We start from the raw sequence: 103,191 nt of genomic DNA, 5'->3' as shown, positions 1-103,191 counted from the left end.
GGAAGCACAGTGGCTCAGGGCAGCTTCGCCATATTTAGTTTAAACCCCGGAGAACAGCCGGTAATCTTAAAGCAGCCGACCTGAGAGCTTTTCAGGGTTCAATCTGGAGGACTGTATTTTCTATGTAAGCTCTTCAGTGACGCGCGGTATTTAACGACGTTGTCTATTCAGAAAGACGTGCCAGTGTGGCATTTGTGGTCCTTGACAATTCCATGTAATTACGCCACACGTCTTCCAAAAAGCTCAACTTTTGTCTAGTCAGTCCAGAGAATATTCTCCCCAAAGTCAGATTGCATTTATTTATTTAGATGTGCCTTTATGTTCTTTTTGGTCAGCAGTGGTTTTGGTGTTGGAACTCTGTAACGGATGCCATGTCTGCCCAGTCTCTTCCTTATTGTTCAGTCATGAACACTGAGTGAGGCCTGCAGTTGTTTAGATGTTGTCCTGTCCTTTGTAATCTCCTGCATGAGTTGTCGCTGTGCTTTTGACGTAATTTTTGCAGGCTGGCCACTCCTGCAAAGGTTCACCACTGGTCCATGTTTTCTCCATTTGAGCATAATGGCTCTCACCGTGGTTGGCCAGAGTCCTAAATGGCTTTAGAAAGGGCTTTGTAACCCTTTTCATTCTGATAGATGTCAACTACTTTATTTCTCTTCTTGAATTTCTTTGGATCGTGAAATGTTTTCCTCTTCTTTTTTTTGCAGCTTTTTGAGATCTTTTGGCCAACATGATTTAAATGATTTCTTGATTGAACAGGTCTGGAGACTCGGGTGTGGTCAGTGAAAATGAACTCAGCTTTGCCAAAAATGTGATTAGCCACTGTTAATTCATGATTTAACAAGGAGGGAAATTACTTTTTCACACAGGTAGCTTTGAATACTTTTTTTCCCTTGGTAAATAAAACCATTTAAAAACAGAATTTTAAGTGTTTTTGGTTTACCCATGTATTTGTTTGTTTACATTTGTTTGGTGATCTTAAACATTGAAGTGGAAAAAACAATTTAAAAAAAAATATATGAGAATTTGTTAAGGGGGCAATACTTTTTCACAGCACTGTATGCAATAATAATTTAGTATTCATTTTTTACACAATAACAAAAAAATGTATTCTTAATTTAATGTTAAAATAAAACATTTTACATTTTTCCTCATCTAAGAATGACATTGCCCAGCTGTCTGTTTTCCTAATCAAATGTTGCCCTTGAACACAAACGTTTTCCCACCTTTGGTCTATGGTTCCAATAAACTGATCACAATCAAAACAACAGTGGATATAAAAAGTCTAAACACCCCGGTTCAATCGGCAGGTTTTTGACAAATTCTTTTGTATCCTTCCCCTGTCTGATACATTTGAACAATGACATCTCCGCGGACCATGGCTTGTCCTGTGCCTGCAAGAACACCTGAACTTTATTCGGTGTTAAGGCACTTGAAATGGTGGCAGGTGTGTGCTGACTTCCATTTAATATAAGTTTAAATGTGACTGGTTAATTACGCATCCCAGTTTTAAGACTGTGCATTTTCAATTCTATGTTATTGTATTGCGTTAATGAATGAACATATTGATAAAGCTTTAAATGGACATATTAGTTGATGTTAAACGCTATTATACATTATGTATTATCCATCCATCTGTCTATCAATCGTTCTTACCTTGTTCAGGGTCATGACTGAGCTGAAGTCAATCACAGCTGACTTCAGGTGCCCAGTGATTGACTGGCGACCAGTCAAGGGGACAGCCTGCCTTTCATGACTGACTTCAGCTCACCCATGACCATTAACAGACAACCATTCACTCTAACATTGTCATTTAGTGGGGATTGAACCCACGCTGCCATCACGGAAGTCAAGCGAGCGAAGCAATATACCTACTGTATTAGAAACTATATGATTATTCAAATTGCTTTTGTTGTGATTTTAAAACTGATATTAAATGTTCTTTAGATTTCCATGACATCCATACATGAAAATATAAAAGCTAAAGACAGCCTGACTCTGCGTGTGTGTGTGTGTGTGTTTGGTAGACAAGTACAAAAGCAGCCGCTTTAAACAAGGGGAGGACACAGAGTTGAAGAAGCTGATGCCAGCTTAGTGTCCTAGAAATCAGCCATGACTCTAAAGACACTAAAGAGATTTCCTGTGACCTCAAACAAATCTAAAGATAAAGTTAAAGGGAGAACATTTACTAGAGAGACTGTCTCAGTGTTTACTTGGACCAACAAATGTTACAGTAAAAATTGTGGATGGTGCCAAGTGGGAAAGAAAGTGATTGCGATTATCTTTTGTTCCACCAACAAATGAGTAAAATGCATTCTGTGTATGGTTTACTTTCCATTAACCTCATTAGAGATTAGTTTGCTGTGCCAAAAGGTGCTTTGAACAATAGATGCATGTGCATACTAAGTTTCCTTGATTTATAGTAAATTAGACAGACAGACGGATATACAGGTCATCGTCACGTATCAACCCCGCTCAGCCCATCAGTACGAAACCAAAAGTTTGGGATATTCTTCCACAAGCTTCTCACAATAGTTGGCAGGAATCTTGGGTTGATTTGGAGTGGACAGTGAGCCAGGCCTTCTCGTCCAACATTAGTGTGTAACCTAACAAATATGCTCGTGGAAGATTGGGCAAAAAATCCTAGAAACTCACTCCTAAAGATTTCACACAAGAATTGAAGCTTTTACAGCTGCAAAGGGTAGACCAATATATTAAACCATATGGATTTAAAATGGGATATCACTTAACAACATATGTTAGTCAAGGCAGGTGAGCAAACACTTTTGGCAATATAGTGTATTTTGTGAAGTGCACCAGTCCCTCTTGCAAAGTTGGGATGGTGTTCTCAGGCTTAGAAGCGTCCCTCTTTTTCCTCCAAATGCTAACGATGCTCCATATGGCCAAACAATTAAATTTGAGTTGTCACACCACAGGACACGTATCCAAGAATTAAGGTCTTTGTCGCTGTGTGCATTTGCAAACTGTAATGGCTTCTTCCTGGCAGAGTGGTCTTTCAGCCCATGTCAGTAGAGTACTCGTTTCACTGTGGATAAAAACATACTCTTACCAGCTTCATCCAGCATCTTCACAAGGTCTTTTGCTTTAGTTTTTGGGTTGATATGCACATTTCGGTTTCAAGCACGTTTATCTTTGGGACATTGAACCTGTCTCCTTCCTGAGCAGTATGATGAATGGACATTACCATGGTGTATATACGTGCATATAATTGTTTGAACAGATGAACGTGACACCTTCAGGTCCTGCTCGCAAGATTTCTGACAGAGGAGTGCAAAGAATAATCAGAAGAGTTGTCCAAGAGCCAAGGACCACCTGTGGAAAGCTTCAAAAAGACCTGGAATTAGCAGGTACTGTCCAGGTACAAGGAAAGCAGTGAGTATTGCACTCTGCTGCCATGACCTGTATGCACGCTCACCACGCAAGACCCCATTGCTGGAAAAAAAAAAGCATGTCAAAGCTCGTTTAAAGTTTGCTGAACAACATTTGGACAAGCCAGTTAAATAGTGGGAGAATTTAATCTGATCGGATAAGAGCAAAATTGAACTGTTTGGGTGCCATAATGCACACCACGTTTGGAGGAAAAATGGCACTGCACATCACCTTAAAAACACCATACCAACAGTGAGGTTTGGAGGTGGCAGCATGATAGTGTGGGGCTGCTTTTCAGCAAATGGTACTGCTTAACTTTACATTATTGAAGGAAGGCTGAATGGGCAAATGCACTGAGACATTCTTGACAAAAATCTGCTGCCATCTACGAAGATGATGAAAATGAAACGAGGGTGGACAATTCACCAGGATAATGATCCAAAACAGACTGCCAAGGAAACTTTGAAATAGTTTCATCCATCCATCCATCCATTTTCTGAGCCGCTTCTCCTCACTAGGGTCGCGGGCGTGCTGGAGCCTATCCCAGCTATCATCGGGCAGGAGGCGGGGTACATCCTGAACTGGTTGCCAGCCAATCGCAGGGCACATATAGACAAACAACCATTCGCACTCACATTCACACCTACGGGCAATTTAGAATCCAATCGAAAATCTATGCAGAGAACTGAAACTCAAGGTCCATGAAAGAAGCCCACGGAACCTTTAAGATTTGAAGACTTCTTGTGTGGAGGAATGGGCCAAAATCACACCAGAACAATGCATGTGACTAGTTTCCCCATACAGGAGGCATCTTGAAGTTGTCATTGCAAAGGCTTTTGTACAAAGTATTAAATCAATATCAGTTGGCGTGTTCAATACTTTTTCCTTGTGTCATTTCACATTATTACACACAACTAAGTTTCTAAGCTTATTTGTTCTACTTTGTTTGTATTCATGGCTTACTTGGGGTTGTTCCCAACATCTGGTGAAATTTTCAGGTCAATAGCATCTTTGGAAGTATATTTAGTGAGAAAAATGATGACGTGTTAAATACTTATTTCAGCCGCTGTAGAAGCAATTTTGGTACAGTGCTATTCGCAGGTAGATTCACCAACTGTGAATAGCAAAAATCCATGAAAAATTGACATCCATTATAATTGGATAGGATCATTTTACATTTAACGCCAAATAATTGGAAATAAGTGGGGATACACAATCAATAAGCAATATCTGGGTTGCCCCACCCCCAACCCCTCAAGAAGCTTAGAAAACAACAGAAAAAGAAAATAATTTGGAAAAAAACTTTGATAAAAATAGATAGCCCATCTATGGCGTTTTGCAATGCGCGTTAGCATTAAGATAGCGGATCTTCGAAAAAGAACGACGTGATTTGGGCAAATACATAATGCGCACGATAATTCTTTGTTTTATGTTTAGTTTTACAGTAAAGTGCCGAAGTGTTTCTTGTTCTGAAGTTCGTTGCCCCCGTCTAGCGTTTGTAACTAACATTTTGGCTTGCAACACAAGGCAAAAAAATAAAATAAAAATCAGTCGACCAACACCGAAGTCTTTCAAGAAAGAATCGTAACATAAGGAATATTTCACAGCTAAAATAATATCTCCATTCTTTCACTAGTAAGGAAAAGGAAGCAAAAAAAGGGGTGGGGGGACAACAACAGTTGCAAGTTGAACCTAAACTCCCTCAGTCACAACAAGATTGCGGCGATTATCCCGTTCCAATTTTGCTCTTACAAATCTTTGTCCATCTACTGTTTGTCTGTTATCTTGTGCATACATTGGCTAAGGGGGCAGCAGTGTAGTTTTCAAGCTGCTTGGTTTTATCAAATGACAACATACTGTAAGTCGCCCTGATCCTATTAAAGGTAAAAGCAGCTAACATGTAAATGCGCAGTGTCAGCTTACCCCGAGTTGTGGACAGACAGGCTGTGGGGGGGATGGCAGATGAAGAAAGAGTGAGGTAGCGAAGGTGATAGTCATGTGATTCACTAGTGCTCTTAATATGGACTAAAACATGCAGGAATATCTCACCAACACGGAGCAGCCACATCAACACCCATTAACAGGGGTTCTTAACCTTTCTGACTGCAGGGCCCCGCTTTTTCTATATAAAGTGGCCCGGGCCCATTCAGATATTGACACTGTATTCCATTTGCACAATGGTCATTGCACCGGACTATTGCAAAATTAGCCATTCGAACTGCTCTAAGTGCTAGAGGACTCTGCATCTTTTGCACAATTGTTTTTTTGTCAATGTCTTTATGTCTCCAAAGTGTTCTCTGTCAATTGACTGTCTGTTGTCGTACTAGAGCGGCTCCAACTACCGGAGACAAATTCCTTGTGTGTTTTGGACATACTTGGCAAATAAAGATGATTCTGATTCTGATTTAACAAGTTCCCTTATATTATTATGCATTTTTTTGTATTACATTACAATGTCTTTCTTGCAAAATCACAACTTTACTCACATAAGGCTATGACTTTGTACTGTTTGTACAATTCTTTCAATTATTTTTGCTCATAATGTGACTGTGATCGTAATCATGATTATATTCTCGTGACACTATGACTTGTTTGATCATAATTAAGACTATGACTGACTTCCTTCTTTTATATTCCTGTACTGTTGTTAAAAATGTGCTGGATTAATGAATTACTTCTTCATTTTCACCTTAAACATTGACACTTTTCTTATGAATTTGAATATTAAAATAAAAATTCTTCTTTCAGGCGAGAATTTCTTTTTTTAACAAATATACATTTTGAGTAGGATAGGTTCCAGTAGCTAACAAACCTAGAATATTGTCATCATATTGTTTTCATAGAATTCACAACTTTCACAATATTACTTTTCTTATAATGTGATGACAGTACTCAATGTACAACATTTTTTTTCTAATATGAAACCAAAGTTCAGAATTCCAGCTTTCATTTCATGGTATTTACATCAGGATGTGTTAAACAACTCAGGACTGAGCACCTTTTGTTCAAACACACTCACTTTTCAAGTGTTCAAAAGTATTGGAACAGACATCACTAAATTAACTTAAAGTGAATAACGTTTCATATTTGGTGGCATAACCCTTACTTGCAATAACTGCATCAAGCCTGTGACCCATTGACTTCACCAGACTGTTGCATTCTTCATTTCAAATGCTTTTCCAGGCCTTTACTGCAGTTCCTTCAGTTCTTGTTTGTTTCTGGGGGGCTCTCCATTTAGTCTCCTCTTCAGGAGGTAAAATGCATGCTCTATTGGCTTAAGGTTCGGTGATTGACCTGGCCAGTCTAACACCTTCCACTTTTTCCCCCTGATGAAGTCCTTTCTTGTGTTGGCAGTGTGTTTTGGGTCATTGTCTTGTTGCATGACAAAGCTTCTCCTGATTAGTTTGGATGCATTTTACTGTCAATTGTAAAAGGTATAGTAAGACAATGATGGTATCCCTCCTGTAATGTTTTTTTCCCCCTTAATAGCGCATGTAAAAAAACGCAGCAAATTCTTTGAATTAAAAATATTACTAACATGGGAGGCGACACGGTGAACGACTGGTCAAACTGGAGTTTCTCCAGGTACTCCGGTTTCCTCCCACATCTCCAAAAAGATGCATGGTAGGTTAATTGAAAACTCTAAATTGCCCATAGGTGTGAATGTGAATGCGAATGGTTGTTTATATGTGCCCTGTAATTGGCTGCCGACCAGTTCAGTGTGTACCCCGCCCGCCTCTCGCCCAGTCAGCTGGGATAGGCTGCACCATGTCCACGACCCTAATGAGGATAAGCGGTAAGGAAAATGGATGGATGGATGATCAGAATGTTAGCTGTTGGTAAAAATCAACCACAATGTGTATGAAAGTGTATTTAACCTTAAGTATTTTTATTATCGTTTTATTAGTTGTACATTATGAAAAATGTTTTCGCCATCTAGTCTACTTGAATATATTTTTCCTGAAATGATCACTTTTTTTTTTTAGCAAGCAATTTGAATAGAAATTGAGCTAGTCCCCAAATGAGTTCAGCAGCATGGAGGTCATGAGTCTCAAGTCTGAGCATGGCCTATTTGGCACTAAACCGCATTGTGGGCTAAACATACAGTTCTTAGCCGGATTTTGGTTAGTTGACAGGTAATCTATGCAACTGCTCCACTCTAATGATCTAAATGTCTCCATGAATGCAACAATTAAAAGACACCTATATCCAGTCAGTGGAGAATAAATAATTCAAATAAGTGCTTATGTTGATTTGAAAATGTGAAATGGAATAAATAGGACCAAGTCTCATAATAATGAATGATTAATGTACTTGAAAACTAGCAAATTACAAGAGTAAATAAATGCTTTAAATGTACAGTAAGAGACTGATAGAATGATATAGCTAGCGATAAAGACACAGTAAAGCGATATTGTAGAGATAGACTGTGAAGGATATTAAGTACTAGTGAAAGGTTTCCATTGCTCTCTGTCAATTAATGGTCATTAGACAGCTTGATGTCTGTCAAAGTAAAGCAGAAAGCCCACCTTAGAAGGTATTAGATGCCCACATTAGCATATGGCCAGTGGGATAAAAGCCCCAGTGTGTCCTGTGAGGCAAAAACACACCCCAGTACACAGCAAGCAAATGTAAATCCTTCACGCAACCCCATCAAATCTTTTATTATTATCATCATCATCATCATCATTTTTTTACATTTGGTTTTGTGGTAAATCCTTGTGTAGAACATTGCAGCTCATCCCATTATGGGTCTTGAGGGGGAAGAAAAAAAAAAACAAAAAAAAAACACTGGGCAGATTGAAGCAATGCTCCACGACGCTGGTTCATTGGGTGATACGGATCAACCCTCAATTTGGTTTTGTGTCTCGTGGGACAGAGACAAATACTGAGCTTACACCGACTTAAATCTCCCCAACGCGCTCATCCAATGTGGCAACAATCTAGAAAAAGGGACTTCATTTTCTGCTGACTCCTCAAGTGAAATTGCTTCTAGGCCAGCAGCAAAATAACATTTCATTACATTTCTGATACAAAGCAGCCTGGGGGGCATATGCACTTAAACCAAGTCTCATAGACATAACGACAGATAGACAGATAGTAGGTTATCAGTTTTGATAACCTACTATCTGCCTATCTTCACACTGTTAAATTTCTATAGTTTAATAAATTACACCAGTTTGATGCCCTTTTTTTTCTTTCAATAATTTGACATATTAATCTTTTGGCATTATGCAAGAATGAAAGAAAGATATCTGGGGGAAAAAGATAGCTAGATAGACAGAAAGAAAGATAGAAATGCAGAAAGACCACTAGCTAGAAAGATAGGATAATTGATGGGAAGGTACAAAGAAAGATGGATTGGAAGACACCAGGAAGATAGCTAGAAAGAAGGATAGGAAGATTCAATTCAATATTTATATAGCGCCACAGCCAAATCACAACAAACATTGTCTCAGGGCACTTTACACATGGAGCAGGTCTAAGACCACACTCCTCACTCATTAAAAGACCAACTGAGCCCCACATCAGCAAGCACTAGGCAACGGAGGCAAGGAACAAGATACCTCTTGGGAAGAAACCTTGAGCAGACCTAAGTGTGGTGTGGCCGTCTGCCTCGCCCAATTGGGTTAGAAAGTAGAAAAGGAGCGAGACAGAGAGGCAGAGAGAGTGACAAAGAGAGCAACAGAGAGAGAGAGAGAGAGAGAGAGAGAGAGAGAGAGATGCAGTTTTTGGCTACACCGCTCAACGAATCAGTGAGGGAAAATGCAGATCCATCGGAAACAGGTACAGTGGGTAATGGTACAGGAATGATGAAACGTGGAACAATAGGTCGCAAAAATGTGAGAAAGATTACGACCAAAAATGACATGGCTGCCCATCAGCGTCCGATGCTCGGATACGTTTAATGCAAGCTCCTGCATCAATCAACATCCGTCAGCATTCATCTATAGAGGGATAGCAAAAGGCTTAGCTGTGACTCAGCTGTCACTCTTAAAATGACAAAAATCTGGAAGACCATGAAGAAATCCCCAAAAATGTGACGCATAGGTGAAAGGTAAAAGGGTTTCAAACAAGTTGCAAACCACTAGTAACATTCAACAAGGTAAGGCTGAGTAGACCTCCTCTGATGTGGAGAGAGAAGAGAAACAATAAATAACCCTACGTGATGTCAGATGTGGTTCTCATTTGTACAGGTGAACCTAATGAACTGACCAGCCTGAATGATTTGTCAGCCATAATGTTCAATAACAGGTCTGACGTGGAAGAAAATCCGTGACTGTCCAAGAGATGCAATTCAAAACATTGTCAGACCGCCACATCCAGATCCACGCCCGACTCCATCTTGTTGTTCCGACTCAAAACCAGGGCTGTGTTTAGGCATCTCTTGTGCAAGTTTCTCCCTCAGTTTGTGGAAAGCGGGCCTTCTGCGAGGCTCCTTGGCCCAGCAGACTGTCATGAGGGTGTACACAGCGGGGATACAGTCCCCTGGTGCCTCCATGCGATAGCCACCCTCCACTCGCTCTATCACCTCCTTTAGAGACTGCAGCACCCAGGACACACAAGGTGAGAAAGGATTCTTCAAGCACACTGATAAATTCATTAAATATACAGTGCAGAAGCAATGTTCTAAATGCAATAAAAAGAAATGTCCAATGTCACAGAAGCCGATTGTTGTTGATGTCCTTTCGGGACCTTTGCCACGGCTCGACATTCATTTTCAAACTTCGTTTAGAAATTAGCCATACATCTTTAAAATGTCACACAAGGAAGAGCATTTATCAGGCTGCATTGGGGACCGTTCCAACAGAACCAGTAGTGTGCATCGTTTTCTTTTTTTCCCGATAGAGGAACATAAGGTTGGATTTTTTCTTTAACCCACATCAGACACTAGTTTTCCTGGTTTGTGCCCTTCATTTTTTCCATATAAAACACCAAATATATACTGTATGTAATTATTAGCTATGCGAGAAGTTAACAGGCATATAGTGGTCAGCACATCCGCTTAGAAGCTCTGAAGTTTGGGATTCGAACCCTAGCTCCAGCCGTCCTGTACGACGTTGTGTTTTATTGCGTTTTCTTTCTCTTACATCTAAAAAAAAAAAAAAAAACACCATGCATTTTAGGTTAATTAAAGACCCTAAACCGTCCATAGGTGTAAATGTGTGTTTGTCAAAATGCGCCATGCGATTGATTAGCGACCAGTCCAAGGTGTACCCTTGCCTCTCGCCAAAAGTCAGCTGGGATAGGCACTACATCACCGGAGACCCAAATGAGAAATTAAATGAAATACAGTACAGTATGGTGTTGAAAAATAATGTCAGTAATCATCTGTTCAGCTTATAAATACACCTCTCGACCTAAAGTGACATTGCAGTCAATACACTGGGGCTACATACCATCTTTGGGTATGGTTGACGACCATAGGAGAAGATTTCCCATAGAAGAACACCATAACTCCAAACATCTGACTTTGTGGAGTATTTCTACAGTATGGGGAAAATATAGGAAAAATTGAAATGCATTCAAATGCTGCATATTAAAAACATAACACAATCAAGAGATTCAAAATACAAGAAATGTATGAATGAGTCTGCCTTGACAAAGATAATGCTCATTTTTGACTGACGTTGTCAGAGTGGCATTGACGTACCAATATGTGTCTTAATGTGTAACAATTTTCTGGAGAGAGGCACAGTGTTGGATAAAGGGATGCATGTTTCCTGCAACTAATTATGCCCATACAGAGGTGTATTACATGAGGCAAAAATCTAAACTTCGCTATCAACTTCTCATTTTGTAATCATTTCCATAAATATGTCGATGTATTTGCTCTGGTAATAAATGTGTTGTTACATTGTAAAGACACTTCATGCACACCATGTCAAACTACTTCATCACACTGAAACCTGTTTCTAATGTTTCTAGTAACCTGCCTAAAAGGGTCAAAATAATAGAAACGCCTCTCAGGATGAAGCAGAAGAGTTTTTATACAGCTCTTCATGTATACATTGTATTTACTGGCTTGATTATACGTTTATGAATGCTGTCGTCAGCGACCTCTTTCCTCAGAGCTTCAGGGGCACTCCAGCGAACAGGCAGTTTGGCACGTTGGTTATCCCACACCCTGGAGGTCGTCCTAGTCAAGCCGAAGTCGCTGACCTTGGCCACATCATTGTCAGACACCAAGATGTTGCGAGCCGCCAGGTCTCTGTGAACCAGTTTCTTGGATTCCAGGTAGTCCATTCCCTCACACACGTCGCTGTGTAGACGCACACCAACGACCGTCTCTGATTAGCATATCATAGAAAGTAAGGATGGGCGAGCACCGATACCAGGGATCGGTTATCGAGCCGATATCGGCCTTATTTCAAGATATTGTGTACTCATGAAATCTGCCAATACCAGCCACCAATACTTATTGGTTGCAATTATTATTATTATTTTTTTACATTGAATAAGTCCTCCTCGCCAGTAAGTGGCACTCCACTGGAACATTGGTAAATTAGCATACGTGGCAGAAAGAAAAGAAGGTCTTTGTTTACAATGATTTGTCATTGTGTTAATTGAAATGATATGCATCAAAAGTTGTAGTGGTAACGGTAATAGATATTAGTTAATACTTAAGAGTGAATACACTAAAAAGTGGTAACATCCTTAATAGTAGAAAGACTTTCAAAAGCAGTCTGTTGACACACACACACACACACACACTCCATAAAACTACACTTACATAACTTACAGTGCAAAACGAAGAAGCTGCACGGAGCTGACAAGTGAACGGCCTCTTGTCCTGAGGAGGTTTGACAGATTTCCCTGCCACACAAATACAAATCCACTCAAATCATATAACAACATTAAATGGCCATACTTTGACAAACCAACTTTTTCTAGTACTTGGGATGTAATATTGTCTCTAGGGTGGCTCAGTAAAGATGTGAAATATGAAATAAAATCGTCCACGCATTCCAGATGTTTTTCTGCAGAGAGGCCTGAAATCAAGTCATTCCAATTTCTCAAGCCTATCTAGATCACTAGTGAAGATTTGCGCCTACCTCTCCGCTCCCGATTCAGCGCGGTCAACATAAACACGCGTGCGCTCACAAGTGTGTCTTCTACACGGGGGCAACCAATCAGAGGAAAATGGGTGGTCTTACCCGATAGTGGGCAAAGCAGATACAAAACTTGGTCAATCAAAAGTTGAACCAACCGGGCAAGGAAAAACTCAAAACCCCATTTGGGGAGAAGAGAAGGAACATTGAGAAAGGACCACAGATGGCAGGCTCCCCCTTCCAGGATGACCAGGCTGCAATGGCTGGCGAGTGGGCAACATGTATCAAATAGTATGGTGCTGTGCATTACAATGTTAGCTGAAACAGCATGAAAGTCCTCGCTTGCGTGTTTTCTGTGGGTACCTGGTATGTGATGTACCTTAGTCATGAGCTCTGTGACAATAAGAAGGCCTTTATGCAGGATGACACCCAGCAAGCGCACCAGGTTTTTATGTTGTAGCTTCCTGGAAAGAGCCAATTAAACAAAACCAAGTTAAGACAAGTAAGTAGCAGGGAAAATCCACATGGTTATAGATGTGGTGCTGTGTATGTAGTATGATCAAAGTGAGCTGTAAATGTTATCCTCTAAATGCTATTGAAAGAGGAACGGACGTGTCCAAACTCACGTCATCACTGTGGTCTCCTGCAGGAAGGCCTGAGCTGTGACATCACACTTAATGGTCTTTACTGCCACCCGCTGGCCCAAATATTCGCCTTCGAACACAGCTGAGGGCACAGTCAGACACACTCACTCAGCAAACTCAAGAGTAAGTGGAAACTAGTGAGAATAGCACTCAGTAGGGGACCTCCACCAAGTTTCAACTGTTAACAGAAGTGAAAAATCAAGCAGCGTCAGGGAATATAAATGTCTTTATCTGCATTAGATTCTGAATTTCACTTCTTGCTCAGCACACATACACCCCCCACCAATACCCCTTTAAATTGGCCAAAGAAAAGATATGAAAATCTCACCACCAAACTCCCCCTCTCCAATAATGTGTCCAAATGTCAGTGTGGTGATGTCCAGCAGCCATCCACCTAAAGGAAAGACACTTGTAAAATCAATGATTACTTGCAAAAGACAGAATTGTCATCCCTACCTTTTGTCAGTTCCATCTCAGCTGACTTAACTCCATGTTTTGGTTTTGGCTTCAGTAGAGTTTGAGCAATGGCACCCTTGTTCTGCGAGTAGAACTGCAAAAAGGGAAACAAGCACTTTAAAAGGGTGACACTCATGAGCAACACATGGAAATCACATTGTTGTATTCCTCTTTTGGCTTCACTGTGTTGTGTTCCACATTTGGAGGTTAGAAATAAGTCACATTGCCTAGTATGGTAAAATAATGGGCAAGTGCTCCATGTTGTTGTTGTTTTTCTGCATGATTTTAAGCTGTAAATAACCTCCGTGGTGGTTGCCAATACACTTTGCACTACTGTGCAGTGTATTATGACATGACTATGGAGAACTACAAATTGGCTCTGTACAATCATGGGACAGTACTTTAGGCACACTTGCAAACAATGAGAAAATGGCTCCACTACTCAGCTATTAGGGATTGAATTACAACGCAATGCAACACCTTTGGCGTAAATTGTTTTGCTATCCCATCTTACTTTCTTAGTTAGATACAAAGATATAGTAATAAACTAAATGCATGTTTTTTGTCATGTTGGGAAGACCTGGGACTTAACAGTATTTTTGGTAAATTTTAATTAATAAAGAATTTTCTTTGACTTTACAATGGAAGGAATTTAACTGAGGCTATAAGAGAACCAAATGTTGGGTTTTTAATATTGTTGAATATGTTATTATTGTTGGTTCTCTGTGTGGTGTAATGCATTTGAAGGATACAAACTAGATAACAAAATACAGCAGAGTAAAAATGTAATTTACTTTTTGAGATCAAAAAGATAGTATAAATATAAATAAATAATTAAAAAAAAAAAACCTCTATCATGTCAATGAGGTTGTAGAAATGCTGCTTGTTGTCAATGGTCAGCTTGTTGTCCTGATACATCAATCGGTAGTGGATGACTTCCCCACAGACGCTGACACACAGCACGTAGTCACCAGGGTGTCTGATCGACTCTCGCACCAGGAACAAGCCGTCCTGGGCCGGTTGCAGCTTGCGGACAGCCTCTGGGCCTGAGATCTTCCCGTGAAACCATCTGCTGGAGACAGGCGGCATATTAGTTCCATTTGTTGTTGTCTAGTTTTCCAACATGGACTGAAGTTCTTGGGAACAATATGGCCTATGTTGCAGGGAACACAAATACAGTGGGAGGAAAAAGTATGTGAACCCTTTGGAATTTCCTACATTTCTGCATAAATTGGTCATCAAATGTACAACGTAGGATGATCTTCATCTAAATCACAATAATAAACAGTTTACTTAAACTAATACCACAGAAACAATTATGATTTCATATTTTTTTTAATTGAAAAACATTCACGGGACAGGGAGGAAGAAGTAAGTGACCCCTTGGATTTATTAACTGGTTGACCCTCCTTTAGCAGCAATCACCTCAACCAAATGTTGACTGTAGTTACAGATCAGAAATGCTCAACGTTCAGGATGAATTTCGGACCACTCCTCCTTACAAAACTGTTGCAGTTCAGAAAGATTCCTGGGATGTCTGATGTGAATAGCTCTCTTCAGGTCATGCCGAGATCACCATTACCATATTACCTATCAAACGTGGATGGGTCTGTTTCTGCATTTATTTATTTTGCATATATTTTGTTACTTTTACATTTTTATTTCTTAATTATTGCTACTGTTTTACCCATCCATCCATTTTCTGAGCCGCTTATCTCACAAGAGTGATTTTGTTCGTCTAAATGTAAACACGAGTAGCTCGCCGTTGACTTCATGGTAACGACCTTCCCAACATGGCCGCCACGTAGGCACGACATTCAGCCGGGCTTGCTTATTTAGTTTTAATACCTATGCCCGGGAACCCAACAGAAGACAACGTAGGGGCTCATGTGACTTTCTTGTGTCTTTTGATTGGTGAACTAGACTTAAACGTCACTAGCGCTTAAATTATATTGGCGCAAACAGTGGCCAATGCGGAAGTCGAAGTCGTCGTCTCACACACGAAATAGTTAATAAATAAGCAATAATTGATAAATAAAGTAGCGAGCGACATTTTGATCATTGTAACAGAGTAAAAGTGCCATTACCACTTAGCAGCAAAAGCGGCGGAAGTGTTTTTCTGCTCTCGTCAACTTCTGTGACTTATCCAAAGCAGGTCCCGAACGCACAGGCGTAACCTCAGTCCGATGCGCTCGCATATTAGTCCGCCGCGGAGTAATATTCAGAAATTACGTCTGTGTGGCTGGCCTATGTGTGGAATGTATCTAACTGCCAGCGTTCAAGGAGTACGAAACAGCCTATGACGACGGCGACCCCCCCCCACACACACACACACACAGGAAAAACTCATTAGATCTATACGATTCACGTAAATGGCCTATTTTGAGTTCAAAACGGCAAATTTCGCCGAAAGGCGATTGATTTGCATGTATGTGAGGGGAGACCACAGTGGAAGTCACAACTCCTTTCGAAAACAGTCACATTCAGAGAAAGCTTACATACGGCATGAGGCTCAGGCTTGCATCCATGCGTAGAGCTTCTCTTTCACGTATATCGGCCCCATTTATGATCCCTTCATCTCCTGTGGAATTGTGTCTGGCTTTGTAGCATCTCTTACTCTGAAATAAAAGTATCAAGGCGTGGCAACAAATTAGGTTTCTAGGTCTGACTATAAAGGTTTCTAATTACTCACTGGTATTACACTGTCAGAAATAGGGCTACTTTTGTGTCTCTCAAGTAACATTCAAGTACCACATAAGGGTCATTACTGGATTCTGAGGTAAATGCTTGAAGACAAGTTCAATGATGTACATTTGTTCCTGAGAGCATACCGTGGTCATGGCAACAATAGTGAGTATGTCTCCTTTGTGGTACAACAGCTCTCCAGGTTTGGGCTTGCTGTGGTCTCCCTTGGCAACACATTGCGTACCCGTGGTCCAGCTCTTCTGCAGGGTAACAAGTGAAGTGTAACCCTTCAAATTGTCTTCATTTTTTAAGTGTTGTGTGTGTGATGTATTATGCATGCACCACAGATTTGCATGTGGTATGACCACAAGCACATGAATGTTTACAAAAATGCTGACATTTCAGATTCTTTGTTACACAAATTTGAATAAAAATCCAGCTCATGCAGCTTTTCCTGCGAGACCCCGAGGCGTTACCAGGCCAGCCGGGAGGACGTGTCCTGGGTTGTCCCCGGGATCTCCTCCCGGTGGGACGTGCCCACATACAACTATTACATGTATCGACGATAATGCCACTTTGGATGTTAACCGCGATGCTGTTGGAATGGACATTTAGCATTAGTATTCTAATAAAAAGAGGGCACCTACCATTGCCATGAGAAGGTCAGACGGTTTGGAAGTCCTGTTGAACACCTGGCAAAAACGATCATTATTAAGAAGTCAAAGGCTTTCTTAGGGCAAGTGCTAAGTGTTTCATTACCTGATGCGGACAGACTGCTTGTTCAGGGATTAAATATTTTGCTGCACTTCATCTCATTCTGTGGCAACATTGTCCATCACAAGTGAGGGGAGGAGATGCTGGCCAAAGACTCATTCCAGCGTCTGTCTGTCACAGAACTTCAATATTTGCTTAAATGTGTTTCCTGACAAATGATGCAATTAGTCACATGGAGGTTGGGGGTTCTTCTCCATTTTTTTTTTTTTTTTTATTTACAACAGCGTAAAACCCGTAAGAACACAAACTCGATTTGGAGAACACATTGGCTAAAAACACTCAAAAGAAAGAAAAAATGGACAACGGTAACATTTTCCATTTCAACAGAAGAGATAGTGACATACTTTACAACTAAAAACAGTTGCTCTTGGCAACTGAAACAAAGTCAGTCATACAGAACTTTTAAACAAAATTGTCGTGCAATCGTTGAATCCTCGTCCAACGTCGCAGTGACCTAAGATGTCATGTTTCCTCCTCCCATACTGCTGCCTGCATCATCACATAGGCACAAAAGCTCATAACCACGAGATCATTGCGTAGGACAGTCAGTCATACATCTCTTCTGCTAACTTAGAACTATTTTTGTTTACAGAAAGTATACAGTAATGATTATTTCTTAAGTGCTTCGTTTTCATCTGTGGACCACTGACTGTGCAACATAGAACTTCTCAAAGACAGTTTTGTCCTTCAGTTGGACGTTCACTGATTAGTCATGTTTTATTTTGGCTTATTTTAAGGTGTCCCCTCCTGACCTTTTGTTTTACAGAAGACAGAAGAATGTCACTTGTAATCTGGCAGGTATATAACCGCATCATCTTCAGAGGCCTGATCGTGGCCCCTAAAAAAATAAAAATGTGCGTGTTCATGTTTCCTTCTACCTTTGTCGAGTGAGTTCAATAGTTTAAAAAAAAGGAGCTGAGAGCTGTGGTTTGTCTATCGTGACTAATCAGAGATGCAGTTAGTGTGCAGTTAAAATGAAATGATGCAATCAGCCACACTATATCTTGCTACAGTTTAAATACTTCTAACATCTCTATACATATGTAAGTAATGATCATACAGGGAAAAAGAGTTGCAGTTCTTTTACAGTGAATCCTTTTTTTTTTTTTTCCCCAAGAAATGATGCTTCTCGACTTTTTTTTTTTTTTTTTTTTTTTTTTTTTTTTTAAATGGTGACATTCAATCAGATACTAAACTAGCAAGCTGCTCTTCTGGACGTCAAGCATTAACAACCTCTTCCTTCTTGTCCTTTTTGCCTTGGCCCTCGCCCTCGCTCGTGTCGCTGACGTCCCGTTGGCGTTTGCGGTTGCGAGCGCTGCCCTTGGTCATGGAGTTCATGCCAAGAACCTCATGGATCTGATGGAAGGCTAGCAGCCGTAGCGCATGCTGAAAAGCCAACAAGGTCGTCACGTATGCTTGTCAATGATAAGCGTGCTGAGCGGGACATTTTCATAGTTTACCTGCGCACTACTGGTTACATCCTCCCTGTCTTGAACCTTCATGCTTTCCAAAGCATCTGTCAGCTGTCTCTCGCAAGGGTCCAACAACCCAGACCCATCTGAGGAAAGGGAATGATTCATGAAGCACCCAGTTGTAAACTTAGGAGGACATCATCAAGACACACAATGATTATTGAATAGGTTTAAATCTCCAATAGAGACCATTAAAAAAAATTTAAAAACACACACTTATTAAAACAATTACTTTAAACACAGTAAATATATTTGAACGCCCCCCTAAAAATTGCAACCATAAAATGTAAAGGATTTACTGTAGGTATGTGTATATACGTCTATGTACATGCCTAACCCTTTTAGCGGTGGGGCCTGGTAGGGTGCCCCGTGACATCTGCGTGTTTGTGTATGTGTGTCTGCGCACGAGCAACGGCTTACAGTGGGGCTGCACGATATTGGGGGGGGGGGGGAAGAAAAAAGGAAAAAAAAGAAGATTCTATTTTTAAAAACCTGCAACATATATTGTGAGTTGAAATAATACAGGATCAGTTTTGGGAAAGATCATTTTCCCACACGAACTAGTTCCAAAATTGTTCCAAAAATGAACTAGTGGAAAAAAACTTTCACATTTTATAAATGTATGCCGCCATCTAGTGGTTATAAAAAAGCTGTGCACTTTGATTCCAAAATGCCACCGCCACCTAGTGATATTTAAAAAAGTGTAGCCTACACTTTCATTCCAATATGATAGGGGGTACGTATGACTGCATAGATGTACAGTTGTGCCTATAAGTTTACATACCCTGGCAGAATTTGTGAATTTTTTAATAAAAATATGACTGATGACTGAACAACAACCATCATTAATTTCTTTATGGTTATGTTTTGTTTAATGATAATGCTTTTCTGAAATGCTTCACCGTTTAATTTGAATCCCATTAAAATAAATTTAAATGTGTTTCGCCTGGTCCATGTTTTCTTTTAAGAATTCTACCCATCTTACAAATTCTGCCTTTGTAATCAAACATATGAGCACAACTGTGTGTTTTCTAATTTACTAAATAAAAGTAGGGCTGTGAATTACAAAATAAAAGTTAATTAAAAAAAACTATTACGTGTTCAAAAGTGCTTAACTTCAGAATAATTATTTGAAAAAAAGCTAACAAAATACAGATAATACTTCATGTTTTGATCATATGGGTAGAAGCAAAATCATGTATTGTAAAAATGCATTATACATTGGTAGGGTTTTCCAGAATTTTGAGGTCAACTTTGGGGGTGCGTATTATACATAGATGCACATTATGCATGAAAAATTACGGTAGTTCATTGTTCTCCCCCCCAACCAATAGGTTGCTGACAGGGTTTTACCCTCAAAATACTGGCATTTCATTTTCCCATTGCTGCCACCCATTCAGTCCACACTAGTAGCCAGCTGCAAGGTTTCACCCTACAATCTCAAAAACATGACAAACTTGCTTGAAGGGTGTTTTTAAAAAAATGAGGAATGAAAACAAAAACATGACTTTTGTCCTTAATGCGCATACAAAAACATGCAACACAATATGACAGGAACGATTCGGTGAAAGGCAGAGGTGGGACTAAGTCATTGCCAGTCTTGTCTATAAACACTTTGCCCTCAAGTCCCGAGTCGAGTCCCAAGTCGAGACAGGCAAGTCCTGAGTCAAGTCGCCAGTCCTCCACCTTGAGTTTCGAGTCCTCACAAGATTTCTGACAGAGGAGTGCAAAGAATCTTCAGAAGAGCTGTCCAAGAGTTAAGGACCATGTGGAGAGCTTCATAGAGACCTGGAATTAGCAGGTACTGTTGTCACAAGGAAAACAGTGAGTAATGTACTTCGCCGCCATGGCCTGTATGCATGCTCATCACGCAACACCCCATTGCTGAGAAAAAAAAGCATGTCAAAGCTCATTTAAAGTTTGTATTGAAGGAAGCCTGAATAGGCAAATGCACTGAGACATTCTTGACAAAAATCTGCTGCCATCTACGAGGATGATGAAAATGAAACGAGGGTGGACAATTCAGCAGCATAATGACCCAAAACATACTGACAAGGAAACTCTAAATTTTTTCAAAGAAAAAAAAAAAAATAAAGCTGCTAGAATGGCCCAGCCTGACTTAAATCCAATCGAAAATCTATGGATATAACTGAAACTGTAGGTCCATAAAAGAAGCCCACGGAACATTCAAGATTTGTGTAGAGGAATGGCCCAAAATCACACCAGAGCAATGCATGCGAAAAGTTTCTCCATATAGGGGAAGTCTTGAAGCTGTCACTGCAAACAGTCTTTTCTACAAAGTATTAAATAAATAGCAGTTGGTGTGTTCAATACTTTTTCCCTGTGTCACTTCACATTATTGCACACAACTTCACTTCTCATCTTATTTGTTCTACTTTCTTTGTATGTATGGATTACTTGGGTTGTTCCCAACATCTGGTGAAATTTTCATGTCAGTAGCACCTTTCGAAATATATGTTCAATAATTATTTAGCCGTTGTTTGTTTAGAAATAATTAAGTAATACTGTTTTATTTTAATTTTAAGGGGCTTTTTGACCACATTTCCAATAGGCGATATCACATGAACGTGTTCCCTCAAAAGGCAGTTTATTTCCCCACACAAAAAGCTCAAGGTAAGCACTGTATATTGTAAAGACCCATGAAAACCGAATGCTTAAAGAAAAAAAAAAAACTGGGTGTGTGAACGATGAACCCACTATAGCGAGGGAACATCGTACCTGATAGCAGGATTCCCGTGGCCATGCACTCCAGCACCCTTCGCAAGGCTTCTCCTGGGCTGAGTGGGCCTATCACACTGCTGATGACCTTCTCCACAAGCAGCTCCATCGCCTAGGAAAACAAAATTTAAACTCAATTGGTAACAAAGTACCAAAATTGGGTATGGACCAGGGTTAGTTTATAGTTTTGGACTTTCCATTGTAGTTTTTATTGAGTTTTGACTTTTATTTTTCCAATTCAGTTAGTTTTAATTAGTTTTTAGTGCAGGTTTGTTCGTTTTTAATAGTTTTAATTTTTTCAAAAATGCTTAATTTTAGTTTATTTTTTATTAGAATCGGTATTAGTTTTAAAAAAAAAATAATAATTTATTCGGGGTCTTTGTCAAACGAGAGATAAAAAAAATTAAAATAAAAAATCACAATAAGCATTGTGTAATAAAAACTCAATAAAATACCATTAAAAAAAATCAGTTAACCTACTAATAGATGAACAACCATCCACAAATCACAGAATTTGAAGTGCAATTAGTGCAGTGCATAATATGCTTCTAAGGTTCGATAAGATGTATCACAACGTACAGTAAAACCATTCATGACACACAGTCTGTAGTATGGCCTTTAAAAAAAAAAAAAATTATGTTTAACTGAAAACTCCACAATGCCTGTAGCTGTGAATATGAGTCTGAATGGTTTCTTTACATGTCCCCTGCGATTGGCTGGCGATCAATACAGCGTGCACCCCCCTCTCACCCAGATTCAGCTGGGATAGGCTCCAGCATGTCCGCGAACCTAGTGAGGATAAGCGGTACGGAAAATGGATGGATGGATGTTTTCCTTCTCTTGTTGCTAAACTGCAAACTTCTCAAGTGGACTTTCAGATTTTTGACTGTTAGACAGACGGACAGATAGAAAGTAAACTTGCTTTTACTGCTTATATGAAAGTGCATCCAGCATAGATCATTTTACACTTGAGAATATGTCCTGGAAACAATGAGTCTGTGCAACATATCATCACAAAATACAGATACAGTAATCCTCCGCTACATCGCGGTTCTTGCTTCACGGTCCTGCTATATTGCAGATTTTTATTACTGTTGTTACTCTTTAATTTTTTATATTTTATACTGTTTGTACAATATTATTATTGTTATCCATTGCGCTTGCTCTCTATCAATATATATTATGTTTAGGCCTGCCACAATAGCCAATTTATTTAGAATATATTTTCCCCAAAACTTTCAAGGTTAATGACAGTACCGTTGATGTTTTTTATGCCACTGATATAATGATGATAGAGCATAATAAAGACTTGTACACATCTGACAAATTCTGCCCTAGTAATCAAATATGAGTACAACTGTGTAATGCTCTCTCAATGTTTACTAAAGTAGGGCTGTATTTCACAATGAGAGAATAAATAAAAAGAGAAAGCTATGTGTTAAAATAAAGGGTTGAACTTAAAAAAAATAAAGTGAGCATCCCCTTTTCTGTTTTGCATCTCGACACAACAGTGAAGTCTCACACAATTTGACATATTTTAATTTAACAAACCTTAACTGAACCGTTTTACAGGTTATATTTGTTCAAAACCTTTGTTTTAGTTCATAATGGTGTTTCATATATTATATGGACTTTTAATAAAAGCTCCCAGTGGAAATTTACCTCACTTGAATTAAAATGAACTGATGTTCGAAAACCGTGCATAGGCGCCATAATGACCGCCCTCTCTATAACGTTCATCTGCCAGATATGAACTAAGTTCAGTTCACCTTCACCCAAAATATGAACTAGTGGCATTTCACAACAATGTCGCTTCTTTATCCATTTAATTTTATGCTATTTCTTATTTTGAATGTTCTGATTTCACACGGCGGCCGACTGGTTAGAGCGTCACCGTCACGGTTCTGAGGACCCGGGTTCAATCCACCTGTGTCGAGTTTGCATGTTCTCCACGTGCCTGCGTGCGTTTTCTCCGGGCACTCCGGTTTCCTCCCACATCCCAAAAACATGCATTAATTGGAGACTCTAAATTGCCCGTAGGCATGACTGTGAGTGCAAATGGTTGTTTGTTTCTATGTGCCCTGCGATTGGCTGGCAACCAGTTGAGGGTGTGCCCCGCCTCCTGCCCGATGATAGCTGGGATAGGCTCCAGCACGCCCGCGGCACTAGTGAGGAGAAGCGGCTCAGAAAATGGATGGGTGGATGATTTCACACTGCTTTTATCGTAGGAGTACACTATTTTGTTCCTTTTTTACTTGTACTAAGAAATGACAAATAAAAAAAACTTTGACCTTTCATGAACCTTTGTTCATTGAACCCGTTCAGGTACAACACTGACTGGGGATGATGATTATTATTGATCATTGAAAATGTTGTCTGTCATTTGATTTGATCAATCGAACTAAATTAGGTTGCACTGCCACGAACGATGTCTTAATGCAGGATTACTTGTCATCCCCCAGTTGAGGGCGTAAGCAACCATACATCCATCCACTTTCTACAGCGATGTAAAATCAAGCTCTATTTACTTTATTTTGTTACAGTTGGAACAATAAGAGAGGAATAAAGAACCCACTTACCCAGCTTGGCATCTTTCCCCAGATGGGCACTCGCTGACATAGATCTCGTAAGACTCGAATGATGATCACACAGGACTGCAGCCCATTGGCACGAGCCTACAAAGGAAAGATTCAGGGAGATGAGATTATTACGTTCAGAACACTAATAGATAGATATTGAATTTGAGTCAAAAATGGTGCTAAAGAGCCATGCAAAACTTTTACCTGAAACCATTTGGCATGACGGAGTGCAGCCAAGTGCTCCAAACATTTTTTCTTATTCAGAAGATCAGGTGGGTCATTCTCAGCCACATCTGACAGAGAAAACATGTACGCGCTCAGTGATTATCGCTATAAATCAACCACAACCAGTAGCTGTTTACTTCAAAAATCAAACGTGCAATGGAATTGTGTATCTCGCGTAACCACAGATTTCCTCCGCTGCTTTATAATGTACTTCCCTGCTTCATTTAGTAAGTAAGAGGAACAAGGAGAATCACAAAGGACATAACTGTCAAAAAAGAAGCTACACGGTCTTGTGCTTGTTTTCCTGGGCGGAAGAAAAACAAAACAAAAAAGGTACCGGTACAAGGAAAAAATGAGGTTGTTCAACATTTTCAGAAACAATTATGGGAAACTTTAAAGGAGCATTGTGAAGAATTTAATGAAACAGGTTATCAAGGAGCAGATGCTGGGACGACGTTAAATCAAGTTTTATATATATATATATATAATTTGTATTATATATATTATAATACAAACTGGACTGCGTCTCCGGATATTTTCAAATGATTTTTTTTATTTCGGGACTCCATGAGCCAACATCAGCTCAACTAATTATTGAAACGAGACAATTGAAATATGTTTTATTGTCTTTAACACTTTAACAATGCGATTGTAGAAGGTACCGTCTCCCAAATATCCTCTCCTGATGTCATGAACAAAATGTGTCATGAGTTTGAAGGGAACAACAGTAACAATGATGTTTGTCACCTGTGCCTTCCCTGCTTTGGCACTTATTTTATAAAGGAAGCTTCTTGAACAAGGATGCTTCTGTCCCTTGACGCCTCTATGTATTGCCTGGATCAGACTACAAGAGAAATTTGGTCTTTCACGATTGCACTCTGTTAGTCTACCGTCATAAAATCATGCCGTATCTCGGTCAGACAGTGACGACATGACATGTATTCCGATACCACCGCATCCAGTCTTTTACGATCACTGGGCTTTATCTTGTCAAATCAAACACTGTTGGAAAGGCGTAACCAGAAAATATGTCACCAGTCAACGTGACTGGATACACTCGTTACCATAGTGACAACAACAACTACAACGCGCCGTGCCAATGTATTGTGTGGGTGAGGAAAAAAAAGAACAAAATGGGGAAAAACGTGTGGTGGTCGTAACTGATGCTCGGGAGAGGACATTCATTCAAGGATTGCTCGAGGTATGTTTACGTACGTAAACATTGGTTTGTGGGCGTGAATAAATGTTGACAATGGCGTGGAAGTATGTTGACAACAGCAAGAACGGGAGGCAATACGCCAGTCACAATACGCAAACCCATTTGTCAACTTCATGGTGCGCTGTTGGAGAGTTGTCGTTGATATGTCACACGAGACAGAAGATATCCAAAAAAACAAAAACAAATCAAACACGCTAGACTTTTCATTTTGGCATCGTAGTGCCAACTCGTCGGTCGTGGATTATGTCACACTACAAGAAGTTTTGTTGTTCCCGACAAAATATGTCAGGCCCCATCTGAGAAATCGGCTGAGATAGCTAATCGAGCCAATATCGCGACTAAAATCCTGTAGTGTGATCAAGGCATAAGATAAAAAGAAAATATCAGGGAAATCATTTAACAAATTTCAAAGAGAGATGAACACAATTAGTAATATGAAAACAGATTACACAGTTGTTAGTACTAAACAAAAACATGCTGTTATTTGTTTCTTTGGGGGGGAAAAAGGTAGGAGTTTATCAATAGCGCTTAATGACAAATTGAAGGCACTTTTTGGGAAAACGTCACAGGTGACAACAAAGATTCTGATGGCTATGATGTTGCAACTAAATATCTGATAATAAAACCAATGTCAGTCCTGAAACACCCTTTTATCCCTGATCACCCAACCTAAACCTCACCCTGACCTGCTAGATATTTGAAAATTCCAAGTTTTCTGGGAAAAAGGGCAAAAGCACTTATTCACAGGACATTTCCCTTTCATAGTCAAAATAAGCAAACAAGTCCAGGGAGACATTTTGAGGCTTAGGTGTTTTAAGAAGTCTACGTCATCATACCACTTAGAATATATGACCCATATTTAATGGGGCATGTGCAGTAGCCAAACAACACGAATGTGTGATGCTCCTCTGCAAAGCTCATAAAAGATGGGGCCCCCCCCAGTTTCAATCATTTCCGCAATCTAAGTGGTATGAGTGTGGCCTTCATAGCACCAACAGAAAATGAATGACAACAGCCACAGAAAACATCTCAACCAGGCTTTCTCAATGAAAAACAGAGAAATGCTGGATAACTGGCGCAGGGGTGTTCTCACAGCAATTATTTTGGAATTTCACTACAATGTGGGATAGTAGGGGCAGTAAAGGCAGGGGATTAATATACTAATGTCCAAATGTAATGATTGAATGAATACAGATAATTGTGAGAAAAACCCTCAAGCTCATCATCACTGAGAATGCCACATTATGATGTCTGGAGGAAAGTGATTGGGATGAAGAAGTCACCAAAATAACTTGCCTCATGGATGAGTTGTGGTAGCTAATACAACAAAACTAGTACTACTGCTCATAATATGGACAAAAGTATTTGGGCACTTACAGGCAGTTTTATAGTACCGCATATGGATTTGATCCCACCACCACCAACAACACAGCCCTCGTAACAATTAGGAGTAAGTCTGTGGGTATTTTTGTGCATTTAGGAGATCCAATCTCAGACTAAATGAAACACCTGAATTTAATATGTGGCCCAATACTTTTGTCCGAATAAATCGTACAGGGGTCACCAACGGAAACTTGGGTACTGATCACAGTAATGCAAAAGGCTACCAGTTTGATACACAATTCTGAAATAATAAATTTGCTCAAATTGTAAAAAATTTATTATGTTATGAATAATAAAGGATTTCATGTACATGAAGACACGGATCACATTTATGACTTCTCACAATAATTATTAATAACGACTTCACAAGGTAGGAAACAGATAACGATCAATATGCAATACTTTTCCCATAAATCTCTGCAAGTGTTTACATCTTCAAATGATCATTTGTATATCATTCCGAGGGAATCACAATGTCCCATCACTGGTATGCTATTTTTTGAACAGGCCCATGGGCATCAGGTTGGTAACTCCTGTAATAGTACACTCTTTTTTTTCCAACCATGCATTATCTGAGCAGTGATCCTCAATTTGGTCTGTTTCTTCATTTTGTTTAATGGGAGTGAGTGTGTCTGGGTGCTACTGCTTCCGAGATAAACATACACTCTAGTGGCATAGAAAGGTCGGAGAGCCCGGCTTTTGAATCACATTTTGTTGAAAGTAGAGAAAATATTTTGGAGGCTTAGTGTGGCCGCAAGAAAAAGAGGGGATGGAAACATCAAGACAAATGAGGATGAAAATTCTTCCTTTTTTAAATTTTTTTTTAGGATTTACAAGTTTAAAAAAAATGCTTGAATGTAAATTATGTCCAATCCAGCTAAAATTTGGGCATCTAAAAGGTGCAGGGTTTATACTGTGAGTGTGTTAAACACAGCGCCAACATGTGCTTCTCTGGTACTGAAAGCTTTGGCTTCTCTAACCTTTCTCAGCCGCTTTTCCTCCTGCCTGCTTGTCCTTTTCAGCAGCAGGGTCGTCCCTCATGAGTGGCGAGGTGAGAGAAACGGTCACCTGCATTATGGGCTCCTTGCTTGATAATATGACGACGTTGGCCTCCTCTGGGTGAGCCTGCACCTCATACTGATCTTCAGAAAATGTCTGCCGGTTAAAAGGACACTTGGAATTACTCACTACAGAGGTGGTGGGGTACATACTGTATATAGGGGCAACGAGCCTAATTAGGCAAAGTCACAGGGTAATTATTTTGTTAAAGGCTACTGGGAATAAAGCTTGGCAGTATATATATTTTTAAAATTTAGGGGAGGAACATGGAAAGCTTATGAAACCCCATAACTCGCTCTGTAGGATTCAGGTGTCATAACCAGGCAGTGCATCTAAAGATCAGTGAATTAAACATTTACAAAATACAGCAGGAGGGGCAAGCTTATTTCAACACATCATAATCTTTAAGTCGTCTCCTTCTGATGGACCTTTAGACAGACATGGGGTTTCTCTCTTAAGCATAGGGGTGGCTCAATTTATGGAGATTCCATCAAGGCTTTAAGAGAAACGTTAACCACTTTGATCGTTAAAAATAAATAAATAAACAAATTAACTTTTCTCTTTGATGTGAGCGATAAACACCACTCTGGGATATGAGAGAAACCCTTGAAAGAAGCAGGACAATTAATTACCAATCAAAACCTTTAGGTCTCCTGCAATGTAAAACTTATTTTCATGATCCTCGTGTTTTGGCACAGTGCTGATGATGTAACCTGCAAAATACAAGTCATTATTTTGAATTTAGGAAAAAAAAAAAAAAAAGTCTTCTGGGGGGGGAAGAGAAAACATTTTTTAAATTTCTCCCATTTTTGTCAGGATACATGCACAAAAAGCACCGTTAGTGCCTCAAAATGTGTTATTAATATATAAAGATTGTAATACATCGGTGAGATTTCCTTACCGCCAGTTCCTTGGGCAACTGCTTAGCAATGCTCTTGAGTAAGGAGACGGTGGGTTTCTTAGCAGTGAGCAGGATGAGTTGAACATTAGTGTCACCACGAAGTAGCAGGCCTTTGGCTAAGATGCCCACCCGCATCACACCTTTTAACAGCCGGGCTGAGCTCTCAGTGCTAACAAAAAAAAAAAGAAAAAGCCAAAAACTCAATAGATGGATGTCATTTAGATTTCTACTATTTTTCTATTGTTTTGTTGACTTAATACTAACTTCAACTTTACCATGGCAATCTCGTGAATGTAATTCATCTTTATGCATCTAAAACGCGATTCAAATTCTGTTTACCGAGGGGCCTCAGTTAATGACAGTACTAGGGGTGTCCCGAGCCAATCTTTGAGATCGGAAATCGGTCTGATGTCAGCAGAAAAACGAGTATCGGATCGGACTGGATCTAAAATCTCTGATTTTACCGCTCTAGTCCATTCCTTGCTCCACTCCAGCACTTATATCCAGCAGCGCCCGGACGGCATTCAGATCCCAGGTGATCACAACAACACGTTGCTAAGGTGCTAACATAACAGAAAGTTGTGAATGTTGCTTGCTTAGTCAGTGGCAAGAGTTTCTTTGGCTTTCCAAGTGAAAAAGGAATACGTGACCAGTGGATAGGGAAAGTCAATCGACAGGGGACGAAATGTGGTCAGCTATGGATGCCTAGCAACCATTCCAAACTCTGTGCTGATCAGTTCGAACCGGCGTGTTTTGAGAAAGAACTAGCAGAAAGCATTGGATACACAGGTGTAGTTAGGCCGAGGCTGAAACCGGCTGTGGTGCCAACTATTTTTCCTATGGCAATCGGGACATCAACTGCCAGCAAGAGAACTAAATAGCGCAGCCGCCATGGTGCAACGACGAAGCGGCGCAGACAAGACATGAAGATTTCCTTATACATATCTATGACTCTATTATGGTTATTATGCATTGGACAGTTGGGGGGAAAAATTACCCACGCAATACTTTTCAGTACTGTCGTCTGTACTTTTGTACGGTGGCCTGGAAGTGCAAAACAATATAACAAATTGCGAAACACTTACATTTCAGAAAACAAATGAACAAAAGCTGAAAAACTTTTACAAAAGACGAAACACCCGGAAAGGGAACGTCCCGTTTCAAAGACATTCTTAGAAATCCCACACCCTCTCTCGGAAAGACCCGCCCTCCTTCAACATGACTGGCTCCTGCATCGCAGGAAGGGTAGGCTACGCAGATGTCCATCCCAAATATAATTTTAAAAAATAGATAAAGTTTATTATGGCACTCCGGTTTCCTCCCACATCCCAAAAACATGCATAAATTGGAGAGACTAAATTGCCCGTAGGTGTGACTGTGAGTGCAAATGGTTGTTTGTTTGTATGTGCCCTGCGATTGGCTGGCAACCAGTTCAGGGTGTACCCCGCCTCCTGCCCGTTGACAGCTGGGATAGGCTCCAGCACGCCCGCGACCCTAGTGAGGAGAAGCGGCTCAGAAAATGGATGGATGGATGGATGGTTAGGTTTAGGACTAGGGCTGGGGATAAGGCCGTTTAGGATGAGTTAAGGTTAGGATTATGACAGTTAAGGCTGGCACACACCGTGCACCGCCGCCAAACCCGACTGAACTATGGCGCAGTGTGCATCGTTTGGCAACTGTTACCTTGAGCGGCTGATCGGTTGGCCACTGGTTTTAAGATTCAAAATTATAATCTCCATTGCACTGTGTCTTCATGTCCCAGTTTACGTTCAATCAAATTGCACAGAAGCTTTCCCTCAAGTTGAAAATACCTTTCCGGGTTTGCGAGCCGTGCCGCTGCGTTGCCTCGGCTCAAGCCATATAAATAGTACGAAAAGCATCATATGTTGTTTAACATCAATGCTAAACGATGTTCATAATGTATAATGTGCCTGTTGATGAAAAAGCATAGCTTGTGACCAGAATGTATGCAAGGTAGATCCAAAAATGAATGGAGCAGGCAGCTTCCTTGCATATATCCACACTTTCCCTTTAATTCCCACCAGCATCCTCTCTCTTTAACAACCTGCTTCTTCCTTAACTCCATATATCTTTTATGGTTTAAGAAATGTGATCTAGTACAATATATTGTACATAGAGCATCAAACCCCTATACAGGCCGGCTGTTCAGGGCGTCCATATATACAATCACTATTTGGGATGGACATCTCATTACATTTGCGTAGCCTACCCTTCCCGCGATGATTTTTGGTACTTCTAAAATAGGAGTAGTTTATTTTGATTTCATCTCAGACAGTCAACAAAAAAAGCGTTGTGTGTCTGCATTGGCACCAATATTTATAACGGTAATATTATATTGTCAGGATGATGTGGCCCCATCTTTTTTGTTTCAAATAAGGTGATTAAAAATCTGTGATTTAAATCACGTAAAAAAAATGTTTTAAAAATCGTAATTAAAATGTGAGACCACTCCTTGAGCTGTCACCTTATCATGTCGGAGGGGTTTGTGTGTCCCAATGATCCTAGGAGCTAAGTTGTCTGGGGCTTTATGCCCCTTGCAGGGTCACCCATGACAAACAGGTCCTAGGTGAGGGACCAGACAAAGCACAGCTCTAAAAACCCCTATGGAACAAACAATGCAGGAAGACGTTTTCCCTTGCCCGGACGCGGGTCACCGGGGCCCTCCTCTGGAGCCAGCCCTGGAGGCGGGGCTCGAAGGTGAGCACCTGGTTGGACTCTCTTCCACTCTGGAGTTTCCCCACAGTGAGAGGCGCCAAGCAGGTGTGGTTATACTTATTGCCCCCCGGCTCGGCGCCTGTACGTTGGGGTGCACCCCAGTGGACGAGAGGGTAGCCTCCCTCCGCCTTCGGGTGGGGGGACGGGTCCTGACTCTTTGTGCCTATGCACCAAACAGCAGTTCAGAGTACCCACCCTTTTTGGAGTCCTTGGAAGAGGTGCTGGAGAGCGCTCCCGGTGGGGACTCCATCGTGAGACCTGGAAGGGCGTTATTGGGAGGAATGGCCCCCCCGATCAGAACCGGAGCGGTGTTCTGTTATTGGACTTCTGTGCTCATCACGGATTGTCCATAACGAACACCATGTTCAAGCATAAGGGTGTCCACACGTGTACTTGGAACCAGGACACCCTAGGTCGCAGTTCGATGATAGACTTTGTGGTCCTGTCATCGGACTTGTGGCCACATGCCTTGGACACTCGGGTGAAGAGAGGGGCGGAGCTGTCAACTGATCACCACCTGGTGGCGAGTTGGCTCTGATGGTGGGGAAGATGCCGGTCCGACGTGGCAGGCCCAAACATATTGTGAGGGTCTGCTGGGAACGTCTGGCAGAATCCTCTGTCACAAGGAGTTTCAACTCCCACCTCCGGCAGAACTTCATCCATGTCTCGGGGGACATTGAGTCCGAGTGGACCATGTTCCACGCCTCTATTGCCGAGGCGGCCGACCGGAGCTGTGGCCGTAAGCTAGTCGGTGATTGTCGTGGCGGCAATCCCCGAACCCGTTGGTGGACACCAACGGTGAGGGATGCCGTCAAGGTGAAGAAGGAGTCCTATCGGGCCTTTTTGGCCTGTGGGACTCCTGAGGCAGCTGATGGGTACCGGCTGGTCAAGTGGAATGCAGCTTTGGTGGTCGCTGAAGCAAAAACTCAGGCATGGGAGGAGTTCGGTGAGGCCATGGAGAAAGTCTTCCTGATGGCTTCGAGGAAATTCTGGTCCACCATCCGGCGTCTCAGGAGGGAAAAGCAGTGCACCATCAACACTGTGTATAGTGGGGATGGGGCGCTGCTGACTTCGACTCGGGACGTTGTGAGTCGGTGGTGAGAATACTTCGAAGACCTCCTCAACTCCACCGACACGCCTTCCCATGAGGAAGCAGAGTCTGGGTTCTCTGAGGCGGGCTCTCCTATCTCTAGGGTTGAGGTCACCAAGGTGGTTAAAAAGCTCCTCGGTGGCAAGGCCCCTGGGGGGGGATGAGATTCGCCCGGAGTTCCTAAAGGCTCTGGATGTTGTGGGGCTGTCCTGGCTGACACGCCTCTGCTGCGTGGACATCGGGGACAGTGCCTCTGGATTGGCAGACTGGGATGGTGGTCCCCCTTTTTAAGAAGGGGGACCGGAGGGTGTGTTCCAACTACAGGGGGATCACACTCCTCAGCCTCCCTGGTAAGGTCTATTCAGGGGTGCTGGAGAGGAGGGTCCGTCAGGAAGTCGAATCTCAGATTTAGGAGGAGCAATGTGGTTTTCGTCCTGGCCGTGGAACAGTGGACCAGCTCTACACCCTCGGCAGGGTCCTCGAGGGTGCCTGGGAGTTTGCCCAACCAGTCTACATGTGTTTTGTGGACTTGGAGAAGGCGTTTGACCGTGTCCCTCTGGGAGTCCTGTGGTGGGTGCTTCGGGAGTATGGGGTATCGAACCCCCGGATACAGGCTGTTCGGTCCCTGTACGACCGGTGTCAAGATTTGGTCCGCATTGCCGGCAGTAAGTAGGACTCGTTTCCAGTGAGGGTTGGACTCCGCGAAGGCTGCCCTTTGTCACCGATTCTGTTCATAACTTTTATGGACAGAATTTCAAGGCGCAGCTGAGGCGTAGAGTGGGTCCGGTTTGGTGGCCTCAGAAGTGCATCTCTGCTTTTTGCAGATGATGTGGTTCTGTTGGCTTCATCAAGCAGTGATCTCCAACTCTCACTGGAGCGGTTCGCAGCAGAGTGTGAAGCGGCTGGGATGGGAATCAGCACCTCCAAATCTGAGACCATGGTCCTCAGTCGGAAAAGGGTGGCGTGCCCTCTCCAGGTCAGGGATGAGATCCTGCCCCAAGTGGAGGAGTTCAAGTACCTTGGGGTCTTGTTCACGAATGAGGGAAGAATGGAACAGGAAACGGACAGGCAGATCGTGCAGCGTCTGCATTGATGCGGACTTTGTATCGGTCCGTTGTGGTAAAGAAGGAGTTAAGCCGAAAGGCAAAGCTATCAATTTACCGGTCGATCTACGTTCCTACCCTCACCTATGGTCACGAGCTGTGGGTCGTGACCGAAAGAATGAGATCACGGATACAAGCGACCGAAATTAGTTTCGTCCTCAGGGTATCCGGGTTCTCCCTTAGAGATGGGGAGAGACGTTCGGTCATCCGGGAGGGGCTCAGAGTAGAGCCGCTGCTTTTCCACATTGAGAGGAGCCAGACGAGGTGGCTCGGGCATCTGTTTAGGATGCCTCCTGGACGCCTCCCTGGTGAGGTGTTCCGGGCACGTCCCTAAAGCTACTGCCCCCGCGACCCGACCACGGATAAGCGGTAGAAAATGGATGGATGGATGAAAATGTGAGATTTTTTTTAAATAACCCATTGATTAAAACTATTTGCAGTTAGGTACATTTCCTATGTGTATCAAACTCAAGCCTAAAAATCCTTATGCACAGTCGGACTCATTGTGTGCTTATTCACAAATAAAGTGGTTTATCTTGCATCCATATTATTCCACATGGTGTCCGAGTTACTAGGACCGAGAGCAATAGATGACAACCAGAATGTCACATCAAATGATGCTAATGCTGCCATGGACGTCACAGAAATTCTACTGCAGTCCAATCTTAACTCTGTGTGTATCCAGGTTACGGTTGACAATAAGCCAGTCAGTACTCAAACATCATGGGGGAGTTGGAATATAATATGCTGTGTTTATCAAGTGCTTTGATCACTACCTCAAATCATCGCAATCATTACCTCCTCACTCACACAAAGTTTTCCCATTTCAAAGCAAACTGCAAAACACAGAAAGCAGGAAGGAAGGATGGGGAGCTGCAGAGGAGGATCTCTTCCAAACATTTTTGTTCTAGACTATGTCCAGACACTGCTGGATGAAGTAATGCAAAGGAGACAGAAATTTCCAACCTTGAAGGATGCTGGGGTTGATGCCAGCGAGAGTTCTGTGCCACGATATGTTGTTGACAAATATGACAGGGTTGACAAGATGCAGGTGGTATGTGGGAGAAAAAAAAACACACCAGGTTCAACAAAGTTCTGGTTTAATTAGGCTTTTGGATATTTAAATCCACAATAATTCTAGTTTACACTCTTCCACCCTAACCCTAACCATTGAGCAAGTATTCTGCTAACAACACATGATGGCAGAACTCTTCTGTTTTTCTTCCCAAGGATGTGATAGATTCGTGTGAATCGTCTGTATGCAATGTACCTGTAGACCCTGAATGTCAAAAAAAAGAAAGAAAAACAAGTCACTGAAATGCACTTTTTCCAGTTTCTTATTTTCAAGTGCAGTGTTGATGCTGTAACTGTGCATAATGTTTGACTGTATTACCATAATATTAAAAATACTCTTTAGGAATAAAACCTCTACCTTGTTTATTTGATGAACACTTGGGCATACTACGCTACTGTGTTTCAATGCTGGTCATTACGGCAGTACTTGGAGAGCCAAGTATTTTTTTTTACAGTGGTACTTGGTGTAGAATAGTTTCAGAACACTGGTCTACCTCCTCTTCTCTCTGAAAAACCTACTCCTTTACTAGGTCTTCATCACCGATGGGGCCATTTGTCTGGATGTACTCCCAGAAGTTGGTTTCCAGCACAAACTGATTTAGACAGTTGGCTTCAAATCCTTCACGTTCAATGACGCAACTCATTCCAACAGTCAACTTTTCTCCTACTGCTCACAACTCCTGGCAACAGACACTCGCCACCCCTGTAGGCTGTGAATGGCATTCTCCACAGGAACACCTGGAATGGAAATAATTTGTAATTAACATCAGACCATTAACATGAATGTTACTGTGTCATTTCACTTGTTCCCATTGACGGTGATTATTTTCTTGCAATTCCACCAATGATCTAACTATGGACGTTCTCCAATAATTTCCTTGTGCATAGCTGTTGGTTTTATGTATGTCACTCATGCTTTTTTTTTTTTTTTTCCCATCGACAAGTGAGTATGCTGAAGCAAGTAAATTATGGATTTATGCGATGCACAAACATACCAGTCTGTATTTCCGCGGTATTGTTGTCTCTTCGGCAGGTTGTGCCGTCACATCAATCCAGCGGCCACTCTTTTTCTGTTGTACAGCTGCGACTCAGCTGCTCGTCGTCGTCACTGTCAGGTTCCGACCTCCTGATCGGCTCAAACGTACGGTTTGACGATGCCAAGTTCAGTTGGGAGCTCCTGTATGTTAAAATCCTCCTCCTCCTCATATTCCAACACGTTGCTCGCCATTGCGTATAGAGTGTAGTGTGCTGTGTTTGGCTATTGAAAAAATGTAGTTCATTAGTTTTAGGAGACTTTTATTGGGAAATACAATATCAGAACATCAAACGTCTTTTAGTGGAGTCCTTGGTGGTCTGTCACACAGATCTGGACTTGTCTTGCGATACCAATGGGATTATGTTGGGGTGGCTTCTGCTCAGTAGGTTGAACGGGTTCGAATGCCTGCTACGACTGTCCGCATGTCGAAGTGTCCTTGGGCAAGACACTGAACCCTAATTTGCTCCCAGTGGGCCTGGCAGCGCCTCGCATGGCAGCAGTCGCCCATTGGTTTATGGATGTGTGTGTGAATGTGAGGCTTTGTAAAGCGCTTTGGGCACTGTGATGATGTAGATAAAGTGCTATTTAAGTGCAGTCCATTTACAATTTATTTTTCCTCAGATATCAAATAAACAAAATTTTTTAATGTATCTCAAGATTCAAATTAGCTTTGCTGGTTGCATTCCTTAACCAAAGAGCACTGACGTCCGTATTATTGGGAAGCTTTTATTTTGAAGGTGGCTTTCGCTGCGAGTTGGTGACCTATTACCGTAATGCCTAGTATGAACAAAATTAGGGGGGGCTGGCTTGACTGCTACTTTACGAGTGGAGGCTGGCTTGACCGCAGTCGAAAACTGCACCTACAAAGAGACACGCTTACGAAGCACAGTTTAAACTGCAAGCTATCAGTTACGCGGAGGAACATGGGAATCGAGCAGCCGCGAGAGAATTCAAGATCAACGCATCCATGGTTCGCAAGTGGAGGAAGCAGGAAAACGAGCTTCGCCAAGTGAAGAAGACAAAGCTGAGTTTCCGCAGGAAAAAAAGAAAAACAAAAGCGGAAAAACAAGTCGAGGTGGCCCAAGTTGGAAGACCAACTCGAGGAAGCAGGAAAACGAGCTTCGCCAAGTCAAGAAGACGAAGCTGAGTTTTCGCGGGAAAAAGTGAACAACAAAACGCGGAAACCAAGTTCATTAATCCATTGCTCGAGTTGGAAGACCAACTCGAGCAATGGATTAATGAACTTCAACCGCTGGACATCGGTGTAAACAGGGCGTTCAAAGTGAAGTTGCGAGCGCCGTGGGAGCGATGGATGACAGATGGCGAACACAGCTCTACTAAGACGAGGAGGTAGCGCCGGGCGAGTTATGCCACAAGTTGTCTGCTTGCATTGTTGTTCGAGCTTTCGTAAAAGCAGGCATCATTTCTGAGGAGCCGCACGGCAACAAGACTGACTCCGACAATGACGAGAGGGAACCTGGCGTGTTTGATTGAGAACTTGCCCAGCTGTTCATTTCGGATACAGAACATGAGGACTTTGATGGATTTGTGGATGAGGATTGATCAAAAAATAACGTGAGTACATTGTTAAATACTTCAATAAAGTACAACCGAACTCAGTTTTGCTCCCGCTGCCTTTTTAAAAACATTGTTTTAGCGTGCATGCATGCTACCATATGTTTTAAGCTAGCTTATGTTTTACCATGCCTGCGCCCAATAATACGGTGCGCCTCATGTATGTGTTAAATACAGAAATAGACCCCGTAACTGAGACTGCGCCTTTTAATACGGTGTGCCCCATGGTTGTGAAAATACGGTATGTGGAGGAGGGGATTTCGACGTACAGGAGCACCCAACTGAACTTGGCAACATCAAAGCGTACATGTTTGAGCCGATCAGGAGGTCGGAAACTGACAATGATGACGACGAGCAGCCAAGTAGCAGCTGTACAACAGAAAAAGAGAGTTGCCACTGGCACGATGTATGTCAAAAGCATGTATTTTTAGACACTCATGGCTTGAAATAATGCCACCCCAGGGATGCCAATATATTTTAGCACGACTATACATATATATTCATATGTTTCAGTGACACGGCACAAGCTTTTACATAGGATGCAGTATTCCTACATATTGTGTGCCCCTCGCTCGAGTTGCGTTATAACACGCCGCACACAAAGTCTTTGCCCGTATGTCTGTTGGCTTGTCATATAGGCAAAGGTACAGACGACAGTACTAAAAAGTACTGTGTGGGTCTTTTTTAACTACTCCTTAGTGCATAGTAACCATAATAGAGTCATAGGTATATACAAGGAAATGCTCACCTCTTGTCTGCGTCGCTTCGCTGGTGCATCGTGGCGGCTGCAAGATTTAGTTCTCTTGTTGGCGGTGGAGGTCCCGATGGCCGTAGGAAGAATAGTTGGCACCGCAGCTGGTTTCCGCCTCTGCCTAACTACACCTGTGTATCCAATGCTTTCTAAAAACACGGTGGTTCGAAGTGGTCGGCACAGATTTCGGAATGCTTGCTAGGCACCCATAGCTGACCACGTTTCTTCCCCTGTCGAGTGACTTTCACTATCCACTGGTCACGTATTCCTTGTTCACTCGAAAAGTCAAAAAATAATAATCTTGCCGCTGACTGAACCATTTGTACAACCAAATGCCACACAATAAACCATCGTGACATCGTTAAATCATACGACAACAAATGTACAAGGACGGGAAGAACAGCATGGAACAATAGCACACACAGCCGAATGAACAGGATGTTTGGCTTGTGTGACGTCACAGCGCCGGAAAGAGACAAAGACCGGAAGGTGCGAGATGCAAAAAGCAGAAGGCGCATTCTGCATCATATTTATCGATTTAACTGCTGTATATTTGCCATATAATCACTTCGAAATGGCAGATGTGGTTTGTAAAGGGGTTCGAGAGTTAGCAAGACAATTTTTAAAATCTTTGTCTTCTGACCTTTAAGCTAATGCTTTTTGTGTACTGTGGATAAGTCATATTACTGCGACTTGGCAGCTGCTGAAAGTAACTAAAAAGTTACTTTTTCTAACTTAGTTACTTTTGAAATAGAGTAACCAGTAAAGTAACTAAGTTACTTTTTCAAGGTAACTGTGGCAACATTGGTCAGTTTTTCCTCATCCCTACTGTTGCTGATCATTGTTCTCTGTTTGAGTAATATCACTTCATCAAGCCTTCTCTAATATTCCATACTACAAAATAAGCATGTACGATATTATTGCTGATATCAGATTGGACCGATATGGGTATTGGCCAAAATTCAAGACTGCAATATCGGTATTGGATCGGAAGAGAAAACGTTGGATCGGGACATCCCTAGACTGTATTGACATACGACGATTCGAGGAACTGCGTCGAATGAACTCTTTTGCGCAGCGGTTTAAAAATCTCATCACGAGAGAAGAAGGGACACTAAGGTACTGCCATACTTTACAGTTTTTCATATGATTGTTTTATATTTATGGCCTAGAAGTGTTTTGTCATCCAAATACAATAGTTTGTGTTATTATGACTTCCCTTAACTACTGTGTTAGCTAGCATAGGTTAATGCGGATGACAGGGCATTCCAAATTTGTTTTCGTCATAACTGAAGAAACATAACTTTGACGTGAGCACTCTTTAACACCATCGGTGTGGACCCTTTAACCTGAAATTGTACCTAAATTTGTACCTGTTTAGGTCCCCACTCTCAATAGCAGCAGTAGTGTTGTTTTTCTCAAAGAGATTATCTGACACCATCTTCAGGGCTCGCTCAGAGTGGGAAACGATCCTCTGAACAGCCTGCAGCTCCAACTCCCCCGGGTAAATGGTGGTGTGTTTGGCCATTACAACGCGGTCATCAGGTGAGTCTAGAGGCCGCACACAAGACTTACACAAAAGGACAAAAACACACTCATCATTAACTGATCACAAGGGAGAAAAAGTGAGAGGGAAGATATGTGAAGTGACCAAAAAATTATTAAAAAATGTTTTTTTAAATCAGATGAGCAAAACTTACCAGCAGAGGGGGCACCGGCCTACCCGGGCGGCTCATGAGAGGCGGGGGAGCCATCCTGTGTCTCTGTTCCCCGCAGTACATTTGCTCCTCCGCCATTCTCCTCCAGTACATGTTGTCCTCATATCGCCTGCACAAGTGGGGAGGAATGTGAGCAGAAAGTATTTCATTCACGCAGATTTCCATCTCAATATTCCCCAATCATTGACTCCTTAAGAGACACTTAGCATTTTATAGCAGGAGTGCACCTTACAACAAGTGCTGTAGGGACATCATGTTTAAAAAAAATTAAAATAAAATAATAATAATAATTTTAACCAGCATCCAGACCTCATCTCCATGTGCCAGTGCTGCTCATCGTCTTGCTGTCTCTTCAGCACCGCCTTTTGCTTCTTCAGTTTGCTCTCTTGCAGCTTTCTGGCTCGGTTACTGGGTTTGATCTCCACTGAGAGTTCGGGGTTCACTTTCCTCTGCGGAAAGAGCAATAGGACCATAAAAGACATGTAAGGAATATATTAGAAAATGCAGCTGTAACTTATCGACCTTGTACTGGAGTCTGTGCCTTCTTCCTTTTAGGTGCATGTCTTTAGCATTTGGGTCATTGAAGCTGCACTCACATAGCTTACAGTGGAAACGAATTACTTTCCCATCACCATTACACACCTAAAAAACACTGTAGGTCATTTGATGCACAAAAAAAATAGAAACCTTTTGCAAGCAAAGATTAAAGTGGTTTTCCCCGCTCACCTCCTCGACATAGTCATGCCCAACTGGATGGATGTCCCCCGGGCTTTCGAATTTGTCACACTCCTCCTGTGGCGCTTGTGGCACGGTTGTCTCTACTTTCGTTGCTTCCGCCCCAGGTGGCGCTGCTGGCTTATTGGCTGAAAAAGCAGTTAAGAGGACAACGACGCTTGTAATAATATCATGAATGCAGTGTTCAGAACTGCCAATAGTTTATAAATGCGACAAGATGCCAGCAAAGCACTACTTTGGCTAAATGAAACTCCTCAACTCACAACAGTTTCTTGGCACCAACATGCCACAAAATGGTGACAAAGAACTACCTTTGTCAAAATGAAGCTCCTACAAATTCACAAATTCGTAGTTCCTTGGAACCAAGATGCCACAAGATACCGCAGAAACTAAAAAAGCAAATAGGTCAGTTTTTTAACAAATGGCAGGTATAAAAATATGAGATAGGTGAATTTGCGAATGTCGGACCGTGAATTTGAGGGGATTAACTGTACGGCCAAAGAACACAAAAAAGACAACAGTTTCAAATAATTTAAGGAGAAATGTATGTTCAAATTGAAGTTATTGTGTACAAAAAACTGGAAGGCGTTTCAATACTATGTTACCACACGAGTAATGGGAACATTTGTTCATAATGAATGAGAAACAGCTTCACAACTTACAAGTTATTTTGGACGGAACTAGTTTCTTGATGGTTGTTAGTGTTTTAGCTGCAGACTTTACAGCTGGTTTGGATGCAGCAGTAGAAGTTGAAGTGGTCCCAACTGAGGCCACGTCGGTGGTGGAGGCCTGCTGTTTAGCAGCCGTTGATGTTTTGACGACTGGTGCAGAATTCACCAACACGGGCTCAATGGAGGGAATAGGCTTGCCTAGCTTGGTGTGCAGTTTCACCACCTTTACAAAGTCACAAGAAGAAACAGATATAATTAGTTGATCTGTATTTCCTCCTCAAATCCATGTACGGTATCTGGCTCGAGGATATAGCAGCACAGACGGAAGATACTGTGACTACAACAATGGTGAAGCATGTTGGTTGACTTTATGCTGATCTGAAATAACAACAACTACTCAAACAAAGAATTGCAGAGCTGCGCTAACCTTCTGGTGTTTGGAGCCACGGATGTGCGCGGCGTAGGCATCGACTCCAGTGCAGGACACATCACACAACTCACATCGTAACTGGGTCTGAACACCTCTGGGCCCATTGCAGGTCCCCGTCTGACCGCCAGTCTTCAGAGCAGCTTCCTTTTTCTTATGCTTCTGGCCTTGTAGGTGCTCCCAATATGTCTGATTCAATAACATAAAAAAAAAAAAAAAAGCACACAATTATCAACACATTTTTTTAAAAATGCACACAGTAAACTCCTGTTGGGGGACACATTCAAGATCCACCAACACTAGGTGAAAGTCCACTATTTAAATTCAAAAGCGTTAGGTTTTATTTAATTTTTTTTATTCAGGATACTGTAATATGTCGGAACATAAAGCATTGCGGGTTTCTAACTACCAGTAAAGTAGCCTCAAATGTCTGTCATGAAGTGGGAGCCATAGACTAAATAAAGTGTGCTGTTATGTTCAATAAACAGTTAAATAACTCTTTCTGAAATGTCTCTGCTATGTGGACGCACAAATTGACGCAATACTAAGCGAGGCTGTGATGTCATGTACGAGCCCGCTGCAGGTCCATGGCGTCCGGAAGCCTGTTAGCTCAAATGCTAGCTGGTGGCTACCACCTCTCGTTCCGGTATAGAAAAGCGGCTCGGTGGAATGATTTTTAAAAAAAAATCCATTCAAATTTGGCAGAATTGTTAAAAACACTCTTCTCTGTGGTGTGTACAATTTTTGACATTTCTATTTTCACTTTACTGGGACTTTAAGAGGTGGGACCTGACGTGTTGGTGTGTAACGTTGGCGAGGAGCAGGGAGGTCTGCCAGTTGGGTCAAGCTACGGCAAATCTGTGTGAGAGGATCTGGGAGAGAGCACGGCCGGCAGCATATCCTCCATGAGTGTCTTCATTGTGTTCGGGTTTTACTGCTCCCCCAGTGGGGCTCTCCTTTCCCACATCCAAGCACATTAGAGAATGCCGCTTTGTAGCATGGATTTCCGTGAAAGACAAGTTAAAAGGTTCCACAAAAAACATGCGATGATGTAAACAGCGATATTTCAGAGCAACACTGTATATTGTAGAATGTTTAGAGACCCCTAAAACACCTAAATGCACTAAAATAAAACCTTCTTCAGACCCCTCTCTCACTGGCAGAGAAGAGACCCAGGAGACCAAAAAACAGCTTGCACTCACACCAGGAATATATTGATGCTAATGTTGATTGGTTGCCTACAGAGAGGAAACATTGGTTTAAATGACTAATATATTAATGCAGACACACTGGCTAAATAACAGCTCACAATTGAGACGAAACCATTTAAACGTTTAACGTATGGGTAATTAATCTCACATCTCTCTCAACTCCAAAATGGCGACATGTCCTGAAGTTTCGTTGGCGCCCGTCCGTACTCAGTCCCCGGACACCAGCACAGTCCTCTATAACGAGGAAAACACTTTATCGACTATAAAGTCCACAAAGTTTTGTAACGATTGATCAAAGTTTTGTGACATTAAGCAACATTAAGCTTTTTCCATATACTGTAGTGAGTGTATGGAGTGGAAAAAGCTTTAACGGCATTAAAATAAAAAATATTGGGGCGATCATTTTGATATTTTAAGAAGTTGAAGTGGGCATTGATAGAAATGTCCACGTAAATTTTTGTGACCACTGATCACAGTTTTGTGACATTAAGTAATGTTAAGCTTTTCCTATATAGTGTGCATATGGAGAGGAAAACGCTTAGCACCCATATCATCCAAAATATTGGGGCTAATGTTCTGATATTTTCAGGGGTTGAAGTGGCCATTAGTACAGATGTCCACATAAATTTTGTTGCCGATTGATTGCAGTTTTGTGACATTAAGCTATGTTAAGCTTTTTCTCTATAGTGAGCACATAGGTCGCCAAGATTTTACCACGACTCCCTGGCGACACGGCTCATCTCCAGGAGAATCCAGGAGACATTGCGGAGACATCTTGTCACCAGCGGCGATTCAAATAACCATTAGGTCACCAACTAGTCTCCAGGCCAGTGAGATAAGAGTCTTAACGAAGATGTGGCATTTGATCAGCTCACCTGAGGACCTGCACAGCTTATCCTACAAATGTCACAGTAATGAAGCTGGGGCTGCTTGGCGGGCCCTTTAGGCTTCTGCAGCTTGTTCTGGTGAAATGCAGGTTTTTTGTAGGTGCTTCCCACCGAGCTCGTCACCATGTTGCTGCCTGGATTGCTCCAAGAAGCGCTTGTCAGTTGCTTGGAAGCCAGCGGTTGTTGGGGCTGATGGGATGGGGGCTGTTGCTTTTGAGGTTGGGACAAAGTCTGCGGGGCTGACTGGTAATAGGAGGGGGCGGATGTGCAGGTGTAGCCAGTTGAATCATAGTTAGAGTAGTTGTGGCCTGAGGGGAAAGCAAGAAGGACAAGAATGAATTTCAACAGGCACTAAGATGAACTTTTACTGCACCAAAAGTTCAAACATGGAGAAATCAGAATCATCTTTATTTGCCATGTCCAAAAAACACACAAGGAATTTGTCTCCGGTAGTTGGAGCCGCTCTAGTACGCCAACACACAGTCAATTGACAGAGAACACTTTGAGACATAAAGACATTGACAAAAAACAGTCAGGCTGGGGGGGGATCCCCCGTGGCCCCACAGAACATTTGTTTGATTTTAACATAAATAAAGCAATCTGGAAGAGTCTGAAGAGTACACAAAAAATAATAATAATAAGTAAAATTTCTTCATGCAGAAAAACATTTATTTACACCACTAAAGTACATGATGATGTACAAATCCATCCATCTATTTTCTTTACCGCTTATCCTCACAAGGGTCACGGGCCGCTGGAGCCTATCCCAGCTATCTTTGAGTGGAAGGTGGGATACTCCCTGAACCGGACGCCAGCCAATCGCAAGGCACACAGAAACAAACAACCATTCGCACATTCACACCTACGGGCAATTGAGAGTCTTCAAGCAACCCACCACGCGTGATTTTGGGATGTGGGAGGAAAACGGAGTGCCTGAAGAAAACCTACCCAGGCACGGAGAGAACATGCAAACTCCACACAGGCGGGGCCAGGATTTGAACCCCGCTCCCCAGAACTGTGAGGCGGATGTGCTAACCAGTCGTCCCACATGCCGTGATGTACAAATTTAAGATTACAATTAAATTTGCCTCATTTCTTTGCTTTTTTGCTCCAACTTGAGCCAGGCCCATTCTCCACCTGGACCTAATGCCTGCTTCAAGCTGTGCCACATGAATAGTAGGCTTTTTGGGGATAATCACCGATCAAAGAGTTTTAAGAAAATGATAACCGATCCGATCACAAGATGGAGGAATGTGTCTATTTAAATGACCTGTTCATTTACTGTATATACTTGCGTACTTAAATGCTCAAAAAATTAAATTTACAATAAATGTATATTTGTTCCTGACAGAGAGAACAAATGAATGGTCTTCTATTAGATGGCAGGAAGTAAATACAGTAATTAATGTATCCACTTTTTGTGACATTGGTGTGCCGTGAGATTTTTCAATTGTAAAATATGTTCCTTGCCTCCATAAAGGTTGGAAATCACTGCTCTAGTCAGATCGTGTATTCTAATCAGTCAGGTCAAACCAACATTACATGAGCGAAATAATGGGTGCTAACTTACTGTAATTAAATTACTTTATTTTTAATTATAAATTACTTATCCCACACCAAAACTTTAGAGCATGATTCGAAAGAACGGCGGCATGTTTACATCCAACCGTTCGCGCTACCGCTAGCTTGCTAAGCTACATAACATTTTATTGTCTGCTTGTGGGCCGTATCTTATTAAAAGTACGTGAACATAACTGCAGCAAGCCTTAAACGAAAATCCTCTCCTGTCCTGAGCACCGGTGACCACCAGCACACATTTTTCCCCATTTTGTCCTTATAATACCGTCGGCTCACTCCACTCTTGTTGTTGTCGCCACGGTAACGAGTGTATCCGGTCGCATTTGAGTTAACAAGATAAAGCCCAATGATCGTAAAAAACGGGATGCGGTGGTATTGGAATACAAGATTTTATTGCGGTTGTCTGACTTAGTGCACTCGTGAAAGAGCAAATTTGTCCTGTAGTGTGATCTGGGCATTACGTGTTGTCTGTCTCAGACGTGTTGTCTGTTTCACACCGCCGACATGTTTTTTTTATTTTATTTTTAATAACTTTATTTTCTGTCATATATTTCCAATACTACATTAAAAGACACACGACAAGGCTAAAAATAAACTAGCTTTTGGATTCAAATATACTGTGCACGCGGCAACGCGGAGTAAATGTCTTTTGCGGAATTGATCGGATCTGCGAATTCACACACAGATAAGAAAGCCTTTTAACCATGCCTGTTGAGCGTCATCTCTTACCTGAGAAAGTGGCCGCCGACGGAGTAGAGTTGAAGGTGGAGCGGAGGTTGTAGGACGAAATGGACGATTGCGGTTGCTGTGCACTGCTGGACACCGGATAGATGTAGTTGGTGGACACCGAGCTGCTTGGGGTCAGCGTTGTTACCTGCCTCTGGATAGGAGGCGGGTGGCTGTACACAGTGGTTGGAGCCGGAGTGTAAGCGCTCTTCATGCTGACTGAAAGAGCAAAGGGGGCAGTGAGAAAGACAATAGGATATCTGATATGCCAGGCAGATCATCCGGGACTTCCTGTCAAGAGTTTTTGACGGGTTGAGCATTTAAATGAACACAGTGTATCAAAGTCATCCCGACTACTGATGAGGCTAAAGGAGGAGCTAGCTAGCATAGCCACTACAGACGCACCGTAAGATAATATTGCACTATCCCATCACCGATCACCCACTGCTTTATTAATTAAACACTATTACCAGTACTAGCTGCTAAACCTTTCACTGGGAATTAAAAAAGAAAATTCTGCGGTCGTGACATCACATATTGTCATCGTCATAGATAACTAGTAACTGTATCGGAATACATATCTAAACTAATCCTCCCAACCCTGAGTATGAGGAATATGTAAAACTTTGCGATTCCACAAGCACAACTACCGCTGAAGAAATGCTAAATAAAACGCACTCAGAAAACCCTCGCAGAGTCATTTAGCAAACACATACCATATGACAAAGCAAGTAAAGAGATATAGAATGCAATCAACTACATTTCTTTCTGCAGTGTTCTAGCTAAATTTGTATGCCAGCAGTGTCTGCTATAGTGACAAACAAAAATCTATTTGGTTTAAAATATTTTATTAGGTTTACATCTTGATCTCATCACAATTGTTTTTGTTTTGTTACAAAAACTTGACTAAAATACTATTACGCAAATCTGATTTGGCATATTCTCCTGACATAACTTGACCTTGAAGTTATTGTTAAATATTGCAATACAATATTCCTGTGCAATGTTTTGCATTAGATGTACAACCCCAATTCCAATCAAGTTGGGACGTTGTGTTAAACATAAATAAAAAGAGAATACAATGATTTTCAAATCATGTTCAACCTATATTTAATTGAATACACTACAAAGACAAGATATTTAATGTTCAAACTGATAAACTTGATTGTTTTTCGCAAATAATCATTAACTTAGAATTTTATGGCTGCAACCCGCACTCTTTTACGACAAAGCCACACTGTTTAACACATGCAGAATGTGGTTTGGCATTGTCTTTCTGAAATAAGCAGGGGCGTCCATGAAAAAGACGTTGCTTGGATGGCACCATATGTTTCTCCAAAATTTGTATGTACCTTTCAGCATTAATGGTGCCTTCACAGATGTGTAAGTTACCCATGCCATTAGCACTAACACAAACCCATACCATGACAGATGCTGGCTTTTGAACTTTGCGTCCATAACAGTCCGGATGGTTCTTTTCTTCTCTCTCTTGCCCGGAGGATACGACGTCCACAATTTCCAAAAACAATTTGAAATGTGGACTCGTCGCACCACAAAACACTTTTCCACTTTCCATCAGTCCATCTTAGATGAGCTCGGGCCCAGAGAAGCCGGCGGCGTTTCTGGGTGTTGTTGATGAATGGCTTTTGCTTTGCATAGTAGCGTTTTAAGTTTCATTTACGGATGTAGCGCCGAACTGTATTTATTGACATTGGTTTCCTGAAGTGTTCCTGAGCCCATGTGGTGATATAGTTCACACATTGACGTCAGTTTTTGATGCAGTGCCGCCTGAGGGATCGAAGGTCAGGGGCATTCAATGTTGGTTTTCGGCCTTGCCGTTTACATGCAGTGATTTCTCCGGATTCTCTGAACCTTTTGATGATATTATGGACTGTAGATGATGAAATTCCTAACTTGTCCTTTAACTGTTCGACTATTTACTCACGCACTTGTTCACAAAGAGGTGAACCTCGCCCCATCTTTGCTTGTGAATGACTGAGCAATTCAGGGAAGCTCCTTTTATACCCAATCATGGCACCCACCTGTTCCCAATTAGCCTGTTCAGCTGTGGGATGTTCCAAACAGGTGTTTGATGAGCATTCCTCAACTTTCTCAGTCTTTTTTGCCACCTGTCCCAGGTGGAACGTGTTGCAACCATAAAATTCACAAGTTAATGATTATTTGCTGAAAACAATCAAGTTTGTCAGTTTGCACATTAAATGTCTTGTCTTTGTAGTGTATTCAATTAAATATAGGTTGAACATGATTTGAAAATTATTGTATTCTGTTTTTATTTATGTTTAACACAACGTCCCAACTTCATTGGAATTGGGGTTGTATGAAGAAGCACTTTACTAATAAACAAGAGCTGTTGTTCTGAAAGGCTATGTCTATCAAATGTCCTGGGAAGTAAGTAGAGATTTACACCATTTTCTTTTGATAACATCAAATTATTTTTACTGTAAAAAAGTAATAAAAATGAATGAATGAACGAATGAATTAATTAATGAATTAATGAATAAATAAAATACATACAAATATTACGATTTTTCTTTTTTGCCCATATCGCCCACCCCTATTGGAAATGCTAAATAAGCGTATTGAAGTACGGAAATGTCTCACCAGTCTGGTAGTAATTGTCAGTGGTACTCATCTGGGCTGGAGCAATACTTGTCTGGTAGTACTGTTTATTGTCATAGCTGTAGTTGTCCTGCTACAAATAACATGAATATCAGTGCAACATATTTAAACCGTATGGGTTTTGTATAACTTTTCCATGATCAAATTGAAGTACAGGGTGGTCGCAAATAAATTACATCTTTTGATTGTATCCGAGTAACTACAGATCCTAGCCAAATTAAATTAAACAGGCTTCATGATGAAAATATAATAAAATACACATTGATCAAAATTCCAACCAAATATTCAAATGGATAAAGTTGATAACAGATACCACAATGCTTCACAAATGTGCAATATGCACGCCCCCCCCCCCCCCGGCCCTTGGCTGAAGTCAGCTGGGATGGCCCGTGACCCTAAGGATAAGCAATCGAAAATGGCTGGATGGATGACAAAATCTTATTTCCATTGCAAGTGGATAGCATTCTTTAGTGACAGACCCCAAAAAAAAAAAAAAATTAAAAAATAAGCAACAAACTATCTTTTAATCTGAGCGAGAATTGGCTATAATATTAGACTACAAAATGATGTCAGATGTTTTGGAACACCCTGTACTTATCTCGCTATAAACAGAAAAGATCGGTTTCATAATAGAGGTACTTGCGTAATAAATAGTTATAATTTAAGACTTTATAGTTTTCCATACAAATCAAAAAGTATATTTGGGAATCTTGTGACAAGGATTAAAAGGTCAATTTCGGAGATTTTAACTTGTGAATTACAGTGGGTACAGAAAGTATTACAACACCCTTAAAATTTTCACTCGTTATATTGCAGCCATTTGCTAAAGTCATTTAAGTTTTTTTTCCTTATTAATGTACACACAGCACCACATATTGACAGAAAAAAACGGAATTGTGGAAATTTTTGCAGATTTATTAAAAAAGAAAATCTGAAATATCACACAGTCATAAGTATTCAGACCCTTTGCTCAGTATTTAGTAGAAGCACCCTTTTGAGCTAATGAGTCTTTTTGGGAATTATGTTTTAAGTTTTTCACACCTGGATTTTGGGATCCTCTGCCATTCCTCCTTGCAGATCCTCTCCAGGTTGGATGGTGAACGTTGGTGGAGAGCCATTTTCAGGTCTCTCTGGAGATGCTCAATTGGGTTGAAGTCAGGGCTTTGGCTGGGCCATACAAGAACAGTCACTGAGTTGTTCTGACGCCACTTCTTCGTTATTTTAGCTGTGTGCTTAGGGTCATTGTCTTGTTGGAAGGTGACCCTTCGGCCCAGTCTGAGGTCCTGAGCACTCTGGAGAAGGTTTTCGTCCAGGATATCCCTGTACTTGGCCACATTCATCTTTCCTTCGATTGCAACAGTCGTCCTGTCCCTGCAGCTGAAAAACTCCTCCACAGCATGCTGCTGCCACAACCATGCTTCACTGTTGGGACTGTATTGGACAGAGATGAGCAGTGCCTGGTTTTCTCCACACATACCGCTTAGAATTAAGGCCAAAAAAGTTCTATCTTAGTCTCTACAGACCAGAGAATCTTATTTCTCACCATCTTTGAGTCCTTCAGGTGTTTTATTAGCAAACTCCGTGTGGGCTTTCATGTGTCTTGCACTGAGGAGAGGCTTCCGTCGAGCCACTCTGCCATAAAGCCCCGACTGGTGGAGGGTTGCATTGATGGTTGACTTTCTAGAAATTTCTCCCATCTTCATCTCTGGAGCTCAGCCACACTGATCTTTAAGTTCTTCTTTACCTCTATACCCGATTGCTCAGTTTGGCCGGACGGCCAGCTCTAGGAAGGGTTCTGGTCATCCCAAACGTCTTCCATTTAAGGATTATGGAGGCCACTGTGCTCTTAGGAACCTTAAGTGCAGCAGAATTTTTTGTAACCTTGGCCAGATCTGTGCCTTGCCACAATTCTGTCTCTGAGCTCTTCAGGCAGTTCCTTTGACCTCATGATTCTCATTTGCTCTGACATGCACTGTGAGCTGTAAAGTCTTATATAGACAGGTGTGTGGCTTTCCTAATCAAGTCCAATCAGTATCATCAAACACAGCTGGACTCCAATGAAGGTGTAGAACCATCTCAAGGATGATCAGAAAAATGGAAGGGGCCTGAATACTTATGGCTGTGTGATATTTCAGTTTTTCTTTTTTAATAAATCTGCGAAACTTTCAACAATTCAGTTTGTTTCTGTCAATATGGGGTGCTGTGTGCACATCAGGAAAAAATGAACTTAAATTATTTTAACAAATGGCTGCAATATAACGAGTGAAAAATTTCAGGGGGCCTGAATACTTTCCGTACCCACTGTATGTCTAGGAAAGCCACAAAGTGATGCAGGAAACGGAACTGACAAATATGAGCTCACCGTGTCAGAGTACACTTGATACGTTTGTGGTGTGGTGGTGGGCTGCGGGAGTGCAGGGGGGTCCGGCGGTCGGTAGGTGTAGTCTGGAGGGGGCTGGTGGCTCTGATAGCCAGCGTACGGAGCGCTGACAACAGGCTGGGCTGCCTGCACTGTACCCGGAGAGTAGGAAGCTGTCACGGCATGAGGCACAGCGGGAGCCTGCTGGACATTGTACGTGACCGTCGAAGAATGCGAGTAGGCCGGTGGAGGCTGGGTACTGAGAGAAACAGACGGGTCAGAACAGTTAGTGGGAGGTAACTGATGTAAACTTTCTGACACTTTTTTCAGTCATTAATTGTCCATCATTCCATTTTTTTATAGCACTCGTCCTAATTAGGTTTGCGGTTGAGCTGAAGCCTTTTTCAGATGACTTCAGAGGGCTTCAACCAGGACTGGTTACCAGTCAATCACAGGGCACAAATAGACAATCATTCACACTCATGATCACACCAAAGGAAATTTTTTTGGTGAGGAAGACGCATTACCTGGAAAACACTAACGCACGTACACTTTTCAACAGTTAAAGCATTCAACCTATGGCAGTAGAAAATAAATCTAAAAAAATCATTCAAGTCATTTTCATTGTTTTCACGACCTTATTCAAATGGCATGCTAAGGTTTGTTTACGAGAGGTGCTATCGGAGAATGCAATGGATGGCTTGTGCCATCCAGCAGTACTGTGACGTAACGGCCAAAATGTCTTTCAGAAAATTGATTCAATTTAATGCCCATTCCTAAAACGGCTGTGAGAGGATAAGGAAATTAAGTGTTCATTTTAAAGGGGAAGGTAAAATTAGAATAATCTAAAGTTCAACAATAATCAGAACGCATTTCGACAACTCGTCTTCATAGTTATTTATGTTCACTGGGCTTTAATAAAAATGTTAAGGTTTTCAAATACGAACAGGCACATCAGTCAGGGAAGAGCTCGTGAGTCGTGCAAAGCTTATCTACTGTGGGACATTACATGATTTACTGAGCCGCACTGGCCTCATGTTAATTACTTTTCATCAGCACTTGGTCAAACACCAATTACATAAATCCACTACAGCCATGTTGTTATGTTCGTTATTATTCATGCAAGAAGTGTTTAACTCCCAGGTGAAGTCGGGTCACATCCCGGCCATTTAGCCACTACTCCACCAACCAATTTATCATCCGTCAACACGAGACTTTATCAGCTTCGACCCTCAATACTTTACACTCTGTTTTTCAGCGTGACGTTTAATCAAGTCAGCATGCGCCTGACTGATGGCAAGCAGGCGTGCAGCGTGAACCCGGCTAGCTAACGTAGCTTACTTTAGCGGCTAAAGGTATCTTATGTCAGCAGAGCAGCCTGTTGAAACTTCAACAAACAACTCGCGCCACGAGTTATAATGACTCAAATTTAGGCTCACGCGACCGGACATCGTTTTTAATTACCTGTACTGGGGACCGGTAGCATGCGTGAAGCCAAAATAATTGCTTGCTGCCATCTTGGCTTCTCCGGTACAGGACAGCGGTCCCAGTCATCAGAGAGTCAATGAAAGCCGGAAAACAAGATGGTTCACCCCCTGTGACCGCAGCCAAACGTAACACCAGAACGGCAAGATATTGTGTCTGCATGCAAATTATCTGTATATTTCTACATTATTCGGTAATGAATATTCTATATTTTAAGGTAAAATGTCAAAGTGTACTTGTGTGACAATGTATTGTAAAAAATATTAAGAAATATTCCCAGAGGTCTCACCGTTGGGGGATTAACCGGAAGTCGTTTTAATGACTATCTTGTTTCGATAGCAAGCTCTGCTGCTGAGTTGCAATAATTCAGTCCAAAGACAACCAAACCATCAAATCATTTTACTCGCCCCCCACCCCCCAAAAAAACAAATACCAATAACATTTTTCATTTTATTTATTTTGTACTACTAAAAAAAGGTCCATAGAACAAAAAGACCTTTACGAAAAAAGCAAAACTACGGTAATGAGTGGGTGATACCAATACCAAAATTGATGCAGACAAAACAAAACAACCTGCAACTAATTACTTTCAAGTTAGACTATAGAAAACATCTTATAAAAAAAAAAAAGGTGTGCAGACTATGGCCATTTGTCTATATGTGCCTGGATCGGCTGACAACCAGTCCAGGTTGTTCCCCACCTCTTACCCAAAGTCAGGTTTGATAGGCTCCAGCTCACCCACAACCCTAATGAGGATAAGATATAACGAAAATGGAAGGATGGATGGAGCTGCACAGACTTTGCAGTCAGCTGCATTTCATCCAGAGCTGATCTGATTGGCTGAGTGCATTTGAAGTAAGGATCTTGAATAATAAATGTGTGCAGAGGGGATTTGAGAGTTGGGGCAGTCAGTGTGAAAGAGACATGGGTGGGAGGGGAGAAAGGGATGCTGTTGCCATGGAACACTAGTGAAACCACGAACCACAGAAAACAGCAGCAGGCTTATTACAGAGATCAGTGCATCATTTACCCAAATTGCTGTTGCTTAAAAAAGATGCTCCCATGGAAGCATCTAGATATGCTCAATAAAAGCAGGGTTTGGAAAAAGGAATATTTGGAGCCAGTATTGAGAAAGGTGACAAGATCATGATGCCACAGCCGACGCTCTCTGAGTGAAGAAATTTGGTGCACACATCAGGGCTCAGAGGCACCCTGTCGACTTGCTCTGCACGGCCAGGCTTTTCCCAACAAAGGTGGACAGCGGCAAAAGAAAGAAGATGAGAAGGGGGTGGGGGGGGTCCAGCACAGAGGTGCCCCCTGTCCTCAAGCACCTGCTGCTGGCTAGCGTCTGACATTGAGGACACTGTCTGTGTGTCTGCACATGAGTGTATGTGCATGTGAAGTAGGAGAAGAGAAGACATATGCATTTGTGTCAGTTTGGAGGATCAGCACAAATTTTTGCTGAGGAGGAAGGAAGGACATACACACACACGGACGGACGGATCATCTGAAGAATTCATAGGAGATCTCCAACATCTCATGTGAGTATAGCCCCTGACATCATGGCAGATGCTGAGCTGATTTCAAATGAAATCCAACTGTTCTGGGTCATCCTAGAAATGGGGCCATCTTGTTGTCAATGATTATCAAGTGCAGCAACTTTAGATACTGGAGATTCAGATTTTACTCCTATTCATATTTTACAAAGACAGCCCAATAATTCAGCACATTGTCTTTCGTTTTCCAGCAATTTAAGCCCTTTTGCTCATGCTGCAGTATTAGTTTCTCCACCATGCCCTAGGTGGAAATCAGCACAGTAAAATGCCTGTGCATAGCATTTGTGTTGAATTTCTATTTATGTGGCTATAGCATATATATATATTTGTGTAATGTTCTACAGATGTCATTAACTGTATTGCATGCTTTTATTGATAATGTACAATTTTATTTGGTGTGTTTGCTGTATTCTTTTCTTTTGACCTTTTTTGGATGCCCAGTAACGTCAGGCGAAGGGACTGCCGATAAAAACTAGCCATTCAGCTAACTTGTGTGCATTTACATTTATTAAAATGTTAATTCATGTACACCGTCCCTTTTCAAAAATAAAAGAATTTGAATGTGACACAGTCACTGGTGGTGTAGCGGTAAACTCGCCTGACTTTGGTGCAGGCAGCGTGGGTTCCACTCTGTGACGGTCTAAATGTGAGTGCGAATGGTTGTACGTGTCTATATGTGCCCTGCGACTGACTGGCGACCAGTTCAGGGTATAGTCCGCCTTTCGCCCGAAGTCAGCTGGGATAAGCTCCAGCGCCCCGGATAAGCGGTATTGATAATGGATGGATGGATGAAATGTCACACATGCTCCTTGCATCTTGCAGACCTCCTTAAGGAGTTGTCATGTTTGCTAACATTTACTGTATACATTAATAACATGGTTGGGCCTTTCCTAACATTCTAACCCTCAACTTTTATCAAGGGGCTTTTCATTTAACGCCATGTCTAATGTTGTGGTTTTAGTATGATGTGAGAATGGAGAAGCATACTCTATTACGGTATTAGATTGTGCATGTTTTCCTAATGTTGTGTCTCCAGCTATAAAATGCTACATAGAATCCTTAGCTTATAGAGTCACTCTCAAATCCAGCAAGAACAAAAATGCACCATTTTTCGCAGTTCAATGGGATGCGTTTGCCCCCATTAGGTTTGCGAGTGAACTGGAGCCTATCCCAGTTGACTTTGGGTGAGAGGTGGGGTACACCCTGTACCCATCGCCAGCCAATGAGACAACCAACCATTCACACTCAGATTCATGTGTCTTCAATTACCCGAGCATGCATGTTTTTGTAATGTGGGCGGAAGCCGGAGTACCTGGAGAAAGCCCAAGCAGGCATGGCGAGAAAATGCAAATGCCACACAGAAAGGCCAGACTGGGATTCAAATCTATTTGACCCTGAGACAGATGTGCTAACTCCCACCGTGTTGCCTCAGTGGGACCCACACTCTCCTATTTCTTGCACACCAAATTTCAAATTGACGTATTCCACTGTACAGAATAAAAACAGTGTCTAATATGCTGTGTATTATTCTGCATTCATCATCAGTTACACTGAGAAAATACTGTATGTATTGTTTCACTAACCGCAGGTGCGCAGAAAGTAAAACATGCATGGACGGATACAGTGAAGGATAAATACTGTAAGTGAGCCTGTCATTCTCAACAATGGCCTCTTGAGTTCTACCCAGGAGGAGAAAGTTTGCACAATATCTGACTTGACCCACAAAATGGGCTTCATCACATGTTTCTCACAAGTGCTCCAGTGGGCAGGGGTATAGAATAATGTGACCCACAGTGCTTTCAACCCCTAAATGTCACCATAGTGTAATTTAGTTGGATTTAATCCACCCACAAAAGCAAACGGTTGCCTTTGCCTTTTCAATCATTACCAATTTCTGTGATGGAGCTGGTTCGAGTTCTTTCCCTATTTTTATGTAACAGTGTTTCGTTTGCATTTGAAAGTGTTGTTTTTACAAATATGTGTCTGCTCTCATTTTTAGGCCCCTGCTCCCCTTGCGGAGGGATGGGCACCACAAAAGCTACTCTAAGAATGGAGAACATGGAAGTGAAAGACGAGTGGCAGGATGAAGACTTCCCAAGGTGAGAGACTGCTACTTTGTCTGTTTAACTATTCATGTGATGACACAAGGCGGCACGGTGGCCGACTGGTTAGTGTGTCAGCCTCACAGTTCTGAGGAGCGGGATTCAATCCCCGGCCACGCCTGTGTGGAGTTTGCATGTTCTCCCCGTACCTACGTGGGTTTTCTCCAGGCACTCCGGTTTCCTCCCACATCCCAAAAACATGCATGAATTGAAGACTCTAAATTGCCCGTAGGTGTCAATGTGAGTGCGAATGTTTGTTTCTTTGTATGTGCCCTGCGATTGGCTGGCAACCAGTTCAGGGTTTACCCCGCCTCCTGCCAGATGTTAGCTGGGACAATCACCAACCTGATCTATTGACATTCATAGAGCTGGGTCTTTACAGTCCTGTTATTTTCAATTTATGCCAGAGACTATAAACCGATTGATATGGGAAAAGAAAATGAGAAAATACAAATGTAGAATGGAAAATGTTAAAAATGGGCTTTACCTACTGTATGTTATCCATGGCTTGATACATCTTCTGATCTTGTGTTGCAATCTGTCTTCTGAGTTGTTAGAGACACATTTTTGAACGTTTTACTAATTGCAAACGTCAGTGGAAAAATGTTAATCCTTTAGTAGACAAGAGAGAGGACAAGAGCTTTGAGACCAAAGAGTGATACAATTTATTAGACGCTGGCATGCAAGAAGACAATTCGAATACAACCTGATGGCTGCTTTTTAAGAAGTGTCCCTATTTCACCTTAGGTAAGTTCATACTGTATATACACACATTAATAGGTATAGTTATTATCTGCCTCATCCAACTGGCACCCCGCAAACACAGGCATCTTGGTTTATCACAGCAAAATGATAACATAATATCAGAAAGAGAGGAACACAGTCTGCTATCGTATCCTCACACTAAAACAAATAATGAGGTTTTGATGACATAGAATACATTTTAGAAGTGCAAAGGCATTTTTTTCTAACAGTAAACAATGGGGATGAAAATTATTCACGATCATATGTTTGGATTGTTTACCAGAAGTATCCTTGGACAAATACCTAACAATCACAAATATATATATATATATTCTTTGCATTTTTCATTGATCACATTTAATTGTGCAAACATTCCTAATGATGTGATCATACAAAAATGTAAGGTGAAAGTAAATAATGTAAAGCTTGGTGGACAGTAAAAGAGGACAAATGTGATGACACAGAACGCTCCTCCTCACTCCTTACTTGTCACTCCTCCCCCCTCCATCACACAGGAAACAGAGAGCAGGTGCGGCACTCTCTTTGTGAATGGCCTGGGGATGGTCATGTGATGCAGCAGCAGTCACCGATCCAAAACACAACATCGCCATTGGTGAAATGGTGTCAGGTTTTAGTGGAAGAGAGAAAGAGAAGGAATGAGCTGCAGCAAGATCCCCTATTTAATTGGCCTCTGAGAGATGCTCTGTACGAAAATAATGACGGGAAGGCAGTGGATGAATAAGAATACTGACAATGATAAAGGCTCATGTGTGTAGCACAACATACTGATTTGACATCAGTTTTGGAAGGTAAGCATTGCTTAATACTTTTATTGATGGTTGAAAAGCAGCCAGACTGCGACAAAAGGGATTATCTTGCTTTTGAGAAAAACCTCTCTTGTTGTTCCATTGTCATGTTATACTGCACAGTACTATATACTGTATAAAAAAAGAGAGTTCGTTTTAAAAACTGGTCCTTGAGGGAGAGACTCAGGTTGTTTATCAGTGGCTCGGATGATGAAGGATACGCAAGAATGCAGCACATGTGGGGACGTGCTGAGACCACCTCAGCTGGAAAAACACACTGCAGTATCGCTCCCTGCATCACTTGTACTTAGTGTCAGTGTTGATATTTACCGTTGTCTCTGGTGAGGTGTTCAAATTATGAAATAGTATTTAACTGGTTCTGTATACTCACAGCACACACAAACAAAGCATTTTTGGCTGTTTTCTTCCCCTCACCTGCATTTTCTGTCCTCCCTTTTCTTTCTGCTTCTCCTCTGCTCTGCCTCATGTTGCCTGCCAGCATAATAATCTTCATCTTTCCCTGGAGAGAAGCTAATTACCATTCTCTTCTTTGCATGTCGGTTTTCAGTGTTTAGATGGATTACTGGCAAAACTGTTGTTTTAAATGGTCCATTGGACATCATACTAATTGGAATAATCTAACATCCCTTTGTGTGAGGTGTCTATGCTAATCTCTCATAGGCAGTGGACAACATATAGGGCCTACTGTACACCCAGTATGCACTGACTAGCCACAACGTTAGGTACACCACCATAGTTTAATAGGAACGACAGTCGTCCTAATGCAAGAGTGTTCGAAGATTCTGCCGTAACCAAGATATTAATGCTGTCACAGTGAGAGAGGTATTCATTACCTCTGCAAAGGAGGTACATTTACATTGCTGTGTGTTACTGAGCAGGATAACACAAAACTACTTAATAAAACTAAATGAGGAACCTATTAGATAGATAGATAGATAGATAGATAGATAGATAGATAGATAGATAGATAGATAGATAGATAGATATGTTTACATTTCCCTTAATTTCCCAATGAATAATATACTAAGGTCCTTACCAAAATCCAGCCATATCCAGCAGGCGGGTATCTATGGAGGTACAGTATATCCTTTCTTTGTGATCCAAATTAGCATTGCTTGGCCTTGGTGCAGGTCTGTGGAGTAAACAAAAGGATCCAAATTAGAGAAACCCGTCTCAGCGTGATACAGTGCAGTTCTACTTCACTCCAGCTTACAACAACTTGTGATAAAAATCATATTGATAACCTACTAAAGTATCCCTCTGACCGTTTCAACTAAAACTGAAGGCCATTTTTTGTGACAGCTCTTTTATTTGTTGTCAACAGATTGTACATGTATACCTAATGTTGTGTTAGGTTGATACTCTATCAAACATGAGTGGTTTGTTGTGTTTTAAATCAGACTTCTACCTGAGTACGGAGACATGGACTCCTCTTGTGGCCTCACAGACAACAGAGCCTGTAAGTCAATGAACACCTGTTGATTGATCATTTTTAGAAAGTGGTTGCATCATCTACTTCTCCTGATTATTGTTTCCCCTCTTCACTTCATAGCTCCACCCAACTCCCTGAATATGAGCTCACCTGGAGGAGGCGCAGGCGTGTCATCCTCGCACCGTACAAGGCGTACATTGGTTGCCCCCGAGATGAACCTGTCCCTAGATAAAAGCGAGGGATCTCTGCTGTCAGATGACTTCCTGGACACACCTGATGACCTGGACATCAATGTGGATGACATTGACACGCCAGATGAGACAGACTCGTTGGAGTTCATCACCAATGGCAATGACCTGGAGTGGGAAGGTGGGAGGAACACCTGAGGACTGTCTTGAAAATTATTGTTGACGTGTAACCGTAAAACAGCACATAAACTAGTGGTCATCGACTGCCTCACAGTCGAGAGGTCATGGGTTTGAATCTTGGCTCAGGTCCTACTGTGTGGCGTTTGCGTGTTGCTGCGTTCCACATTACAAAGAAACATGGGTGATAGGTTAGTTGAAGACTCAAAATTGTCCTATGGCTGTAAATCTGAGTGGTAATGCTTGTTTGCCTATATGCACCCTGAGATTGACTGCCGACAAGTTTAGTGTGTACCTTGCCTCTCAGCAAAAGTCAGATGGGATAGGCTCCAGCTCATTAATGTCAGAACAAGCGCTACAGGAAATGAATGGATGGTGTAACCCAACAGAGATGGTAAAGGCTAGTCATGTAATATTTACTCTTAGCATGACGCAATGTAGTTCGATACAACTGCAAAATCCAACCACAATAATAAATATCTTGTTAAATTCATAGTGTCAAGAAAATCTAAGCAATCTTGTTCGTCAAGGCAAACCTTTGATACACTTCCTCTATTGGATCTCATCAGACTGTGCAGGCGTACCTAATATTTTGACAGGTGAATGTACTTTGATTTCCTCTTTGGGTGGAGCCTTTTATCCGTGCATAATAAACAGCCATACACATCACTGTGTTGTTCCAGATGACACCCCAGTGGCCTCGGCCAAAGCAGGTACAACTGGTGGTTCGGGAGACTTGGATGAGGAAGGAAATGCCAACAATGGACGCCTCTGGAGGTCAGTGATCATTGGAGAACAGGAGCACAGGATTGACATGCAGATTATCCGACCGTACCAGAGAGTCATCACCCATGGGGGTGAGTGATAAAGGAATGTTAAGTGAATCATCTGCATTGTCTTTATGAATGTTTTGTTGCGAATGTCTGAATGGAATAAAATCCGAACCCTCTCTTCAGGATATTTTGGGGAAGGCCTGAATGCCATCATTGTTTTCTCTGCATGCTACCTGCCTGACAGCAGCATCCCAGAATACCACTACATCATGGAAAACCTTTTCCTGTGAGTCTACTCTTGCTAAATTATAGAGTATTATGTTGTAATAGACGGTACTAAACATAACGAAGTACCTCTCCTGCTCCTCCAGGTATGTGGTAAGCAGTCTTGAGATGCTCGTAGCTGAAGACTACCTGATCATCTACATGAATGGAGCCACTCCCAGGAGTAAGATGCCTGGAATTAGCTGGCTAAAGAAATGCTACCAGATGATTGACAGAAGGTGGGAAAGAAACTTAGAAATGTTCACTGATGTGGCAAGTGAAAGTAGACAAATGAAAACTACCGTATTACTTATCAATGATTAAAAACAAAAAAAAATAGGTCCATCCACATCATTCAAAGTGATTGAAGAAACTGCATTGAATGTTCTGCCTTTAAAATTATTAAGATTATTTAAGATAATTAGGACGTTAATAAGCAACAAAATAGAATTGCAGAGTGCCCAATTTTATTTGTGTGCTTTTCCATCTGTTAGTCGACATTCTTACTTCCGGGTTCGTGGAGAATGTTGGAAGAGGTTACGTCTGGATGGACTATTCCATATAGCTGGGGGGCGTTGACAGTTCCATAGACCCCAAAGACACAGGGCTCTATTTTCAAAGGCAGCGCAACTGTGGTCGAACATAAAAACTGGCATATCTTGATTTTTGTGCAAGAGCAAGCGTCACTGCGTGTTCGCATCTTAGTGGACGGTGGTTTCAGGCAAGGGGGGATGGGAGGGAAGATCTTGGCATGGTGTGCGTTGGATTCCAATATTGACAACAGTCTTCATCCTGTCCGTTACACCTAGCAGAGAATTTAGGCTAGTAGAGAGTGATTTTGGCGTTGGGCTTTGCTCCAATGGGGCAGGGAGGGGTGTGGGAGATTCAACGTCCTGGCTCATCTCATTTGTCAATCGCTCCTCCGATTGTTTGGATGATGCTGATGAATTGGTGTGCGCCTCGTGTCGCCATATCTCCTGTTCCTCCGATTGTTTGGAAACAACTGCATCTTTTTGTCCTTCAGCCGTGTCACCAAGGCCAGTGCTTTCTTTTTGGGCCGCTGAATGATGTACACAGTAAAAAATGTTGGCAGCCAATAACTTAACCCCTTGTCTATTTAGACAGAAACCGTCTGCCTTGTAAAGATGTCTGCGCTACCACAAAATGCAGAAATTGTCAATGAAACTCACTCTATGAGCCACTTATTTAATTGACTGAGCTTAGAGAAATTAATGAAATCTCGCTTCAGTACCTGATTGCTGCTTGAGAACATCCACAGCCCGTGTGTGTATAATGACAGGATTTTCCACAGTTGGGTGCTGATTAGTGATCTCCAGGATTTTTTTTTGAGATATCAGACACCATGTCATTGGTAAAACACAGTACTTTGGTGTTCTTCTCACTGAAAACATTTTTCACATCCTTGACAGCTCCATCACCAACTATTAACGTTTAGGGTGCCATTTTTTTCTTGTATGATTTAGTTTCATACCTTTCAGGGGTGCTGGGGGATGAGCATTCTTCGCCAGGGTCTTGTAAAAGTGGCTCAAATCTATTTGTAAGTCTGATGTCAATGTTTTGCATTGACTCGCGTCCTTTTTTCTTGCCCTTCGCTGTAGCGACCGTCCACGGCCTCTCACTCGGGGTTGAAGCAGCCCGCAACGCAGGCCAGCCGGATTCCTCGGTAATCTGCTGGTGTTGTGTCCTCCCTTTTAGAAGTTGTCCCGTATCATTGGGCTTTGGTCCCAGTAAATTCCAGGGAGTACTGCTGGATGGTCCATTATCATTTCCACAGTGCACATCCGTCCTCTTTGTTGAGATAAGTGGCTGTCTGTTAGCACACTTCTGCCCACCATTTTGAGACGTTGGCAGAGTGGTTTAATTCCCCGACTGTCCATTCACATCCACATACACTTCAAGACAGTGGATTTTCGTTTCCAGGATTGACATCCTCTGCAGCAGTCTGTGATAGTCCTCAGTGGAAAAGGGAGGCATCTTGATTGCTGGTCTTGTTGCTAATCACAGGCTTGGGCTAATTAGCAGGCCACGCTCACGTAATGGTGAGATGGTATCAGAAAATATTGGAATATAGCAACAACTGACTGTATCTACAAAAAAAAAAAAAGTACAGTCCCACAGGTTTAAAAATATCCAGGAGTCGCTGCTTCTAATTTTTAGTTGTAATAGTAGTATATTTTTTAATTAATCCCATGTACTGGCCGGCACGCAGCTATGGGGGGGGCACACGAACGATCTTTGGAGGGGATATAGATACATGAGGTACATATTTAAGTTACCAGCGGTTTTCACCAGCTCATTCTGTATTTAATAACGGTACCCGCTTGTGTTGTATAATGCCACACCGGCCAAGAGCAATGACAATGCACGGATCGCTGCGATTACGCAAGGTGTTCTTCCACATATACTGCAGATGTCTCTGTGTGAGATTATTTAGCCGTATTTCAAGGAAATGAGAGGATCTGCTTCGATAGGAAAGGATTGAAGTGTGCTGCAAACACGCGCCCACACCAGCACAGATGTCCCTCATAAATTGTCCTGATGTACGCCACAAATCAAAACCGGGTCTAACCCAACTCCTCACAGTTATGTCACGCACAGCGCTGGATGACGACAGTCAAGAAAATAGAGCCCACAAACTACAAAAATAAGTTTTTATATCATCAACAAAACCTAACCAAAACTGAATGGGTTCTTGCTTTGCCCATGTGTTTGCCAACTCTCCGCTAATTTCATGAAAACACTTAAATAATGATGCTCACTTTTGTTGACACATCATGCAGGTATTAATTAAGTTTTGTTGTAATGTTGTTAAAACTATTACAGTATATGAGAGGGGCAAAACATTAGAAGCCCCTGAGTATGATGCACTATTATCTTTGTAAAGGCACGTTTTTACTTTGTTTTGGTTTTCCGAATACTTAACAAAGTCGTAAACTGTCCATTTGACTAGAACAACAAGTTGTTTAAGTATTTTTCTGTGTTTTGATATCAGGTTGAGAAAGAATTTGAAGTCTCTGGTCATTGCTCATCCTTCTTGGTTCATTCGCACTATACTGGCTATATCCAGGCCCTTTATCAGGTGAGACCTACAAGCAAGCCAATGTGGACTGGAAATTAATGCACTTTCACACAACTTTCTTTTCCAGTTACAGATACATCGTGGGGGCTTTGTATCACAGTCCTCCTGAAAAGTTAATCCTACATTTTGAGGCTATGTTATAGCTTTGTAGTGGGACAGTTGAGAATTGGTTGGCACATCTGCCTCACATTCTGGAGGTTCAGAGTTCAAATCTCAGTTATGGCCCTCCTCGCCGCATGCTTGCATGGGTTTTCTTCGGGTACTAATGCTTTCTCTCACATTCCAAAAAAATATGCATTTTAGTTGACTCAATTGTCCATAGTTGTGAATGTGAGTCTGAATGATTGTCTGTCTTTGCCCTGTAATTGACTGACAACCAGGGCCTCCTGGCCAAAGTTAGCTGGGATAGGCTCCAGCTCACTTGCAACCCAAATGATGACAGTGCTAAAGAAAATGAATGGATGGATAATGTTGTAGGGGAAGCAATGCACAGTAATCAGGGCCGACCCGCCCATTGGGTGGGGTTAGCAAATGCTAAGTGTGGCCTCAAGGGGGCGCCATAAATCGAGCTAACATTTTTAAATCATCTTTAAAAAGCTTTTTTGGGGAGGGGGGAATCCACCTTCAATATAATTATATTAAAATTAAAATGGGAATGAAATTCATATCAACAATCAAATAAGAGGCGCAAGATGAACTATGTACCTTAATTTAAAATCGGCTCACCTCGAGGCTCTTTCTCTCTCTAACGTTTTCCCTACGATGCATTCAAATCCCCTCGGAATTAACAGCGCTAAGCACAACGGAACACTTCTTGCTCTCACAAACCCATCAACAGCAACACACAACAATAAACAGTTCGTTACAATATTAACGGGGAAATAAGAACATGTAAATACATTCATTATTTGATGTTAAACTAAAAAGTTAAAACAACAGTGACAGCCTCATTTTGTTGTGATGAAAACTGAAAAATGAATAAATCTAAGGCTAGAGCTTGATGTTATAGAAATGATCAATTATTGTCTTGTGTTTCTCTCTTACTACTTACACTTATTCACAATAACATTGCTAGAGACAAATGTCCATCCATCCAACCATTTTCTTTACCGCTTATCCTCACTAGGGTCGCGGTTTGCTGGAGCCTATCACAGCTATTTTCCGGCGGGAGGCGGAGTACACCCTGAACCGGTCGCCAGCCAATCGTAGGGCACATAGAAACAAACAACCATTCGCACCTACGGGCAATTTAGAGTCTTCATTTCATGCATGTTTTTCGGATGTAGGAGGAAACCGGAGTGCCCGGAGAAAACCCACGCAGGCACGGGGGGAGAGCATGCAAACTCCACACAGGCGGGGCCGGGATTTGAACCCCGGTCCTCAGAACTGTGAGGCAGATGTGCTAACCAGTCGCTCACCGTGCCGACAGAGACAAATGTTAAAAATGAAATTTCTTGATGAAGTATCAAACTACTGGCTGCTAAAATATAATGAGACAAAAGGAAAATGTTTCTTGGTCACTGAGTAAAATCCAGATGAAATATTTTGTTGCTGAATCAATCTCTTTCAAGTGGGGGAGCTGCACATATTTGACATTCATTTTCTGTACCACTTCTCCTCACTAGGGTCGCGGGCGTGCTGGAGCCTATCTCAGCTATCTTCAGGCGAGAGGCGGGGTACACCAGTCAATCACAGGGCACATAAACAAAAAACGATTCACACTCACATTCACGCCAACGCACAATTTAGAGTCTCCAATTAACCTACCACGCATGTAATATATCAGTTTAATGCAAGCATGGTATATAAAAATGGCGGCTCGGGGTGCGACTATTTAGCACGTCTGCCTCACAGTTCTGATCCGGCCTCGCCTGTGCGGAGTTTGCATGTTCTCCCCGTGCCTGTGTGGGTTTTCTCCGGGTACTCCGGTTTACTCCCACACCCCAAAACTTGCATGGTAGGTTAATTGAAGACTTGCCGGTAGGTGTGAATGTGAGTGCGAGTGGTTGTTTGTTGATATGTGCCCTGCGATTGGCTGGCGACCAGTTCAGGGTGTCCCCCGTCTCTCGCCAAGAGTCAGTTGGGATAGGCTCCAGCATCCCCGCGACCCTAGTGAGGAGATGCGGTACAGGAAATGGATGGATGGATGGATGGAGATCTGAGATCCTATAACTTAAAAAAAGGAAGAAAAAGTGTAAAGGCAGTCAGTATTGGTTTTCATCCATCTTTCATGATCTAACTATTTTTGTTATAGAATCAACAAATAAGGATCCATTAAAAGAGATCAAAAGAGGTTAATGTTGTTGCATTTTTACAGAAATATCAACCCATAAAAAAAGAATAAAACTAAGGGGATCTTAGTACTTTATAAGCCATTGGTGTATTTACTGTGTTGTTCTCTTGTTGCCATTTGCAGTGTGAAATTCATGAATAAGATCCAGTATGTTCAGAGCCTAGATGAACTGGCCCTAATGGTCCCCATGGAGCACGTGCATGTGCCGGAATGTGTTATGCAGTAAGTTCTTCTCACCACTAAGTGGACAAAAAAAGAGGCTTATATAGTTCTGACAAGAATAATTCTGAGGAGGATAAAACATTTATATTCATTGCAGGTTTGATGAGGAGCGGATTAAAGCTCGCAGAGAAAGGTGAGTTTTTAGTTGTAATTCTTTGTCTCACTTTATTTGCTTATGCGTACTATTAATTCAGATAATTTTTCAATGTGTGTAGGATGGAGCAACAGCAGAGGCAGCAACAGTCAGGCCCACAGGAACCGGTTAACAAAAAATCTGAGAGGTACTGGTTCAAAGTGTTGTACTACGGCTGTACATTTTACATTACTGATTGCCGTTCCTGCGATTGTTTGGGATAGCTGGGATAGGCTCCAGCACGGCCGCGACCCTCGTGAGGAGAAGCGGTACAGAAAAGGGATGGATGGATGGATGATTGCCGTTGTTGCAACTTTTAACCATCTCAAAAAATCCTCACTGCATTATCCTCTTTCCAGGCCAAAGTCAGTGTCTGTAGAGCAAGGAATATGAAAAGGGGAGAACTCTCTGAATCAAGGTAATATGACCTGTTGTTGTATAATGTTACCGTACTTTTATGAACATCGAAGTTGTCCCGTGCTTTGGAGTAGACACAGAAGAGCCTCCTGCATCGCATCAACTCAATGGCAACTTCATTTGGTACAGGTGGTACGATGTGCTCAAAACCATATTGAAACAAATATAATAATACTCCATTTTGTTTAAAACAACTAGAGTGTTATTAATTTACCAGGATTTTTAACGTTGTGCTATGAGGTTTTTCTAATATTTTGGTTACATTTCACTACATGAGGGGCCAAATATTATATGTATGGCCCAATGAAGTTCAACACCATTGCAAACAAACAATATGAATACATATATTCTCATTCATATTAGATCGTGCATGCATGTCTGTCATGTTTACCCTGATGCTGAGGCAACAAATTATTTATATCACAATAAGCATTTTTGACTTGAAGTTCAACTATATCACTGGGCCATCACAACAAAAGATTATAACCAATATAAAAATAGAGCTTAAATAAAATAGTTTTCCCATTAATGAGTGCACCAAATTATTATTTTTTTGTCTCTCTCTTTAATTCACTCACAGAGGTTTTTCTTAGGATGTTTGAAATGTGTTTTGCGTTGGGGCCTTGAAGGTTGTGTTGATGAAGTTCTGTTTTTTTTGTTCCCTTATATGCTGAGCTTTATAACACGATTACTGTATACACAATTACACATGCATATAAGGGCCTGTTAATTTTGATGCATTTATGTAATAGCGTAATGTATATGAAAAACCTATAATTGCATGTATAGACTTTATATAAGTCAAAACTACATATAGAGAGCAAGTAGTAGGACTTACATGTAAACTGTGCCAAAGTATGAAATTTATTGCCTCTTCTTTCATTCTATTTTTTTCTCTTTTTCTCTCTTTCTTTCTTTCTTTCTTTCGATCAGAATTTCTTGCTTTTTATTCTTTTTTCATTCCTTTTTCATTCTTTCTCTCATTTTATGTCTTTTCTGTTTATATGTTCAAATAAAGAAAGCCCTCTATCACTCTTCTTTTGCTGCAGTGTGCCACGTGGAGCAGGAATCTCTTTATTGAAGCTTCAAAGAGGCAGCAATCCAACCAGTCTACATGTGCTTCTTTATTTGCTCATCATTTTTTGATCACAGTACAATGGCAAATGCAACATCTCATCTTTTAGTCCTTTTTAACGAGAGGGGTACGTTTGCAAAGGAGCTTGCCGTTCCCTTGAACTCTATTGGCCAACTTTTGCACTTTAATGTTGGGAACACCTCACACTGAACATTTGCCCTACATGATTCACTGGACGACGGACAACTAAAGGATTTTGCTCTTCTTTTGATAAAACTCCTAAAATGAAGGAAGTGAGGGTATTGTTCACAGGCGCGACCAGAAAGTGGTGTAAGTAAAAACAGTTTGGTGCAAGAGATAGATCTATATATAAAGTGTTGTAGATGTAAATACTGCAATACAATGTCTTTGATTTTGCGCCATGCTGTTATATCATATAAAGCCTTTTCAAGCTTTCTCCTTTGCGGACCTGAGAATCAAAGAGTGTACATATGCACTGACAAAACCATTCTCTGACCTCCATCTGTACTTTACCACCTTACCATGTGCCTCTCTCTTCTTGAATGTAAAATGCAGAAATATGACAACTATTTGCCCACGCACCTGCTCATATCGGTTTATGTACTCTATTCGCTAGTTCCTTTTTGTTATCATTTACCACCCCTTTGGCCGAGAGCTACAAATAACTCCATAGAATAACACTCGGACAAACCAAGGCCGAACAATCTCTTTGCATAATCCTGCTAAAATGCAAATGAACATCACTGGAAAGGAAACATAAGCTCCCTGGTGGAGGTAATGAATGCAGCTGTTTTAAACCCTTCTCTTCACTTTCTCAGTGTAAGTAAATCACTCATGTCAATACATGCTACTACAACCACCTTGTACAGTATGTTCCAAAACGGAGATAACTCTGGATATCGAAATCATGAATGAATCAATGCTTGCCGACTTCTTTATCGCATGTTTATGATCATACAAATATATTTCATCTAAAATAGATTAATAGTTTATGTATCACTAGGTTTTGCTCATTTTTAAAAAATTGTACTTTACATAATTTTTACACCACTCTTCAATGCACGTCCAAGTATTGTACACATTTTATTTTTATAAATGCACACTAAAACAATATAAATGAGTTTTGTCAGTTCGACGCGAAAAAATACATTGTTATACTTTTCCAACATACTGTGTCTTTAACTAGCGAAGTACAATTGTGTGAAACAGGCTGACATAAAAATGTCATTTTTTTTTGGGTGTAATTGTTATTTCAGATTGTGATGGAAATTGGTGTCTAAAGCTTCATCAGTATAGTACCTGATGATATTGTCGTATTCAAGAAGTTTAACCCTTTCTGAAATATCACATTTTATGGAGGGACTGTTTTTTTCTGCTCTCTCTCTCGTCTTCCACTGGTGAGACTTTTTTTGTAGCAGGACAGAACAGAGCAAAATAATATTTTTCTATTAAATCTGCATCATTGTATTGCTTTCAAACATTTGGAATTGTATGACTTGTTTAGCATCGGGAGTTATTGATGGCCTCCAAGTGTATTTTGTTAAATTAGTAAGCGCTTACTGCGATTGGCTGGCGACCAGTTCAGCGTGTACCCCGCCTCTCGCCCGAAGTCAGCTGGGATAGGTGCCAGCACACCGTGACCCTAGGAAGGATAAGCGGTTAAGAGAATGGATGGATGGATAGTAAGAACTTATGCATAAGAAGAGAGGCCATGGAATTTGAAGAAATATTACAAAAGTCATTTGTTACTTTATTAATTCAATATTTTGGGACTCTTCACCATCAAACTTGAGAGAAATGTTTTATCAAGCCTGATGTGATTTTGTTGAGCGCCTCATGTTGAAGTCATTGAGAAATATGACAGTCATATAGACTTGTTATTAAATGTAGCCAAACCCTGTCCTATCTCTATGCTGTGTAGACAAATGTGAACTCACTTGAACTTTCCAAAATGATTTTCCTTTTGACCCTAAAAGCACAATGTAGTCACACAGACGCCAGCTATTTTTGCTCTTTAGATTCCTACACAACGAGTTGTTTTGCGTAGTTTGAGGATTACATCTGCATTGTGAATAGAACTGAATAAATAGTCCATCCTCAAAATCAATTTATTTTGCTTGTATCTATGCTTCATTTTTACAACAGGACAGTGGGGAGAGTAAAAGTTAGTCTGGAAAAAAAATCCATGAAATAGCAAGGTACACTGGGGAACAACTAAATAGACCCCTGGCAAGGCTGAATTTTGGCTTTTTATGTTTCCATTTGTTCTCGTTGATCTACGCTTCCATGGACCTAAGTCTCCCAATACATTTTTTGAGAGAAATCATCATTTATCCCAACTTTTACTCGCCTCTGCCCATATTTCGCCCTACAAGACCTGTGTGGATCTTTTCTTAGATAAGAGGAAGTCCTGTGACATCACATGGTGACATTAGACGCACATCACACCCTTCTCCTCAGCACACTTATGAGGGAGAGGCACAACAGCTGACCCCCTGACTCCCACCACTTTGACAGAATTCACAAAGAGACACAGACAAAAATAGAAACATGTTGCATGGAGAAAAAGTCTGTTCAAAGGTGAGCGGTAAAAGCTAAAATGGGAGAACAATCTATAAAATGTTATAGTTTGTAGTACGCTCTTCTATTGGGACCTCTATTGTCAAGGTTATGAATGACTTCTGTATTAACTTTTGTTAAAGCAATTGTAAGGGAAATAAACTTATGGCGACAAATGAACAAATAATTCATAAAGTACAACAAATCCACCCATCCATCCACATTCTATACTGCTTATCCTCATCAAGGTTACGGCGGGTGAGCTGATTCAGGGTGAGAGGTGGGTTACACCCTGGACTGGCCACCAGCCAATCCCAGGCCACATATTGTATCATTAACCTAACAGCATGCCAAAGACGTGTCGTATTTGAACATTTTCAGAAAACAAGAAAATAACACAAATTTGACCAAACACATTCATCATCATAACACTTTATGGCATGTAGTCGATAGCATGAGTTAAAAGTTTTGCTATTTTGCTTTCCATGTAATGCTGTGCATACATTTAACAATTAAATTTACTAATTATTAGAATCTGTGTATATATATATATATATATATATATATATATATATATAGATTGTTTTTTTTCATAGTAATGATAAGATGCTCGAGCTGACATGTAAATGGGTTCAAAATATAATAATTCAATTATCTTAACAATCTAATGTTTTACTATATTCAATGAATGGATAGATGGGGTAAAAAATAATTGAATAATTAATATATGGAATAATTTAATTAAATAATTGAAAGTTGCTTTCAGCATAATGATAGGATGCTCCACTGTTTGGATGAATAGGCACAAAATCAAATCTATTTGTTATTTTAATAAAGTGTAAGACTTAACTGATGGTAATTTTCCATGCATGAACGGTTCCAAAATAAAGTAATTATTACAATGTAGTTTAATTGTATTTATGTATTTATTATATTTTTTTAACACCAGCTTTATTTTGAAATAGCTATAGATTTTTTTTGTTCATCGCAATGAAGTGTCGGGAAGAATGGGTCATGAGTAACGACGTGAGTTTTCCACACTGGCGATACGTCAGCGGGACGATAGGAGTAGTTGGAGAGGAATAGTACAGAACCGACTGAGGGTGATCCATATGAGCAGGTGCAGACAAATATGGAGTTTTGATTGGCTGGAGGTTCCGGCTCAGGGTGATCCGATTGGTCGGTGTCGTCACTACGCCAGGAAACTGAGGCACGAGTGCTGCCTGCGTCGGCTGTGACGTCACACGTCCACGCCACAAGATATAAAACCAAGGGGATGGAGCTCAGTTGTACAAGAGTGGTAACAGTCCATCTAACCGGCGACCAAAATCGATTTGATGACTTTTTAGGTTTTTTGGGTGAGAATTAACGGCACTTTGTGTTTCTTCACTTGAGAAGGACTACTGAGAAGAGACGAAAAGATGAAATACGTTATAGGAATTGGCGGGTAAGTCTTTGGAATAGTATCAGGAGCCTTGTTTGTCAACCTTCCTACTATTTAACCACTTCACACAAGTCATGTAAACGTGACCAATAGTGCAGTTTTTTTGGTTGTTTTTTTTGGTCTTCGTTGTAGTAGTTGAAAGTGTCCTGTCCGGCGTTGTTTGGTTCGCCCCGTTCTAATGAGCGGGCCATTTCAAAACGTGAGCGCCAGACTTCACGCAAAATGGAGGGAGATTCAAAACACGAGCTTCGACCAAAGCTACAAACGGCACGCACTTATCTACATTTACGTTTTAACATGCCTGACATTCATTCATATTTTACATTCCGAGTCCCGCTCCAGTTTTCTACAATATTGTAATCTGATTGACACCTATATTTTAGCTGCATTATAGTCCCATCGGGGCAAATTTTAACCTGTATTCCCAACAAGTATTACAAATATTTCACATCATCGAGGACAAATGGTACATGGCTACTCTTTTTACATGGTTGCACTTTTTCTTCTGTTTTGCAGAGTCACTAATGGTGGTAAAACCACCTTGACTAATAAGTTGATCAAGACATTGCCAAATTGTTGTGTAGTGCACCAAGACGACTTTTTCAAGGTGGGTTTTAGCAAGTAGAATTAGGGTTGTGTTCCACACACCTCACCCCCCACCCCTTTCATTATTTTAAATACACCCTGCATGAAAGCAAAATTAATGCTGCTTTGACAAGCATCCCACCCCACGGCCATGCTAACATCTGCTTATCTTTGTAATATTTTCTATTGCTTGTACAGTGAATCCTTGTTTATCGCGGGGGATATCTTTTAAGAAGCACCTGCAGTAGGTCAAAATGTACGATATGGAGAGACCGTATACTTTTCATATAGTATGTAGTTTTACCCCTCACATAGCCTTTAAACATATTTAAGCTTATTAAGGCACACTCTTTAAAGTATTACTTCGCACTTGTTTGGTCTTGCATGCACACTTCTTCAAATGAGAGCCTCAGCGTGCTTGCTTCAAGTTTTTTTTATTTGTTTCTCCCAGTTGAAGTTTACTGTAAAACTGACACATAAAACAGAAGAGATTTAAGTTCTATCCATTTTCCGTACCCCTTATCCTTACTAGGGTCGCGGACATGCTTGAGCCTATCCCAGCTAACTCTGGGCAAGAGGCTGGCAACCAGTACAGAGTGTACTGTACTGGTTGCCAGCCAATCGCAGGGCACATATAAACAAACAGCCACTCACATTTACACCTACGGACAATTTAGAGTCTCCAATTAACCTACCATGAATGTTTTTGGCATGTGGGAGGAAACAGAGTACCTGGGGGAAAAAAACAAGCAGGCATGGGGAGAACATGCAAACTCCACACGGGTGAGGCCGGATTTGAACCTGGGTTCTCATAACTGTGAGGCAGATGTGCTAACCAGTTGCTCACCGTGCATCCAATGTTTACATTTCAACACCAACTTGTTCAATCAAACATATGACATAATTGTATCTAACCAAAGTCTGCTAGCTTAATGCTAACGTACTGTAGAACACAACACTACATTGACAGGCTAACGGAAATCAGCATAGACTTTACAGTAATTCTAAACTTTCAAACAACTGTCATAATGTTCTTTTTTTTATTTTATGCCATTGATAGAATAGTATTAGAGTGTAATAATTCAAGTACATCTTTTTTAAGAACAATTAACTTAATTCTAAAGAATATAGAACATTGGCATTGAAATTTAGAACAAATAAAATATATTGGATAAATAAAACATAAAAACCATAAATAAAACAGACTCGTGATCTTTTCAAAAAATTGCACTTAAATATTAAACATTTGGCACAGAGGCATAGTCTTTCAAATTTGAATGAATAAAAAAATCACCATGTATGTAAATTGAGGCTCTGAAATCATGAAAAATAAAGCTAGCGCTCCCTTGAGCTGCAGGACTGTGTGATAAGGATAGGTTTATCTATCGTAACTAGACTTTACACCGATTTTTATCGGCTTGATCGTTATTGGCCAATAATTAGCATTTTATGCTGATCGGCTTTAATGTCGTCATTCGCCGATCCGATCAATGATGTCATTGATTGGCTCCACAAGACATTTGTGCCATCATGCACAGTATATTTGAATTCAAAAGCTAGTTTATTTTTAGCCTTGTCGCATGTCTTTTGACTCAGTACTGTAAATATCTGACGGCCAATAGTTATTTAAAAAAAAAAACATGTCTGCGGTGTGGCACAGATGACACTTAATGTGTGGATCAGACTACAAATTTGGTCCTTCACGATTGAACTATGTCAGACTACCGCAATAAAATCTTGTATTCCGATAACACCGCATCCGGTTTTTTACGATCATTGGGCTTTATCTTGTCAAATGCGACCGGATACACTGGTTACCGCGCCGACTGTATTATAAGCACAAAATGGGGGAAACGTGTGTTGGTGGTCACCGGTGCTCAGGACAGGAGAGGATGTTCGTTTAAGGTTTGCTTGAGGTATGTTCCCGTACTTTAATACGATACGGCTCGCAAGCAGGCAACAAAACGTTATGCAGCCTAGCAAGCTACTGCTAGCACTAACGGTTATACGTAAACATGCCGCCGTTCTGTCGAATCATGCTCAAAAGTCTCGGTATGGGTGAAGTAATTTAATGAAAAAGAAAGTAATTTAATTACAGTAAGTTAGCACCCATTATTTCTGTCATGTAATGTTGGTTTGACCTCATTGATTGATTACAATACACGATCTGATTAGAGCAGTGATTTCCAACCTTTATGGAGCCAAGGAACATATTTTACAATTGAAAAATCTCACGGCACACCAACAAACAAAAATGTCACAAAAAGTGGATACATTAATTACTATATGTACTTCCTGCCATCTAATAGAAGACCATTCATTTTTTATGTCTGTTACCATGCCTGACTGGCATAAATAGATGAACAAAGGTAAATTATTTATTGCAAATATGTTTTGAGCAATTAAGTACACAAGTATATACAGTAAATGAACAGGTCATTTAAATGGACGCATTGCCCCATCTTGTGATTGCATCGCTGATCAGTTATCGTTTTCTTTAAACTCTCTGAAAATCCTGATCCTGTAAAGCCTAATCATGACAGGCCAAGTTGCAACACAATGTGGTAGTACACTGAAGGCATGCAACTCTAAATTCGGACTATATACTGTCACATGATGACCCGCAATATAGCGGGGAACACTGTACTCAATTTAATTACCCTCCTTTACTCACGGTGGCCAAAAGCATCTCCTTCATCTCTCTTGACATCCTACCCCCCCCCCCCCCCCACCCCCAAAAGTGTTTAGATGGCTGTGAGGTTGCAGCAATGTTTTATTGGTGATTGTTATTTCAGAAACCCGATCAGATAGAAGTCGGGGAGGACGGCTTTAAACAATGGGATGGTAAGACCTCACTGAAGACTGCCAGCCCGTCCACAGCATTGTATTGTTAAACTGTTAAAGGGGTCCATTCTTTTGGACAATCCAAAAACAATTACCTTCACTCCACATCCACAAGTCCTTTTTGTGTTTTCTTTGCTAACTTACGCCGTTCCTGTTGCTGTAATGTTGTTCGGCAGTGATCACTGCCTTGGACATGGAGGCGATGACCAACACCGTCAAAGGCTGGGTGGAGAATCCAGTGAAGTTTTCCCGTTCGCACGGTGTCCCGCTGTCTTCTTCCTCCGACGTGGCCAACCCAGATGAGCAGACCCACATCCTGATTGTGGAGGGCTTCCTGCTCTACAATGACCCGTAAGTACATTATTTACGATAATCCTCAGTGGGGAAATGGAAGTGTTGCAGCAGTTCAGGGTAAAGCAGCAAACAGATTTGTTTGAAAAAATAAATAATGAAATCTTGAACTTATTTTATATAAAATATACACACAGCGGCTGAAATAAGTGTTTAACACATCACTGTTTTTCTCATTAAATATATTTCCAAAGGTGATATTTATTGACCTGAAAATATCACCAGATGTTGGGAACAACCCAAGTAATCCATACGTAGAAAGTAGAACAAATAAACTGTGTTAAAATGTCTGTAATAATGTGAAATGACACATGGGGAAAATGATTCTTTCCTTTCTTCTTATGTTCAATACTTTTTCCCTCGTGTCATTTCACATTTTTACACACACTTGATTTCTGATCTTATTTGTTCTACTTTCTTTGTATGCAGGGATTACTTGGGTTGTTCCCAACAGCTGGTGAAATTTTCAGGTCAATCGCACCTTTGGAAGTATATTTAGTGAGAAAAATTGTTACGTATTAAATACTTATTTCAGCTGCTGTATATAAGATAAAATACCCATGGCTCCAAAGAAAGTTGAAACTGCTAGCGATCAGGGTCAGTGAAACACCCTAAAAAGTGTGGGGCACGGCCCTTTAGGGGCACTTTTGTCATTTTAAATTATTTTTTCGGGGATTTGCGGATGGAAGTATTTTGTTTTTGTTTGAGTGGGGCAACCACGACGAAATATTGCCCCCACACGCCGTTCTTGCCCTAAAATAGGGGCATTTCTCTAAAAGTGGGAGGGCACCGGCTGTTTTTGGAGAATTACTGTAATTTATTTTCCCCAGAAATAATAATTAACATTTACCTCCTCTTGCATTGTTTGCATACAGCAGGGCTTTCTTTTAACTCTTTAGTAAACATCACCTTTACAGATGTCATTTCTGCTCTGCAGTCAGCGTGTGTTCTGGTCATAAAATCTACCCTGATATACATGATAGCATCAATTATATTAAAAGAAATTAAATTGTCACTAAGAGGTGCACCCTCTTTTTATATATATATATGATATATCATATATATATATATATGATATATATATATATATATATATATATATATATATATCATATATATATATGATATATATATCATATATATATATATATATACATACATATCTATATATATATATATATACATATCTATATATATATATATATATATGATATATCATATATATATATATATATATATATATGATATATCATATATATATATATGATATATCATATATCATATATATATATATATATCATATATATATATGATATATCATATATCATATATATATATATATATATAATATATATGTGTATATATATGATATATATGTATATATATATCATATATATATATATATATATGATATATATATATATATGATATATATATATCTATATATAGATATGATATAGATATATGATATATATATATATATAGATATATATGATATATATATATTATATATATATATATATATATATATATATATATATATATGAGAGGGGAACAAGGAAGTTTCTAATTGAAATGCTGAGTGTCTTTACCTAAGTGGATGACTGACCTGGGGGTTATTTGGGGTGTGGAGGCTATTGGAGACAGATGCCCAAAAAAACCACGTATCTGTGCACATGTAGAGTATGTGTGCCTGCAGCTTGAGATAAGCAGTTAAACGGAAAGGGGCTCTCTCTGTGCTCAATATGAATCCAAAGATAAAGAGAGTGTGCAGCAGTGCTGACACACACACGTGCGTCTACCGTGCGTCAAGTGTTGTTCATCACCTGTGTGCCCCTGCAGGCAGCTGCTGGATGTTTATGACAAGTGCTATTACATCTCCATTCCCTATGAAGAGTGCAAGAGGAGGAGAAGGTGACTTGTTTTTTCCTCGCATTTGAACTTCTTGAAGTATTTTCTTACCCAATACTGTCACAATAAATTTGACTTGTCAAACTAAATGTCTTTTTTATTGTTTTAGTACAAGACAATACACGGTCCCAGACCCTCCTGGCCTGTTTGAAGGCCATGTTTGGCCGATGTACCTCAAGCACCGCACAGAGATGGAAGGCAGTTGCTTAGATATTGGTAAACCTTTTGAACCCGCTTTTTTTTTTCACCACCATTTTTCAACTCACAATAGAATTTTTATTTTACTTTTTTTTTTTTTTTTAAATGGAATGTTTTCTTTGTTTTACAGAGTACCTGGATGGCTTGAAATGCAAAGAAGAGCTCTACAACCAGGTGTATGAGGACATTCAGAACAACCTGCTTCATCGTTTATAGGTGAGAGCATTGCCACTGATTACAAGAGTTCTAGAACAATCCTTTAAGGAAGTCAATGGAGGATGACGAGAGTAAAGAAACCACTGAAACTTTTTTGACATGACAAAGTCTAACATTCTGTGTTTCTATTTTCTTGCAGCATGAAGTCAGCACTCCAGTGCTGTACAAATATTTGTATATAGTTCCAAGGATTCTTTTTTATAAATAGTTTTTTGTAAAAGTTTTTTTTTTTTTTGTAAATACAATGAATTTATTTTAACTTATGATTGTTTCCATTTTGGTCTAAAAGTGATTGTTGAAGTGATTTTACCTGTTATTCACACTGGACCCTTTGCTGGCCAATCACATTCTTCTTTCACCAATAAACATGTATTCATGTTGGAGATGAACATCAAGCATCTGAGTCCTCTTTCTAGCTTGTATAGCACTAATGGTTATCACATGCATATTTTGTACTTCAAGAAATAAATTATGATAATTGAAAACAATGGATTTTTGGTTTTGGTTTTCACAGTAACTTGCGGACTGGCTCTGCATCGTATAGGACTAAGAGTTTTTGATGATTTGCTTAATTATCTCAATTAGATGGTAAAATATTAGCAACACTATTCCATAATTAGAGGAACATATGGACAAAATATTACAATAAGGAACCCCGGCATGGTAAATAAATCGCGGACAAAAGTTGCCTGGATTACCTTGAAGTTTCTCCTTTCATAAGTCAAGAAGTGTACGTACAGTATATTCATATATATATATATCAAGCAAAGGAAACAAATACATATTTTACTTTTTCCCCAATTGGCTTGGCTTTTCTTGAAACCGATTATATTTTCAGGACGCAAAGATCATTTAGCGAAAAGTCTTAGTTTAGCACAACAGCAATGCTCACTTCCAGAACAGTGCACTCGTGTCAAAACTAAATTCCTTTGTCATATAGTCAGAGCCCCCAAAATACTGTACATCATCACTTTAGCATCTTTACCTCATTGGTTTGGCTCATTTATTGAAACAAACGTTCATTTAGCAAAGGAGCTTTACCAATTCACCACAACACCATAACTCACTTGCAAAGTTCGTATCGCTCCCACTCGTGTCCAAATTAAAGTTGTTTCTCATCTAAATAGTCAGGGGCCCCTAAATGCATCATCCATCACATCAACTTTGGTGTTGTATCAGCATTGTAAGTCAAAATGTTTAGTTATTTTGTCACTATGGCAGAGGACCACTGAAATAACCCATCTGTCAGTCTTTGCCCAGTCCTTCATTGACCAACGTTTTTGTCAAGCTAACAGAATACAATTCTGTATAAAACTGAATAATGTCACAGTAAAAATAGCCTACAATGTTTGACATCAGACATTGAAGTGCAAATTGTAACAGATTCCCGCCATCTACAAAACCATCACTTCTCAGCCTTTTGAGCCATCACAGTAACATTGCATTGTCAAGAGACCAAGCCGTTTTCAACACTTTTGATTGGGCAGTAATTTGTAAAGACATCACACCCACTTGGGAATGGAGCAGTAATATTGATTCATTAAAAAAATAGGAAATTGACTAAATGTAGAGATAGAAGGTTTCCTTATATTGTATGTGTCCATATGTCCAGGGGTGTCACTAGATTTTATGGATTTGGGGGGCTTAGCCCCCAGCAGATGCCCTAACCCATATATGTCAAACTCAGCCCCGCGGGCCAGATTTGTCACAATATTTACCCCGCGAGATCATATCAAATGTGTATTAGAGCCGGCCTGCCAGAATATAGCGCAGGGGTCAGCAATCTTTTTGAAACGCAGACCTACTTCTTGGGGTACTGATTAATGGGAAGGGTTACCATTTTGATACACACCTGTGAAATTAAAAATTGTAATTATATGTTAGTATTAATAATTCATGATAATAATGTGAAGAAACTGCTAATGTTAAGGATTTCTCTTAATAATTAAGAAACAGATGAATATCAATATGCAAAACCTTATATGTATAAATATTTCCCAATGTTAACATTTTCCAATGTTCCCGTCTACAACATTTCTAGAAAATCACTATTTCCCATCACTGGAGAGCAAGTTTTAGAACAAACCCGCGGGCTACTCGTGTGGTCCTTGGGGACTGCCTGGGACCTGTGGGCCCTGATATAGCGCATGCATCGCCAAAACTACAAATCCCAGAATGCTTTGCTAGTTTGTTGGTGCATCAGTCGAGACCAGCAAGCCCCCTGCCCCCCAGTCATTAGCAACCATGCTACCACTCTCCTCAGGCAAATTCACACCTCGCCTTCCCAAAAATGGCCAAACTAAAGATAGAAAATACACAGACACACACATATACATAAATAGGAATGCATATGTATACAGGCGAATTTATTAAAAAAAATAAAATTATAGGAATTAAATAACAAAATATGATGAAATAAAGCTATTGTCATGAGGGATGGCTATTTGGCTGAAAACAGGTCAAATTGAATATCAACTGATATATATTTTTAACGTGGTCTATAAATAAAGTTGAGTTTAAAATAAAAAAAATATATTTGCATGTAATTGGGAGAATCTGAAGTTTCTGAACTACAGTGTTGTAGTGAGGAGAGTAATTGCTGCTGGGAGGAGTTTCCAATCCGTGGATGTGGCTCAACTTCCCATCTCTGACAGCAAACTAGTTGAGACTCAAGTCAACAGCGCCTGTGCCGAATGCAGCACAATACCTCAAGTACATGTCATTTGTGCTTGTTTATCAACACTCATTTCTGAAACAGTAGTCCTGACATCAGCTGTGGCTTTGTGCAATGTGACACATGCATGTCTTGTGGAAATGAAGTGACAAGGGGATTGTTGTGACGCCCTAACAGGTGAATGTGGTCGGAAAAGGCGCTGGCATAGCTTCCAGGTGCTAAAAGTGACAGTAGTGTGAGTGAGTCTAACCTGCAGACGAGCGCACGTTCACATTTAAAATGGCTTTCATCAAGTACACTTAAACAAGGTAAAGAGTCATCAAGGTCACAATCTATGCATGTCAGTCATCTCCGTGTGCTCCTGTGCATAGACATGTAGACTCATGCAAGAGAATGTGAACACAGTGGCTATATTATTCCAAGCTCCTTTACAGTGAAAACAAATTCAGTCTGAACGTAACAATCAATTCATTAGTCATACAGTAATACAAGTTTTTGGTATTTTCTTTTATTGTACTTTTTAAAAATGAAAATAAAAAAACAGATTACACTGTATTTCATGTAGTATATGGTCCAAAACTGTAACTCCAGTACCGTATATCCCGATAGTTATTTTAACAATTAACAGGGAACCTTACTCTATCATTTTTTGCAATTTTAAAATGTATCCTTACCCTTTTAAAATTAACAAGTAATTGCTCTTTTCCTTTACCTGAGCCAAAGTTCAGACCCTGAACCTCAGAACTGTGACGTTGACGTGCGAACCACAATTACATAACCTTGTTAACACAATACAATTCCACACAAGAAACAAAATCCATGAATCCATCCATTTTCCGTAGCGCTTGTCTTCATTAGGGTGGCTGGTGAGCTGGAGCCAATCCCAGGTGACTTTGGGCAAGAGGTGGGATACACTCTACCCGAGACTGGTCACCAGCCAGTCGCAGGGCACAAATAGACAACCAAGCATTCACACTAATATTCACACCTATGGAGACGATTAGAGTCTTCCGTGAACCGAACACGCTTGTTTTTGGGGCAGAGCACCCGCATAAAACCCGCACACAAACAGGGAGAACATGCAAACTCAACATGGGAAGGCCGGATGCGCAAACCACTCACCACCGTGTCGTCAGCAACATCATCAGTGGCTTCGAATTGGGATCTGATAAGATTTCCCTGATCATTTTATTGTACTGACAATAATTGCAGTTAATAATAATAAGGTGTCGATTACTGTACTTTATTAGGCTACACGAGAAAGGCAAAATATCAAATAGACAGTACGGTAAGTACAGTGGATATAAAAGGGCTACACACCCCTGTTCAAATGTCAGATTTTTGTGACATGAAAATTGGGACCAAAATGAAACATTTCCAAACCTTTTACACCTTTGTGACTTATAATCTGTACAACTCAATTGAAAACAATAAATATTTTGCAGAGCGGGAAAGAAAAAGAAGCGACTGCGGTAATGTGTTCAACCTTGGTTTCGTTGGCCCATTACAAAATCTCACAAAGACATGGGGAAAAGGTTATGGTTCGATGAAAGCAAAGTTGAATTTTTGGCAACACTTTTTGGAAACGGCGGCACGGTGAACGACTGGTTAGAGTGTCTGCGTCACAGTTCTGAGGACCGGGGTTCAATCCCCGGCCCACGCCTGTGTGGAGTTTGCATGCTTTCAGAGGCTATTTTAAAACAACAACAAAAATCTTTATTGTTCTTAACTTCTATGTAGGTGGGTCACAACTTTGCAACAAAAGGAAAATGCGAGTCCCAGGGTGATGACAGTTGAGAACAGTTGATTTCAGTTGCAGTGGGGCCTTTGCAAGTAGTATGACATTTTAACGTGCACGGCAAATTTGAGGGTCACTCATTGATGGTATCACTTCTCCCCGTGTGGGACGTGCCAGGAGACATCATGTCTCCCAGGAGAATATGAGAGGGAAGTGTGAGTACGAGCCAATACAATGAGAAGCATCTCAACATAACGGAGGAATCCTGCTCATGTGGTTCCAGACGGCCACGAGACCACTGCCTGTCTGAACCGTGTGATTCACCCCAGCTAGCACACGTCCAAGTACTCACGTTGCTCACACTTGATGGATTTATATTTACAAATTGTTTAGAGGCTCTAAGTCCTTGGCACCATGAGTTGCTATATTTAGACATGCTTTTGAGGTGCTGGTAGAGGAACAGACCGCGGGGGTTTTACAAATCTATCTCTCTTTGACAGTGCATCTTTGTAAAGACTAATTATTGATGCAGCTCTTTTTTGTATTGGATATCAGTGAGTGACTCCGTGCTGAGCTGTTTCTAGTAGTGCGCGTTTACTGTCACCATGTGGTTGAAAAACTGCATTATGGCTTGTGGAGGACACACTTCAGCTACAATAATGTGACAACTAAAGCAAATTTCAGGCATTTTTGCCGCCTATCTTTCAATGTCAGTAAAGGCCCAATTTTCGGATGTCTCGAAAAGATTATCCTCACCAATTATCCTGTGATGTGGGGTTGTCAAGAGTGATTTTCCCTCCCCGATCTACTAAGAACATGGCCCGGGTCGACGTGTGAAACTTTTCCAAACGGTATCTGATTCAATCTGAATTTGCCAGGTACAAAGAACCTGTAATGTCAATACTATTTAACCAAATTTAATCCTGAAAATGTATTAGCCGGTTCTCATTTTTTTTCCTTTTTTTTTTGGAATGTTTAAGATCATCAAACAAATTGTCATGATCCATGCCCTGCAGTTCCTCTTTTGGAGCTTGGGTGGCGCCTTGCACCTTGTCTCGCCATCTCCCCCTCTTTCACCCCAGCAATCACCAGCACCTGTCTTCAAACAGCACTGATTACCGCCTGCATTTAAACCTGTCAAGTCCAGCAAGCCTTCGCCCGAGTATTAACACTTGTCTGTGACTCACTGGCCGACGCTCGTACTTCCAGGTTTTGTGGTACACAAGTAACTATCGGACTACCCGCATCAGTACTCACCCAATTTTGTTCTCTTCCATCTCCAGGGTTTCTTCCGTGCCTTTCCCCGCCTCGCTGTCTGCTCCAGCCACGCCGCCAAGCTTCATCACCTGCTCACGTTCCCGCTTCCTGCTCACTCCTTGTCCTGCAGGTCCACCACCTCGCCTTGGATATCCTTACCCTGAGGCAACCCGCAATAAACCATTTTAAAATCGACTCCCTCCGCCTCAGTCTGCTCTTGGGTCCAATCCAATTCACATACAACTTTGAATCGTGACACAAATTTAAATATCAGACAAATATAACCCAGGGAAATATAAAATGCATATTTTTTTAAATGGCAATTTTATTGATTAAAGAAATAAAATAGTCAAAGCTAACTGGCCCAGTGTGAAAAAGTATTGCCCCCTAAACCTGATAATTGGTTGGGCCACCCTCAGCAGCAACAATGGAAATTAAGCATTTTCTCTAACCAGCAATTAGTCATTCACATCTCTGTGGAGCTATTTTGGCCCACTCTTGCTTGCAGAGTAGTTTTAATTCAGCAACAATGGAGGATTTTCGAGCATGAACGGCCTTTTTAAGGTCATGCCACAGCATTTCAATCGAATTCAAGTCCATAATTCGACCAGCCCACTCCAAAACCTTATTTATTTATTTTTTTTGCCATTCACAAGTTGACTTGCTGCTGTGTTTTGGATCTTTGTCCTGCTGCAGAACCCAAGTGCACTTCATCTTGAGGTCAAAAACTGATGGCTGAACATTGTCCTTCTGGATTTTCTGCGAAAGAGCTTAATTCATTGTTCCATCAAGTTTCAACAGCAAGTTTTCCAGGTCCTGAAGCAGCCCCAGATCATCACACTACTACCACCAGGTTTGACTGATGGTATGATGTTCCTTTTGTGAAATGCTGTGTTACATTTACGCCAGATGTAACGAGACACACACCTTCCAAAAAGTTCAACTTTTCGTCTTGTCAGTCCATAGAATATTCTTGCAAAAGTCAGATTTTTTCATTTTTTATTTTTATTTTTTTAATAAGATGATGATGATTTATGTTCTTTTTGGGCAGCAATGGTTTTCGCCTTAGAACTCTGCCATGGATGCCATTTTTGCCCAGTCTCTTCCTTATTGTTGAGTCATGAACAAGCTTAACTGAGGCAAGGGAGGCCTGCAGATCGTCAGATGTTGTCCTGGGTTCCTTTGTGACCTCCTGGATGACTTGTCACTGTGCTCTTGAGAAAAGTTTTGTAGACTGGCCACTCCTGGGAACGTTCACCACTAGTCAATGTTTGATCAATTTGAGGATAATGGCTCTCACCAGTGTGTGACTGAGGAGTGAATGAATAATGTGTAAAATTGTAACGCGTCTTTGAAAAGCGCTATATAAGTGTAATGCAATATTATTATTATTATTATTATTATGCATCCATCTATCCTCCTCTTATACTCACTAGGCTCGCGGGCTGTTGGAGCCTATTCCAGCAATCTTCGGGGCGAGAGGCGGGGTACACCCTGAACCGGTCGCCAGCGAAACGCAGGGCACATAGAAACAAACAACCATGTGCACTCAAATTCACACCCACAGGCAATTTAGAGTCTTCAATGAACCTACCATGCATGTTTTGGGATGTGCGAGGAAACCGGAGTGCCCGGAGAAAACCCACACAGGCACGGAGAGAACATGCAAACTCCACACAGGCGGGGTCGGGATTTGAACCCCGGTCCCCAGAACTGTGAGGCAGATGTGCTAACCAGTCAGTCGTCCACTGTGGCATAGGCTTACATCCTGGCCAACCACAGGATATATATATAGACAGACAACCATTCACTATTCACGCCTATAATTTAGAGCCTTCAATAATAATAATAATAATAATAATAATAATAATAATAATAATAGCCGGCATGGTGGACGACTGGTTAGCACATCTGCTTCACAGTTCTGAGGACCCGGGTTCTGAGGACCCATGTTCTCCCCGTGCCTGCGTGGGTTTTCTAAGGGTACTCCGGTTAATTGAATACTCTAAATTGCCCATAGGTGTGAATGTGAGTGCAAATGGTTGTTTGTTTATACGTGCCCTGCGATTGGCTGGCAAGCAGTTCAGGGTGTACCCTGCCTCTCGCCCAAAGATAGCCGGGATAGGCTCCAGGAAGCCTGTGACCTTAGTGAGTATGAGCGGTATGGAAAATGAATGAATGATTATCTTATAACGAAAATAAGCTATTTTACAAACACATTTTTCATAATTTTTTAAAATCTTGTCTATGACTTGGCCGATCTTTCCATCTTAAAAATCAAATGTGGTCATTCCTTGAGCACCAACGTTTGCCCACCCCTGTTCTAAATCAATGAGTCTCCTTAGCGTTGGTCTGCTCTTGTTGACTGTGTGCTGTCAAGTGACTCATAATGGTCTCAAGACAAACATTTGCCCAAAATGTGTCACGGAGCTGTGACGGAGTGGCTTGTGTGTTTATAACAGGAGCCTATTGCAGCCCACACACTTCCACTTTTGGGCACCACTCTACTGGGCCTCCTCGAAGCCAGAAGAAGAAGAAGAAGAAGAAGAAGAAGAAGAAGTCATCCTTGTTGGAGATGGAGAAGTTGGCCTTGCTGCTGCTGTTTTGCCTCCCGCATGTTGTGGTGCGCCTGAGCAGTGCACAGCCGTGGAAGCAGCGGTTCGAGTGGGAGAACAACGGACGGGTGTACAGTTTACTGAGCACGGGGACCCAGTACAGAGCGCCCGCGCAATCCAGAGGCCGAACCCAGGTCCTGTTGACCACCATCAACCGAGCTCACCTCAAGCCTCTGCCGAGAGCATCCGGTCACGTGGGCGCTGCCGAGGCGCGTCACAATTCGGTTCCAAGGGACCAACCGTGGACGCCCCGAAGTGCAGCGGTCTCCACCGGTCTGGAGTTCTCCGGAGCGGGACAAAACGCATCTGCGGACGACACCGGCGCCTCCACGCAATCCTCTGCGTCTTTTACGCACACACCCGAACCGGTGAAGCCGACGCCTTTAGCCACGGTTGCCAGTAATGATGGAGGGGACGCGACACAAGCTCCAAACACGGAGCGCAGAGCTGAACCGGAACCAACTGACCCACCGGCGACACTGTCTAGAAATGTGGTCGAGGTACATTACACTCAACAGAGAACCGATCCGATCCGCACCACCACGGACACGAGCCAGCCACGGCGGGATCCACACGGTATCCAGCACAGGAACTCCGTTTTCTATAACGTTTACCCTCCGGACCAAAGGAACAGGGTCCCCGCGCGACCGGTTCTACCAGGACCGGGCCACGGTACCAGCTTCTTCCATAACGGTACGACGCACAGCATGGCAAGCCGTTAGAGCATTTATTTTACTGGTGTGCTCTTTGTCCTCCTCACTAGTAAGACAATTTGCTTTCCACTAATTGATGATGCAAATCGGGCGCAATAGAACAACTAGGTGGCACTAGTAGAACGAATAGGGTGCACTAGAACGACTATCTAGTAGTGATGTTTTTATCCAGTACTGTCCTTCACTATGGCATTTCTGCACTTGTAGAATAACTATAGGGTGCGCACTAGTAGAACAACTAGCTTGTACTAGTAGAAAGAATTGTTCTATTCTTACTAGTGATCTTTTCTTTCTACAACTGACTTCCACGACCTTGTGACATTTCTGCACACTAGTAGAACAACCGTGGTGCGCTAGTAGGGCGACTGTCTTACTAGTGACATTTTTTTCCTCTACTGCCTTCCACTAGTGTATGACATTCCTGTGCACTAGTTGAATGCCAAGGGTGTACTAGTAGAACGACTCGGGCACAGTAGTTGAATGCCTATTTCTTGGTAACTTTTTTCCACTACTGATTTCTACTAGTCGATGACATTTCTGTACACTAGTAGAATGACGAGGGCGCACTAGTGAACAACTGTCTGACTAGTGACGTTTTATTTCCACAACAGCATTCCACTATTTGATGATACTGTATTTCTGCACACTATAGTAGAATGATTAGGGTGCACAAGTAGAACAACTGTCTTACTAGTGAAGTTTTTCCAATACTGCTTCCACTACTGTATGACATTTTTTGCACACTAGTATAAAGACTAGGGCACACCAGTAGAACAACTACGTTACTAATGATGCCAAACTGTGCACTAGTTGACAACTGTGTCCTTATTAATTTTGACTCGTTAAAATCTAGTTTTTCCCTAGTAGTACTTGTAGTGTGCAGATGTCAACTAGTGCACAGTTTTGCCAGGCAATCTCAGGGCACATTTTGACCAACAACCATTCACACTCACGTTCACACCTACAGTATGGACACTTTAGAGTCACAGTATTAATAGAACCTACATGCATGTTTTTTTGGGAATATGGGAAGAAGCAGGAGTACCTGGAGAAATCCCACACATCCACATGGAGAACATACAGGAAGATTGAAATCCCTCACCTCTGAACGGTGAGGCAGACGTGCTAACCACTAGACCAGCGTGCCGCCACAATGATAATCATAAACTTCATTCTCAATCAGCACGTACGATGTCCTACCTCCTTGGACATTGGCAGACTTGACTGATTATCGGTACTGATATTGGGTACATTGATAATGGCTTGTCTTTCACAGGTCTCCCAGACTTGATTCCTGACCCGTATTACATCCAAGCTGCGTCATATATTCAGAGAGTGCAGATGTTTGCACTCCGCTGCGCCGCTGAGGAGAACTGCCTGTCCAGGTGCGTTTCTTTGCCGCCGCGTCGTGCATCACACCGGCTCTACCATAGAATCAGTCCGAGCCCATCCATTTCCTCCATCATCCTGCTTTGCATCAACCTAGAACAGTTGCAAGGAACCTACGACCCATGGGCCGTGTACGTATGGTCTGTGAAAGCATTTGATCTGGACCACTATGCGATATAACACAGTAGATGCACACATTAGATGGCAGAGACAAAAAAAACTTTGCAATTTAGCATCGCTCATCTGTCATACTGTTGGAGTTTAAATTACTTAAAATCTAAAGACCTGATCAACTTTAAGGTGACTTCCTATTCTTGCAAGAAGGAACAACAATCATACAGTATAAGCAAGTACACAGTGGTTGTTCAAAGAATACTTCTCTGATCTTCTCTTTTATACAGTCTACACTCTTATCCAATTGCCAGGTTTTTGTGATACAAAAAACTAATTAGACCAGGATAAATCAATTTTAAACTTTTTCCACCAGTAATGTGACCTATAATTTGTACAAGGCAACGGTGGAAGAGTGGAAGTAAAAATACAATTATGCACACCCTCTTTTAACTGGGGATGTGGCTATTCAGAATTCCCATTCAAACCTATGTTAAATGTGAGTCAGCACACACCTGCCACCATTTAAAGTACCCCTGATTAAACCCAAATACATTTTAGACGTTCTAATAAGCTTTTCCTGACTTAAATTATTATTATTATTATTTTTTACATTTCTAGCATAAGCCTGAAGGTTTTGTGTTAACACTGACAGGCATTTGGAACTGCTCATAATTCCTTCCATACTGTCTAAGATTTCAGTTCCAACTAAGGAAAAGCATGATGCTGCCACCACCACGCTTCATTGTCGGTATGTTGTTCTTTTGACGATGAGCAGTGATGTGTTTACGCCAAACATGCCTTTTGGAATTATGGCCAAAAAGTTCAAACTTGGTTTCATCAGACCATAACAAATCTCCCATACATATGATAAAAAAATGTTTATGGTCTGATGAAACCATGGAGGAACTTTTTGCCCACAATAAAATCCACTACCAGCTACACCTTAGTCCGCTATGTGAAGCTCTACACTAACAGTGGCTAGCCAAACTAATCCCACTGCTGGTATTTGACACTTTAGACCAGGGGTGTCGAACTCATTTTAGTTTGCGCGCCACATCCAACTCAATTTGATCTCAAGCGGGCCGGGCCAGTATATCTGTGGCCTTATAAGCTATAAATAATGACAATTCAACTTTTTTTTTTTTTTTTGGGGTGCGCATAATTACAACTGCATTTGGGAAAATATGCACATTTATTGATTATTCTCTTCTAGCCATTTTTGTTTCAAATCAAATAAGCAATCTCAAAATGTCATAACAAAATTTGTGAAATTTCAACAATATTATGAATCAGTTTTCATTTACAGTTGCAACTTAGTGATGACAGTGGATAGATAAACGTTATGTAGCTTTTATAAAACAACCTATTTTGAATTTTTTTGAAATTGACATAAATTTCCACATCCATCTGGAAATCTTGAAAGGCTCAACTGGCTCATCACACCATACAAACAAAAGTGGGAACTTTTTAGAATGAAAGTGCAGTTATCCTCCTGCCTTGTAAATGTATAGAGGCAGATTGACAGTGTAACTAAAACATGAGGACAAAATAAATTAAGGACATACATATCCGCAGTAAGTGCAAAATAAAAACTTAAATTAGCTGCTAATTTAATAGTCACCCTGTAGCTTGCCATAAAACGCTGAAAACACAAACAATGAATCTACAGTACATGAGGTTTAGCCTTAGTCTGCACAAACAATTAGCAAACCCCCTTTTTTCTCTCTCTCAGCTTCCTGCATGTCACGTCACGCGGCTAAGAGCACTTCCGGTTCTATTGTACTTGTGTCAAAATAAAAGCAAACACATACATATAAATGAACTAAAACTTGAATGATGACTAGAACACTGCCCGCGGGCCGGATTAGACCCCCTGACGGGCCGGTTCTGGCCCGCGGGCCGTACATTTCATATGTCTGCTTTAGACAGATTAGATCATTTCATCCAGTGTGATGTTGCTGATTCAAATAAAAAGAGAGGAAACTTGTTCCCCTTGAGTTGCACTGCATTACGATGCGTGCTGGCCTGTTGCCCACTCGGAGGCCGAGTAGCACACCAGCTGTCACACTCCGAAGATCGATTTGCCAAGTAAAACAAAGGATTCCTGCGATGAATGCAGTTGGTAAAACTGGAAAAGCAAGTAATATTAAGACCCACGCTTGCACTGCATTTTATAGTTGCTATTAAACCATTAAAACCTAGAGAATAAAACTTTCCGTTCAGTCACAAGCCACATTCTTAGCCACCTGTCCACAATTTCCCCCCAAAACAGCTCCCAATATGTCCATAACACAATATTACATTTTATGACGTGCAGGTCTGCATACCATCCGAGTGTGGGTGAGCTGGATTACAGGGTTCTTCTCAGGTTTCCCCAGCGTGTGAAGAACCAAGGAACTGTGGACTTCCTCCCAAAGAAGTCCAGACACGAGTGGGAATGGCACAGCTGTCATCGGTTAGTTCACAGCTCTGCTTTGTTCATTCCTTTTATCTATTCTAGCGATCGGCTACTTATTAATTTGTTTTTGTTTGTTCATATGTACTGGTTGTGTTCTTTATTGTTTTTTCCCCCCTATCTATTGTTTGTTCTCTTCTTTTTTGCGAATTCTGTCTTTTGTTTATTTTCCCTATCATTTGTCAATTCTGTCGTTTGGATATAGGAATCTGTCTGTTTTCTTTTAAGCTTTTGTTGTTCTTTCTTTAGTTGTTGTTGATTTTATGTATTGTGGAGTGTATCTACTCCAGCTTCTTCCCACGTTTAAAAAACATTCATGTTAGGTCCATTGAAGACACTGAAGAATCTAAATTGGTGTGAATTTGAATGGTTGTTTGTCGATATGTGACCCATGATTGGCTCGCGACCAGTCCAGGCTGTACCTCTCCTCTTGCCTAAAGTCAGCTGGGATAGGCTCCAGTTCACCCATATGACACCAAGTGCTAAAATGGATGGATGGTTAGTTCAATCTACAGTATGTGTCATATTTGTTTGTGTATGTTTGTAACTTCATTTGTCAATTCAATCTTTTTTTCATTTGTTGTTTTTTTTTTGCTTCCTATCCTTTGTTCATTTGTTGACATCTTTGTTGCTCAATTAGTTCATCGTTCATTCAGTATCTGCAGTATCTCTACCGATTATTCTGTCTTCCTGGCGACTGCTCAGTGGTTTAATCTACAGGATCTGTTGTCTGTCATTGTATGAAGGCACTACCACAGCATGGAGGCCTTCAGTAACTACGACCTGCTGGATCCCTCCAATGGACGCAAAGTGGCCGAGGGCCACAAAGCTAGTTTCTGTCTGGAGGACACGTCATGTGAACGTGGCGTGCGGAGGCGCTTTGCCTGCACCGCTCACACGCAGGTCTGCTCACAGATGACTTAGAAGCACACACACTTGTCATAGAGGATCATGTACATAAACAAGCTGGGTTTTTGTTTTTCTTTTTCTTTTTTATCCGTCAGGGGCTCAGTCCAGGTTGCTTTGACACCTACCACGCCAACATCGACTGCCAATGGATCGACATCACCGACGTGCCGCCAGGAAACTACACACTCCAGGTAAGGCAAATGCAACAAGATGCATAAAATTCAGTATGCACATTGTATGTAATGTATTTTTCTCAGGTGACTGTGAACCCCTATAAACTCGTCGAGGAGTCGGATTTCTCGAACAACGTGGCAAAGTGTGACATCCGGTACACAGGAATCTACGTGCAAGCAGCAAACTGCAGGATCACAAAGTAAGGGGTTGCTTAAACTGTGTCCTCTTGAGTTCACATGACCACAGCGGTGTGGAGCTGAAAACATAATTGAAAACAGTTCCATGCAGCTTTTGCATTATTGAGTGGTGCCTTGAGATATGAGTGGCCTGATTAGAGTTTTTCAGGACACAAGCAGTCATTTGGCTGTTTTTTTTTTTTTTTTTTTTTTGCTTTGACCTGTGAGTGCAAATATGAGATACGAATGCTGTCTGATGGCAGTGAACTCAACTCGCTTCACTTCACAATAAGCAGCACTTCGGAAAATAGTGAACAATACTTCGATAAAAGAAGCTTCAAGCTGTTTAATGACACTCCCAGTTGAAGTTTACTGTCAAACTCAACATAGAACAATTTCACGTGCATTTAAAACAAACACATAGCTTAGCCTTTGGTCCGCTAGCTTAATACTATTGCTAACACATAATAGGAAACGCATTTATATAACATTTTAAGCAACTGATATTTCAACACAAACAGTGCAGCAACACATTTACACATTCAATTTAACAGTACTCACAGTCATATTCTTTATGCTGCGAGAAGCTGAGACATCTGTAGTGCACAAATGTCTATGTACATTGTCTATCTTATACTGCCCTCAGGTGGCCAAACCAGGCAGTAGCACCAGGGCCATTCCATTGATGGATGCAAAGTGAGACAAAAACTGTTTATCCATCCAAATAAACAACTTTTGTCTCACTTTCCATTCCCTGTACCGCTTATCGTCACCAGGGTTGCAGTTGTGCTGCAATCTACCCAATCTGACTTTGGGTGAGAGGCGGGGTACACCATGAACTGGGCGCCAGCCAATCGTAGCGCACATATCGACAAACAATCATTCGCACTCAAATTCACACTTACGGACAATTTGGAGTCGACAATTAACCAAGCATATACGTTTTTGGAATGTGGGAGGAAACAGGAGTACCCACAGAAATCCCACGCAGGCACGGGGTGAACATGCAAACTACACAGGAAGCTCGGAGTCTATATTTGAACCCACTACCTCAGAACTGTGAGGCAGACATGCTAACCACTCTTTCACCGTCCTGCCAAAAACTGTCAAATTATTTAAAATTCTATTTAATTGTGTCATTACTGTATTATTTTTTTTAAGTACAACCCCAATTCCAGTGAAGTTGGGATGTTGTGTTAAACATAAATAAAACACAGAATACAATGATTTGCAAATCATGTTCAAACTATATTTAATTGAATACACTACAAAGACGAGATATTTAATGTTCAAACTGATAAATTTTATTGTTTTTAGCAAATAATCATTAACTTGGAATTTTATGGCTGCATCACGTTCCAAAAAAGCTGGGACAGGTGGCAAAAAAGTTGAGGAATGCTCATCAAACACCTGTTTGGAACATCCCACAGGTGAACAGGCTAATTGGGAACAGGTGGGTGCCATGATTGGGTATAAAAGGAGCTTCCCTGAATTGCTCAGTCATTCCCAAGCAAAGATGGGGCGAGGTTCACCTCTTTGTGAACAAGTGCGTGAGAAAATAGTCAAACAGTTTAAGGACAATGTTCCTCATCGTAAAATTGCAAGGAATTTTGGGATTTCATCATCTACGGTCCATGATATCATCAAAAGGTTCAGAGAATCTGGAGAAATCACTGGATGTAAGCGTCAAGGCCAAAAACCAACATTGAATGCCCGTGACCTTCGATCTCACATCAATGTGTGAAGGATATCAGCACATGCGCTCAGGAACACTTCAGAAAACCAATGTCAGTAAATACAGTTCGGCGCTACATCCGTAAGTGCAACTTAAAACTCTACTATGCAAAGCAAAACCCATTTATCAACAACACCCAGAAACGCCGCCGGCTTCTCTGGGCCCGAGCTCATCAAAGATGGACTGATGCAAAGTGGAGAAGTGTTCTGTGGTCCGACGAGTCCACTTTTCAAATTGTTTTTGGAAATTGTGGAGGTCGTGTCCAAAGAGGAAAAGAACCATCCGGACTGTTATGGACGCAAAGTTAAAAAGTCAGCATCTGTGATGGTATGCGGCTGTGTTAGTGCCAATGGCATGGGGAACTTACACATCTGTGAAGGCACCATTAATTCTGAAAGGTACATGCATGTTTTGGAGAAACATATGCTGCCATCCAAGCAATGTCTTTTTCATGGACACCCCTGCTTATTTCAGCAAGACAATGCCAAACCACATTCTGCACGTGTTACAACAGCGTGGCTTCGTAGTAAAAGAGTGCGGGTACTAGACTGGCCTGCCTGCAGTCCAGACCTGTCTCCCATTGAAAATGTGTGCCGCATTATGAAGCGTAAAATACGACAACAGAGACCCCGGACTGTTGGACAGCTGAAGCTGTACATCAAGCAAGAATGGGAAAGAATTCCACCTACAAAGCTTCAACATTTAGTATCCTCAGTTCCCAAATGTTTATTGAATGTTGTTAAAAGAAAAGGTGATGTAATACAGTGGTAAACACCCTGTCCCAGCTTTTTTGGAATGTGTTGCAGCCATAAAATTCTAAGTTAATGATTATTTGAACATTAAATATCTTGTCTTTGTAGTGTATTCAATTAAATATAGGTTGAACATGATTTGCAAATCATTGTATTGTGTTTTTATTTATGTTTAATGCAACGTCCCAACTTCATTGGAATTGGGCTTGTAAAATAACTCTTGTTACAGTGTTTACACGTCTCGTTATTTACACCGAAATGCTTAAACACTTTGGAGCCATGGATATTACAATGCACGCTGGAAACATACAGTATATTACAGTACACTTATACATTGCTCTAAATTCTACAGTTATTTACAACATACCATGCAGTAAAATACTGCGAAGTGATTATACTTTAATTAAATGTAGTCTCCACTGCATCCTGGGATTTTGGTTGACATCACACACTATAAACAGAGAGTAACTATATATGTTTTTCTTTTTTTTGTTTTCATTCATTGTAGTGCTGATTAGTCACACAAAGAAAATGGGAGATGTTTTGGCTTGCAGAAGAAGTTTACATACAGCTGAACTGACCATGATATCACTCTATCGCACACAGTTAAATAAGACACGCATTCAATGAACTACAGGTAACATAAACACACATTAATCATGTTACATTAATGCTGATTGTTCATGAACTATTAACATCTTTATTACGGCAGCAGTTCAACATTTCATGGCGCAATGCATGCTGCGAGCCACACGGCTTCTGGTACCAAATATAGTAACTCTCTGTGTGATGTCAACCAAAATTCCATGATGCGGTGGAAACTGTAGTTAATTACTATATAATCATTTTCACAAAGTATATTAATGTATCTGCGATTGGCTGGCAACCAGTTCAGGGTGTAACCCGCTTCTTGGCCGAAGATAGCTGGGATAGGCTCCAGCACTCCCGCGACCCTTCTGAGGATAAGGGGCTCGGAAAATGGATGGATGGTTATTAACGTATGGTATATGGTAAATAACTGTAGAATTTACAGGAATGTCTAACAGTTTACGTATCCGTTATATGTTCAACTACATTCACAATGTGTTTGATATGTGTGTTTGATCAAATTAAATGTATTTAACGTGTGTGTGTGTGGGGGGCGGGGGGTAATACTAGAAAAAAAAACTTTTTATTTGCAACGTCTGGTCTGGAACGTATCCAGGGATTCACTTGACAATCATTCATACCCAGCAACCCTTGCAAGCATGGGTGGCAAGAATCACTTTCCACACAGGAAGGTTGGAGCCAGGAATCGAATGTTAGAACTTTGAAGAAGACTACTGCTGATTCACTGTGCTGCCAAACACAGTTATGCTTACACATAAAACACTGGACAAACGTTTTCAGTCCAGGCATGGACTAGTATTTGGCAGTCGAATCAACAAAGGCAGAACACAGCAACATTAAATGTTCAGACATTAACTTTTTTCAAAAATCCTGGTCAGTTGTATTTAACTTGTAAGTATAATACATTTGAATTTCATCTTCTCGGACCATTTGTTTTCAAACTTTTATTTAGGCTTCCAATTTTTGTGCAATACATTTGATTAAAATCATTACTTAGGCAGTTGTTTTTATTTTCCGAGATTTAATAGCACTGTTAATGTTCAAACTATGCAAATGGTAGAGTGCCCTACAGTAATATTAATTATACTTTTGAGAAAAAAAACTACTACTACTCACCTGGCATGCATATTCACCTCAGCTCCGAATTGAAGTGCGGTTTTCTATTTGACAGGAGCTGACCTGAGTGACAGCACTTTGCTGAAGACGAGTTCTGCTGCTGAAATAGTTCTTCATGTACTACAATGTTGCTAAAACAACCAAGTGAGAATTTTAAAGAATTACTTTCTGTCTTTTTTTATGAGAATGTTCAGTTGCTAAACAATGCATGAGTGTTGTCTATTGTATAACAACAGAAATATGTCTGTAACTGAATAGGTGCTTTTTGTTTTGTTGATAAAATAGAATGGAAAAGCAAAGGTGGGGAAAATAAGTGTTGTTTAGCATTGAGGCCTTCTGTAATATAAAAAAATTGTTTCTTGCATGTATTGTTTATAGTCTTTCCCCTTTTTTTACCCTCACAATTGTATATTTATAAAAGTGCATTTTAATGTATGAACTGTTATTATCTAAGAGTGCCATTCCGCTATTCTCTTTCTTTTAAAAAGTCCCGGCATTACGGGTATACTGAAACTTAAAATTGCTCATCATACCTGTCACAACAGTATGCTTATTGTCACGCGTTGCACCCAGCAATAAATGGGAAATGTTTTAACAAGATGAATGGTGAGGTGTTTAGTACTATACTCAAGTAAGTTCAAGCAAAGGATACATACAGTAACTGATAGAATAGATGGCTAAAGACCTCACCAGGGTCGCAGGCGTGCTGGAGCCTATCCCTGCTAACTTCGGTACCCCCTGAACTAGTAACCAGCCAATCGCATGTAAAGGGGAAAAAAACTAGCACACTACAAAATTATGTTTCACTGGATGGAGCATAATAGTTCCTGAAACTGTTACTGTTACTCCTGCCTGCATCCTTTACTTCCTAAAAAGAAGACGAAATGTTGATGTGGCACTTAAACTGTGAATGTTTTATTTAACATGTTAAGTGTGAAAATTCTTCTTTTCCTTTCGGCTTGTTCCGTTAGGGGTCGCCACAGCGTGTCATCCTTTTCCATGTAAGCCTATTTCCTGCATCCTCCTCTCGAACACCAACTGCCCTCATTTCTTCCCTCACGACATCCATCAACCTTCTCTTTGGTCTTCCTCTAGCTCTCGCCTGGCAGCTCCATCCTCGTCACCTCTCTACCAATATACTCATTATCTCTCCTCTGGACGTGTCCAAGCCATTGAAGTCTGCTCTCTCTAACTTTGTCTCCAAAACATTTCTAATTTTATCCAACCTGGTCACTCCGAGAGCGAACCTCAACATCTTCATTTCCTCCACCTCCAGCTCTGCTTCCTGTTGTCTCTTCAGTGCCACTGTCTCTAAGCCGTACATCATGGCTGGCCTCACCACTGTTTTATAAACTTGTCCCTACATCATAGCAGAGACTCTTCTGTCACATAACACACGTGACACCTTCCTCCACCCGTTCCAACCTGCTTGGACCCGTTTCTTCACTTCCTGCCCACACTCACCATTGCTCTGGACGGTTGACCCCAAGTATTTAAAGTCCTCCACTCTTGCTATCTCTTCTCCCTGTAGCCTCACTCTCCCCCCCCCCCCCACCCCTCTCATTCATGCACATATATTCTCTTACTTTGGCTCATCTTTATTACTCTCCTTTCCAGTGCATGCCTCCATCTTTCTAACTGTTCCGCCACCTCCTCCCTGCTTTCACTGCAGATCACAATGTCATCTGTGAATATTATGGTCCATGGGGACTCCTTAACTTCATCTGTCAGCCTATCCATCACCACTGCAAACAGGAAGGGGCTCAGGGCTGATCCCTGATACAGTCCCACCTCCATCTTAAACTCTTCTGTCACACCTACAGCACACCTCACCACTGTTCTGCTGCCCTCGTACATCTATCCATCCATCCATCCATTTTCTGAGCCGCTTCTCCTCACTAGGGTCGCGGGCGTGCTGGAGCCTATCCCAGCTGTCATCGGGCAGGAGGCGGGGTACACCCTGAACTGTTTGCCAGCCAATCGCAGGGCACATAGAAACAAACAACCATTCACACTCACAGTCATGCCTACGGGCAATTTAGAGTCTCCAATTAATGCATGTTTTTTGGGATGGGGGAGGAAACCGGAGTGCCCGGAGAAAACCCACGCAGGCACGGGGAGAACATGCAAACTCCACACAGGCGGGGCCGGGGATTGAACCCGGGTCCGCAGAACTGTGAGGCTGACGCTCTAACCAGTCGGTCACCGTGCCGCCGCCCTCGTACATGTCCTGTATTATTCTAACACACTTCTCTGCCACTCCAGACCTCCGCATGCAGTACCACAGTTCCTCTCAGGGTACTGTATCATAGGCTTTCTCTAGATCCACAAAGAAACAATGTAGCTCCGTCTGACCTTCTCTGTACTTCTCCATCAACACCCTCTGTGGTACTGTGGTACTCTTTCTAGGGATGAAACTATACTGTTCCTAACAAATATTCACTTCTGTCCTGAGTCGAGCCTCCACTACTTTTTCTCATAACTTCATTGTGTGGCCCATGAACTTTATTCCTCTATAATTCCCACAGCTCTGCACATTACCCTTGTTCTTAAAAAAGGACAACAGCACACTTTCCTCCATTCCTCTGGCATCTTCTCACCCGTTAGAATTCTGTTGAACAAGCTGGTCAAAATCTCCACAGCCACCTCTCCTAGATGCTTCCATACCTCCACAGGAATGTCATCAGGACCAGCTGGCTTTCCATTTTTATCCTCTCTAATGCCTTTCTAACCTCCTCCTTACAAATCATTGTCACTTCCTGGTCCACCACACTTGCCTCATCTACTCTTCCTTCGCTCTCATTTTCATCAACTCCTCAAAGTATTCTTTCCAGCTATCCAGCACACTACTGGCACCAGTCAACATATTTCTATGTATGTTCTTAATCACTCTAACCTGCTGCACGTCCTTTCTATTTGTATCCCTCTGTCTGGTCAACCTGTATAGATCTTTTTCTCCTTCTTTACTGTCCAACCTGGCATACATGTCATCATATACCTCGTTTGGCCTTTGCCACCTCTACCTTCACCCTATGTCACATCTCCATGGCTTCCTTTCCCTTCTTCTCAGTCCCACTTTTTCTTAGCTAACCTCTTTCCTTGTATGATGATTTCCTGTACTTTGAGGTTCCAGCACCAAGTCAAGTCTCCTTCGCTCCTTTTCTTCCAGAAGATACACCAAGTACTCTCCTGCCTGCCTCTCTGATCACCTTAGCTGTAGTGGTCCAGTCTTCTGGAAGCTCCTCCTGTCCACCGAGAGCCTGTCTCACCTCTTCCCGAAAAGCCGCACAACACTCTTCCTTTCTCAGCTTCCACCACATGGTTCTCTGCTCTGCCTTTGTCTTCTTAATCTACCTCCCCACCACCAGAGTCATTTTACACACCACCATCCTATGCTGTCTAGCCACACTCAACCCCTACCACTACCTTACAGTCAGATTGCACGAGATGTAATCCACCTACGTGCTTCTACCTCCGCTCTTGTAGGTCACCCTATGTTCCTGCCTCTTCTGGAAAAAAAAGTGTTCACTAAAGCCATTTCCATCCTTTTTGCGAAGTCTACCACCATCTGTCCCTCCAAGTTCCTTTCCTGGATGCCGAACTTACCCATCACTTCTTCATCACCCTTGTTTCCTTCACCAACATGTCCATTACATGTGCTGGAGCCTATCCCAGCTATCTTCGGGGGAGACTTTCATCTGGTCACCAGCCAATCGCAGGGCACATATTAACAAGCAACCATTCACACTCACATTCACACCTACAGACAATTTAGAGACTTCAATAAACCTACCATGCATGTTTTTGGAATGTGTGAGGAAACCGGAGTACCCGGAGAAAACCCACGCAGGCACGGGGAGAACATGAAAACTCCACACAAGCGAGGCCAGGATTTGGACCTGGGTCTTCAGAACTGTGAGGCAGATGTGCTAACCAGTTGTCCACCCTTCCACCTTACCAGATTATTGTTGTGATTTTATTTTTCCATTTGTGACCCGCTTCTCCTCACTCGGGTCGCGGGAGTGCTGGAGCCTATCCCAGCTATCATCGGGCAGGAGGCGGGGTACACCCTGAACTGGTTGCCAGCTAATCGCAGCATTTTATTTTTATTTTTACAAAAGTGAAGTACAATGTGTGAATACTTTTGCCACCTCTGTAAATTGTGTATAAAGTGCAAAATAATAAAACTTATTTCATTGTCCAAATATATCTGGACCTAACAGGAGACTGACTCCACTCCCTTTCCCCTCTGGAAGGGAGCTACAGGGTGAATCTGAATGGCTGGGGCACAGCACTCCCCTCCTCCTTTCCCCCTCACTGTTGAAGCTGTTTGCTTAGGACAGGTTCGTCGTGTTCGGCTTGTAGGGCACGTGGGTCGGACAGAGCTGCCTGTCAGCATTCTGTCTCCACCCCAAATGGCAAGGAGGAGAGACATTTCACAGATCCGCAGCCCAAGGAGGAGAGCAACACTGCGAAATACAGTATGTACGTCAGCATGCTGTTCTTATCTTGACGTGTGTGAGAGGCTCGCAGTGAACAAATGTCAGAGCCAACAGTGACACAAGATGAACCTCGGAAGTCCTCACTCTACCTGAGGGGTAATTTTGTTTGCAAAAGAAAGTCTTTGCAAAATGCATCAATACTTAATTGCTATCATGCTGCACTATCAAAGAGATGGGAGAGTAACACATGGTTCATTCTATTGCTAAATTAATGCTGAGATGCACCAAAAGCTGTCAATCATCACAAGTCAAGACAGACTCAACAACAAATTAATAAAACTGATGTACTGACATCGTAGTTTTGTAGGGGTAGATTGATATTGACTTGCGCATGGTGTAACCTGCGGGGCCACCAAATTTCCCATCAGAAAAAACCAAATACATTAGAATTAAATCACATAAAATACAAATGGTTAAGTTATCTTTCATTTTAGAACATCTTTTATATTATTCACTATTCACTTGCTATATAACAACTCACCACTGTGTAAAAATACTTCAGGACAATGTACAATAATGTTATACATTTTACAAACAGCATATATCAATTATGCACATAAACATTATTACCCATTTTTATACCTTTGATTTTGTACGCTTTGCTCAAATGTGACTTTCGATGTGTAATAAATATTCAACTATGCAAACATATTATGCTTATATCAACATTTTCATAGACTGTCTATATATATCGGTCAGTCCGTCCATCCATCTGTCTGTCTGTCTGTTCCCCCGCCCTAATTTTTTAGCCTGCCCAAAAACCTTGGACATCTGAGATAGTGAAAAACGGTTTAACGCTATATCATTAGAATTTAGTACTAAATTGTTCTCAGTCGTTGCACATTTTCCGCCCTTACCTTGTTTAATGTATTTGGGGGTGAACATGAAAATGACTTCACAGGCATTTTAAAGAAATGCTATCCATATATAAACCCAGTAGGGCGTTGAAATCTACAGACTCAGGTCAAATAGTGGAGCACAGAGTCCAAAGCAAACATGGTGAAGCAGCATTTAGCTGTTATGCTGCAGACAAATGGAATAAACTGCCAATAGAAGGGATGTCAGCCCCAAGTGTGAATGTTTTAACTCCAGGTTAAAAAATGTTTTTTCTCATGCTTATAATTGAACTGTTTTAAAGCATTTTAAAGTCCTTTTTTAGAATGTTGTTCTCGCACTCTTTCAGTAATTTTAGTAAGCCTTCTTTTATTTCTGTACTTTGTTTTTAAATCTCTTCTGCCCTTTGTTTTTAAATGCTTTTAATCACATAAAGCACATTGAGTTGCCTCGTGTATGAAATGCGCTATATAAATACAGTGTATAGCTACCTTGCCTTGCCTATGTGATCATTAAATCATGGTAACATTAAAATATTATCTTCCTGTGCTTGTGTGGATTTTCACCAGGTACTCTGACTTCCTCTCACATTTTAAACATTGACGACTCTAAATGTTCCATACTATAGGCGTGCATGTGCGTGGAAATGGTTGTTTGTCTATATGTGCCCTCCGATTGACTGACAACCAGTCCAGGGAGGCGACTCTTGTGAGGATAAGCAATTTAGAAGATCGCTGGATGGATGGCAAAGTAGAGATTGTAAATTGAAAGTTGCCTTCCTCTGGTGCTGTTTACGACTATTTCAGTAGCTGTATGTATTTATGCTGACACATAACCACAGACATGCTGACATTTCCTCACATCCCCAGTGTGTGCTCAAAGTCTGGGAAACGAGTGTCATTAGTGAAAGGCTCTGTTGCTCTGTCTGAAAGCACTAGGTGTATTTGCCTATCCCAAATGGTTTGTTTGCAGTCGAGAAAGGAAGTTAGTTTTGGTGTGTGTGCTGCAAATGAACAAATATATTTCTCAGCCTCGACATCCTGCAAGAGGAAGCCATTCGCGTGGACCACTCATTGAGTGGCCTGACATATTGTTCCCTACTTAAAATAAAAAAACATGTGCCCACTGACCTTAGTGTTTTTCCCCAAGAGCTGCTGAGTTAAAAAAAAAACACTGCACAAAAATGTATTTAAAGACCCTATAATGTAAAATCAGAGCTTTGTTTCTAAAGACATGGCATACATGTTTGAAGATAATTGCTGAAAACCCTGAAATGGTTGCCAGCCAATCGCAGGGCACATACAAACAAACAACCATTCGCACTCACATTTACACCTACGGGCAATTTAGAGACTTCAGTCAACCTACCATGCATGTTTTTTGGGATGTGGGAGGAAACCGGAGTGCCCGGAGAAAACCCACACAGGTACGGGGAGAACATGCAGGCTCCACACAAAAAGGCCAGATTTTAACCCTTCACTTCAGAACTGTGAGGCGGATGTGCTAATCAGTCATTTATCGTGCTGCCGATATAAGTATATAATATCCATCCATCCATTTTCAGTACCGCTTCGCCTCACTAGTATATTAATTCAATATATAAATATAATATATATTAA

General features: G+C 41.3%; 5 protein-coding genes and 2 long non-coding RNA genes across 15 annotated transcripts; 4 read left to right on the top strand and 3 right to left on the bottom strand.

The window, feature by feature from the left end:
- Positions 1-7,370: 7,370 nt before the first annotated feature.
- Positions 7,371-17,112, bottom strand: matk (megakaryocyte-associated tyrosine kinase). Its single transcript, XM_061778858.1, has 13 exons — positions 16,985-17,112; positions 16,873-16,917; positions 16,372-16,485; positions 16,043-16,158; positions 14,390-14,609; positions 13,541-13,634; positions 13,413-13,478; positions 13,067-13,166; positions 12,820-12,904; positions 12,131-12,204; positions 11,449-11,650; positions 10,788-10,874; positions 7,371-9,931 (listed from the first exon to the last, which is right to left on the bottom strand). Exons 2-13 carry the CDS (start codon positions 16,879-16,881, stop codon positions 9,686-9,688), a joined length of 1,413 nt encoding a protein of 470 aa, XP_061634842.1. The 5' UTR covers positions 16,882-16,917; positions 16,985-17,112; the 3' UTR covers positions 7,371-9,685.
- Positions 9,843-14,854, top strand: LOC133480591 (uncharacterized). Its single transcript, XR_009789320.1, has 3 exons — positions 9,843-9,954; positions 11,445-11,625; positions 14,487-14,854. It is a non-coding gene; the product is annotated as an uncharacterized LOC133480591 (long non-coding RNA).
- A 62-nt stretch (positions 17,113-17,174) lies between the features above and the next one.
- On the bottom strand, positions 17,175-52,506 carry zfr2 (zinc finger RNA binding protein 2). 3 transcript variants are annotated; one of them, XM_061778855.1, is made up of 20 exons: positions 52,358-52,506; positions 50,897-51,152; positions 48,517-48,607; positions 45,898-46,113; positions 43,579-43,898; positions 41,493-41,681; positions 41,057-41,288; positions 40,386-40,522; positions 40,182-40,301; positions 39,969-40,108; positions 39,642-39,768; positions 39,315-39,511; positions 28,577-28,745; positions 27,597-27,771; positions 23,994-24,082; positions 23,790-23,885; positions 21,211-21,322; positions 18,460-18,557; positions 18,233-18,385; positions 17,175-17,488 (listed from the first exon to the last, which is right to left on the bottom strand). In XM_061778855.1, the coding sequence occupies exons 1-20, from the start codon at positions 52,408-52,410 to the stop codon at positions 17,462-17,464; spliced, it is 2,997 nt and encodes a 998-aa protein (XP_061634839.1). In that variant the 5' UTR covers positions 52,411-52,506; the 3' UTR covers positions 17,175-17,461. The 3 variants fall into 3 exon arrangements, with proteins under 3 accessions (XP_061634839.1, XP_061634840.1, XP_061634841.1); XM_061778856.1 differs by having other exon boundaries at positions 48,517-48,604; XM_061778857.1 differs by lacking the exons at positions 48,517-48,607; positions 52,358-52,506 and having other exon boundaries at positions 50,897-51,037.
- Positions 34,589-39,308, bottom strand: LOC133480590 (uncharacterized). Its single transcript, XR_009789319.1, has 3 exons — positions 37,939-39,308; positions 34,938-35,837; positions 34,589-34,784 (listed from the first exon to the last, which is right to left on the bottom strand). It is a non-coding gene; the product is annotated as an uncharacterized LOC133480590 (long non-coding RNA).
- Positions 52,507-53,328: 822 nt separating the features above from the next.
- atcaya (ATCAY kinesin light chain interacting caytaxin a) lies at positions 53,329-69,809 on the top strand. Of its 6 annotated transcripts, XM_061779681.1 has the most exons (14): positions 53,329-53,919; positions 55,934-56,033; positions 59,008-59,066; positions 59,160-59,408; positions 60,088-60,261; positions 60,361-60,463; positions 60,549-60,680; positions 63,455-63,541; positions 65,958-66,056; positions 66,154-66,189; positions 66,272-66,337; positions 66,414-66,458; positions 66,549-66,607; positions 67,656-69,809. In XM_061779681.1, exons 2-13 carry the CDS (start codon positions 55,957-55,959, stop codon positions 66,580-66,582), a joined length of 1,161 nt encoding a protein of 386 aa, XP_061635665.1. In that variant the 5' UTR covers positions 53,329-53,919; positions 55,934-55,956; the 3' UTR covers positions 66,583-66,607; positions 67,656-69,809. The 6 variants fall into 6 exon arrangements, with proteins under 6 accessions (XP_061635665.1, XP_061635667.1, XP_061635664.1 ...); XM_061779683.1 differs by lacking the exon at positions 66,414-66,458; XM_061779680.1 differs by having other exon boundaries at positions 66,549-69,809.
- A 1,562-nt stretch (positions 69,810-71,371) lies between these two features.
- On the top strand, positions 71,372-78,199 carry mibp (muscle-specific beta 1 integrin binding protein). 2 transcript variants are annotated; one of them, XM_061779684.1, is made up of 8 exons: positions 71,373-71,708; positions 72,222-72,312; positions 75,086-75,134; positions 75,311-75,485; positions 77,328-77,399; positions 77,506-77,612; positions 77,725-77,810; positions 77,950-78,199. In XM_061779684.1, exons 1-7 carry the CDS (start codon positions 71,683-71,685, stop codon positions 77,808-77,810), a joined length of 606 nt encoding a protein of 201 aa, XP_061635668.1. In that variant the 5' UTR covers positions 71,373-71,682; the 3' UTR covers positions 77,950-78,199. The 2 variants fall into 2 exon arrangements, with proteins under 2 accessions (XP_061635669.1, XP_061635668.1); XM_061779685.1 differs by having other exon boundaries at positions 71,372-71,708; positions 77,725-78,199.
- A 7,622-nt stretch (positions 78,200-85,821) lies between these two features.
- loxl5a (lysyl oxidase-like 5a) lies at positions 85,822-96,814 on the top strand. The gene is made up of 7 exons (XM_061780547.1): positions 85,822-86,787; positions 88,084-88,192; positions 90,628-90,765; positions 91,512-91,668; positions 91,770-91,865; positions 91,932-92,047; positions 96,292-96,814. The coding sequence occupies exons 1-7, from the start codon at positions 85,869-85,871 to the stop codon at positions 96,296-96,298; spliced, it is 1,542 nt and encodes a 513-aa protein (XP_061636531.1). The 5' UTR covers positions 85,822-85,868; the 3' UTR covers positions 96,299-96,814.
- Positions 96,815-103,191: the final 6,377 nt, after the last annotated feature.

Source organism: Phyllopteryx taeniolatus, chromosome 7 (genome assembly GCF_024500385.1).
Source record: "Phyllopteryx taeniolatus isolate TA_2022b chromosome 7, UOR_Ptae_1.2, whole genome shotgun sequence".
Taxonomy (NCBI): Eukaryota; Metazoa; Chordata; class Actinopteri; order Syngnathiformes; family Syngnathidae; genus Phyllopteryx; species Phyllopteryx taeniolatus.
This window is presented reverse-complemented; position numbering and strand designations above follow the sequence as displayed.

What these genes read in the sequence shown, in the direction of transcription:
- matk (XM_061778858.1), bottom strand. An exon ending in TGGAGAGGGGGAGTTTGGTG is followed by an intron (nt 13,167 to 13,412) that starts GTGAGATTTTCA and finishes CTGTGCCCTCAG; the next exon opens with CTGTGTTCGAAGGCGAATAT. An exon ending in GTCAACCATACCCAAAGATG is followed by an intron (nt 9,932 to 10,787) that starts GTATGTAGCCCC and finishes TGGGTGCTGCAG; the next exon opens with TCTCTAAAGGAGGTGATAGA.
- loxl5a (XM_061780547.1), top strand. Translation starts at nt 85,869, where the DNA reads ATGGTCTCAAGACAAACATTTGCCCAAAATGTGTCACGGAGCTGTGAC. An exon ending in GAGGAGAACTGCCTGTCCAG is followed by an intron (nt 88,193 to 90,627) that starts GTGCGTTTCTTT and finishes TATGACGTGCAG; the next exon opens with GTCTGCATACCATCCGAGTG. An exon ending in CCTGCACCGCTCACACGCAG is followed by an intron (nt 91,669 to 91,769) that starts GTCTGCTCACAG and finishes TTTATCCGTCAG; the next exon opens with GGGCTCAGTCCAGGTTGCTT.
- zfr2 (XM_061778855.1), bottom strand. Translation starts at nt 52,410, where the DNA reads ATGGCAGCAAGCAATTATTTTGGCTTCACGCATGCTACCGGTCCCCAG. An exon ending in AGGAAAAGCGGCTGAGAAAG is followed by an intron (nt 24,083 to 27,596) that starts GTTAGAGAAGCC and finishes TTTCTCTGTCAG; the next exon opens with ATGTGGCTGAGAATGACCCA. An exon ending in GTCATGCCAAATGGTTTCAG is followed by an intron (nt 23,886 to 23,993) that starts GTAAAAGTTTTG and finishes TTTCCTTTGTAG; the next exon opens with GCTCGTGCCAATGGGCTGCA.
- atcaya (XM_061779679.1), top strand. Translation starts at nt 55,957, where the DNA reads ATGGGCACCACAAAAGCTACTCTAAGAATGGAGAACATGGAAGTGAAA. An exon ending in GAGAGTCATCACCCATGGGG is followed by an intron (nt 60,262 to 60,360) that starts GTGAGTGATAAA and finishes CCCTCTCTTCAG; the next exon opens with GATATTTTGGGGAAGGCCTG. An exon ending in GTGCCGGAATGTGTTATGCA is followed by an intron (nt 66,057 to 66,153) that starts GTAAGTTCTTCT and finishes TATTCATTGCAG; the next exon opens with GTTTGATGAGGAGCGGATTA.
- mibp (XM_061779685.1), top strand. Translation starts at nt 71,683, where the DNA reads ATGAAATACGTTATAGGAATTGGCGG. An exon ending in TACGTTATAGGAATTGGCGG is followed by an intron (nt 71,709 to 72,221) that starts GTAAGTCTTTGG and finishes TCTGTTTTGCAG; the next exon opens with AGTCACTAATGGTGGTAAAA. An exon ending in GAGTGCAAGAGGAGGAGAAG is followed by an intron (nt 77,400 to 77,505) that starts GTGACTTGTTTT and finishes TTATTGTTTTAG; the next exon opens with TACAAGACAATACACGGTCC.